At 37.6% G+C, this 109,037-nt stretch overlaps 3 protein-coding genes across 5 annotated transcripts; 2 read left to right on the top strand and 1 right to left on the bottom strand.

The window, feature by feature from the left end:
- Positions 1-49,011: 49,011 nt before the first annotated feature.
- FBXO45 (F-box protein 45) lies at positions 49,012-61,444 on the bottom strand. Its single transcript, XM_051985538.1, has 3 exons — positions 60,908-61,444; positions 53,683-54,039; positions 49,012-51,585 (listed from the first exon to the last, which is right to left on the bottom strand). Exons 1-3 carry the CDS (start codon positions 61,364-61,366, stop codon positions 51,400-51,402), a joined length of 1,002 nt encoding a protein of 333 aa, XP_051841498.1. The 5' UTR covers positions 61,367-61,444; the 3' UTR covers positions 49,012-51,399.
- A 186-nt stretch (positions 61,445-61,630) lies between these two features.
- WDR53 (WD repeat domain 53) lies at positions 61,631-72,814 on the top strand. Of its 2 annotated transcripts, none has more exons than XM_051985536.1 (3): positions 61,631-61,734; positions 65,413-65,908; positions 72,196-72,814. In XM_051985536.1, exons 2-3 carry the CDS (start codon positions 65,429-65,431, stop codon positions 72,784-72,786), a joined length of 1,071 nt encoding a protein of 356 aa, XP_051841496.1. In that variant the 5' UTR covers positions 61,631-61,734; positions 65,413-65,428; the 3' UTR covers positions 72,787-72,814. The 2 variants fall into 2 exon arrangements, with proteins under 2 accessions (XP_051841496.1, XP_051841497.1); XM_051985537.1 differs by lacking the exon at positions 61,631-61,734 and adding an exon at positions 61,762-61,976.
- A 9,870-nt stretch (positions 72,815-82,684) lies between these two features.
- On the top strand, positions 82,685-98,780 carry SMCO1 (single-pass membrane protein with coiled-coil domains 1). Of its 2 annotated transcripts, none has more exons than XM_051985534.1 (3): positions 82,685-82,799; positions 93,265-93,414; positions 93,736-98,780. In XM_051985534.1, exons 1-3 carry the CDS (start codon positions 82,744-82,746, stop codon positions 94,127-94,129), a joined length of 600 nt encoding a protein of 199 aa, XP_051841494.1. In that variant the 5' UTR covers positions 82,685-82,743; the 3' UTR covers positions 94,130-98,780. The 2 variants fall into 2 exon arrangements, with proteins under 2 accessions (XP_051841494.1, XP_051841495.1); XM_051985535.1 differs by having other exon boundaries at positions 82,685-82,819.
- Positions 98,781-109,037: the final 10,257 nt, after the last annotated feature.

Below are 109,037 nucleotides of genomic sequence, written 5' to 3'. Positions count from 1 at the left end.
TATAATTGTTAACATCTATATGGGTTAGCAAAGAACTTTATAAATATCTCATTTTATCCTTGTAACAACCCTGGAAAGTAGGTACTATTACTATCCCTGCTTTCCAGGTGAGGAAACTGAGGCAAACAAATTAACTCAGAATATCACAGCTAGCAAGTGCTTGAGGTGAAATCTGAATTCAAATCTTTCTGATTCCAGGCTCAGTACTTCATCGTCTATTCCACCATCTAGAAAAGTCACCCACTCCCTGTATTACAGATAGGTAATATGGACAGAGTTCTGTGGGGTTTCTCACATCCTCTCTGCATCTTCTTTAGAGGAAGTTGCTAATAACTGAGCTACTAGATTTATCAGGGGGAAGAAACAGGCTACCCCAATTTTGTCTAAATTCTAAGTCAGGATTTCTTGTGCAATAATTCTGCTCCAATCTGGAATTATGCCCAAAAAGTTATCAAACTGTGCATACCCTTTGATCCAGCAGTGTTTCTATTGGGCTTATATCCCAAAGAAATACTAAAGAAAGGAAAGGGACCTGTATGTGCCAAAATATTTGTGGCAGCCCTTTTTGTAGTGGCCAGAAACTGGAAAATGAATGGATGTCCATCAATTGGAGAATGGCTGGGTAAATTGTGGTATATGAATGTTATGGAATATTATTGTTCTGTAAGGAATGACCAGCAGGATGAATATAGAGAGGCTTGGAGAGACTTACATGTGATGCTGAGTGAAATGAGCAGAACCAGGAGATCATTATACACTTCGACAACGATACTGTATGAGGATGTATTCTGATGGAAGTGGGTTTCTTTGACAAAGAGACCTAACTCAGTTTCAATTGATAACTGATGGACAGAAGCAGCTACACCCAAAGAAAGAACACTGGGAAATGAATGTAAACTGCTTGCATTTTTGTTTTTCTTCCCGGGTTATTTTTACCTTCTGAATCCAATTCTTCCTGTGCAACAAGAGAACTGTTCAGTTCTGCACACATATATTGTATCTAAGATATACTGTAACCTATTCAACATGTAAAGGACTGCTTGCCATCTGGGAGAGGGGGTGGAGGGAGGGAGGGGAAAAATCAGAACAGAAGCGAGTGCAAGGGATAATGTTGTAAAAAAAAAAAAATTACCCTGGCATGGATTCTGTCAATAAAAAATTATTATAAAATAAAATAAAATAATTAAATTAAATTAAATTAAAAAAAATAAATTCTGCTCCAGTGAGTCAGTTTGGGGAAGTTTGGAATGGATTAAGTAAATCTAACTACAAACCTGCATATACTTTTCTGGTGATGCATGCTAAATGAGTTCTACCTCTGACCCAGGCCAATATATGACACACCTGCCAAAGCTCTCACTAGCCCATCCTCTGGAGCCAGTTGCATGATAAAGAGAAGCTTTGATAATGAGAAAGGTACTTTGTCTAGCCCAACCTAGAGTTCCATTGAGGCACCCAGGTTCTCTCCAGGCTGGCCACCAGAGATTAAGGGAAAAGAAAAGTCCTACTACAAACCCTCAGTCTACAAATATTTATTGGGTCAGGCATGGATGGGCTGTTTACTGCATCATAGATGAGACAATAGATCCATTGAATATTATGTTCTAGGCACTAGGGATACAACTACAGAAGCAAGACAATCAATGAATGCTATTTATGAAGCACATTTGGCTACATAGAAGAAATAGTCGGAAAGGGATCTTTCTTTTAGCCAGGGCTTCTTGACTGTTTTTGAATAACTAGAATAGTGTAGTGGTCCTGGAGTCAGGAAGATCTGTGTCCAAATCTGTGGCCCCAGTTAAATCACTTAACTTTTACCTCAATTTCCTCAATTGTAAAATGGGGATAATAATAGCACCTACCTTGAAAGATAATCATTCAAATCAAATGAGAGGACATTTATAAAGTACTCAGCATAGTGCCTGACATGGTGTCATACTCCCTTCTTCCCTGGTTAAAACAATAGGGATAATAGTAGCACATATCTCCCAACATTGCTGTGAGAATTAAATGAAGTAATATTTGTAAAAGGTCTGGCACTATGTAGGCACATAATAACTTGTTTCCTTCCTTCCTCTCATGCATTTTTCTCACCTGTAAAATGAACTGGAGAAGGAAATGGGAAACCACTGCTGTATCATCATCAAGAAAACCCTAAATGGGGTCACAAAGACTGTAGATGGGACTGAAATGACTTGAACAACAATCTTTTGGGAGATAGGAAGGTGATACAATGGATAGAGTGTCAGCCCTGGAGTCAGAAAGACCTGAATTCAAATCTGGCCTCCAATACTTATTAGTTATATGACCCAAAGCAAGTTATTTAACTCTGCCTCAGTTTCCTCATCTGTAAAATGAATCAGAGAAGGAAATAGCAAACTACTACATTATCTTTGCAAAGAAAATCCTCAAGGGAGTCATGAAGAGTTGAACATAACTAATTGACTAAACAATAACAACACAAACCTCACTATGTTTTTAAACACATAGTATCATATTGAAATATAGATATTAAAATATTTTTAAAACAATTTCATGGACTTCAAATGAAAAATCCCTGATAGGCAGTCATAGGGATTGTGGGAAAATCATTATATAGTACACCATTATGCCCATTCTAATAGCCATCTGGCAATATTGATTTGATTATTGTTCCCCGAGGGAGAAGGAGAAAGTGGAGGGAGAGAGGGACTTATTTGGGAGCAGGGAAGATGCCCAAACTGGCTAGACCATGGTGCCCTCATGGATGAAAAGGATAGGGTGAAGCACAGTCTGGTGGCTACTAGCCACAAATCACTCAATCCCAAAAGGGAAAAGTCTGCTGTAGGCCCAGGACCAGCTCTGTTCCACCCACCTCCTTCTCATTTGACCACACTAGCAAGTACCCAGGAGTATTGCAACATGGCTCCCATAGACTCAAGAATCGTTATATTCTTGAGGTTTACTAAGAGTGAGCATCCCTGGTATCTCGAATTGCTATCCTGTCAAAAAAAAAATCAACAGTGCCTCACTTGAGTTCAGATAATGACCCAGAAAAGCAAGCTTCTTGACAGAAACATTAGAATCTGCTCTCTTCCTCCTGGTAATCTTTTAAAAACAGTAGCACAATTCTGCTATTTTATAAAAGGCAAACAGCACCTTCTACTCACAATACATACATATATAGATTGCTTAGCAAAACTCCATCCACAGCCCAATTCCATAACAGAACTCCTCCCAAGTCTCAGGACCACCATTATATATTTAGCATTAACATGATTTAAAAAGATAAGTTGTCAAGTATTGTTTGGACAATTCACTTTGTTTTTGAAGCCCCAATCCCAGCTGGATGGAGCTATTTGTGAGTAGCTCAAAGAGAGTATAGACAAGTTTAAGCTCACAATAAATATTCTTATTCTGGATTGGACTGCGAGTTGGTTTTTCTTCAGTCATTTCAGTCATATCTGACTCTTTATGACTCCATTTAGGGTTTTTTTGGCAGTGATATTAGAGTGGTTTGCCATTACCTTCTCCAGCTCATTTTCCAGACAAGGAACTGAGGCAAAAAATGGTTAAGGGACTTGTCCAAGGTCACATAGTTAGGAAGTATCTGAGGCTGAATTTGAAATCAGAAAGAGTTTTCCTGATTCTAAAACTAGTGTCCTCTCCAATGTTTTATCCAGCCACCATAGGTTATGCTAGATGAATCCAAAGGAGATTAGACAACATGAAATGGTAGTGAACTCAATCAGCACAGGAATAGGAGGGACAGAACCAGATAGTCACACGAACCCCAAATGAGAATTGGCAGGGCATGAATATTGATAGGACAAGTAGGCAAAGAATTCAAAGGCAGAATACAATGTACTATTAAACCATAGAATTGAAACTGAACCAAGGAAGGTGAGGGCAAAATAGAATCAATAGACTGGAAGAATGAGGAAGGGAAGAGGGTCTAGTAGAAGTAATTACGGTTAAAAACTAGGTTTAGAAAAGGTAGATAGAACAACTTTAGATGATGAAGAGGTCAAAGTTCAATCACTCCTGTGAATAGTGAGAGAAATGATTATTTCTTTCATATTATTATTAATATTACTATCATATATTAATAACTAATTACTAAATTAGAACCTTTTTTTGTTTCCTCACTCAGAAGTCAACCAGAATGGAAAATCTTTGGCAAAGATTTAACCTGACTAAGGTTAACCAAGGCAGTGAAAGAAATTCCAAGTTTATATGGATGGATAGATTCCTGCTCATTGTATTTACTCACAGATTTAGGAAAATGTGGATTCTCCCTTTTCTTGGACAGATGATTTAGAAATGTATAACTAACTGAAGAGTTAGTTAGTTGATTGAAGAATCAAGGCTTGAGAGATTGAAGTCATATACCCCCCAAGGCCAAGAGCCCATATTTTATTATAATATCAATTATCTCATTAATTGTTAACCAATGTTGATTGCCACTCTCAGGAGCACCCATTCTTCCAAGGGCATATAAATTGAATCCAGAATGCAACTGACTTCTTTTATTAATGAAATGCTAGTATTATTAATAAAATGATTACCCAGAAACTAAGTCTGTCACAATGGTCAGATGAAATAGAGTCAAGGAGGAGGTCATAGGAATTGAGGATATGAATGATGAAAGTTCCAAAAATAAAGGCATGAAATGAGAAGGACATGAAAACCTATAAGCCAAGTGCTAAATTCTTTGAGAAAGGGGGAGTATTCTGAAAGCTCATAGATGAGTACAATAAAGATCTGGATAAATTGATACAGATGGATGAAGTGAACCTCAAAGGAGGAAAGGGATGGCAGCAGAGGAATGGTCTGGAAGGCTGTGGGGAACAAGAAATAGGATGATTTCCTTCCAATTGTGTAAGGAATAGAAAGAAGACCAGTTTAACTAGACCACAGCATGTGGAAGATAAGTAATCTATAATAAGCCAGTAGGACCTAGATATGAAGGACTTTAAAAACCAAGCAGAGGAGTTTATACCTGACCCCAGAGGTAATAAAGAGTGGTGTTTACTGGTTTACTGAGTAGAATCAAATAGACCTGTGTTTAAATAAAATCACATTGGCAACCCTGTGGAGAATTGATTAGAGAGGGGAGAGACCTGATGTAGGAAGAACAACTAGAAAGCTACTACAATAGTTCAGGCACTGGGGCTGAGGGTCTGGACTAAGGAAACAGTCATGGGACTTGAGAAAAAGGAACAGTTGTGAGAAATGTTGTGGAGGTGAAAACAACCACCTAAGTGGGAAGCTTGGGATGGTTAAAGAAAAGTCACATAAAAATGTTTTAATATTGACAAAAACATTATAAAGAATGAGTGAATAAAACAATGGGTCTAGAGTCAGGAAAAATTGTCTTCTCAAGTTCAAATCCACACTCAGACACTTCCTAGATGCATGATCCTGAGCAAATCACTTAACTCCATTTCCTCATTTGTAAAATGAGCTGAGAAGGAAATGGCAAACCATTCCAGAATCTGTGCCAAGAAAACATCACATAGTGTCACAAAGAGTCAGTTGTGATTGAAAAATAATTGAAAAACAATATATCAAAAATATTTACAGCAGAACTATTTGTGGCAGGAAAGAACTGGGAATAAAGTAGCCCAGTCCATTGACTGGGGAATGGCTAAATAAATTTGTGGTAGATGAATGTAGTGGAATGTTCCTGTGATATAAACAATGAATTACAGAGAAGCCTGGGAAGATTTACATGATCTACATTCAGGTGGAATAAGAAGAGCCAAGAAAACAATATACATTATGATTATGACAACCTCAAAACAGTCAATAATGAATGTTGTGCAATGATAAAAACCAAGGCTGGTCCTGAGTGGGACCAGGTGAAAATTTCTCCAAAAATCTGACCTAAGGCTCAGACCTTAGGTCTGATTTCAGGAACTCATGTGATCCCTCTTAAAGGGCTGTAGGGCAGGAAAGGTCAGACCCTAAGCCTAAGTTTCAGGAAGTCACATGACCCATAGGAAATAGACAGCCTTGCTGACCATTGGTCAATGGTTACTTCCTTTTCAGTCCATCCAACGAACCCAAGTCTTTTGCTATTTAACCAATTCAATATTTCCGGCTCACCACCAGACACCATGCTGGGAGATGGGAGCTGAAAGGCTATGGATCTGCTCAGGTATGCTTGGGTCTCTCCTGTCAAGGACCAAATAAATGCTTCCTGTTTGTACCTGAAGGTGCCTCTAAGTAATCAGTTTGGGTGAGTGGTCCAGCCCCAATCCCACACAGTTTGTGGGGGCTCATCTGGGATCTGTGACTTCCCAGAGAGATGGCTGGGATCCTGATGCAAGGCAGGAGCCAGATTGTGTTTTCTCTGAGCGTCCTTGAGATCAGACCCTCAGGCTCTCTCTCTGGGAAGTATGGGCCCGAAGAGAGGCATCCAGATACAAACAGAAGCATGAGTCTCCAAAGAAGCCTAAGGGCAAGTGAATAGTCTGGTAATTTATGCACATAATCCAGAGGGAAGAGCACTGCCTGTGCCCTTGGGCTGTCCTTAAGTGGAAGGGGAAGCCAGAATGAAGTTCTGATAAACATCACAGAGATAGGGGCACTCTGGATGACTGCAGGATGGAGGAGACTCCTCTGGGCTTGGGGATCTGAGCAGATCTCAAGCCATGAGATTGGAGCTCTCCCCAGAAATGGAGAAAGAGAAGTCCAAAACAAATCTATGGAGCAAAAAAAAAAAAAAATCTAAAATATCACCAGTGTGCACTTGATGATATATTGCTGTCTTGGGGGGGGGGGGGGGGGGGGGGGGGCAGAGAACAATCCTCTTCTATGTAATTTTTGTCTGTTGGATCTTTGTGCAAAATGTCTGTGTTATATCTGTTATATGAACTAGATTTTGTTTTTTGTTTTTTTAAAAAAAAGAAAGAAAGAAAGGCCTGCTGATTTTTTCCTGTAAACTTCAGCTCTGGCCAAGCTGGGGACTGCAGGAAAAGTTAGCTAATTTTTGAGAGCAATGATTGGAGATTCTGGCAATTGGTCATTTCAAGATTTCAAATGTGCTTAACATAAAACAAATGGTTTGAGTGTTAACTTCTTTTATTGGATTTAATTGTTTCATATTTGGTAACTTTATATGAGGGTTCAGATGTGACCAACATATAATACCATCATTAAAATAAATGAATTTTTTTGTGTGTAAAACAATTTGGAAGCAAATTTAACTAAATTAAGGCCTCTGAGAGGGAAAAGAGTGAATAGAATAAAGAGAGTCTCTTTCTCTTTCTTTCTCCTTCCCTCATTCCATGACAGCAGCAGGGGCATGTGGAGTGAAAGAGAGTGAAAGAAACTATGCTCAATATACCAAGATAAGATCAAAATGGGTCCATGACCTAGGCATAAAGAACGAGATTATAAATAAATTAGAGGAACATAGAATAGTTTATCTCTCAGACTTGTGGAGGAGAAATTTGTGATCAAAGATGAACTAGAGACCATTACTGATCACAAAGTAGAAAATTTTGATTACATCAAATTAAAAAGCCTTTGTACAAACAAAACTAATGCAAACAAGATTAGAAGGGAAGCAACAAACTGGGAAAACATCTTCACAGTTAAAGGTTCTGATAAAGGCCTCATTTCCAAAATATATAGAGAACTGACTCAAATTTATAAGAAATCAAGCCATTCTCCAATTGATAAATGGTCAAAGGATATGAACAGACAATTTTCAGAGGATGAAATTGAAACTATTACCACTCATATGAAAGAGTGTTCCAAATCATTATTGATCAGAGAAATGCAAATTAAGACAACTCTGAGATACCACTACACACCTGTCAGATTGGCTAAGATGACAGGAAAAAATAATGATGAATGTTGGAGGGGATGCGGGAAACCTGGGACACTGATGCATTGTTGGTGGAACTGTGAACGAATCCAACCATTCTGGAGAGCAATCTGGAATTATGCCCAAAAAATTATCAAATTGTGCATACCCTTTGATCCAGCAGTGTTTCTATTGGGCTTATATCCCAAAAAAATACTAGAGAAGGGAAAGGGACCTGTATGTGCCAAAATGTTTGTGGCAGCCCTGTTTGTAGTGGCTAGAAACTGGAAAATGAATGGATGCCCATCAATTGGAGAATGGCTGGGTAAATTGTGGTATATGAATGTTATGGAATATTATTGTTCTGTAAGAAATGACCAGCAGGATGAATACAGAGAGGACTGGCGAGACTTACATGAACTGATGCTAAGTGAAATGAGCAGAACCAGGAGATCATTATACACTTCAACAATGATAATGTATGAGGACATATTTTGATGGAAGTGGATTTCTTTGACAAAGAGACCTAACTCAGTTTCAATTGATAAATGACGGACAAAAGCAGCTACACCCAAAGAAAGAACACTGGGAAACGAATGTGAACTATCTGCATTTTTGTTTTTCTTCCCGGGTTATTTATACCTTCTGAATCCAATTCTCCCTGTGCAACAAGAGAACTGTTTGGTTCTGCAAACATATATTGTATCTAGGATATACTGCAACATACCCAACATATATAGGACTGCTTGCCATCTAGGGGAGGGGGTGGAGAAAGGGAGGGGAAAAAAATTGGAACAGAAACGAGTGCAAAGGATAATGTTGTAAAAAAAAAAAAAAAATTACCCTGGCATGGATTCTGTCAATATAAAGTAATTATTAAATAAAAATTAAAAAAAAAAAAAGAAACTATGCTCAATCAGTTTAGTGAAATTTGTTATCTAAAATATGATAGTAAAAGCAGTTTTATATAAATTGTAATCCTTTTGCACTGACTTTTGGGGGGGACGACAGAAAAGCACTTGGCTGCTTTTAAAACAAGCAGCCTAGTCCGAAAGCCTTTTCTTATTCAAAAAAGAAAAGAAAAAAAGAGTAAAATCTTATGTTTATTAGCTTTGCATTTTAAAAATCTTGAGACCTGAGACTATACAGCTCTGAATAGGGAGTATGTAAAAGATAACAAAGAAATCTGATTTCAATCAAAGAAAGTACACATGGGAAGTGAAGAGGAGTCTTCTTTTGGAATTCCTCTTAAATTGCAAATTTGTTAAGCTTCTTAAAACTATTTTGTAAAGTTATTATCCTTGAGAAATAAGTTACATAGGTCCCAATGAATGATTGAGTTTACTAATAATCTACAACTTTGTTGAGTAGAAACAACTTATAATAATTGGCTTTTATATCAGGAATGTTGAGCTTAAAGACCACCTCCTCAGATGTCAAGATGAGTTGTAAATTTTATGTGATGAATCTTTTACAATTATATGAGATGATCACTATTAAATGATATGTGCTAGAATTGTGAATTTGTTTACTTTAAGCACAAGATCTTAAAAATTTACGTGCAAATATTGAAACATTACTACTAGAAATTTAAATCTGTATTTGATTTGACTTTAAGTTAAAAAAATAGATTATTAAAACAAAGTTCTGGTACTTATCTTAGGGGGTCACATGTTTGTATCCCTTAATTAGATAAAGTATGTTGCTTTCTAAAATGTATATTGGGGAATTTGTTAAAATTATGAGCTATGTTTTAAAATTGTCAGCTCTGATAGACATATGTATTAAGTTTTATGAAATTTGGTCCAAAATTATTTAAATATTAGCTATATTGTGAATCTTAAGGTTTAAAAAAAAAAGAGGTGATTTTAAAAACAAGGGATAAGAGTGATTTGCAAAAGCAATTGATAGTTTGAATAGAATATTTAATTAGAATATTCTAAGGTAACATATTGGTTTGAAAATAACTTTAATTGATGCATACTTTAAAATGGAAACGACTGTAAATTATATGAGATTCTTATCCATTTTTGTGATAGGCTATATAATATTTATTTGGCTATCACTTATGAAAATCATGAAATTGCTAATTAAATTACTTGGGGTTATCATCATAATATTGAAAACTAAAATTGTTAAGTATTATGTGGGTTATGTAGACATCAAATGATAATAGGTACCAAAGTTAGACTTCCATCATGTGAGGAAATCACATTAGCCATTATCTTTAGTAAAATGTAGATTTATTATGGAATGGGGCAAGCTGCTAGTGGAACTTGACATTTGCCAGGGGAAAAGAGACACCCCACAGGGTTGGGGCATGTCCTTGGCCAGCAGCCTGGGTCCTGGAGGTACTTGGCACCCTAAAAGAGTTAATTATAAGAAGAAATATGGTTGGGAAGCATGGTGGAATTAGGAGAGACACCACTGTCTAGTGGGGGAAGGGGAAAGGGAAAGATCTGTTGGCTTCCAAAGGTGAAGATTTAATTCACCCTTCACCCCCACTGGGTGTGGCAACTTCTTAGTAGTGAGAGAACAAACTCCACTCACTGGAGCTCACCTCCCACCCCTTGCTGGTTAAATAAAATTACTGTAACATTAATTGCTTTTATTGTTTAAAGAAATAGCTTACATTTACACCGTGCTAATAACTGAATGTTTGTTTTTATTTTTCAAGTTTATGGTTGTTTTAAGGCAAGGTCTTTGATGCTATAACAAAGATTCCACTACTTAGCAATGCAAGAAACTTTTAAGAGGTTTGTTAGAACAGCAAGTTCTCTTTGCATTTCTGCCAAGTCTTCAGCAAATTATTTAATATTTATTTAAGTGTATAATGGTCTCCTTGATCAATGAATATGATAACAAATATGATCTATAGATTTCTTGAAGTACTTAGAGCAGAATTTTAACCTAATATCCCTGCACTAGTTTTGACTGTGTTTTGCCGATGCATTTGATAGGGTATGCACAATTGTAAGATTTCTTTTTGTTCTTATATAGCTCTGAAGCCCCTGATTAGTGAAACTTGCTATTGAGATGAAATCTCTTGGGATTGTGATATTGTTTTAAGTTTCAAATTTGGATATGATTGCCTGATGGATCATCAAACTAATGATCCACCATCTGAAAGAAATATGCCTTAAGTTAAGGGATGCCATACCAGTAACTGGTGGATGTCTTATCTGGGTGAGAGCCGGGAGGACAGTTTTAGCCTCTACTTAAGGTACTTCCCAGATCTGTTCTTTGCTTCCCATCTGATTATTCCAGAGCCTGGCAATGAGGTGGAAACTGCATGATTGTTTGTCAGAACTAAGAAAGCTTTATCCTGTCATGTATGTGCTTTCAGATTGAGGTCCTGACTCAGTTTCCTGATTGAGTTTTGACTGATTATATTATATTATAATCATGTCCCTGCTATTTTTTCTTACAGAAAATTTCTGTAATCAGAGTAAGTGGGCAGTGGAAGATACTAGACACAATACAAGTTTGCAGCCCAACCCTAGAAGCTTCTCTGGCTGCTGCTATAAAATCTTTAACTCTCTTGTTTTCTGGAGCAAGAGTTTCTTTGTCTGAAGGCCTACTTTGCCTAAATATTTGGGCCACCTCCCACCTCCCTTTTGGAGAGGAAGCAGACAATCTTAGCACACCCTGATCAGGCCTACCTTTTAGGACCCTTCCAGGGGTCCTCAAACTTTTTCAATAAGGGTCCAGTTCACTATCCCTCAGACTGCTGGAGGGCCGGGCTATAGTTAAAAACAACAACTTTGTTTTGTGGGCCTTTAAATAAAGAAATTTCATAGCTCTGGGTAAGGGGGATAAACATCCTCAGCTGCTGCATCTGGCCCTTGCTGTAGTTTGAGGAGCCCTGTCTGAGGCTAAACTAATCTCTTGCCTGGGCCTTAACCCTACCTAAAGCCTTTTACACTGTACATTGATGGAAGGCAGGGCCAGGAACTAGAGGTCTCTGGAACCCTATCCTAGACCCCTTGCTTACTTCTCAAAGAAACTTGGTGTTTTGAGGGTGCCCTTCCTGCCTTAGAACTAGCTGCCATAGCCCTTCTAATTGAGGAAGCAAGCTCCTAAGCTCATCCGAGGCCAATGGTTGGAGATTCTAGCTCCCCACTAAGTTCAGAGTATTTTTGCCTATATCAGAGCTTTAGAATTGGGGAAAGGAATGAGACTGAAAATCTATACTCTAACGTGTTTTGCATGTCTCATGGGGCTATATGGAAAGAAAGGGTTTTTTGGACAGCCAAACATTTCCCCATTAAGTATGCAGAGGAACGATTGCTGCAAGCTGTCCATGGACCTAGAGAGGTTTCTGTTGTTTCATAAAGGAAGGGGATTCATTTCAGTCCAAGGGAAACAGGCTTGCAAATTCAGCTGCCCATGCTGCTACTTGGGTGCCCCTGACCATGACACCTTTAATTCCCCAAGTCCTGACTCCTTCATTCCCTCATATAGTTTCCAGGCAAGTAAATTCTGAATGGACTGTTAAAAAGGCCTATCTGGAGGAGGGGTACATACTTAGGGGAGAATTGACAGATGGAGTCTACACATATGCCCCCTGGCAGGGGTTTGAAACTGCTTTTGGCTTTTGTTAACACTTGTACTAATTGGGTAAAAGCCTTTCCTTGTAAGACTGAAAAGGCTCTAAGGATTTTGCTAAAGGAGATCATACTCACTTAAGGCCACAGTTTCACCCACTGCCCTATCTCCTTTGAGGAAACAAAAGCAGGAATGTGGGGAATATATTCTTTGGTGTTTATCCTAGAAAAAGCTGTTGGGACGAGAGACATTCATGATAGCCTTATCTCCCCCTCCAGCCTTCCTATGGGTGGGTTTCCTGGTTACTCTCAATAACCCCCAAACTAACTCCACTTTTGTTTATTCTTTTTCTTTTTTGCCCATATTTAGTCCTTGCAGTTTTAATCTACTTGTGAGAGTTGTCTCTTCCAGATTCTAAGCCATGAAATTCCAACCACTTGGCCAACCTGAAATCACCTGTGACCAGATTCTGACACTCAGCACCGGACACTGGTGCCGCCACCTACAAGTCACTCCTCTCCCCGCTCAGTCCGGACCCCACTGGGCAGGGCCTGCTCTGTGCCCCTTGTCAGCCAGAAGCAGCTCCAGAAGATGAGACCTTCCTCCCTTTGTCCCAAATGAGTCTGGGTCCGGACTGATTGAGGTGGGAAGGATGTGATGATGGCCCTGAAGCCTCCCCAGTGCTGCAGGTCTATGGCTGCCAGATGGGAATCTGCTGGTCTGTGATGACAAATGGTGGGAGCTGGTGGAAGGGGTCTCTGATCCCTGCTCCGTTGCTTTAAGCAGCAAAATCCTGTCACCCACTTGCTTATGCAAATAATCATTAGGTAGTTCAAGATTTCTTAGCTAAAGTGGTTCCTGAAAGTTTCCACTGATGTGCAGCTGTTGGTTCTGAATGGGAAAGGGAGGGTTATGGGCAATACTGAAGAGGGACAGGCTGAAGGCCCAGGTCACAGAGATGTCCTAGTGGAAGAAATGTGCCAGGATTGTTGTGAGAAGAGGAAGGAACTGAATGGGACCAGGGGAAGGGTTCTCAAAAAGTCTATGAGATGGAGTGGGTCAACCTTAGGTCTAAGCTTCAGGAAGTCACATAATCCCTCCTAGAAGGCTGTAGGGCAGGAAATATCAGACCGTAGGCCTAAGCTTTAGGAAGTCACATGACCCACAGGAAGTAGATAGCCTTGCTGACCATTGGTCAATGGTTACTTCCTTTTCAGTCCATCCAGTGAACTCAAGTCTTTTGCTATTTAACTGATTCACTACTTCCGGCTCACCACCAGACACCATGCTGGGAGATGGGAGCTGGGAGGCTATGGGTCTGCTCAGGTGTGCTTGGGCCTCTCCTTGCAGGGGCCAAATAAATGCTTTCTGTTTGTACCTGAAGGTGCCTCTGAGTAGTCAGTTTGGGTAAGGGATCTGGCACCTGTTCCACACAGTCCCAACAAGGAAACAAGAAAAGATATTCTCTCCCTTCAAAAAGGTCAAAATCCATAAGTATGGAATATTACTTATATCAGGGTTTTTTCCTATGTATTAAGTGATTTGACAATTATTTTCTGTTCTTTTCTTCTTTCTCCTCTATTTAAAAAAAAATTATTTTTTTCAAGGGATGGCTCTATGAAGGGAAAGGGAGACTCACAGGAGAGAACGTAGGTAAGAGATAGCAAAAATTTAATTTAAAAAGGAAGGGGAAGAAAGGGAAAGAGAGGAGAAAAGAGGAGAAGTGGAAACAAGGGCAATAAGGCAGAAAAAAACTTCTGGATTTTGAGGTCCAATAAGCAAAGTAAACATTGAAAAAATTCAAGAGTAGAAAATTATTAAAATTCTTAAGTTCTGTTCAGAAAGAAAAGAGGTCAGCTTCATAGACAATGTCATTTGTGGCTGACCCCACTACAGAGTGTGGTTTGGGCTCTAAAGTTGGCTTGAGGGAATATTTTACTTCTCCTTTTACTCCCTGGGTTTTCCTTTACAAGGCCACCCACGGCTGCATCAATGCTGCCCTCTACTGACAGAAATAGGCTGGTTATCATGGGGATTTCTCTTCCAACCTCTCAGTCCTGTGATTCAGTTCCTCTTCAAAACCTACAATTCTATGAAAGAAAGTGAAAATTACCAAATTTTTTTTATTTTTTTTCCAATTTCATGTAAAGGTAGTTTTTTCAACATTCATTTTTGTAAGATTTTGAGTTCCAGATTTTTTCTCCCTCCTCTTCTCAAGACAGCAAGCAATCTGATATATTATACATGTACAATCATGTTAAACATAATTCCACATGAGTCATGTTGTAAAACAAAAAGCAGAAGAAAAGTGAAACTCCATGATAAAGAAAAAATTTAAAAAGGTGAAAATAGTATGCTTTGATCTGCATTCAGTTTCCATAGTTTTTTCTCTGGATACACATGGAATGTCCATCCCAAGTCTATTATAATTGCCTAGAAAAGGATATACTGCAACATATTTAACATATATAGGACTGCTTGTCACCTTGGGGGGGGGGGTGGAGGGAGAGAGGGGAAAAAACGAAACATAAGCGAGTGCAAGGGATAATGTTGTAAAAAATTACCCTGGCATGGATTCTGTCAATACAAGTTTTTATTAAATAAAATAAAATTAAAATTAAAAAAAATAATTGCCTAGAAAACTGTATTGTTGAGAAGAGCTGAGTCTATTATAGTTGATCATCACACAATCTTGTTGTTACTTGTACAATGTTCTTCTGATTCTACTCACATCACCCAGCATCATTTCATGTAAATAGAAAGTGACCAAGAATGAACAGAAAGACAGAATTAGACCTGACTTCAGGCAAGATGGTTCAGGAACAGTTGTAGTACTCATCTATAACATCGAAGACAAGTGGTCATCCAGCATCTACTTGCAAATCTCTTCTGGGAGAATTTGCTCCCTGCTGAAACCATCCCTTCCACTTTGGAACAGCTCTGATGGATAGGCAGGTTTTCCTTACATCCATCTAAATTAATTTGGAAAGGAGTGACCAGATGGAATAAATATCACAAAAGCAGACTTAGGAATAGACAACAAGGTCCCAGAAATTTCTTTTACAACTGATGTAATACCCTTCACTCTGAAAATTGTGGTATATGAATGTTATAGAATATTATTGCTCTATAAGAAATGACCAGCAGGATGAATACAGAGAGGACTGGCGAGACTTACATAAACTGATGCTAAGTGAAATGAGCAGAACCAGGAGATCATTATATACTTCAACAACGATACTGTTTGAGGATGTATTCTGATGGAAGTGGATCTCTTCGATAAAGAGTGATAATTCAGTTTCAATTGATCAAGGATGTACAGAAGCAGCTACATCCAAAGAAAGGACACTGGGAAATGAATGTAAACTGCTTGCATTTTTGTTTTTCTTCCCGGGTTATTTATACCTTCTGAATTCAATTCACTCTGTGCAACAAGGAAACTGTTCGATTCTGCACACATATATTGTATCTAGGATATACTGTAACCTATTTAACATGTAAAGGACTGCTTGTCATCTGGATGAGGGGGTGGAGGGAGGAAGGGGAAAAATCGGAACAGAAGTGAGTGCAAGGGATAATGTTGTAAAAAATTACCCTGGCATGGGTTCTGTCAATAAAAAGTTATTTAAAGAAAAAAAATACCTTCACTCTGCCTTCTGTTCTCTTCTGCTGGCTTTCCCAAAGAGGTGAGCAATCAAAAAGGAGGTGATGGGGGAGGAAAGGAGCAATTTTAAGGTGCTGTTCAGTGACTGTCTCATAACATGACTGTCTGCTAAGAATCCAAGTCCAGACTGCCTGTGATGATCACATTAGTACCCTGGATACCTTAGAATCAGCCAGAGTCAGGATAAGCAAAAGGTAGGTAGGATTGAATTGGATGGAAGCAGCATCTCCACAACCTTCCTTCTTCGTCTCCCACCCAGAAAGTGACTCTGGCTGGTCTCACTCCACCCCCTGGTCCCTCCTACAATCCTCTGTATACACCAATCATCAAGCCACCACAGGATAGTGGGAAGGGTCATTTTCCAAGCATATGCCCAAGAGTATTGTCCAATAGGTAGTTAGCCTTAAGTGCTCAGCTGTCCTAACCTCAGCGCATAGACTCAGTAGTTCAAGCTCATTATATCTCCCACTTTCTTTTGTTTTAGAACACAGATGATCACGCCCTCCCTGACTTCTCAGGAAAGGAGGTGAAAACACCAAGAAGGAGGTGATCACACCCCCCATCCTGACTTCTCAGGAAGGGAGATGAAAAGTACCAAAGGGAAGTGGGGATTGCTAGTAGGTTTCTGGGCTGAAGGGTCTTATTAGAAACAGGTATGCACAAACCCATTAGCATGGGAGGTATTACACAAGCACATAGCAATAACGCAGAGGCTGTTAGTGATGACTCTCTCCACAGTCAGTGCAGGCTTGATGTGGTGCAACAAACATGAATTGTACATGCAAGTAGTGATGTAACAAATGATTTGAACCAACATGGTATAAAAGATTTCCAGAAGTCCTAGAAGGATGGTATGTAAACAGCAGTCACACATACGCCTCCTTCAGTAGCCAAGAGACCATCCAAAACCAGTCTATTGTCCATTACTTCATGTGTCAGGGTATCCAATGATTCCCACAAGTTTTTGAAGTCCTGCAAAAGTCTTTTTTATGTAGTAGGGAATCCAATGATTCCTGTAGATTTTGAAGTCCTGCAACAGTCTTATCATGTCTTAGAGAATCCAATGATTCCTGAGGGCTTTCAAGTCCTACAACAATCTTATTATGTCTCAGAGAATCCAATGATTCCTGAGGGCTTTCAAGTCCTACAACAATCTTATTATGTCTCAGAGAATCCAATGATTCCTGAGGGCTTTCAAGTCCTACAACAATCTTATCATGTCTCAAGGATTCCAATGATTCCTGAGGGTTTTGAAATCCAACAATTTTTGATGTCCGTGAGTCAAACACCATAACTATCAGGCTCTTTCAGTGGTGGGCACAGTCAGCGATGGAACCACCCAATGTTTCTTGGATCTTCTTTGTTTCAAGGGTCTGCTCCGTCTCTCTGCGATGGACAAGGCAAATACGGCTCATTGGCACCCATCTGATTCTTTCTCCACCTGTAGAGATATAAGCAAACCCTCTCCTTCTATAGCAAACCTATAGAGATATAAGCTAACCCAGTTAACCTATCTGGTCCCTTCCATTCACCACTTTTTGGATCTCTCCACGTCACCTGGTGATTATCTAAAGATAGTGGAGCTGCTCGCACTGGACACTGCTCTTCTGGTGGGTTATAAAACCGTCTGCCGGAGCCAGTACATCTTTGTCAAAAATCAAGAAGTTAATAGCATAAAGAGCTAGATTTAGAGGTTCTCTAGGGTTACCTGTGGTTCCCCCTTTCTTTTGTTTTTGGAGGAGGGTCTTGATGTCTCTGTTTCTCCTCTTTACTATTGCCTGTCCTTGAGGATTAAAAGGTATGCCAGTGGTGTGTAAAATCTTATACTGTGCACAAAAGTGTGCAAAATGTTTAGAAGTATATGCAGGACCATTGTCTGTTTTTATTGCTTGTGGCACACCCATAATTGCAAATGCTTGTATAAGGAATTCAGTGACCACTCGAGCTGTCTCTTTTGCTGCTGGTATTGCAAAAGTGAATTCTGAAAAAGTGTCTACCACAACATGGATAAAAGACAGATGACCAAAAGATTTATATGGGTCACATCCATTTGCCAAATTTCATTGGGTCTCAAAACATGAGGGTTCTTCCCTGGAGGTAGTGTAGGAGCACGGAAAGGAAGGCAAGCGATACAGGTTTTTACTATGCTCCTTGCTTCCTCTCTTGTTATTCCAAATTGTAAATGTAAAGTTTGAGCAGCCTGATGATATTTATAATGAGATGCCTGGGCTTCCTGAAATAAAGGAGTATTGGCCAACATGGTTAGAAGCTATCTGCCTTTGAATTACCATCAAAAATAGGACCTGGAAGTCCACTATGAGAGTGAATATACAAGATATATTATGTTGATGCTTTCTTACTTGCTCTTGAAGTTCCTTAAAGAGCTGATATATATTAGAGGCTACAAATTTTATTTGGGCTGTGGCAATTCTTTGTATCACACCTACTGAATAGATTGAAACAGATATTATATTTTTATCTCCTGGATAATAAGAGCTAGAATGATTGCATACAATTCATTCTGCTGAGTGGACTGAAAAGGAGTTCTGACTACTCTCTTTATAGTTGTCACGAGAGTATACAGTGCAAATATTATGTTTGGATGCATCTGTAAAGATAATTGGTCCTTTAAGAGGAATTTTCTTCAAGAATCTATTGCCGATTATGTGATAGTCTGGTTATCTTTAATGGAGACCCATGTGTAAAATTTGGAGATATGGCTAATAAAATTTGCCACTCTGGGATGGTTTCACAACATACATTAATTTTTGCATTAGTATAAAAGGTATATATTTTGTCAGGTCTTATTCCAGATAATTGTACTGTTCACTTAATGGCCTTTAATAAAATTCTAGCCACAAGCACTAGGTAAGGAGTAAGGCTTTATTCTGGTTGTGCCGGGAGGTTCACCCACTCTATCATACTGTCTCTTTGATGAAGGACTGCTGTGGATGCCTCTTGTGTAGCAAAAACTGATATTTCCAAGGGTTTTGAAGTGACTCTTTCAACCACATTGGATAAAGCCAGTTCAACTTCTCTCAAAGCCTCTTGAGCTTCTTTTATAAGCTGACATGGTGAGTTTAAAGCACTGTCTCCCTTTAAAATGTTATATAATGGTTGTAACTGATAGGTAGTCAAGCCTAACACTGGACACATCCATTGGATATCTCCTATCAATTTCTGAAAGTCATTTGAGGTGTTTAGCTTCTCTGTTCTTAAAGAAAGTTTTTGTACTGTAAGCATCTGAGGATATACTTCATATCCTAAATATTGAAAAGGAGCATGTCTTTGAATTTTTTCTGGAGCTATGTGTAATTTGTAGTTCCTTAGTGTTTCCGTTGTCTTTTGTAAACATGTTTCTAACATTTGTTCCTCAGGTGCACATCCCAATATATCATCTATGTAATGTAATAACATTACTTTTGGAAATGCTTTTCTTTCTTTTTTTTTTTTTTTAAATAACTTTTTATTGATAGAACCCATGCCAGGGTAATTTTTTACAGCATTATCCCTTGCACTTGCTTCTGTTCCAATTTTTCCCCTCCCTCCCTCCACCCCCTCCCCTAGATGGCAAGCAGTCCTTTACATATTGAATAGGTTACAGTATATCCTAGATACAATATATGTGTGCAGAACCGAACAGTTTTCTTGTTGCACAGGGTGAATTGAATTCAGAAGGTATAAATAACCCGGGAAGAAAAACAAAAATGCAAGCAGTTTATATTCATTTCCCAGTGTTCTTTCTTTGGGTGTAACTGCTTCTGTCCATCTTTGATCAATGAAAGCTCTCTTTATCGAAGAGATCCACTTCCATCAGGACACATCCTCAAACAGTATCGTTGTTGAGGTATATAATGATCTCCTGGTTCTGCTTGTTTCACTTAGCATCAGTTCATGTAAGTCTCGCCAGTCCTCTCTGTATTCATCCTCCTGGTCATTCCTTACAGAACCATAATATTCCATAACATTCATATACCACAATTTACTCAACCATTCTCCAATTGATGGGCATCCTTTCATTTGGAAATGCTTTTCTTACTGGAGTAAGAGCAGCAGAAACATACATTTGACACATAATAGGGCTGTTTTTCATTCCCTGTGGCAAAACTGTCCATTCATATCTTTTATAAGGCTCAGCTAAGTTAATGCTGGGCACTGAAAAGGCTTTTCATATCCTCCTTATCTAGAGGGATAGAACAGAAACAGTCCTTAATGTCTATAACCCAAAGAGGCCATCTCTAGGCAATTGAGTAGGAGATGGAAGCCCAGGCTGAAGAGTTCCCATAGTTTCTATCTGTTCATTTACCTTTATTAAATCAGTCAACATCCTCCATTTTCCAGATTTCTTTCTTACAACAAATACTAGGGAATTCTAAGAACTTAGAGAAGGTTGTAAGTGTCCTTGGTCAAGTTGCTCCTGAACTATATCTAAAAGGCCTGAATTTTATTGCTACCTAAGGGCCACTGTTCTATCCACACTGGTATATCAGTTTTCTATTGGATAGGAACAGGTGGAAGTGTTGACAGGCCTTCAACAGCAGCCCTGACTAAAAAACCAAAGTACTCATTTTTAATCCTAATTGTTGTAAAATGTCTCTTCTCCACAGATTGATGGGGAATTTTTCAACTATAAAAAGAGTAAAAATTCCTGTTTCACCTTCAAATAGCCATTTCAAAGGGGTAGCACTAACTTCAGCTGCTATCGATCCTCCTACACCAGACATGTAGGTGTCTCTTTAATCTTTGGCCAGTGACTAGGCCAGTTGGCACCTCTAATGACTACGATCTGCACCAGTGTTTACCAATCCTTCTAATGGTATGCCATTTATATAAATAGTGAGCATAGGCCAGTCAGCTGTCACAGCTACCTGGATTTCATTGCTTGGAGTCAGAATCTGGGCAACTATCACCAGATTGCTCATTAGGAGTCTGTATCAGTAAACCTGATGCTACTACTTCTCCTGGATGATAAGTCACACATTGTCTACCTGTATTAGTGACTGGAATATTATCTACACATTCCCCACTTTCCCACATCAGTGTATGGATAGACACAGTTTTGTAAGTACTCTCAGGAGGTGAAATGGTCAAGGCTTCTGTGTCTGGAGGCAAGGGATCCATAGGCTGGAGAAGAACAGATTTCACCTCTTCAGGAGGTATCTCAGTTGTCCCAGCTGCATATAACTCTATTCTCCCCAATTGTAATCCCTTTCTCCCATCAGATGGCTTCCTGGCTGATTGGTCATGTCTGAGGACTGAACTTCTAGGCACTCTATAGGTATAGCATTGGCTGCCATCATGCCCCAAGTGTTTTTTGCCTGGAGCCTTGGGGCTGGGCCCCTCATCCCATTTCCCTGAATCAGTCTACATTCTGAGGCCCAATGGAAGCCTCTGTTGCATTTTGGACATGGGGTGTTGGGTCTTGTTCTCCCACCCTGTTTTCTCACTCTGTCTCTATGGCAACATTGAGCTTTCAGATGCCCTATTTTACCACATTGAAAGCATTGACGAGTTTCTTTGGAAGTCCTTTACCAAAAGGGACCCTGTCTTCTCATGTTGGGATTTTGGGAAGTCTGCATCATAGCCTGACTATAAAAGGCATTTGTGCCCACTGTGGCACAGCGTCTTATGATGTCCTCTAAAGGAGCATCCTTGCGTAGTCCTAGTATAATTCTTCTACAAACCTCATTAGCATTTTCTTTAGCAAGTTTCCTTATCATAATGTCTGTTACTACATTTTCACCATTAGTTCGTATGACAGCTGTCTGCAAACATCCCACAAAATCAGCAAAGGGTTTATTTGACCCTTGTGTTATTTTTGTGAAGGCTTCACCCTTGTCATTTTCACTGGGGAGAAAACCCCATGCTTTGATAGCAGAAGCAGCAATTTGCTCATATGCTACTATGGGTAATTAATCTGTACTGAAATTTCTGCATAAGAACCTACATCTGTTAGTTGGTCATAGGTGATTGGAGGATTAACTCCACTATGACTATTTTGTTGGACCTGTATCCTACAGAGCTCACTATATTCAGAAAGCCACAACAAATTTTCTCCAGGTTCTAAGCATACCTTACTGTAGATTTCCAGTCCCTAGGGGTTAAGACTTCATAAGCCAAATTCTGTAATAACATTTTAACATAAGCAGATATAGCCTCATAAAGAGTGCAAGCCTTTTTCAGGTCTTTGAGGATTTCCATATCAAAAGGAGTGTATCTTCTACTTTCTTGACGTGAAGAGTTAAACTGTTGAATCACAGGATACATTCCTATTTTCAAATCAGCTATATCCTTCCCTTCCTCTGTGGCTTTAAGTAGTGCCTTTTGCAATCTAGTCATAGGAGGGGGTGGTTGCTAGGAGGGAGGTACTGGTAGTGACACTGCCCCTCCCACTACTACGCCTCCCTCCACCCCAGAAGGTGAAGTTGATGGGGGTGTGTCAAGAACCAGTTCTGGTTTAGGAGGGGTTGAATCACCATGCCCTTCACCACTCCCTTCATCTTCATTTAACTCCCCATGCTTTCCAGTGATATTGCTTTTAATCCGTTTTTTGTCCTCCTCTTTTTCCTCACACTTCCTTATCTGGCTGTTCTTAGAATTTTTGTTTTTTCTATAACTTGCAGGATTCTTTAAGGCCAATTGTATTATGTTGTATGTATAAAATGTTTCCTTGGAAATTGAACGAGGATCTTTATCATTGTAGTATTCACATAATTGCTCTCCTACCAGCTTCCAATTATCTAGCCCTATATCTTCTTCCTTTAAGAACCAAGGAGACGTGCATTCTAATGTACCCAAGAGTCTAGTGATCTGCAACCAAGTTAAATTAAGCCTTGTCCCTTGATCAACTTAAGCATGCTTTCTATAGCACCCCCTTGAGGCGGGGGTGGGCGTGTGGCTGGGGGAGAATCTTTTTCCAATATCTGCCCCATTTCAGCTAGAAAAGGTTACTAGTTTAGCCCTTAACAAAGTAAGTTCCCTGTTTGTCTATTAAAATACTCACCCTATTTCCTGGTCACCAGACACTTCTTCAGTGAAATTAGGGTCCTTGGTCCATACATTGGGCACCAAATGTGATGACTGCGTTGGCACCCTGGATACCTTATAATCACCCAGAGTCAGGATAAACAAAAGTCCTTGGTCTTTATTCTTGGTCTTTAGAGGTAGGATTGAATTGGATGGAAGCAGAATCTCCACAACCTTCCTTTTCCCTCATCTTCCACCAAAATAACGGCTAGTCTTACTCCAATCCCTAGTCCCTCCTACAATCCTCTGTATACACCAATCATCGAGTCAGCACAGGACAGTGGGAAGCATCATTTTCCAAGCATATGCCCATAGAAGTTGGTAGTTAGCCTTAAGTGCTCGGCTATCCTGACCTCAGTGCATTGACTCAAGGTTTTCAAGCCCATTATACCTGCTCAAGATAAGGTGAGAGTGATTTAACCTGAACCATGGAGGAACAGGCAGACACCATTAGCATAATCACAATCCTGTACTGACAGGGATGCTTCAAACTGATTCATGGAGACACTGAAATCCCTGCTTTTAGCACTAGAGGTATGAAAAAAGCCAGCAATTCTTTGAGTTGAGCAAGAAGTGAACAAGCTCAAGGAACTTGACATCAATCAATGATCACAAAAACAAACTCATTTATTTTTTCTATCAGTCACATACCAAACTGAGTTGAACAGGTACTTATAAATCAGGAGTAAAACACAAAGGATATACACTCAAGTGACTATTAGATTAGACTACACAACTGCCACCAGATGAAAATGTAATTGGGAAATGTTTAACAAAATAAATATGTAATATAATATAAATTAAAATACAATATATAATTTTTATGTTTTTATTTCTTCTAATTTTGCTGTGATTTCATCTTGCTCATTTGCTATTTTATTTAATTTTTTGCTCTCTTTTAAAAAGATTTTATTAGTCCTTTCAAAGAAACAGCTTTTAATTTTATTTGTCATTTCTATGGGGAGCTTTGCTTCCAATTTATCCATTTCCCCTCTAATTCTAACATCTCTTTTGTGCTTATTTTAATTTTGTTGATTTGTTGATTCTAATATTTATGTGCATATTCAGTTCACTAATTTTCTTTTTTCTGTGTTGTTACTATATGATTGCAAGTATATGTTTCCCTCCTGAGGACTGCTTTAATTGTATCCCCAAAATTTTTGTATGTTGTTTCATCATGTTCATTTTATTTTGCACTTAGTAATTATTTCTAAGATTTGTTCTTTGACCTACTTATTTAAAATGTTAAGTCTCCATTCAAGTCTATATTTTTTATCTGTATAGTTCCTGAGCTAATCTCTATTCTTATTATTTTAAGGTTTCTTAATGATGTATTGACTATTTCTGCTCTTCCCCATTTATTTGCTATTTCTGTTCCCTAGAACATGATCAATATTGTAAAGTTCCATGTGTGAAGATACATGTATTTGGGGGGGGGGAGGGGAGTGGTTTAGTTTTTTTGGGGGGGAGAGGAAAGGTGGATGTCATCCCATTTTAAAAATGACATCTCTTTTAACTCTTTAGCTTCTCCAGAAATTTGTTCAGTTTCATAATTTTTTTTTTGTTTATTTTTCTGTTAGACTTATTCAAAACTGAGAGAGGGATATTGAAGTCTCCTGTTACTATTTTGTTTGTATCTTCTGGAACCTCAGATAATGTTTCACTTTTTTTTTTTTTTTTTTTTTTTTTTGGTGGTAAGGCAATTGGGATCAAGTGCCCAGGGTCACATAATGTTTGTTAAGTGTTTGCACCATCTAGTTGCCCTTAATGTTTCCTTTATGAATTTGCATCATAAGTTTATTACTGTTATTTGTTTATTATCTATGGTTCCTTTTCACATAATAGAGTTTTCTTGTTTGTCCTTCTTAATTTATTGAATCTTTGTTTTTGCTTTCTCTGATAGCATGATGGCAACTCTGGGTTTTGGGGATTCATTTAATGCATAACAACATTTTTCCAATCCTTCAGTTTCCTTTTTTGCATGTCTTTGTTCTAAAACGTGTTTCTCATAAACAATAGACTGTAGAATTGTTTTCTTATCAACATGTCATTTTTTTTCACTTGATAAGATTGTTTAATTCCCTTCACATTTAAAATTAAAAGACTTAGATTTCTATTCTAAAATTAGGCTTTTTCAGGTTTTTCCCTTCTTCAGCTGCAAATACAATATTATATTACTTCAATTACTTTCTTTAATGTTCTTTTAAGGTGGCCCTCACTGGCTCTGTTCTCTTCCTCCCTAAAATTTTTTTATCCCTTTGTCTTAGGATTTTATTTGTATTGTTTTTGTTTATCTAGTTCTTTCCTCTCTTTTTTTCCTCTCATTCAAGTCCCATTTCCCCTTCCTCTCTTCCCCTTCAACTAATCTTTTTCATTGGTTTTTTTATTTCATTTTTGGTGCCCCTCTCCAAAAAGGATCTCTTGTATATTCATTTTTCTCTGTTTACTCCAATCATTCTCTGATTCATGATCCCTATAATCATCTAATTGTGTCAGCTCAAAATTACAATCAAAACTTCCAAGGTACCTTTTTTCTAGGAAGGCTGACCTCTGGGTGCTTTCTGCCATTGCCTTCTAGGGCATCCCCCAAGGATTTTCCATTACTCCTTGCTCTCACAACAATGCCAGTTATTATGGATTATACTGTCCCTGATGGGGTCTTCTCCCACCCTTCTGTGATCTGTACCTTCTCTTCTTAACCTTTTTCCCTTCCTTTCCCTGGAAATCTCCTCCCTTTGTCAATGCTTTCCCACTCCTCCAGATACCCGAAGGTTACAATAACCCTCCTCCCAGGACAAGCAGACTTTTTCAGATACCAAATCCCTCAGGCTTCATTCAGTGTAAACTCCTCCTCTCCCTTCAGACACAGGAGGATTCCTTGGTGAAACCCCCTCCCACCCCTAAAATAAGATCTCCTTCCTGTTGCCTCCTTTTTTTTATTAAAGCTTTTTATTTTCAAAACATATGCATGGATAGTGAAAGGGACTGCTTGGAAAAAAGTTGAACAAAAGGTTTGGCAATTGTCAATGCTGTAAAATTACCCATGCATATAACTTGTAAATAAGAAGCTATTTAAAAAAGAAAAGAAAAGAAAAAGAAAAAAAAAGCTGCTATCCTAGGCAATCTATTTAATCTAATTCTAATTACTGTACAGCATAAAAGTAATAAAAATCTGTGTGCCTCTTGGAAACAAAAAAAGGAAAGGGGATCTTGCAGCCATCCCACACAATAGTTTTCAGCATTCACCTTGCAAAAGCTTGTGTTTCCTCCCTTCCCCCACCTCCTCCCCAAGCAGCAATTAATCTAATCTATGTTAAACACGTGCAGTTCTTCTATACATATTTCCACAATTATCATGCTGCACAAGAAAAATCAGATCATAAAGTGAAAAAAAAAAAAAAAAAAGCAAGTGAACAAAACAAAGAAAGTGAAAATACTATGTTGTGATCCACCCAGGCTCTGGCCCTCTCTCTGTTTGAAGATGGCTCTGTTTATCAAGTCCCTTGGAACTGTGTTGCCTCCTTTTTCCATCTCTCCTCCCTCCTCTCATTTGTCCTCTTTTGGAGACCACTGAGACTACGGTCCCCTCCTTGCTAGCCTTTGATTTGAGCTACCTCCCATCTTTGCCCTGGAATATGTCCTGATTCCCACACGGGCTTCTTTAATTCTTTTTTCATTTACTTGGGCACAGGTGTTACATTTATGAATATAACTTCTGATCAATTGGCTAACATCCTTTATGTTATATCTGCTCAATAACTGATGCATTTTCTTTTCACCCAAATGAGTGAAATCATGCAAGTCCTTCACCAGCATTCTGCTTAATGCTTGTGGAATAGTCCTGTGTGTACCACCAGGAACCCTCCCTCTTTCCTCTGTTCCAAGAAGTGAAGGAGGGGGGCAAATTGCCAGAAGCAGGGGAAAAGGGGGAGGGGAGGAGGTGGTAGCCCAGCAGGCCGCTGCATCCACAGCCTGATTTCCCACTGCTTCCATTGTCTCACTGGATTGATGACCTGGACAGTGAATAATAGCAACAGAGAGGGGGAATAAGGAAAGTATCTCTGCCTTATTCTTAATTTCCCTCCCAGTGGATGTCAGCAGGCCCCTTTCTTTGTAAAGAGAGGCATGGACATGAGCTGTTGCAAAAGCATAGGGGCTGTCAGTGAAAATGTTAGCCGATTTCCCTTCCGCTCTGCGCAGGGCGTGAGTCAGGGCAACAATCTCCGCTTTTTGGGCAGAACCTGTTTTTCACTAGTGGGGACTGGAATAGATAAGATAGCCTGGATACCTTTGGAAGACAGGGAGCAGTGGCCAGATTTGAGAACATAGCCCAGATAAGACACTTCAAGAAGGCAGAGCTGAGCCTTCTTAGCAGAGACCCTGTAACCTCAGGGTTGAAGGAGTTGCAAAAGGGCACGAGTTGCCCACAAGCAGAGGGACTCATTTGGGGTAGCAAGGAGAAGATCATCTACATACTGGACCAGAGAGCAATAAGGATGCTCCCTGCAGAGGGGTTGGAGGTCCAGATGGAGAGCTTCACCAAATGGGGGAGTTTTTAAAATCCTGTGGCAGCCTAGTCCAGATGAGCTGCCCTGAGATCCCTCCTTGGGGATCTATCCATTGGAAAGCAAAGAGAGGTTGACTGGCTGGCACAAGGAGTATTGAAAAAAAAGCATCTTTTAGGTCCAGAACAGTATACACAGTGAGCAGAAGGCAGCAAGCTGAGTAAAGTATATGATTTGGAGCAGTGGGATGGATAGTTTCAACCTTTTTGTTAACCTCCTTAAGATCCTGAATAGGGCAGAAGTCCACAGACCCAGGCTTCCTGACTGGAAGCAAAGGGGTGTTCCAAGGGGACTTGCAAGTCACCAAAATATCAGCATTTTTCAATCGGTTAATGTGAACAGAGAGGAAGAGAAGCTGACAAAGGGCCTGGTGCTGAAAAGCCCCTCAGGTACAATTCAAGTGGGGGTGGGGAGTGTCCAGGCAAAGGTGGATAAAAGAGAGACCTCAGGTATAGCAGGGGAGGGGGATTATCTAAGGGGGAGAGTCCTGTAGGACTTCTCCAGTTTCTCTTGAGCAATTGGCAATCTATGACCTTCCTTTTCTGTCCCCACGGACTGGATGACCAGAATGCGAATTTGTCATGATCCCAGCCCTCAGCCAGGAAGGGGGATAGGAGACAACTTGCAGCCAGAAGTCAGTACAGGGGTACTGATCTGGATGGCCAGGCTCACCAGTAACGATCTCACCGCTAGTGCTGTCTCTATCGTATGTGCCTTCCAGTGGCCATCCCACCCCAAAGGACGGCCACTCCTTTTGGCAGAACAGTTTTAGTTTATCCTTTCTCCACGATATTCCATAATCATGATGTTTAAATGTTTCTGGGGACCCAACATGCTGGCAAACAGACAGAAAAAGAATCAGTTGTGTCTTACAACACCCAGACTTACTCTCCTGGAGCCGAATGTCCATAATGAGCCTCGTTGTAGCCGAAGACTGCTGTCCTTGGTGGGAATTCTGGAACAAACCAGAGCAGCTGGCCTCTCCAACAAAGACCCCAGACTTCAGTCCCCCCAAGGCTCCAGGCGGAGACCCAAAGGTCTCAACCCCCTAATCCTGCTCTCAGTTCTGATACCTCGCTGGGGCCTCCAAAATGTAACGCCAGAGAAACTGAGGCAAGATAGAGATGAGTTTTTAATGTTTTGTTTATTGGAGAGCTTAATTGACAGGATCAGATCAAATGTGAGATTCCAGAGATTCTTTATAGAATGTTAGTCATAAGGGTAAACAAAGGCAGAGAGCACTGGACATTCTGATAAGTTGGGAAGGCCAGGAGCCAGGATGTCTGAAATAGGTCTCCCCCTTATCTGAGATTAAACATTTACAGTTTATGACCCTAGAGTAGCCGGCCCTAAGTTATATCAGTTCTAATGGTCGGGGGTGGGAAGGTTGCAAGCTAGGGGACTGAGGCAGAATAATTCAGGGAAACTGAGGTAGAACAATCAAAGGAAACTGTGGCATAACAATTTGAACCTTAAAAATCATATCCTTAAACACTATTTAAGGGAATGATGTAATACAGCTTCTAGGGGAGAGCAATAGTAATAATTTTAAGGTCCCTTGACTTTAGGGAGCTTCTGTTCTAACAATTTGTCAGTGATTCTAAAATCCTCTGGCTTTGGAATCTGTGACCCTGAGGTCCCCAACCCCCAACCTGAGAATACTGTTGTTCTAACAATCTATCGGACAACAAACTTTACTGTGTGTTGGGTTAGTGATAATCAAATTCCAGAGACCGCTTCTTGGTTCTACCTCTGGACCATAAAATGAATATATCAATAACTTGGAGAACTAGATAAATGTGTCCCCTTGCTTCTGTTTCTTTACTAAATTCTCTCTTTAATTGATGTTGCAATGACAATAAACTTTGACTTGGAAATGGGTTCAAGATGACAAAAAATTCTTTTGAGACAATTTTTTGGGGGTTCCTTCCCAACCACAACAGGAGGAGAAATCATTTTAGTCTAGTTAGCTCAGTCTCTGAGGACAACAGAGTGACCAAGCTTCTGGCCTCAATCCCCTGCTTCCCTTTCTGTAGAAACAAGTCCCCCTTGGAGAAGGGTAGGGGTAGAAGAGGCTCCAAATATTCCACGTTCCTCCTGTCCTGAGATTGTGACTTTCAGGAATGACCATCCCTATTACTAATTGGGAACTGGGGCCCCTGACAATTCATGTATTATGAATTTGTACGTGTTTTCTTCTGAGCAGAATCACATAATGAATTTTCATATACATATAAATGTGTGTATAACACATACATACCTATAACAACTACAACTTTTTAAAAAGATAGTGAGAAAACAAATGACACAATGAACTGCTGTGGGAACAAAGAAATTCCTCTATCAATCAAAGTCAGAGAGGGAAAGATGCTAAGACAATGGTAGCACTGCATCTTGAGATTGGCTATTAATTCCACCAGTAAGGAGAGAGTTCCATACCAATAGGCTTTGGAAATGGGGTTATACTTAAAATACGAAATTTTCAAAAATAAAATTACTAATTCTGTCAAATGCTGCTACCCTCACCAGGTTGCCTAGGCAGGGTCAAAAAAGACATCCTGCAGAACAGTAGGAATTCTATCACCCATCATCTCAAAGGCTCCCCAGAAGTGGTACTTTGGATTTCTATGCCTTAGGCAACAATGAAGACATAGTATTGGTTCAAGTCAGAATCACTGGACCAATCAAATGCCAAAGTGGGTTTCCTTGTCCACGCAAAGGGAAAAATATCTTAGATGGAATGGGGAGGCAGAATCGACAGAACTCAGTAACTGACTGGATATAAGAACTGAGAAACCATAGAGTTTAAGATTTATATTAACTAAAGTTTCATATAGAGGAAAGTGGGAAAAAGTGACAACCTTGGATCAGGCTGATTTTTTTCTCCTTTTTTTTCCCAGAGTTGGAAGGAATCTTAAAGATCATTGAGTCCAATTTGTATCATCTGACCTCACATAAATGACCAGAAGTAGGTAGTAGTCAAAATAGGAAGTCTAAAGAAGTTCTCTCATCATATCCCAGATATACACTATCCCAGGAAGACAGCAGACTACTTTATTATTTATGTCAGGTTAACAAACAGATGCTTCAACCCCAAAGCAGGAAACCACCAATCACCTTTATTCGTTTCTTTTTTCTGAGACAACTCTTCAACAATCTCTTCACTGGTAGCACCTGCAAATTCCTATCATGTTTCCTTTGAGTCCAAGAAGTTAGTTCCTCCTGAAATGGCTCAATTCTGACCTTTACAAAAAAAGAATTCATACTTTTTGGCTACAAATATTTAGTGTTTATTCACCACCTCTCTCTTCCTTGGGGTCACACCTTCCACCCACCTTGTAAGAATTAATCTCGCCTCTTCAAATCAGCAGTATTCAGCAGCTCTAGAACAGGGGTGAAGAAATTCAGATAATAAGGATAAAAATTAGGATACTATCAGGGCTGGAGAATTTTGGGATGGTAGGTAAATATATATATGGAGGCAAATAGAATTAAGAGATAAGGTAAGAGAATAGCAAAATGTCAAATATCTGGAGCTATACCAATAACAAAAAAATAAGTTTAAAATGTGAGTAAAAGAGTTGAGGAGAGTTTCAGAGTCAAAAAGAGAGGTTAGGATTTCAAAATTCAGAATTTTAGAGTAAATAGGGTCTGATGACTTACTATTATCTATAGTGCGACTATCAAGTATCGAGATATAAGAATGGAGGGTAAGAGATCCCCTAACAGCAATGGGATCCCCCTGGCAGACAGAAGGCTTTGCAAAAGAATTCACTAACCCCAGTGAATACCAGAGAGAGATTTGTGGCAAGAATGGGTTTATTTATACTGAGAAAACAATATGCTAAGACAACAGCTTTCTTAGCAGACAAATTCCTGATTAGGAACTAGCAGAGAAGGATTGATAGATCTTAGGTTTTATTGGGTTTGTCCTGGCCCAAGCTGGGACTAATCTTCAACTCAATAGAGATGACTATGCCCCAGGCCAAGATTTCCATTTGAATGAGATTTCACCCCTGGGAATTACCCCTGGGAGGGTTTGAGAGGCAGGACCACCCTTCCCCCAAATGTTCCTTTCTGACTCTTTCTCCCAAAAGGGGGCACAGTTTACATCAGGGCCCCCCAAAGATAAAGGGAGACACAGTTTACATCATGACCATAACTGTGTGAGGTGGAGAAGGATGTCAGGAATTGAATGGTGAGGAATTAATGTGGTCAGGAAATTAAAGCATCCAACAACAGGACTGAGATGTCTGGGAATGATGGCAAGAGATAAGACAGTCAAGTACCAAAATTACAGAGAAAGTTGAATTGCACATGAAAAAGATGCAGGACTTCCCCACATTCCCATTTGTAGGGGGCAACTTCTGGATGAAAGAATGCCCACATCTTGAAAGTAACGACAGAGATGGCTATATTCGGGGCCTCAAGAGGCGACATGCAAAGCAGGGAAGATGAAACTTCTTTTTCTGACACTGCAAATTAGGAAGATTTGTGATCTAGAGGGAAGCTTGGAGCCACTAGAGGTCAGGATTGTTTAATATTTTACAGAAAGGGTGGGAAAAACTTTCTTGATGGATTGGAGCACTGGTCTCTTTTGCATTTTTTTGGATTGTTAAATAATCTGACCTATATTTGATGGACTGTTTTATTTTGTACAGTCAAATTGTACAAATAGGGAATATTCATCTTCCTGAGTTCAAATCCAGCCTCAGACACTGTGTGATCCTGGAGAAGTCACTTTGCTCTGCCTCAGTTTTCTCATCTGTAAAATGAGATGAAGAAAATGGCAAAATGCTCCAATGTCTTTGCCAAGAAAACCCTCAAAAAGGGTAATAAAGAGTTGAATGTAACTGAACAATAACAATAACATATCTGATATCTTTGTAACCCAAGTTGCTTTCAGTGAGCAAAGGATTCTTTTAGGAGGAAGCAAAATAAACTAGATACTTATATTCCAAATCTTCCTCGGTTGGAGCATGAATCAGAGACATTTTGTTTGAGACATTTCCCCTTCTCTCTAAAGATTATGTCTGTCTTGCAGGGCTCAGAACCAAAATAACAGAGGTTTCACATAAAATTATCTTGATGTCAAAATACTAAGAAATCTTCCTTCCTGCCTTCCCTCTTCCTCTCTAGTTCCCCACTTATTGCACCATTGCTTTCTTTCTACACCATTCCTCTCAATTTCTGCTTCTAGGTTAGACTAACTCAATTTAGGATTTTGCCCTATTAACAATTCAATATTAGCTGGCCCATATGGAAAGGCTGTTGCTGTTTCTGGGGTTATCCTTAGTGTTTTGAGGAGGTGGTAAAGCTAATAGCCCGAGACTAAAGATTTATCCATCCTGAAATCTCACTGCCAAAAATAAGCATTTTAAATTCCATCTATTTCTCTCATCCTAGAAGAAATTGCACTTTCAAGTTGAACAACTAGTATTTATTATTTTTTTACTGAATCAGGATTTTCCGTCTTATCCTAGAGTCTCTAAGGTGATGTTCTGTCAACATCCACTCAACCCTTCAGGCAATGTTGCCAAATATGTCAGAATGGCACCAGAGGGGTACTCCCCAAGTAGCAGTTCAGAGCATTCCACATTCTTTAATTAAAACAAAAATATTAAAACAACAATATTGGTTCTAGCGAACAAATAATAAAATATCTCTTCTTCCTCTCAACAGAGAGATGAGGCAATGTGAGGGGAGAATGTTAAAGATGTGATTGCTGTTTTAGGTGTTTGAGCTGAACTGTCTTTTTCTTTTTTCAAAAGAAAATTCAATGCCTGGAATGGGGTATACCCAGAAATGATTGTCTTAGCTCCTTAGGCAAATTCTCTAAAACTATAAAATTATTGTTATTTAGTCATTTCAATCTTGTCCAACTCTTCATGATCATTTGGGGTTTTTTGGGGGGGCAAAAAATATTTTTTAACTGGTTTATCATTTCCTTCTCCAGCACATTGCACAGATAAGGAAACTGAGGCAAACAGGGGTGACTTACCTAATACATATCTGAGTTCAAATTTGAACTCCATGTGTTCCATGTATTTGGTCCATTGTGTGCAACTCTAGGAAATGTGATTCCATGTAGTACAGACTTACACGGGATATATAGTGTGTACCTATAGGGGATCTTATTTGGTCTCCTGGGAAAGGAATAAACAATTATCAAGCATCCACTCTGTTCTGGGCACTATGCAAAATGCTTGACAAATATCATCTCATTTGATCCTCATAAAACCTAGTGAGGTAAGTGCCATTATAATCTCCATATTATAATTGAGAAACCTGAAAGACAGAGGTTAAGTGCCCAGTCACACAGCAAGTAAAGTATCTGAGGTCAGATTTGAAGTCTTCCTGACTCCAGGCCCAGAGTTCTATCCACTATGCCCCTAGCTGCAATATCCTATATGCAGCTTTACTATGTGATAATGAAAAAATGTGTGTTTTATATATAATTATGCTCTTTGAGGTAGAGGCATTTAACAGAAGGACGCTATAAAGGAGAGGGAAATAGCTGGGAAGGAAAAAAGCATAGATCCAAGTGTGAAAAAAATAATGATGGGAAAGCAGTACCTAGCCTGCTGAGTAGGATTGGGGGGAGAGCAGGGTGAGTGGAGCAATCTGGCTGTGTGGTTTAAGTGCCTGGAGCTGATGAACAAAGAAAGGTAAAGACTTTAAGATAAAGAAGAGTTGAGAAGGCAGGGCTACAAGAGAATCTCTGATACCATCTTCACCAAAGAAATTCTATGTTGCAAGGACCAACCTAGCTATTGGTATTGGGAGTTTACTCCTTGCTGCAGGACTGGGGTTCAAATCTTAAGTCCTTATCCATTTTATAATTTTCAAATATGTTTGTGTGCATTTGGAACTCCACTAATGTCACTATTGTATAAAAATATTTGTAGAAGACCTTTTTGTGGTGGCCAAGGAACTGGAAATTAAATGGATGCCCGTCAGTTGAGGAATGGCTGAATAAATGTGATGTGTAAATGTTAGGGAATAATAATATTCTATAAGAAATGAGCAGGCTGATTTCAGAAAAGCCTGGAGAGACTTACATGAATCGAGTGAAGTGAGCAGAACCAGGAGAACAATGTATACAGTAACAAGACTATGTGATGATCAGCTATGATAGACTTAGCTCTTCTCAGCAATACAATGATCCAAGACAAATTCAATAGACTTGGAATATAAAATGCCATCCACAACAGAGAGAGAACTAGCAAGTCTCAAGGCAGATTGAAGCATTACTATTTTCACATTTCTTTATTTGCCTTTTTTTGAGTTTTCATTTCTGTTCTGTTCATTTTCTTTCACAATGTAACTAATATGGAAATATATTTAAAATGATTATACATATATAACCTATATCAGAGTGCTTGCTGTCTTAGGGAGGGAAAAGGTAAAAAGGGAGATTTAAACTCAAAAATTCTACAAAATTGTTGAAAATTATCTTTACGAGTAATTGGAAAAATATTGAAAAGTTGTTTTGTTTTGTTTTAATGTTTACATTCAAAATATCGCTTACTGTTGTTGCTAGCAGGCAAGCTCACTTGAATACACCAGAAACAAGCTAAATTCAAATATTCCCAATTCAATACAATTCAATAAGCTCTGGGAAAAGTGATGAGTCATCATGCTATTATTGATAAGTATCCAAGACTGAACCTGATTCATCTGTCCTCAGCTGACACGTGGGTTATATTTGTAATTGGTTCTTAATAGATTTTTTTCCTTCCTGTGGGAAAACAACAGTGTTCTACTTAGTAAGTATTGGGACAGTGAATGCATCCTAGCAAGAGAACTCTTTCCAAATCAATGCTAAAATTATGCCCAGCTCTTGCCTCCTTTACCATCATCAAGCCATATCTGACAACAGCAAACTGCAAAAATAGATTATTGAGACAACCTCCATAAATAAAATAGCAGAATTGGAGGGTGAAGTGCCTATTTTCTATTTTTAAGTTTCTTACCTACTGTCTCATTTATCTCTATGCCAATAACTACTTATGTGACCTTGAACAAATCACTTAAAAGTTTCTTTGCAATTTGTTTCCCCCATTGGTAAAATACGAGTGGAGGTGGATAGGAATTGGAGGAGGAAAGTGTTGGACTAAATGACTCCTAAGTTCTAACCTGCACTGATGCTATTCAATCAGTCATAACTTTAGCACATTCCACTCTGCAACTGCTGTGTTGCTGTTGCTTGTTGTCATTTTTCAGTTATGTACATCCTCTCTTTGGGCTTTTCTTGGCCAAGATACTGAAGTGGTTTGCCTTTTCCTTCTCTGGCTCATTTTACAGGTGAGGAAACTGAGGCAAAGCGGGTTAAGTGACTTGTCCAGGATCACAGCGAGGAAGTGTCTGAGGATGCTCTGCTCATCTCTTTCTAATCTCACCACCATGGTGCTGACTCAAGCTTTGATTGAAAACACATCCCTTAGTCCCCTCTCCCATTGCAGCTCAGAAGAATGGAGTATTCCTTCCAGTGTCTTCCTTTATGAGGGCAAAACCTGGACGTGATCCACTCCACTCTGCCTGTTTCAACTCCACAGAACAAAATGCACCCCCCTACCTGGGTACTCCTTTCCTTCTGCTGTCATTTTCTATCTCCTTTTGTGTATTGTCTCCCATGCCATTCCTTCTCACTACCAACACGGCAACCTCCACCTTCCAATGTAATTGTAAGCTCCTTTGGGGAAGGAACTTTTTTATTAACTGTATTCTCTGTGCTTAGCACAGTGCCTGGCACACAGTAAATGCTTAATAAATATTTGCCTGACTAATAAACTGAATAATTGTGTTCATATTTAATTTTTCATTCTGCAGAGAGGATAAAAATCATATGATTCTATAGTGTGACAACTATTTGAACCCAGAGGTCCTAAAACAAAGAGTCCAATTAATTAATATCTCAGATTTGTACTACTGATAAGAGAAATGCAAATTAAAGACAACTCTGAGGTACCACAACACACCTCTCAGATTGGCTAAGATGACAGAAAAAGATAATGCACAATGTTGGAGGGGATGTGGGAAAACTGGGACACTGATGCATTGTCAGTGGAGTTGTAAACTGATTCAACTATTCTGGAGAGCAATTTGGAACTATGCTTAAAGGGCTATACAAATGTGCATATGCTTTGATCCAGCAGTGCTACTACTGGGCTTATATCCCAGTGAGATCTTAAAGGAGGGAAAGGGACCCACATGTGCCAAAATGTTTGTGGCAGCCCTGTTTGTAATGGCTAGAAACTGGAAAATGAATGGATGCCCATCAATTGGAGAATGGTTGAGTAATGGTATGTGAATGTTATGGAATATTATTGTTCTGTAAGAAACAATCATCAGGATGATTTCAGAAAGACCTGGACAGACTTACATGAATTGATGCTGAGTGAAATGAGCAGAACCAGGAGATCATTATACACAGCAACAGCAAGATTATAGGATGATCAATTCTGATGAATGTGGCTCTCTTCAACAATGAAATGACTCATTATTGATCAGAGAAATGCAAATGAAGACAACTCTAGAGATACAACTACAACCTGTCAGATTGGCTAAGATGATAGGAAAAGATAATGCGCAATGTTGGAGGGGATGTGGGAAAACTGGGACACTGATGCATTGTTGGTGGAGTTGTGAACACATCCGGCCATTCTAGAGAGCAACTTAGAACTATGCTCAAAGTTATCAAACTGTGATCCAGCAGTGTTACTACTGTGCTTATATTCTAAAGAGATACTAAAGAAGGGAAAGGGACCTGTATGTGCAAGAATGTTTGTGGCAGCCCTGTTTGTAGTGACCAGAAACTGGAAACTGAGTGGATGCCCATCAATTGGAGAATGGCTGAATAAACTGTGGTAAATGAATGTTATGGAATATTATTATTCTGTAAGAAATGACCAGCAGGATGAATACAGAGAGGCTTACATGAACTGGTGCTGAGAGAAATGAGCAGGACCAGGAGATCATTATATACTTCAACAACAATACTGTATGATGATCAATTCCGATGGATGTGGCCCTCTTCAATAAAAAGATCCAAATCAGCTTCAATTGATTTGTAATGAACAGAACCAACTACAACTAGAGAAAGAATATTGGGAAATGAGTATGGACCACAACAGAGCATTTCCACTCTTTCCATTATTTGCTTGCATTTTTTTTTCTCCTCAGGTTATTTTTATCTTCTTTCTAAATTCGATCTTTCCTGTGCAACAAGATAACTGCATAAACATGTATACATATGTTGCATTTAGCATGTATTGGACTACCTGCCATCTAGGGGAGGGAATGGGGGGAAGAAAGGGAAAAGTTGGAACAGAAGGTTTTGCAAGAGTCAATGTTGAAAAACTACCCATGCATATGTTTTGTATATAAAAAGCTATAATAAAAAAATAAAATTTAAAAAAAAAAAACAATGAGATGATTCAGACCAGTTCCTATGATCCTATAACGAAGAGAGCCATCTATACCCAGAGAGAGAACTATGGGAACTGAATGTGGATTGCAAATAGCATTTTCACTCTTTTTGTTGTTGTTCACTTGCATTTTGTTTTCTTTCTTATTTTTTTCCTTTTTGATCTCACTTTTCTTGTGCAGCAAGATAATTGTGGAATTGCACATGTTCAATATATATTGGATTACTTGCCCTCTAGGGGAGGAGAGAGAGGGGGAAATTTTAGAACACACGATTTTGTAAAGATGAATGTTGAACATTATCCATGTATATATTTTGAAAATAAAAAGCTTTTAACTTAAAATATATATGTGTGTGTATATATATATATATATACACATACATATATGTATGTCAGATTTGGGTTTAAGCCCCAACTGTAATGAGTCACCAAAGACTAGAAATGCACAAATCAGTGGAATCATTCCAGAAAAGACAAGGATCCTTTGCATATTTCAAACAACTATTTCTGTGTAACCTTGGCCCTCTTCAGTCATAGATCTTCTGAATGCTACTCCACATTCAAGGCACACTTTAGGATAGCATTTATGCAAAAAACATGGTTCATAAGTCCTCCCTGATAGTTCTTTTATCCAGAGAACCTGCTATTTAAAAGGAAAAATAAAAAGGTATTTAAACAATATAGCAAAATAAACAAGGAAATTACCCTTTCTCTCACATAGGGGATATATTCTCCCACAGATTTCCACACCAGTACCACCATTGGAGAGGGAATCTATGCAAAGAATACATGTGTCCAGGAAGCACATGATGGGAGGACACATTGGGGAAAACCTGTATTGAGTAGACACATGCGTGGGGAACATATGTGGATAAGGCTACACTTGTGACTTTGGGGCCATGGCCAGCCAGCACACTCCCAGGATTGCATTCCCTATGGGAATCCTGCTCTGCTCCAATGATGCTGCTCACTTCCTCACAGAGCATCAATATCATTATTCTCTGGTCCTGGTCCTGCTCCCACCCATTCCCACTCCACCACTGCCATCTTGCTGGCTCTCCTACTACATTGTCATTGCAGCTATATTGCTGACTTTTCCCACATAAGAAATCTCAGCTCTACTGTTTCTGCTTCAGAACCACATCCAGAGAAGCCCTTAGGTTTAAAATCTGCCTTTTAAGTTGTTTTTCTTTAGCCTCCTCTGCCATTCCTTGAATTTAGTCTACTTTCTGAGCTAGAATACAATTTCATTTCTTTCATTTCCCATCAAGACTCTGTTCTACACAAATCACCCCACCAAAAGCTGCACCTAACTAGACAGAAAGTAACTGAAGTTGTAAACTTTCTATTCTCCTATTTTCCTGCCATCAACAAAGGTGTTGCTCTCCTTATTGGAAGAGGAGAAAAAGCAGCAGAAGCATTTATATGGCATTTACCATGAGCTCTTCCAGTATTATCTCAGCTGATCCTCACAACAATTCTGAGAGGTAGGGGCTATTATTATTCCCATTTGTAGTTAAGTGGAGAGGTTAAATGACTTGACCAAGGTCACACAGCCAGTATCTGTGACCAGATGTGAAATGAGGGCTTTCTGCCTCTGGTTTGCCACACTGACAGTTCCTTCTGGCCCTTCCACTGATTTACCATGTGGCTTTTAAGAAGTCACTATCAGGGAGGATTCTGGGAAGATAGCACAGTAGGTTGGCAAATTTCAAACTCTCCAATTCCCCCATAAATAAAAATTTGCACCTCAGGGTGAACATGGACTGATGAAAAACCAAGAAGATTTGGGGTAGAACAGAGGTCCTCCAGGTACAATCTAAGAAGATCTGAAGACCCCAGGCCAGGGATTGACCCATGTGAAGTGCAAATACCTGCAGTTGGGGGTCTCAGTCTGGGGTGATCGAGGAGGAACTCTCAGCTGATTGAGGATGCTGTAGATATACAGATATGTTGTAGAGAGGAGGCCCTGGGTGAGAAGAAACCAGCACCCGGTGAGTGCAGAAGCAATGGGTCAGGGACACTGCTGGCTACAAGTACCTGCAGGAGTAGGAAGCTTTTGGTTTGGGGTTCCAAGTCAGAGGTGGAGAGTCAAAGTGAAGCTAGAGGCACTATCCCCCCACCCCACAATTAGAGGTGCTTATTTAAAAAATGAACCAACAAAGAAGAATGAACCCCATCATATAAACTTACTATGGGAACAAGTAAGACTGGGGTTCACATCTTCAGAGGAGGACACTGAAGTAAAAAGAGATTTCTTCTACCTCAAAGAATAAAGTGAAATGGCTTCCTGCCCACAGAGAATTTATAGAACTCAAAAAATAATTTAAAAATCAAATGAGAGACATTGAGGAAAAACTAAAAAAAATAAAAATAAAAACCATCCAAGAAAACCAAGAAGATTATTTAAAAAAAAAAATTAATCAACTAGAAAAGGAGATACAGGGTCTCAGAGATGAAAATAAGTCTCTGAAAAATTAGAATTGGGCAAGGGGAAACCAGTGAAGCTATGAGAGACCAAGTAGTAAAACAAAACAGATTATAAGGAATGAAAAAAAAATAGAGTAGAATGTGAAACATAAGAAAAGCAACAGATCTGGAGATCAGATCAAGAAGAAAAAATATAAGAATTGGACTGCCTGAAAGTTGTGACAAAAAATAGTCCAAGAAAATTGTTCTAGAATGAAAGAACATTAAAGTGCAACAGAAAAAATCTACTCATCACCACTCAATGAGATAGATCCTTTGTGGAAAATACATAGGAATATCATTGCCAAATTTCAAAAAACCCAGATCAAAGAGAAAATTTTTGCAAAAAAACAAGAAAAAAGCAATTCAAATACACTGGAGCTACAATTGTACAGGACTTATTAGAAGCCACAATAAAAGATGGCAAGTCCTGGAATCATATCATAACAACAATCAAAAGAATTAGTATGTGGCCAAAAATATATCCAGCAAAATTATCTACATATAATATTGAATGAGAAAAAAAAAGAGACAATCTATGAACTTGCAGATTTTCAGGATATTCTATCAAACCTGAATTTAATAGAACATTTAACATATAAAGAGCCAATATCAAAGATCAATTTCAAGGAACTCAATATGGACAAATTTTTTTTTATATGGGAAATGTATACTTTATGTTTAAGATTGACATTAACAATGAGGAGCCCATAAGAAAGATGATAAAACAAAGACACCTATCAGATGGGAGTTCTTGCACCCAACATGCCCTTGCCTCCCCCTGCCTCCAGGTGCAGCCCCTCCTCTGTCTCGATTAAGGGTTTAAACTTGCCACTTCAAAGTGTGACACGGATGATGACGTTGCTGCTCTCCTTTATGGCTCTGGAATGTGCAAAGCTGGCTTTGCAGGAGACATGCCCCTCAGGCTGTCTTCCCTTCCATTGTTGGGCACCCCAAACATCGGGGTGTGATGGGGGTATGACACGGAGAAGATCTGGCATCATGCCCCTGGGCGGCTCACAACAGCTCCCCGGAACCCCAAAGCCAACGGAGACAAAGTAACTCGGATGATGTTTGAGGCCTTCCACCCCCAGCCACGTGCTGCCCTTCAGTGGTCATACCACTGCTATTGTGATGGACTCGGTGATGGGTGACCCACCCTGCGCTCTTCCCCGGGCCATCCTCCATCGGTCTGGCTGCCCTGATCCCACGGACTGCCTCATGAAGATCCTGAGAGGGAAGGCAGTTTCACTGCCACAGCTGAGAAGGAAATTGTGTGGGACATCAAGGGGAAGTTGTTCCCCAACTGCAGCTAGCTCTTCTCCCAGGTTATCGCCACTGGCAATGAGGGGCTCTTTTCCCACCATCTTTCTTGGGTACAGAATCCTGTGAAATCCACAAAGCGACCTTCCACTCCATCATGCAGTGTGATGCTGATCCCGGGTAGGATCTGTCCACCCATACCATCCTGTGGGGTCCCGCCACATCCCGGACATCGCTGACAGGATGCAGGCTGCTCTGGCCCCGGGCGCCTGCTCTGTCTGCAGTGGAGGCTCCATCCTGGCCAGGGTGGGTCAGCAAGCACCAGTAAGATGAGTCTGGGGCCTCCACTGTCCACCACAACCGGCCCGACTCGCTTCCTGAGAGGAACCTCGACCTTTGTAGTCTGCCCTCAGCCCATGCAGTCTAAGCTTCCTTGGGAGCTTGGCTGCAGAGGCCGAAGCCATGGTCCCACACCCTCCACTGCCCAGGGCTCTGGTCACCCACTCAGAGCTGCCAGTCTGGATGCCCAATTCTGCTGCTCCGGCCCCCACCTCTGCTCCTGCTGTGCACTCCACTCGGTGCCCCGTGCGGTGCCAGTTTGGGGAGCAAGGACACTCTATGCTGCAGCCACATCCTCCTCCTGCATTGCCCACTTTCCCACACAATCTGAGCATCCTGCCAGGCCTGATCCCCACAACCGTGGCTGGGGAGGAGCTGCCCAAGGCCAAGGGCACTAGCAGCAGCAGTCGCCTGGCCACTCTCACCTCCCTACTGCTCAATGCAGACAACCACCAAGTTCGTCCAAGCCAGCCTCAGGTGCTGAAACCTTTCCCTGTCAAAATGCGTCAACCTTGACATTTGACAAGTATCAAAGCAAAATGAAACAATCAACCTCAAACTAGTTTTTAAAAAGACAAAATTGAGGTTGGAGCAGTAGTGACAGACTGAAAGATGAGGAAAGCAGAGGGATTAGAGATCATGATGAGGATAACAACAGAAGCACATCAAGAAATGCCATAAGTTGTGATCAGATAGATTTCAAAATGCTGGACTACGATATTATCATCAGTTATGGTTAAAATGTGCACACTCAGGGAATTAGGGTTTTTTTAAGGGAACCATTTACTGACTACTCAATCATAAAGAATGTTATTTAACTAACCATTTTTAAAAGTGACTAAAATATAAACTTTTAAAATGACACAAAATATCTAAGTTTTTGAAACATTACTGCATTCCTGGAAACCCTTGGTGTGTCCCTTGTATGTCTCTGGTTATGGGAAGTAGATAAAGGGTCCAACCATCCTCTTAGGAATAAAGTGGAAAGGTGGAGGTCAAGAGTTGAAGAACTGGTAGATCTAAGTTATTAAGTACAATGGTAAATTTTGAGTTGAATAGAAATATAGATCCTTGAGAAAGGAGGGAGAATATCTTCTGAATAAAATAAGGAAGCCAGTAAAATTAGTAAAATTTAGTAAATTAGAGTAAAATTAGGATGTGGCCTAAGTGATAGTTGATGCAATGAACCTCAAAGGCCGTTATTGTGACAAAAACTTAAATTGTCAGAGGAGTAAGAACAGAAACACTATCTTTTGGAAGGGGTCAGATTCTCCTTGGTATATGAAGACATATAGCATGAAAAAATCTGTTAATCTATAGGACCTGAGAACACAATGGAATGAGATGGCAAAGCAGAATGCGGACCACGGAGCAGGCCAGGATGGGCAGGGATGAGTGGAGGGAGAAGAGAGGCCACCACTTTTACTGTGGGAGGCTCAATGACCGAGCGGGTAGGACCGGAATCTGCCTGCCACAGTTTGGGACACCCTGGCGTTCCCTGTGATGACTAAGGCCCGAGCCGGCTCAGGAAGGTTCTACCCATGTCCAGCCCTTGTCATTCTGAACCCAGGGAGGAGCTGGGGAGGAGCTAAACAGTCAGCTGCTTAGGAATCCGGGTCAGCCACAGCTGAAGACAAAGCTCGCCCATCAGACACCTCACCTTCCCCCCTGTGGGCCACTGGAAGTACAGGTACCCCACTGTTTGGGGGACCTATCGATTCCAGGATGGATGTGTTTGTTCCCTGTGGAGCAGGACCTCCATTGCTCCAAGCTTTCTACCACCATCACCTTGTGGCTCAGGTCAGGGATGTGTGGGAATCCCTTTAACTAAGGTAGTTTTTGAGAAAAATGGAGGATGTAGGAAATGGAAGGAGGCCAGGGGTTAAGAGAAGTTGATAAGCCATTTCTCTCATCAGTATGACAGCACAAGTTGGCCTATTAAGTTCCATTGATTTGGGAGACAGCAAAACTCAAAGACCTGTGCATTCATACTGATACCTTCAAAATCTGATTGTTCCAATGTGTTACAAGAGTTAGGCTGAGGAGGAAAAAAGGGAAGATGAGACTGTATAGTATATTTTTGTTTATTGAAAAAATAAAAAAATTTATTCCCAGCAATCTTTTTTTCTTAAGAATAGGTAGTGGGTTCCTAATGTCCAAGTCTGATTATCCTCTCCAGGAGTCAGAATAAGGGGTATAACGGTTGAAATTTAGATAAGGAATAGTAATAAATAGCAGACTTACACTTCCAAATCATCATGCCAATAGGGCTATTTCTTCTAAGGTGGGAAATGTGAGCATTGTCTTTAGCTCAGGGATCTGGCAGCCAACTCCTGGTTACAGCTACTCCTTTTCATAGACAAAGCCCTCTGCCAAGTCACAGAATAAATTTAAAATTCAACATCAAGTCAGAATTCCCATTGAGAGAATTGAGCGGGACTTTGATGCTGTTTCATTTTTAAAATAAAAGTTGGTTTACTTTTCTTGCAACTCAGTTCTCAGAATAAGTGGGGACCTGAAATTGCACTTATTTTTGTACCGGTCTGACCACAACTAGGATGGGGAGAGGGATTATCATTAATAGACTCTAATAGCACTGGAGTCAAAAAAAGTTGCCAGCTCCTTCAGCAGTGGACAGGAATATACCAAAGGCTCATATGTGGTTTTGTAGTTAGTTACTTGTACCTTATGTAACATCAATATAGTATTGTTCTTGAAAAAAAATCCATTTTTACCTATAGTCACTAATCATTATTTAGAGGTAAGGAACTTTTGTTGTAAACAAATCATGAATTTACAAGCTGATCCCTGAGCTTAAAATTCCTGAGAAATTTTATAGAAGTTATCTGGTCTAAACTTTTCATTTTACAGATGAAGAAATAGTAGTACCAGGTTCCCTGACTCCAAATACAGATGTATGTTGTTGGGGATTTGGGATGGGCTGCTGGGGGGTGGGGATGTTAAGGATCACACATCTAGTAAATGTTAAGGATCTGAGAATGAATTTGAACTTTGATCCTCCTGACTCCAGGGCCAGTGCTATCTAGTACTATCCACTGAGCTATCTAACTGCCCCATCCAGATGTTTGTTGTAACAATAATTCTAGATAGATCATTCTTTGCAGGAAATTAGAAAAGGAAATCCATGGTAGCAAAGCAATGGGAAGAAAATGGATATCCATTAAATAAAATAATAGTTAAACTCACTATGGCATATAAATACAGTGGAAATTATTGTATGGTAAGAAATGTGACAAATATGAGAAATACAGAGAAATATTAAATGATCATATAAAGAAATATAGAAAGAATAACACAATGATCACAATAATGTAAATTAAAATACTAAAAGGACACAAAACTAACTATAATAACCAATTTTGCAACTTGAGTACAGATTTAATGAAACATGTCTTTCTTATGAGGGGAGGGGGGGAAATGATGCAGAAAATGGGACAGGGAGGACTATAAAGGAATAATAATGTTGCATACATTTCCAGAAGCAGTCACTGTCTCTTGTTTTAGCATAACTGTTTTTCTTTTTTATAAAAGAAGGTTCAAATTGGTGGAGAGGGAGATATTCAGAAATAAGTGATGTAAAAACAAAGATATCCAACTGTACATAAGACATTTACAGTTCACATACCACCTTTTTTTTTTCTCCCCACCCTATTTTGTAAATAGAAATAATGGGGGGAGGGGGGTTCTTTAAATATTTGAAACAAAAGGCCTTCTTCCCAAAGGAAACCAAAGTACAAAAGAAGAGAAATTTCCAAACGTGTTAAGACTTTTTTAAACTTGAAAATAAGCAAATTTGGACACCATGTTAAAGGCAATCACTTTTTCTGGCTTCAGTTCTTCTCTACAAACCAAATATTAGCATATTTCACCTTTAGAGACAGTAAAAGGCTGAAGCTCTTGTGGTACATCAATTCGATTCCACAAGCATTTGTTAATAAGCATCTTCTATGAGTCAAACTATATGCCTTAGGCACAGGGGATATAGAGACACAAAGCAAAACAATCACTTCCCTCAAAAAGCCTGCACTGAAGGCAGCTCATGGGACAGTGGAAAGAGCACTGAATGCAAAGTCAGAAAGACCCGAGTTCAATTGAGGCTTCAGACACTTCCTAGCTGTGTGAACTGTGCAAGTCACTTACCTTCTGTCTGCCTCAGTTTCCTCAGCTATAAAATGGAGATCATAAGAACACCTACCTTCGAGAGTTATCATGAGGATCAAATGAGATATTTGTAAAGCACTAAGCACAGTACTTGGCACATAGATGGTGCTATGAATGCTTGTTCTTTTATTCCCCTTACTATAATCCTCAGAAGAGAGTAATGTATATCTATAGTTAAAGTTTCAGCTCAAATTACTGTACAAAAGTTAACTATATCAATAGCCAGAATGTATTAGATTTCATCCCATCATATAAATTTGACTTCTTCAAGCTTACTAATTTCATATATCATTTTAGGAAGCTGTCTTCAAAGGAAATAGTATTATTCTTATTGCAATAATACCTTAAATTCACCAGGCAGTTTTGAACTTCAACCTTTCTTATTACTACATTTTACCAATGACCTACTAATATGACTTCTCAGGTCATATAGTAATACCAAACTAGATTCAAGATTTCAGAACAATTTCTTTCCTTGTAGTATAGATCATGATCTTCTGTTTAAAAAGGAACAAAGATTAAGCTTAATTAACAAAGTCACCAATGGCCACTTCCTTATTGTTTCACCTCCTCTGGGAGTCTCATTATTAAAGCCTACACTTTAAAATCTGATTCACAGTCAAATCTTAAGTTTGGAGGAACGTGATACTTTTTTTGTAGAAAAAGTCCTGATGCCTGGAGAACACACTGCTCCCAATACTAATTTAATGAATACATTTAATTAAAAACAAACTGTTCAAGGAGGATCCAAAAGGAAATTAGGACAACATACTGGTAAAGTGATCCATGTTGCCTGCTCCTACTAAACAAGATAAATTCAGAAAATCAAAACTAAATCCAGTGAAAATTCTTTGTGACTGCTCAAATATATCAGCAGCATCAAAGTAATTCCCCACCAGATTGCTGCAGTACCAGGGGCTAATGACTAAATGATTTGGAGAAGTGTACCTCATTTTCCTCAACTCCTGGTTATAAAGTGCTGCCAAGCAGTTGTTCAGAAGGTGGTGGTGGAGGCAGGAATATGATGCTCTGGAGAATAAATGTCTTTCCCCAATCCATTTAAAAACTGAAGAAATGATCATCTGTCAACAAAAATCCATACTCTTTTTCTGCTCTCAACATCGATATCTTATCCCCCAAGACTGAAGCCCACCATTGATTTAATAATAAAATAATATAAAAATTAAAATAATAATTTAAAATTGTCCCTTTTTATACTATGTTCCTGTCCACTTCCCCTGGGTACTTGATCCTAAACCTTTCCTTATCTATCCTTATCTTCCTTCCCCTTTTCCTACAACATGCTTGGGTGTTTCCAGTCCCTAAGTTTCTTTCCCCTTAACTCCACTTATATTAAACTTTCAGTTCTTACAATTCACTGCTACATTTCTAGTGAGGGTCTTTCACTCTCATATTAATTTATTTAATTTTTTTTTTTTTGGCCTCAATTTCTACTAGCTTTAATCACTAAATGCACATAGCTTCTCAAATTGAGATCTGTTGAAGACTTTAGCTTAAAAGGCCAAGGTCTCCTACTGCATCCAGGGCCATTTTCAGCCTTCCTGATCTCTGGGCCCCTGGACCCAGATGGCGCTAGAGGGTAAAATGAGGCAAGTGACCTTGCCAACCCTCCCTCCCTCCCTCCCTTAAATCCAATTCACTTGCAGGTCATGTTATCAACTCCCTGATGTCAGGATCCTCTTTGATATCCAAGGACAAACCACCAGCAAGATTAATCTGACTTTCATTTCCCCATCATTCCCCTGTTATGTGGCTTTTGTCCTCATCAGTTTGAACTTTCTTTCTCCAGGGTTTCCAAAGCCTCTTAATTCCCAAAACTGTAACCTTTAAATACAGTATTTAATAACAGAGCCTACCTCTTTCTTAGTTTGGCCTCCATGGCATTTCCCTCTACTGATTCTTTCCTTAGCTAACAACTCTTCCCACTGATTCACCTTCTCCTCCTGCTCCTACCACACAATTGGTCCCTAAAACTTTTCTATATTGTCTCCCTTAACAATCTCATCTAAACCAACTCTGATCTCTCCCATTCGAAGCAATCAGTTGAATAGTACCTCCAACTCATTCTGTACAAAACTGAGTAAAGGGTACATCAAATAAGAAAACTTTTTTAAAAAGTAATTTTTACCCAGAAACTTTTTATTCTAACACTTAAGAACTTTTAACTACCACTGAGGACTTTATAATCTCAAATCACTTTGAATAATCCCTAACTACATCAGATAGTTGATGATATTGCTAAGGTAAGACAGAATATCAATGAATAAAAAATAGTGAAAATGTCTTGATTTTTCCATAATGAAATACAATCCTAATTTCCCACTATGTAGAAAGAATCAGACTTTTGACTTTTACAGTCTCATTTTAAATATAACTAATACCAACTTGTTTTTCAATTACCTTTCTACCAGAAAGCTCCAAATGCCCTAGATCTGGCTTTCACTGTGTGTATGTGTGGCAGTGAACACAGGGCAAAAATCTCTCCTTAATAAAACTTGAGGCAGAATAGAAACACTCAACTTTCAATATTACATTCTTCTACAGCTGTAAAACAAGCATAACACTTGCATAAGTGTGAGACTCGGATGAAGTTTTGTAAAATACTCAAACGTAGGATATTCAGTAATTCTTAAAGCCTTATATGAAGATAATCCATTATAATATGAATATTATCTTGGCAGCAATGAAAAAGAATAAGATTGCCAATTCCTTGAACATTGTAACAGTTTATTTTAATATTTTATACAGCTAGTATTGGTCTCCAATAAATTATATCAAGTTATAAGTGAAGGCTCTTTACTTTTCCTGGCTTCCCTTCCCCTATTACCCCAACTGTACTTTGTTGAAATTGCAAATGGGATACTGGGATATTTAAAACTTCTGCAAGATAGGGTCTACCATGAGATATATTGACAATAAGTGATTGTAAGTTCGCTGTGCACCAACTATGCATGTCAATTGTCCAAATAGTACCTATAAAACACAGGAGCAAACAAACATTAAAGAAATGTATCAACTTTTACAAATAAAATGCTCATGAAAAGTTCTTGGAATTGGCTGTATTCTTTAATGAAAATGTGGCAAGTAATAGGGAAACTTATATTCTTCAAACTGGAATCAATTTAAATGAGGCCAGTTCTCTCCTTTATGTAAATTATAATTTTTTTTTTATATTGCTGTAGCAGCTATTAACACACTCACACTCACAACCCCGCTATATTCAATTTTAACATGATGTTTAAAGATTTCTTCTATGGATACATATGCAACAAAAGAAGATCCTCAACAGGTATCTCCTTTCCAAGCAATATTCCAAAAGATGAAATACTTTAAAATCTTTCAAAGGGCAGTATGTAACATAGCTTTGTTCTGGGGTTGATTTCTACCACTCTTTCAAGATGATTATCTAATATTACAAACATAATTCTCCAGAAGACACCCAAGAATCCCAGCCAGCTGCCTGCTGTACCATATACCCTGATTTTATTAGATCTAAAAACAAACATACACACAGCAATAGCCTAAGAGGCACAAAGATTCCACTTCTCTCTTAAAGCAAGCTCTTAACACAAAGACAAATTTGAAATCACACAATTCATGTTTTAACACAGAAAAATGATATTTGTTTCTACTCCAATTACTCCACCCCCAACATCTCGGTCCATATGTTGAACATTAGCAATTCCAAGGACACATCATATAAGAAACTACTTCTCCATGAAGTCATATATTTAGGCAAGGGTAAACCTTGGAATCAGTTACAAAGCCTTCAGAATATTGCCAGACTGAAGCTTTCAGGGAATATTTGACAAGTCCTGGGTGACCAATTATTTTCTATTTTCTTAACCTCTATGTTGAGTTCAGAACTGGTAAAAATTCCTATCACCCAAGAGAATAAGTATTATTTTGGTAATTCATCAGTGGCTTAGCTGCTTGCATGGTACAAACATGGCAGAACTATTAAAAAGTTATCCAACAGTCTCTACAGTATTAAAAGTACAAAACAAAAGGAAAAAATAATCCAATAATCCTTTTCCTAAGGCCAATTTATTATACTAACATGGGTCTTGAATTTAATATTTTCAAGAGCAAATATACTTGTGTGTGCCTATGAGACACTTTTTTTTCTTGGAAGGTCAAGATATGGGGTCAGATATCACATGAATGTATATTGAGGATATTTTTAGATCATCCTTATTGATACTAACATGTAACCAAAAATAGACTGACCTTCCTTCACTCTTCAACAGAAAGGAAATTTTCAGCTAAAAGATCTGGGGTGTTGTCATCATCATTTTGGACTATGAAAACAATCCAATAGCTATGGAAACTATAAGTCAAATATAATACAAAACGAACCAACACAGCACCTCTCTGGAAATTCCATTTTAAAAGCTATCTAGTTGTCTCAAAAGTTGTTCTAATTTGTACCATGTAGTGGTTTTTCTTTTAAGAAATTAAACCAGAACAAAGCAACTCTTTGTTCTTTTTGTTTTTTTTTTTTACAGTTTTTTTTTACATGTACTGTATATACAATTTTTAAAATAGCTGCACAATTTTCTCTCTGTTAGAGAAGTGCAGTCCAGGCAGACCATGCTTCTCAGTATATTAAAAATATTAAATAAAATCCAACCAGCTTCATTCTAATAGCCAGGCTGGCTGAAAAGGGATAGGGGAGTTGGGAGTGTGAGGGAGAGGAGAACAGGCAGTTGTAAAATGGATCAGTCTCTCTTCACAAATATACTACTTACAAATCTCAAAGTTATCTCCTTATCTTATTTATCCCTGTCACAGTATCTCGGAAGTCTCACCTTAAACATTTGAGATCACACATTGCTAGCTTTGAGATGAAATCTATTGCAACATGCACATATTAACTGCCCACTCAACCAACTGCAACCCTGAGGATTTTTCTGGCCTGGTTGAAAGAGGAAACATAAAGACAATCCCTGCGGCAGAACTGCTTCTCCACTTTACAACTCCATGGGTTTCCCGAGACATTTCTTGGACAAGCATGCATGGCATTGTCATCTCATGATTCCACTTTCCACAAGCAGATTTCTCCTCTATTCCTGGATCCCAACAAAGCCACCGTCATCCATCCAATGGTTTCCCCAGATAAACCAAAGTCACTTCCGTGTTGCCATACACAGCAGACACTGCTGGGTACAAGCAGACCTTTGGCAGTCCTCTAAAGGCAACCCCTAGGAACTCATAGCCACGTTCAAAAGCTAAAGTCTTATCTTCCATGTCTAGGATGACTCGAATCCTTTCTCCTATCTGCAAACAAAAAGAAAAAAGGAAAAGTTAGACAAAAAGCCACAAAGGGCTAGCTAGAAGACAATGGAACAGAATCTAGAAAGTTGACAACAAAACCAAGAATATAAATATATAACTAGTCTAAGGAAATTAGAAGTTTTTTAAATAAAGCTAAGGAGCATTTTGTTCCAAATCAGTTGGTATGTATATGTATACAAGAAATTAGGAAACTATGTGTATAAAAGTAAAATATATATGTTTATGTGTGTAGTAGATACATATGTATAATAAACACACAGAGCCAATTTCTCTACTTTGATTAATAATAGTAACTGACTATTTAGACATTTTAAAATCTACAAATTACTTTACTTCCATGGAGCTCCAAATGATAAGCAGAAGTATTATATTGCCCCCATTTTACAAATAATAGGAACTGAAAAATTAAGTGACCTACCCACGGCCAGACAGCCAGAGAGGTGGGTCTGAACCCGCAATTGTTACATTAGTGTTATCTCTTTACTCAGATTACTTTGATTTTTCTTATCTCTATATGTAGTTCCCTCTCTCCTCCTACCCCCCCCCCCATTCCAAAAAAAGAATATAAGTTCTTTAAGGAAGAACATTTTCACTTTTTTTGTCTTTGTATTCCAAGTAAAATTCTCAATGTTTGCTGAAGTTAATTTAACTTTTTTATTCAAGAGGAAGAGTTTCCATATCATGTACTTTTGTTATAAATGTATATACTGACCGAGGCAGAAGCAGAATTGAAAGATGTGCCCAATTCAGCCACCACAGATCATATATTCTCTATTTAAAGGGATACTTTCCTGGGAAGCAACTACTAGAAATAGGATAATTTGGCAAAAACTGAAAACTAAAAATGTAGTTAATATTAAGGATTTTTAAAATTATCTCTACTTGAAATGCTAACGAAATTTCTAGTTTTTGTTATTATAAAAGGGTAAAGCTGGCTACAACTATAGAATGTACTTAAACATCTCTTTGGCCTAAAGTAGCAACAACACTTGTTAAGTTATTCTAGAAGTACAATATAACCAAGCATTTTCTCACTTCAAAAATTAATGGAAGAAAAAAAAAAGACAAAGAACAATCAAAGAGACACTAATGTTGGTTATCAAGGTTAACATTATCCCCTCTAGTTTTTGGATGCCATTTTTTCCAACCCATTTCCAAATTGTTCTCTTTTATTAAAAATACTGATTTCACTGCTTGATTTCCTTCTCTAGAGTTGCCTTGTATTCTGAGGATTTCAAGAATTTCTCTAAGAAAAAATCCAGATAAATTGCAGGCTTTGTGATATTTTTATTGTAGTCTTAAACTCTAAGCTGGTGATCCTCAGATTTTGAATTCACATTTGCCTTTTCTATTAATAGAAATAGGTACTTAGGGGTACAACTAGATGGTACAGTGGATAGAGCACCAGCCCTGAAGTCAGGAGAACCTGAGTTCAAATCTGGTCTCAGACACTTAACACTTCCTAGCTGTGTGACCCTGGGCAAGTCACTTAACCCCAATTGCCTCAGCCAAAAAAAAAAAAAAAAAAAAAAAAGGTACTTGACTACAATCTATATCCCTTATAAAATCTAGTATGGGTGGGAAAAGTTGGTGCAAGGTCCTTATTGGATTACTTTGATACTAAACATTAGTGTTGCTCTGAAGGAATTCAGATATTCTCTCCACTAATAGAAATCACCCCAACTTCTCTCATTATATTCTCAAAGGCAGAAAGATACTATGGAAAGAACACTGAATTTAAAAGCAGAGAATTTGGCTTAAATTTTAGTTCTTTATAGACTAATGTAATGTTAGCAAAGTTATCTCATCTCTCTGGGACTGACTCCTTATCTGTTAAACAAAAGGACTAGAACTGATGATCCCTAAAATCACTTTTAGCTGCAGATCTATAATCCTATGTGAATTAAATTGCTAAGGAACACCTGCAACAAATCCTTAGGGAATATGATAATTCAGTAATGAAGTAAAAAGGAGATATGATCACCTTAAGGATATGCTAGGCCCACAGCTTTTGTCATCCACAACTTTTCTTGTGTGATTCCAGGGTGTGCCAATAGCAGGCAAGGCCCAGTTTCTCACCTGATATTTTGGTGCATTATTGCACTGTGGAAAACTGCCATTGACTTCCCCATTATGTAGTAGATTATTGTCCACTAGGTTCCAGCCCCAGCTCTGGTCGTCACTGCCCAGCAATGCCACATAACCCTGACACTGCATTGGGGCCCGTTTTGTGGCAATTCCAATCACAGCCACAGTGCCCAGGGGGCCTTCCCACCAGACTTCCCAAGCATGGCGGCCCTCACTGAAACCAATCTTGGTCCTTGCACCATCAGTGCTCTGGGCGATGGGATTCCGATGTAAAGTAAATCCATTCTTCTTAATGTAGACATTCCTGGAACAGTCATTGGTGCTGAAGGCATGTTGGAAGGCACGTACCTAGAAATGGTGAGACAGAAGTCCAAAAAAAATACAAAATTAGCCCTCATATATTAAAAATCACCTGAATCTCAAGTTCCATATATGCCTATATATATATATCTTAAATTAAAAAACACACATTTTTTTTAAAAAGCTGAAGATTCTAGACAGGCAATAAAAAGCATTAAACTGTATTTTAAAAACTTAGCCATATTGTTTTCTGGTTAGTTAAGTGAAATTTCCAAAGAAGGAATAAGTCACGCTGTTGGCTCCTACTGAACCAACTACAAGTCCCATGAATTGTTTTTAAAGCCTCCTCAACCCACAGTTCTATGAATAACTTTCTGAATATAAATACAAGCTTTTATGCTGAATACAAATACAATCTTTTATATTATCTCTTTTAAATGTTATTAACCTCTCTCTGCCCTACTTTTAAAATTCCAATTATATGTCAATAACATGCTACCTTATGTCTTTCACTTTTATCATAGCTGCCAAATTGATAAACATCCCTTCCCCTATCATTGATAATATACTGGGGTACAGGGCAAAGGCCTACGTTATGCCAAGGAAGACCTCACTTGACATTATCAACCACACTTAAGGTATGTTGATTAATTAGTTGTCCATATAGCTATATTATTATTTTAACCTATTATTACTATTTATAACATTTCTCCATCTTTTACATAAAAAAAAGGTCAACAAGAACACTATCAAATGCCTTGCTGAAATCAAAATATCCAATGTCTACAGGACTCTCCAATGTGCTTTTGCAAAAAGAAGAAAACAGTTCAAGTTGACTTCTTTTAGTGAATCCATGCTGGTTCCTATTGATCACCATTTTCTTTTCAAAGAAAAGAAAGCTCAAAGATCACTGGACTAATAACAAATTCTATGATGTTAAATAATATGCACATCAAATTTATCAATCGCTAGTTTATCAACTTTTTTGCCTTTTAAAAAAATAGATATTTGTCCAACTTCAGCTCCTCTTCCATGATCCCATGGTTCTCAAATATTATTAACAATGGTTTTACAACTACATATTCAAGTTTTAGGTTTTTTTTTTTTTTTTTTAGCTATTTCCAGAATGTAATTTGCCTGAGCCTAAAGATAAAGTTATTTAAAGAATACAGTCATTTCTTTCACGACCTTATTTGGGGCTTTAATTGCCCTTTATTGATGCTTATTCTGTGTTTTCTAGTCAAATATCTATCTCTTTGAAGAAAATGGAAGCAAATTTAAGTTTAGTTATATATCTGTTAAAATATACTATTTACCTCCAAGTAGTGAGCTTATACCAGGTTCTTTATCATTCTTCTTGTTTCATTTTCATCATGTCACACCCTAGAGCTCAGAATTGTCTACTCAAAGCTAGAGTCTTTAAATTAACTAATATTCAACACCTTCTACAATTTCATCTCATTTTATATTACTACTGCATAAATCCTCAACTCTAACCCAGTCAACTGGCTTCTAATCCTTCATACATGATTTATTCCCATTGTCAGGTATTCTTAAAATAGCAATAGATATGTGTTATCTTCCTCTTAGCAACACTATTGCTGAAAACAGACCTTTAAGTAACTTTAAAATTTATGAAAAATTTTAATAACCACAAATTCAGCAGCACTGCCCTTGGTCCTCCACCTTCTTGACTGATATTACTCACACATGAGCCATAATCACAGATATCTTGTGAAGTAATCCATCCTCCAGATAGATAGCATCTAAATGCAATCATTAGAACTTACAAAGTAAAGCTCAAAGAGAGACTGCCAATGACATGCCAAGGTCAGGTGGACTTATCATTTTACCTCAAAACTAAAAAAAAAAAAAAAAAAAAAGTAGCCACTTTGCATAAGCTGTAACCACTTGTCTTACTTTAGTAATTACATTCTTTGGTTTCTGTGTTTTGTTTTTTGTTTTTTTTAATATGTGCAAGTCAATCTACATTTAAAACAGGATGCCAAAATTTTAAAACGAATAGGCCTGTGGGCCTATTAAACAGATATGTTTAACCATCATATTAAGCTTTAAAGAATATGCCATTTACCTACCACTATCTTACTGTTTCTGTGGTTCTATTTTATACAATATGGATCAAGTCACCGATATCTGTTTTCTCTAGGGAGTCAGTATAAGTTAAGTTTTCTTATAAAAACTCATCTGTTCCATAACACAAATTTCATAAGCATGTTTTTACCTCTCATTGACAAAAGTGTTCAAACATGAGACAGAACAGTACAGTGAAAGTTCAGTTCAGAAATACAATTCTCATGTCTGTGTAAATATGGGGAAGTCATTTATACCTATTAAACCCAAATTCTTCATCTAATAAAATGAAGAGATTAGACAAACATGACCTCTAAGATCCTTTCAAAATCTATGCTTAAGATTTCCAACTACGTGTTTCCCTGATAATAAGACCTATCCCGAAAATAAGCCCTCCCCTCACTGTGTAAGATTCCTCTAAAATAAGCCCTCCCCCGAAAATAAGCCCTATTGAGATTGCTACTGTAGTGAAGGTGATCCCCTGTGCTACACGCTACATTACGGTACCCTCTGTATGCACCATCCCCTCCCTCCCTCCTCCCGGGTGAAACGCACGCCGCACTCCGAGCTGCATCCAATCAGAGCTGCAGCAGTGAGCGCGTCATCCTGTTCTTCCCCAGTGATTTGCTTGCTGGCGCCATTGAGAGCAATGCCGCGGAGGAGAGCTGAGGCAGGATAACATAAAAACCCGGTATGTAAGCGGGAGTGAGGGGGCATGATGGAGGATAAAAAAGGCCTGATGGAGGATAAAAGGGGCCTGATGGAGGATAAAAGAAGAACTCAGGGGGCATGACGGAGAATAAAAGAAGAACTCAGCCAGCACTCACCGCGCTAAAGAAATGAAGAACTTCCTTGTAGAGAGAGGAATAGATCAAGTAATGATTCCTGCAGGAATGACTGCCTATCTCCAAACCCTTGATATTGCAATAAACAAGCCATTCAAGGACCATTTGCGCATGGAAGTCAATGACTACATTGAAAATAGAATGGAAAGAAATCAGCGTGGAAACTTTGTGAAGCCCTGTCTGCAAGAAGTCGTGACTTGGGTGAAGAAGTCATGGAATAAAATTACTGACAGCTGTGTCGCCAAGGCACTACGAGCAGGTTACCTGGACAAGATATGTTCATTTAAAGAGAGCTATATTGCTAGACATGACAGATTGGGGCCACTTCTTCCGAAGGAAATAGAGGCGCAAGACATCCAGGACGGAATTCAGAGTATGGACACTTATGATGATGTGGTTGAAGAAGATGACATGATCATTATTGAATAAAGGTACTTTTTTTGGTTCACATTTACCTGTTTATTAAAATTGCTGTCAATGTTCATTAAAATAAGCCCTCCCCTGAAAATAAGCCCTCTGGGGTTTTTCTGTCCAAAAAAATAATAAGACAGTGTCTTATTATCGGGGAAACACGGTAGCATATCAAAATAAAAAAATATTAAAGTTAGGAGAGAAAATATCTAAAATACTCTTAGTCCCTCTCTAAAGGGAAGTCAATTGAACTCAATGATCACCAATAGGAAAATAATCTTTAAATTCTCTTTCTCATTTCCAAAATGATAAATGATTTATTAAAAGCTTTCCCAAACTTCTCTCCAAAGTCATGAATAACTAACTTCTTATCAACTCTAAGGGGCTTAATTTTTCATACTAATAAATGCTTGTAGGTCTATGCTGCATTTGACCCTGCTTATCATTTGTTTTATATAATCAGTCTCCTATCTATTTCATCTGATTCCTCCTTCTCTGCTCTGAACTCCCTATTAATAAGAAATCCCCAAATCTTGTCCTTGGTTCTTTTTTTCTTTGCTCTCATTTATCTACTTCAATTTGATGTCCTGTTGCTTCAAATTCAGTACATCCCTGCCCAAACTCCTCCTCTTCCCCCCAAAACAGCTCTTCCTGCCAAATTCTATCTCAATGGCTCCATCTTCTTATACCTAATATCTAGGAACAAAATCTTGGTATCATCTTTGAACTCTTACTTCATGCTTTATATCCAAGCACCCCATTTGGGGTTTTCCTGATAAAGATAATGGAATATTTTGCCAATAACAACAACAAAGAAAAACTAAAAATGGGCTGGAGAATAGACCTTAGAGGAAAAACTAGTGTAACCCACTTGTTTAAAAAAAAAAAAAAAAAAAAAGAGTCCAAAAAATAAGATGACATGCCAAAAGGGTTACCGAATTATTATAGGTAGAGCCAAGACCAAAACTCAGGGCTCTTTCCACTACACTAAGTTATCTTCCTCTTCTATCCACACCATTCTTTCCATCTTCAAAAATGAAGATACTACCTCACCACATTATGCCAGGTCACCATAACAGACTCTTATAGATGGTTTCCCCAATTCCTGGTTCTTCTAAATCTTTGTTAAATTAAACTATTTTTGCCACTACTTCCTTCATATCACCTCCCCACTCAAAAACCCTCAAGAGCTGCCTATTCTTCCAGTTTCAGATTTTAATTTCTTTGCTTGTCAATGTCCCCTATAACCTGTGTCCATCCTACATATTCATTAATGCTCTTTGGGGGGCAATTAGATGGCACAGTGAATAGAGCTAGGCCTGGAGTTGGGAAGACCTAATTTCAAATCCAGTCTGACACTCCTAGGCAAGTCACTTAACCTGTTTGCCTCCACTTTCTCAAATGTAAAATGGTGATAGTAATAGCACCTACCTTCCAGGATTGTTGTAAGGATTGAAGGGGATAACTAAACTACTTGGCACAGTGCCTGACACACAGTAGGTGCTATATAAATATTAACTATTATTAACTCACAAACATGCCTATGCATTTTAATCACACAAAACCTCCCGCCTATTCCAACTAAATTATGTGCACAGAGATACTTGAGTGGCTTCCCTTCTATTAACATATACAAATCTTACCAATGCTTCAAAAAAGTAGCTAACATTACATCTCCACAAAGTCCAACTATTCCTGCCTCAGTTCCCTCTCTTCTCCAAATACTTTTTACATCCCTTAGACTGTAAACTTCTAGAGAAAGTACAGAACTCCTTTTCGCTTCTGTACATTGCATCATATATAAAAAACTAACAATATATTTTCCTATTCTCCTTCATTCTTATAACTCTAAAGAAAAAAAGTTTTAAGCAGAAAAAATGTAATATTACTTCCATGCCATACCATTCCAGCTCTCTGAAAATTTTCCATAGTAGTGGCTCCACTAGCTCGACATAAAGACTGATCCTAAAAACTGAACAGAATATGACAGACTAATGATTAAATATTTGTGAAATATTCAGGGATTAGTTATATTTGATAATATGCCAGATACCCTAAATATGAATTGTACATTTCCACTTTGTTTAATATTAAAAAGTGACAACAACGAAGTTAGGGTATTATAATTAGATGTTTGGTAAAAATTGATTAAGCAAAACTTGGTCAACTGTAAAAGCTGAATTAAAAATTTTTTTTTTAATTACTTTTTCCTGAGCTCAAGAATTGTGTCTGTCCAAGAAACACTTAAATTTTTTACTGTTAAAAACTCTCTAGTAGCAAAGGTACACCTCCCAAACTCAAGACATGTCACATTGAAAGTACACAGAAGCTATATCTGTTACTGGGAAAAACTGCAAATACTGATGATTTGAAATGGGAGTATCATTTAGATCGTTAGTAAAGAGACCAAAGAGTTTAACTTCACTGAATTGGTTCCAATTTTTTTTAAATCAAGTTTGAATTGAACTAAATCTTAAGAGACTAGATAGCATAGATTCAGTAAACTTTCCTAATTTATTAAAGGGTGGTTATTAAAGTAGTGATTCGGAAGATGTTTTATACCTTCCACACAAAGAAAGTCTAATTTTATATCCAGGTCCCATTGACATGACTGACATTTATGAAACAAAGTCCTAGCCCTCATCCTTTTTCATGAGTCTTGATGCAACACTGGGATGCAACAACATCTATTCTTTGCTCTAACTGAACCCATTCCTAGCTCCTCCCAATTGTTTACACTGTACTGGGAGTATTTCCTAGGTGGCCTCACCACACACAACCATCACTAGAGAATTGTTATTTCCCTCTATGACTAAGACGCATAGGCAAGATCCTTGAACAAACAGAAGATTCGGAGCAGGTATGAAGGAAAAAGACAACTGAAGAGCTACAACTATCAAAGTGGGGCTCAAAAAGAAGAGAGCGTTGGAGGGAGGAAAAAGTGCTGTCGGATGGGGCTTCAAAGTTTGGAGGACGCTTGGGCACATCTGCAATTGGGAGCCTAATATATAACAAGTTCTTAGGCCAGGACAACAAAGACCTATTTGTGGCAGGAAGACTGGGAAAGTAAGGTTTGGGGGAGTTTGCGGAGTGACTGTAAGTGCCTAGTGGGAGAATAAAACATGGAGATAAATGAGGGAACCATTCCAAGCGCCCCAGAAGGAGAAAAGGAGATGGGTGCAAGGAGAGTGGGGGTAGGGTGGGGTGACTGTTCAGTGGAAGAACAAGAGTTGAGGAAAAGAGGGCGAGTACAAATGCCCCAATGGAAGAACAAGGGATGGGGTGAGGGGGGAGCGAGTGCAACTGCCCAGTGAAAGAACAAGGGACAGAAGAAAGGGGGGAGCGAGAGCAATTGTCCATTCAGTGAAAGAACAAGGGATGGGAGTAAGGCGGGGAGTTGGGGGGGGGGGGGAGAGGTACGACCGCAACTGCCCCAGTGAGGTTACAAGAGATGGGATGAGGGGGATGCGGAGCTACAGAGAAGCCAATGCTCTGGGGGAGAAGGGAAAAAGCGACGGGGCCGGACTGGCTGGGGCTGGGGGAGCCGAGGGAGGGCCGGCGGCGCTCACCTTGGCCTTGTAGCTGGGCAGGTTGCAGAGGATGTCGGTGCGCAGCGCCTCCTCGGCCAGGCTGCGGGCGCACAGGCTCCGCCACACCTCGCTGTTCTCGTCGCCGTGCAGGCAGCGGTACCAGTGCTTGCACACGAGCGCGCAGCTCCGCAGCTCCGCCAGCTCCAAGTACGAGAACACCAGTTCCAGCACCCGGCTCGGCAGCCGACCCCCGGCCCCCGGCGACCCCGAGCCTCCGCCGCCGGCACCGCCTCCGCTAGCGCCCGGGGCCGCCGCCGCCACAGCCGCCGGGGGCGCCGCCGGAGCCGCCATCGCCGCCCCCCAAGCTGCCCGGGGACCGCCACGACCGCCTCCCGCCGTCTCTGCCCCAGAGGCCGAGTCCGGCTCAGAGGCAGGAGCGGTTCCCTCTCCGGCCCCACCGACCGCCTCGCCGAACCCCCGCCCCCGCCCCGCCCGCATTGGGGCGTCCGCCGGCCCCGCCCCACTGTGGGCAACGAATGCTGCGTCCGCGCGGTCGCTTTGGCAGTTCCGTCACTCTCCTTCCCTCCCTTCTCCCCGTGCTTTCTCTCCAGCTCTTCGCGGCTGGGCGCAAGCGCGGTAACGGTCCGAATCGCGCGGCCGCCCAGCGGCGCGCCTGCGGCTCCGCCATGCTGATTGAGGGCACAAGGCGAGGACGTCAGTCCTTGGATAGGCTCCTCTTGGACCCGGATGTGACTGTTCCGGAGACAACGGACAACTAGGAGCCCATCCCTGGTAGATCGGTTGAGGATTGGGCGCTGGGCCATGAGATCATCAGCAGGCGCCGGGAAGGCCAAGTGTTCGGACAGGTAACGACTGGGGCTGCTCGGGACTCGCTGCTTTATGGGGGCTTCTGGCCTCTCCGACCCTATGAGCTGTAACTTTCGTTGTCGGGAATTGTTTGTTCTGAGACCAGGGTTACTTGCCGTAGTCCCTGGATCCGCATGAGCCTGCACTCCGCTACCCGAGCCGGTCCCTTCTCCGCCCCTAGATGAAGGCCGGGTCTCTGCAGGGAACGCCTCGTTTGCCTAATAATTTCGTGAGATACGGTGTAAGGGCTACTTGGAGCTAGAAGGATCTTAGAAATAAGTTGGTTTCCCTGTGGGTGGGTCATTCAAGACTCATTTCGTGAGCTCTTAATGAGTTTTTAAGGGTGTTTTTGTTTGTTTTTGTTTTGTTTTGTTTTTGCAGTGTAAAGAACCATTTAGAGACCCGCTAAGAAATACAATTATATGATTTGGCTTGGGCCTCTAGGGATCTGGGGGAGAAGTCTTACTACCTTTTCTTTAGGCCACCTTATTTATTAAAGAACTTTTTCGGTTCTCAAACTTCTTTTTTAATAAGTTAGTGAAATACCTTATAACTCCTAGAAATAAAGCATTCTAGAAATCCTTTGGTGCGTATATATTGTATACATAATTGAAGCATCCTATTTAGGTTATATACTGTATTAGCATATGGTATCGATCCTAGGTAAGGGGAAACTTTGCTGAAGTAAAGTTTGATATGTAATCTTTGAATATTCTCTTTTGTTGATTTTTTCCCCCATCTCTCATTAAATAATCCTAGATCTTTTTTTTCCTTTAACTTGATGAAGTTGTGATCTGGTTCCTTTTTCACCCTTTCTGTAAAGAAGAATAAATTAAGGATCATCACTAGCAAAGAAAGAATTGGTCAATATTTCATTGCCACATGGAGAATTTCCTCCTTTTTTTCCCAAAATCTGGTACTCTAGTGATTGTGTACCCATGCTTAGGAAACTATTCTAATTCTTTTCTTTAGTAAAGAAATGCAAAATGGTGAATATTCCTCCTTAGCTTCACCTCCCTTTTTTAAAACCTGAATTCCCTTATGGCTCAAATGAACCCAGAAGCCTTTAAAGGTCCCCATTAGGGCACTTATTGAGAGATGCCCAGAATCCATAATAAAAATATTTCTTCTCCAATACGATCCAAAATCCCATTGCCTTTGTGTAATTGGTTCTCAGGTATTAGCTGTTTGAAATATTTTTAACCTTATCAGGACTTGATCTTGATCTTGATTTAGAAGGGAAGGATTGAGAGAAGTGTTTTCTCCCAAGGGATTGGTTCTAAGAAAGGGAAGTGATGCCAGAGACAACTTTTTCCCACTTTACAAAAGGATTTCATCACTGGAAGTGTGGAGAGCTGGTTGGAATATTGCTCCATTCTAAGCAATTTCTGAAATATTAAAATTTGATTTAATTCAGACAGAATAAAATTCATTAAACAAATATTTATTGAGTCCTTACCTTTTTCCTTACCATTGTTTTTTTCTCCCCTTCCCTCCCCATTCTGGTTAGTTTTATTAATACTGATGAAAATTACATTTGGGTGTTTCCGAAACACTAATGAATAATTCCCCTTGATTCTACTGGAAACAAATTTTAGGGCCATGGAGGTCAGTTATTAGTCCAGGATAATCTTCTGTCCAATAAATATTGATTGACACCCACCCGTGATGAGTGTGAAAATTCACACTTTTCTTGTCTTGGCAGTGAATTTGCTGCTAGCTTGACATACCCATTGTAGGTCCCCATTTTATTTTTTTGACTAGCTTGAGTGGGCAGTTAACCTCACCCCTATGATTCACATAATTAACTGTGAAACCTGTTTTTCTCCAGGACTGAAAGTTTAAGGAAGGCTGTCACTAAATGTTCCTAATTTAGGGTACCAGTTTATTTTTGCTTGTTCCTGTCAGGAAATATTTATAGGAAATTCACTTGACTTTGGTTAGAATATTTTGTTAAAACTAAAATGTCAACTTACTTTCTAAAATTGATCATTTAAAAACTGCAACTTTAAAGCTTAAGTTGATCCTTTTTAGAGAAATTTGATTTTAGGCAACATGTAACTTCTCAATTCTAAATAAACACACAATATAGAGCTTTTTGGTGATTCTTACAAATGTATATCTAGAAAAATTGGCAATCTTATGGATACTATAATCTATACTAGGGAAAAGACCTGAAAAATAAGAATAGCTTAACTGCTACAAGTTCTTATTTGGGTCATTTCTCAGGTTTTTGAGAGAGAATTTCTTAACTATACCTCTCTTTGAATATTTAGCACCAAAAATGTTGAATTCTTGGGGTTTTTTCTAAGTAATTTTATTTCCTGGATTCTCCTTGGTTTTATTTACTTTAATCCCTACTTGGTCAGCAACTCCTCCCAATAATAATTTGCTCTTCTGTGCTCTTATTATTTTTATTTTTACTTTGTTGTTGACTTTGTAAAAATGGTTGCATTTTATTATGAAGAAAAGCACCGGGGCTGCTATTTTAAGTTTCCTTTGATGATTTAACTTTCAACAACCTCACACATTTAATTAGTTGCTAAGTCTTATTATTTCTACCTCAATAATATATTTCATATCTGTCCTTTCAGCTTCTGTTACAACAGTTAATCAGGCTCTCATTTCTTCTCAACTAGACTTAAATTTTTCTGTTTCCAGTTTACTCTTTATCCCACCAATTAAGTAAAACTTCCTACTACATTGCTATCACTAGGGCTCTTCTAGATCTAGCACCCTATGTTTCTAAAGTTATCCTGTTCTAATTGCCTCTAAGTGCACAAATTTTGGTTCAAATTTTATTTAACTTTTCGTTATTTGTATGTGGTTAAAAAAAACCCCAAAACTTTGCTAAATTCTTTTATTAAGTTTAGAAAACAATGTTAGGGATTCATTTCTTTGTGACCTTGGATTAAATTCATATGTTATCTTAAAGCAAGAATAACTTTAACAGTGTAATATTATCATATTCCAAGCAACACTAAAGATAGGGTCACTGGGCCCTGATCCTAAATGACTTAATATTTCTAAGATTTAGGCAAACAACATACTTTGAAAAGTTACACTTTGGAGAATTGTAGATTGTGAGACCTTATCATTTAAACAAAAGTAAGATGATAAAGTAAAAAGGAGACCTATATTTTAATCCTATCTCTTTGTCATTTAATATCATTGCTTTTAGACTTGGAAGGAACCTGAAGAACCTGAGAGAGAGGCTTATGTGAGATGCCCAAAACTACATACACATAAGTGGAAGAGCAAAAATTATAACTCTTTGGCTTCCAGATCCATTGCTGTTTAGCTATGTAATCTTGAACAGGTCACTTAGCATTGCTGTAAATTTTTTCCAATTGCTTCATTTGTAAAATCAGGAAAGGAATGATATATCCACCTCACTGTTCTTTTAAAGAATAGATCTAGGCAAAAACATTCTGAAAAGCATAAAGCACAATACAATAGTAAAAAAAATGTTAGTTTTTTTTTTTTTTTTGTCCAATTTACTCAGGTATTTCTGTTTTAAATTATATTGAATTACATTTGTTGCATTTTGTTTGGTTTTTTTAAACTGTTTTTTCCCCTTTTTTACATTTGGATTAGACACTACAATGTTATATCGTGTGTGTATGAACTACAATTAAGTTCTTAAAGAAAATGTGTTTTTTTTTTTTCCTTCATAGGCAATTCTGAACTATTATGGCAGTCAAATGGACTGGTGGACATTCTTCTCCTATTCTGTGCTTGGATGCAAATAAAGAAGGGCTGGTGGCTTCAGGGGCAGAAGGCGGTGATCTCATAACTTGGAGCCAAGAAGGGATTCCATTAGGACAGACACAATTTCAAGGGACTGATGATGTTACTTGTGTCAGATTCTCCCCTACCTGTCCTAACAAACTATATGCATCTCATGGTGAAGTTATTAGCATTCTGGATGTCAGATCCTTCAAAGGTTCCATTGACAGTTTCCACGTGAATGAAGAGGAAATCAATTGTCTTTCATTGAATGAAACAGAAAGCTTCCTAGCTTCTGCAGATGACTCTGGAACAATCAAAATCTTAGAACTGGAAAACAAACGGGTTAGCCGATCCCTGAGGAAACATTCAAACATCTGTTCTTCTGTTGCTTTTCGGCCTCAAAGACCCCAGAGCCTATTGTCATGTGGACTAGACATGCAGGTGATTTTTGCAAATCAGTACTTGAGTAATTGTTAAACCAATTATTGCTTCCCATAATAGTGGTAATAGTGATTTGAGCTAAAGATCTTTGCATTCTACTCTACTTTGACTTTTCTTACCTATTGATGAATTATAAATTTTCTCTCCTTGTCATTATACTGGTAAAGAATCATCCCTCAGATGTAGGGATTTAATTATTTGGCTTTGAGTTTGTGCTAATGGAAAAAAGGTCTGAAAACAACATTATCACATGCCACTTATCATTCAAGGAACCAGGAGCTAGAAGTGGGCTGAATTACTTATGTTTTACCATAGAATTGTGAAAAGTTATAATTCCACTATTATCTTTTGGTTAGTGTACAGCTAGACTTTAAAATAATCCTATGCAAAAAGCTGGAGATGGTGAATCTAGAAAAAGATGTGACTAAGATGTGATGATTGTCTCCAAATATTTGAAGGGCTGTCACACAACAGAGAGAATGTATTTATTTCCTGATAGTCCAGAAGTAGGAACAATTGGTATAAGTCACATGAAGATAGGTTTTAATTCAGTAAAGAAAGAACCTTGACAACTCTAGCTGTGACAACATCCACCCCTGGGGACAGTTTAAAAAGACTAGATGATCAGCTTGTTTGGGATTCAGTAGAAAAGGCTTTTAGACAATGAGAGATTGGACTAGGTCAGAGTTGCAACGAAAGCCCATGGCAAACTAAGTTAAAATGTTACTGAGAAACATTTAACAACTTAAATAAAAATGCAATACAACATAGCTAATGTTAATTTGTGATCTTCTAAGTCAATATAGCCTGTAGGAATTTCTTTCTATTTGAGTTTGATACTACTGGACTAGATGACCTCAAAGTTCCTTTCAACTCTTTAATAAGTATGAATTAAGTCCCTTCAACTCTGATTCTGGTAATTTTTATATCATCTCTTATCCTGGTAATACCTTTAAACCTTTTGAGTTTTATTCAAGACATATATGAACTTCCTATGTTGTTCATCTCCAGTTTTGGAAAAAATGCCTACATGGTCATGTAAAAGGACTTCATATACCAAAGTTTAGGTATTTATGTAAGCAGCTACCACTGTGAAGCCATTCTTTTTCATTTCCTCTCTACTACTTCTCCCAGTAATTCTGGACTTTTCTTTTTCCTTTTATTCTTTCCTTCCTTTTGCCCAAAGGAATTTAAGAAATGATTTTTTGGATCACTAAAATCTCCCAAGACAGCTCAGGTTTTACCTAGAACATTTCTTTCTTAAGGACCATGACTTAAACCCAAATCACTCTGGTGACCCAAGTCAAGCCCTACTTGGTCATAATTTAGGCCCTGATAATCCAATGCAAAAAGCTGGAGATGGTGAACCTAGAAAAAGATGTGACTGATATGTGATGATTGTAAATAGCAGTTGGTTTTGTTTTGGGCTGAAACCCTGACTCTCAGACTGAGATATATTCTCTTCCCCCCTCCCCCCCTTTTTTTGATTAGGTTAAAAAGGCCATTCTTTTCTTCATTTCTTACTTAGACTTAATCACTGAATGGTTGCGCTCTCAGTCAAACTGAGACCAATTAAAAACCTTAGCTTAAAAAGGCCAAGGTCTCTCATTGCATCCAAAACTTTCTAAAGTTGTCCTGATTTATATCTTGCCACTGTACCCAAACAACTCTAGAGGAGAAAGTGAGGCTGGTGATTCTGCACATTTCTCCCTCACTTAAATCCAATTCATTTCATGTCACAACAAAGGACAAACAATAACAAGTTAGCCTAAGAATAGCAGTGATAATAGTAACACATAGCAGTCATATAATGCTTTAAAATTTGCAAAACCCCATACACAAGTTAGCATATTTGCACCATTGTAATCTTACACTCTGCCTCTGTTTTACTCACTGAGCTTTCTCTAGTTGTTCAGTTCTCTTCCACTAGACCTAGTATAAGTTCAGAGAATGGTTAGATTATAGGCCACAAATTAAACATGGGTTTAGTAACTTTCTATTTCGGGACTTAAATGGTTGCTACCCTCTTGAAGTTTTCCTTCAAGCCATGAGCTTATCCAGTATAGCTTCTGAAAAGGCAGAAAGTTGGGTACAAGTATGTTTTGTACAGTGAGATATAGAAATCACATAATTTCCAAGCAGACTAAATTACTAAAATGCCCTTTCTTCGTGAAAGATTTTTAAATGTTAGACAAAAACAATGAGTGGTAGAAGTTCTCAACAGATTTCTACATTTTTCTTTTCTGAGAAAGTCTTTAAGCAATGGCATTAACAGGATTATTACAAATTGACACATCTTTGTCTCTTACCAAAGAAATTATACTAAGGTACAACTATACATTTTACTTTGCTTTTTGATTTGCGTTGCGCAAGATTTGTCCTGAATTCACTGAAAGAGACAAGGAGATTTTTAAGACCAAAGTGGGATTAAAGTCCTTGAAAGCTTGGAAATAATCAAATATCTCTTTAACTGAAATTTCAAGTATTTTTCTTACCTCTCATTTATATAAACCTTTTATTATAAAAGTAGATATGTCTGGAGAAAGAGATAAAAATAACCTTATAGAGTACATATGGCTGAGAGAGAATTATGCCCCCAGTGGTTCTTTTGGTAAAACTAGTATCAGAAAGACTTACTCTTTGCAGAAAGTATATTTTAAGAGGGGACATTTTTAATTAAAATGAATCCCTGAATGATAGAATTTGTACGGGAAATGGATTGGTTTTGGGGGCCTGGACAGGGAGTGGCATATCTTGTATTTCTTGCCTATTCTAGGTAAACTTCATGTCAGAAGAGATATTAGCAATTTATCAACCTTCTTATGAAAGGGTTGCTAATCTGCCAAAGAAGATCTTGCCCAGCTCTTTTATCATTTCTCCTTCCTTTTTGTATGTACCTGCCCTGGACCTAAAGCTTCTAAATTGTTTTTATCTTTACCAAAGATATGCTGATATGCTGCCTTTATACTCGGTCTCCCTATTTCCACTCCCTCATTACCACCCCCAAAAAGTCCCATATCCTAATTTCACACACTAAGTGGTTTGCCCAGGAATTTGAATATGACAGGTTGCTTTCAGGTAAAACAAGAATGGTATGAGAATCTAGAATAATTGGAGTTTCAGGCCAGCCATTGTTGAAAGTATCTTAGGCACTTGAGAACACATTTGAGTGATTTGAGGGAACATTAATTTGATAAGCAGCTGAAAATGCTTTGTGAATATCTGCTAAGGGGAAAGTAGACTGGGAATTGGGGAGGTAAATATAAAAGATAATGCAGGAACCTGGATAGTGTAGAAAAGACCTAGGTTATATCCAAATTGCTTTTTAACAGTTTAGTTTTAAATTTTTTTATTTCTCAGTTCCTTTGGTCTCATTTAGTTTTGGTGTTTAATCATTTTGGATTCCTTAATATTTCCTTGATCTCAATATATTTTTGTTTCATGATTGTCTGCTATTAATAAAATCTAAGTCTGCACCTAAGTGTATTTTCAGCATAATGCCTTACAAACAGAAGCACAGGTTTAAGAGAGACATTTGGTAGATACAAGATATCACAATTCTTGAGAATGAGTTTATGAAAATGGCCTTAACACAGTAAGAGAAGACTTCATTGATGGCATCAAATCCATCTATTTAGTAGTTCACTTTTGACTTAGAAAATAAATGCATGCATGTCTAGATGTCCAATATAATTCATGGAAAATAGTATTTTAAAAATAACACTTTAACAGTACTTCTCTTAATTTAAGAAAGGAGGGAAAATCTTGATGTTTTCACTTTTGTACAGGAGAGAAAATAAATAATTCAAATGCAAAATTCTTGCCAAAAGCTTAGTAACTTTTAACTTAAATGGGTTTAAATTGGTTTTTGTAGATTTTAGTTAACACCTATAAAGTCAACTTAGAAGCAGGGAGACACAACAAGGGAAACCATCAGGAAGCCCTCAGGTACATTAGTCCTGACTGTAGCAATAGGAAGGAATTCACAGTGATCCCAGCTCCATGCTTTTGGAAATTGCTAAATTGGATTGTGAGTCATGGTTGATTGAATCAGCTCTGGATCATGGCAACTCCCAGGTAAAAGCCTCAGAAGTGTTTTTATTGGGGGGAAAAGGTCCTCCTCAGGTGTATCTAATTAGTTTTCTTCTACTGAGGTCACAAGCAACAAATTGCCAACCAGGTAGGAAACTATCTGTCCAGACTAGATTGTTCCAAGTATAGAAATTGAAGACCAGAGAAGGACAAAAGGTTAGTTAAATTATCTAAAATTATTTAAAGTTATAAAAAAATTATTTTAAAAAAAAGTTAGGTATTATAGGAAATAAACATGCTGTAAAAGACTAGCCTAGAAAAACCAAGCTATAGCAAGAATATCGAAAATCATGATTATTTGGATAATTGTCTATTCCCAACATAGCCCATTGTCTGTGTTACTAAATAACACAATTCCAGATTTTACCTAGCGATCAATCAAATCAAGTATTTATTAAATATGTATCAGGCACTGTGTTAAGTAATGAAAAGAATAAACAGTCCCTACCCCGAAGGATCTTAAATCCTAAAGGGGTTAGCAATATGTACATAAATGTACATACAAGATACATAGAGAGTAGGGCAAGAGCATCAAAATAGGATTAAAAGCCCTTTTTATGATGCCATTACAATATGGTAGAGTCATTTTCAAGAAATGCTGTCTAAAAATAATCTCTGGAAGGTTAAAATATTACTGAGATTGATAATTGGAAATCATTCAGATTCTCTTCTTAGAATATCATACATAATTTGCCATGAGAGTTTTAATTAGATCCTAATTAAGGGGAAAGTCCATATTGTGTATTGTGTAGATCTGTTGTGGAAAATTTACAAAATCATATGAACAAGATAGTCTATACTGGTGCAGGAAATTCACTGATAAATCTCATGGATCCATTATGTATCAGAGAATTATCATACTGGCTTATGTAGTAGATGGATTTGATGCCATTGAAGTGGTCTTTTACCATGTTCAGTCCATTTTCATAAACTCATTCATGAGAGTTGTGACATCTATCTATCAAATGTTCCTCCTAAACTTGTGCTTCTGTTTGTAAGACATCATGCTGAAAGAGGTAGAGATTTAGGTAGAGACTTAAATTTTATTAATAGAAGGTAATCGTGAAAGAAAAACACTGAGATCAAGGAAATATTAAGGAATCTAAAATGTAGTGATCAAGTTTTTTAATCCTTAGAGCAAATGAATGAAGTATTAAGTGCTATATGAAAAACCCTAAGAACTGGGAACACAAAAAAGAAATGTAAGACAGATTCTGTGTTCAAGGAGCTCACATTCTAATGACTAGGAGAGATAACACATGGAGAAGGTTCAGACTGTAAGTCAAATGGAAAGGCCCTATTGTCCATGGTGGGGGTGCAGCAACAAAGCAGGTGGTAATGCTTCTTCTTTAATGTTGTTTTCATTGATTAAATCATATCAGTTTCTGATGTAGATATATGTTGATAGTGCCATGGAGTTGGATGGCAAAAATTTTCTATTCTGGGTCTCCAGTAGCTAAGACACTATCAGAAGTCTTCAGTCTTCTTCTTACCAGGATGATGATGGCTGAGACGATGCCTTGATGAGCTGGGAGAATTGCTGTTCCCAAGGTTTCAGACCATGAGAGTCTGAGGGGAGATGAGATGCAATTCATGGTGGTGATGATGGTGATTTGACTTGACTTGGTACATCCTGCCTCCTGTCTCTCTCTCAGTGTGCCTTGCTGCTTCAGCTTTGACTGGCTTGCCTTCCCTGAGACTATCAGTTAATAAGTTGGTAGGAATGCCTAGCCCTTTTCCATGCAAGTTGATTTCACAACTTGTGAGTTCTGGTGGTCTGGGGATACAGCCTCTCCGTGCTTTTTTGCTGGGGTACTGCCATTTCCAGAGCTTGCTTACTTTCTCATCTCAGTGGGATCTGCTACCATTCTCAAATTCTATTCAGATATGGTTGTTGATTTAAGTAGATAAATAACTGACTAAATTTGCTTGCTGAGCAAAATGTCTAGAACTGTTGGTTGTGTGTAGAAGAATGACAAGCTGCAGTCTAACATAAGACTATCTTGAATCAGGAAGCCTTTGTTCATAGACTAGTCAGTTGAACTTTTTAGAGCTAATTCCTCACCCATAAATTTAGGATAATATTTGTTCTGCATACTTCCTAGGATTGTTGGGAGGAAGGCCCCTTGCAAACTCTAAAGGGCTATCAAAAATGTAAGTGATTATTATACATGACTTTTAACTTTTATTTGAAGGTAATGCTATGGAACCTACAGAAAGCGCGGCCACTCTGGATGGTAAACTTACAGGAGGATGAAACAGAAGAGATGGGAGAACAAGCATCCAGTCAACTTTTTAATCCTGCCTTAGTTCACTCTCTTTCCGTGGCATCTTGTGGAAATGTTTTTAGTTGTGGTGCTGAAGATGGTAAAGTCCGAATTTTTAGAGTGTTGGGGGTCAAATGTGAACAGGAACTAGCATTTAAGGGCCACACATTGGGGGTGTCACAGGTGCACTTTCTTCCAGATTCCTATTGGCTTCTCACTGGAGGGAATGATGGAAAGGTAATATTATGGGATGTGAGCAGCAAAGTTGGGAAAAAACAGAAGAGTCCTATAAAATTCACCCATAAGAAAAAAATTAAAACATCAGTCTATCCCAAACAGAAAAGAAATGATGTTTTAGGAACAGATGAAGCAATAAGTACTGAACTCTTACCAAAGCTGACTGTTGAACATGGGGAAAAAGTGAACTGGCTCTTATACACCAAGATAAAGGGGTCTGGACAGATACTTGTTGCTGATCAGAGTAGTTGTATATCTGTGTATCCCCTAAATAACTTTTAAATTCAATAAAGAAATCATTTAAAATCTATTTCTTGGGGTAGAAAAATCTGTCTTCTTTGGTTCAATATTTTAAAACTCACTCTATCCTCAGCTTCTGACCCCTACTGGTACTTAAGTTCCCCACTCTGGGACCTTGCACTCTGCATATTTAGCCCAAGCTACACCCAGGACACTCTGCTGCCATTTTTATCAGGTGACACCCCTCTCTCTACCCCTACCTTTTTGGGGGAATAATAATCAAATCAGCACTATATACTTGAAAGGATAGATCAGTGCCCCATGGATCCCCTCCTCATACCTATGTATTCCCAAACCAAAGTTACTCATCATTCTCTTTCTCTGTTATCTTCAATTAGAATGTCAGCTCCTTAAAGGCAGTCTTTTTTTTTTTAAACTAGTTTTGTTCTCAATAATTTCCACACCTGCATCTCTTAATGTTTTTTATTTATTATGAACCAAGCATAATGCTTGGGAAATAGGTATTTTAATAAACACTTTATTCACTGAAGAATGCAAAATTCCTTATTCTTCATTTAAATAATAACTGGGGACATGCAAATCTACCATCAAGACTGTAGAAAACTTAAGAAAAAGAAATGTTTGTCCAAAATGTGTTTGTGGAAGCAAATTAATGATATAACCAGGATTGGGCCTCACAGTCCTTTTGCCCATCTGAAGTTAATCACAAGGCCATGTGACTATGCACTAATGACAAAACACAAGAAAATCTTAAGAGGTCTCTATCCCAAATAAATGAAATGATTAGTCTTGTTATTGTTCAGTCATAGCCTACTCTTTGTGATCCCGTTTGGGATATTCTTGGCAGAGATATTGGAATGGTTTGCCATTTCCCTTTCCAGATCATTTAGAGATAAGGAAACTGAGGCACACTGGGTGAAGTGACTTGCTCAGAGTCATAGAGCTAGAAAGTGTCTGAGACCATATCTGAACTTGTCTTCCTGACTTCAAACCCTGTGCCACCTCACTGCTAAGATTACTTTTAAGCATCATTTTTTAGTAGTTATTATGTACTCTGGATATACAGGTGCTAAACAGCACAAAGCCATATATCCCTTTTGTGATCTACAGCTAGAAGTTTGAGAAGGCCCACTTCTAGTGTAAGTATGCAAGAAAATTGTAAACACTATTAGATAAAAAAAAAAGATCTATTGATCTAATTTCCCAATTCAAATCACACTACAGTCTAGTAAAGTACTGAAATCCTTTATTGCTATGGTTAAGTAATTTGACCACCACAGCTTCAGAATGGCTATTCAGAGAAAAGAACTGGAATCTGGCTGTAGGAAGGAGTAGAATGCAAGGATAAAAAGGTAATATTTTGAGTTTATAGGGTATGATAACTAAGGACCTTGGGTAACAGAATTTTTTGTGGACTGGTAAAATTTTATCACAATGCTATGTTATGTTGATTTAATCTCTGTCCTGACATCTTCATCTAAAATGGTCATTAGATAGTGGTTTTACTTTTTATTCCCAGAATATCAGGAATTGTTGAGCTGGGAGATGAAATTTGCCCTTGCCTGGGTTTTGTAATTTTCCAGAGGAAGAAACATGACAATTCATTAAAAAAAATCACCCTACAGAAAAACACTTGGCCTGACAGAGTCACAGCAAAATTCTTTCAAATTTTGCAGGAACAGATAACCCTAATATTATCTACATGAATAGAGAAAGAAAGAATATTATTCATGATCTTTGAATAAGCAAATAAGATGTTTTTAAACCAGTTAAAAATGATAAAAAATTAGAGAATAGGCTTCTTAATAAAGATGCAGATACTATATAAAACTATCAAAATAGAGTAATATATATATATATATATATATATATACACATTTTTTTTTTTGAGGCAATTGGGGCTAAGTGACTTGTCCAAGGTCACATAGCTAGAAAGTGTTAAATGTCTGAGATCAAATTTGAACTCAGGTCCTTCTGATGTCAGGGCTGATGCTCTACCCACTGTACACCCAGCTGCCCCCTAGAACAATATATTTTTAAAGGACAGCCAAGTGGCACAGTAGATGTGGAGTCCTGGACCTTAGTCAGGAGTCATCTTCCTGTTCAGGACCCTGTGTATCCAGGGTACTTTTATTAAAAATTATGATTAAAGCTATTCCTGGAAGTTAGATGGCATAGTGGATAAATATTGGAGTCAGAAAGACCTGAATTCAAATTTTGCCTCAGATACTTATTTGCTGTATAACCCTGAGCAAATCAAGTCACTTAACCCTGCTGCCTCAGTTTCCTTATCTGTAAAATGAGCTGGGGAATAATATAGAAAACCACCCTAGTATCTTGGCCAAGAATACTGCAAGTGGGATTACAAAGTCAGACACAACTGAACAATATTTATTCACCATGATCAAAAAAGTTTGAGGTACATGTGCAGGGCTAGGAGTTGTATGGTTGGACTTTGTAATAAAAAACACCTGACTCCCATAGGGCATGGATCAGTATCTGATCTAGGATCTTGCCCGCCTATGTCCAAAGGGAGAGAACTATTTCCACCTTTGTGAGGAGTAAAGGGAGGGCCCTGGCTGGGTAGCTGCTCCTTTGCTCTTCTGTCTTTGAGGCATTAGACTAGAAGTATGTCTTGTATTACATACAAATACTCATGTATTTGTAATCGAGGACCATAACATTTTGGGACCCTGGACAGATGTCTCTCTTAAGGGGAGAATAGTAATTAGCTTGCCATGCCTCAAATGCTGGTCACACCAGGGACTATCACAATTAGATAATAAACCACTTTGTCAAAGTAATCACTAATCAGATATTAGAGAAGTTATGGTTGCGGTAGATGAGCTTGAGAGCAAGATAAAAACATGTCAGCTCAACCAAGGAGAAATGTCAACGGGACTGGAACCAGAGTGGCCAGAGCAGAGTCGAAAAGTCAGACACAAACAGAAGCTTAATCTCAAAGTGAGAAAAATGGCATTTGCTATCAGAAGCCCCCATTTCCCACCCCCTAAGAAGGAAAGCTTAACATGCTGGACCAAAAGCAGATCGGCACAATACCACAAGTGGGCTGAATGATGACATAATCATTTTGGGGTCTTGAGTTTTGCCATAGGCCCTGTGGGAACAGTATTGTCTCAAGTCCTGGGGATTGTGCCCATTCTGCAAGGCACAGAAGCAGAGTTCTGTGATGGGAACAGGAGTGCAGTACCTGTCAGTGACATGGAACAGGGACTGGAACACCTGATGGATGGCCCTGGGAAGGGGGGGAGCTCAGTCCTTCAATGAGCACCTGATGCTGCTCCAAGCAATAGGCTGGGGTGAGGGCATCCTGAGTGCAAAGGACTACTGTTATGCCAAGCTCAGGACACAGACTGCCTGCTGAGCCTCAGCTCTGGGAAACAGGATCTCCAAAGTATTTTGAGACAATCAAAATGGTAGCTACTGGGAGAAACTCCATAGTTTCTAGGGGTTGCAAAGTACTAGAATTCAAAAGACACACTGGGGGATCAGTTTCCCACATTTCCGCATCTCCAGGGATATCCCTGTCCTTGCTTCTCCTGAGTGCCTTTCTAGAAAATTCCTCTTGCATGCCCAGTATCCTCAAAAATCTCTTAGCCAACCAGGACTCCATTCTCCATTGTAATAGAGCACACAGTGTGACTTCTCAGTAAGGGCTTATCATTCAGCAAACTATTCCATTCTCAAGCTTGGTTGGAAATGGGCTTAGACTTATCAAGATCAAAAAATACAAATCAAAAAACTCTTTTGCTGTATGTCAGTAGATGAGTCTTTAATAAATGCAAGGAGAAACTAAATTTTTTGTTCAAACAACTGTAATCAAATCAAGAATAAGATATAGTTACTCTGAGAATTTGAGCCAGTTGTTATTCTTCAATCATTTCATGTCCAACTCTGTGACTCTGTTTGGAATTTTCTTGGCAAAGATACTGGAGTGATTTGTCATTTCCTTCTCCAACTCATTTTGCAGATGAGGAAAGTGAGGCAGACAGAGTATTCCTAAATTCAGCAGCCTCCAGCCAGAGGTCTTATTCAGCATGAGCTACCCTTTTGAGCTGGAGAGCTCACCACAAGAAGCTGGTAGCAATAAATAAAGGAATCTGGAGCAAATTATACATTGTGAACATTTTGATATTTTGAAATTAACCTCAAGGATACTGAAAGGAAAGAAAAGCAGGGATGATTCCCTGAGAGGATCATGTGGGGCACTTCCCCAATAGCAGAAAGAGCACCAAATCAAAAACCAGAGATCAGAGGGTCTAAGCTGCCTTGGGTCAAGTTGCCATACCTCCCTGGGCCTCAGTTTCCTTAACTTTAAAATGAATCAGTGTAGCTTCTTTGAGGCCATCAGGTGTTATTCATTCTGTCTTTCTGGGGTGCTATGCTTCCCAAGGATGTATGAAGGAGGATAGAAAAAGGTTTGTATAAGCATCTATGATAGACCAAGCACAGTTCTAAGTGCTTACAAATATTTGGTACAGCAACAGTGGGAGGCAGGTGTGATTCAATGGGATTACCATTTTACATTTCAGGAAACTGAGGCAGAAGTTAAATGATCTACTTAGGGTCACACAGCTGGAGTCAAAACCAGAGTTAAAGTCAAGTCTTCCTGACTCCAGGCCCAATGCTCTATCTGCTGTACCACCTAACTATAATGAGTTAGGGACAAAGTGGAAGAGGGGGGAGAGGTTGCTCTATGTGTTTTGTTTCCCTGTGCCCGACTTGTAGGTCTGTGTCATGTTACCTTAGAGCAATGGATTTGTTCTATGACAATTCTGGGGACTTCAGGTTCAAGGAAAGCTCTACCTGATAGGTATCTTTAACTAGATTTCCCTTCTCCAAGATGTGGCCAGTAGAGTCTAGGAATCTAACACCAACACAAGTATTTGTGAATTAGATTAGTAGAATATCATTATTAGCATACTTCTCCATTTCTCATCCAAAAACAACAACAAAAAATCCCACACCATATCAGCAGCTCAAGTTATAGCCACCCTTTGCTCAATTAAATCTTTGTTGCTTCTCCGCTCCCTGCTAGCTTGCACAAACTGATACTAGCCAGATCATCACTCCATCCTACCCCTATCACCATGTGCCTTGGCACAGCTACTTGGGGACAAGGCAAACACAAAAGTGGCCTAAAGAATCTGTGTCTAAACATTTACTCTCCCACATCAGTATACTGAATTTTTAGTAAACACTTCTCCCAGAGCTAGCTTGCACTTTTTGATTAGGAAGTTGGTCTCCAGCAAGATGATTACAACTGATCAGTTATTTAAGACTGACACAGTTAATTCTTTTTTTTTTTAATATCTTTTTATTGATAGAACGCATGCCAGGGTAATTTTTTACAGCATTATCCCTTGCATTCATTTCTGTTCCGATTTTTCCCCTCCCTCCCTCCACCCCTTCCCCCAGATGGCAAGCAGTCTTTTACATGTTGAATAGGTTACAGTATATCCTGGATACAATATATGTGTGCAGAACCAAACAGTTTTCTTGTTGCACAGGGAGAATTGAATTCAGAAGATATAAATAACCCGGGAAGAAAAACAAAAATGCAAGCAGTTTATATTCATTTCCCAGTGTTCTTTCTCTGGGTGTAGCTGCTTCTGTCCATCTTTGATCAATTAAGGCTCTCTTTATCGAAGAGATCCACTTCCATCAGAATACATCCTCAAACAGTATCGTTATTGAGGTATATAATGATCTCCTGGTCCACAGTTAATTCTAACACCAACAACTGCTAGTTCATTTGCTCTGTTACAGTTTTCAATGAACAAAGTGTGTGGGAGGGAATTAATCTATTTTTAACAATCATTTTTAATTTTGAGTTTCAAATTTTCTCTTTCCCTTCTCCTCTTTTCCCACTTAAGAATTAAGAATTATAGATATGAAGTCATGCAAAACATTTCCTTATTAGCCATGTTGCACATACAAACAAACAAAAAAACCAAGGAACACAAGTTAAAAAGTATGCTTCACTTTGCATTCAGAATTCATTAGTTCTCTCTCTCTGGAAATGAATAGCATTTTTCAACATGGACCCTGTGGAACTGTCTTGGATTACTGTATTGATTAGACACATGAGTCACATTTGATCATTATTATAATTTTGTTATTACTCTATACAGTGTTGAATAAACTATGTTGAGAAGGAGGGCATTCCTGAAATTGAACTTCTGCCCACTCTGTTAGTAGTCTCTCCTTGGTGAGTTTAAGGATCTCTCTTCTGTCTCAGCCAGACCACATCGTTAGCTTTATAGAAAATGTAGAAGATTCTTGGAGACATTTTTTCTATAAGTTCTTCAACCTGCTGAAATTGGGCAAAGCCTGAGTATCCTTTGAAATTTTCTTTTTTTTTTCTCTCAGAGAAGACTGTATCTGGCTCATATCTTTCTCTTTTTTTCCCTCTTGAAAATCCATTTCTCATGTTTCTATCTTCTAATTATGTTTTGGATGACTGAAAAACAAAAGCAGTTACATCCAACATCCAGGATGTAATCAGATAATGAAAGAAGTCAGCTACCTTACATAGTTGTAGATTAGTATATTAAGGAACTGCAGCCATTCTATTAATAAGCATCTTCTTTTAAATTAAATACTAATCAATTTTTGTATAGCAAAAAAAGGAAACAAAGTAAATGCTCATCAACTGAAGACTGGCTAAACAAATTCAATGAAATACATGAATGCGATAAAATATTACTGTGTAAGAAAAACTGAAGCAGTTCAAATGTCTTAATCTAGGATTTTACATTCCAAAATATCTGATCTCCACTTATTCAAACAAATTTTCTTCTATTGTCTTCCATGGTTTCTTAATCATAGGAAATGTCTGCTTATTTCTCTCTGTATAATGCCCACTTTATTCCCTCAGTTTAGAACATCATCTCCATTCTCTCTGTAAGTCTTCTGTTAAGTCCACATGTGTCCTTGGACAAACTGTTCCACTCTCTGATTAATGTTAGAATGAGAAAATTAGAAAAGATGGTATTGATGAGCTCCTTTTCTTTTCTCAATCATGTTCCTATTATCCTACTCTTCCTACAAGGCCTAATTCAAGTAGACATGAGTTGCCCCAGCCGTTGGTAATGCATTCTCCTTTGTACTCCCAAAATACTTACTGTAAGGGTTCATGGACCTGTATACAGGGACAGGAATCCAAATCAGAGGATGTTGGGATGAGAGCCTCTTTGAAGCTTATTAAAAGTCATTTGCATGGAACTAGCTCTAGCTACTTGGATAAGGAAGTAAAATGAATGTATATACCCCAGCCTCAATATCAAAATAATAGGCAGATGCAAGTACTGTTAGAAAAAAAATTTTTTTTGACCTGAGAGATCTTTTTGTATGTTGGCTAGATGACTATAAACCTGAATAAGAAAAGAGCTAAAACTATATTGATTAGTCCTAATATATGTATGAAGGAAATACACAGCCGCAAAAGATGTTTTCTAGTGTGGAAGATCTCCTGTGTTGAAGTCTAGGCAAAAGAAAGATTTCCTACTGATGGTGGGGAGCATACCTACAGGAAAATGACTGTTCTAGTTATCATTAGATTATATTAATGACTACTTTTTGTACTGTTTTAAAATTTACATAGCATTTTCCTGAGAATCTTTCACTTGTGAAAATTGTGGGACTTGAGTGAACCACACTGCATGTACTGACATATAAATTAATATCACATTTATTAAACACCTACTACATGAATACAAATATTTTAGGAGAATGGGACACCTCTTTTTCTGCTTTCAGGGAATTGCACCTGTTTGTTCTTCCCCTTCCAACCTGGAAAATCCCTTTCTTCTAATAAGAAATCAGAAGGCCTAATGTTGTATTCTGGCTTATATCCTGTTAACTATTTTCATTTAAAACATAAATCTGGATCTCCTTGTGTTTGGGGTCCAGTGCCAAGTCAAGGAGTCCTGGTATAATTTATTATACTATGTACTAAAATTTAGGGTCTTAGGTATCTACTCTGTGCCAGATGTTATTTAGTTGCAAAGATAGAAAACAATACATTCTCTGCTCTCAGGAAGCTAACAATCTACTATAAGGAACATGACACATACAAAAATAAATGGAATATAAGAATATGATAGAAACAGAAGAGAAATACAGAGTTGCTATGGAAGATTCAGAGAAAGCTTCATGCAGAAGCTAGCCTCTGAATTTGTACTTGAAGGAAAGGAATAAAAATAGTCTTTTATTTAATAAAGGGTTTTCAAAGCACTTTACATATATTAGTTTTATAGTAAGCATTTCAGTGGGCAGGGATGTGGATAGAATATGTTCTGACCATGTAGGATGGTCTATACAAATGATAGAGACAGAGTGGTACAAGATGAGATCAGGGAAAGGTCAGAAGTCTAGTCTGGTTAGAACACAAAGTACATTTAAAAAAAAAAAAAAAGAGGAATATAAGAAAAGAGCTACAGATGGAGAATGAGCTGTACTCAGAATTGAGTAGGAGGAGAAAATCAGGCTGAATTATGTTTGAGAAATTTTCTACTGTTTCCAATGATCTCCAAATGCTTTCTGTGACAAAAGTCCATTTCTTCAACAACCAATTGTCTTCCAATAATATTACATGACTGAGAATTAGAATATGTTACAGTCTTATAAGAATTAAAATTATAAATACCTCAAAGAACAATGGCAAGGCTAATGCATATATAACCAAGCTGCAGTATGTTAACTAACAATAGTGACTTACTTACTACAATTGGTGTAAAAAGACATCAAGGGACAGCAGGAGATAACATTTAAATAAAACTTAAGGGTTGAAAAACCCTTAGTATATATTATCTCATTTTGTCGTCACAATAATTCTGGGAGATAGGTACTATTCAAATCCCCATTTTATAGATGAGAGAACAAGGCAGAAAGCAGTTAACTGGCTTGCCCTAAGCCACACAGCTATTATATGACATTTTAAGCAGGCTTGGAATCAAGATCTAAATTCGAATCCTGCCTTTGATACCTACTAACTGGGGAAGTTACTTAATCTCTCCATGCCTCAGCTTCTATGTCTATAAAGTAGGGATGATATTACTTCCTATCTCACATTATTGTTTCGAGAATCAAATGAGTGAATGTGTTTGCAAATCTTAAAATGTTATATAAATGCTAGCAATCATGATGATGATGATAACTTTTAAAAAATTGGGCTGGTAATATAAGTAAGCATTACATAATTAATAACCTAAAAGAGCAAAAGGAAAACCTTTACTGTTTAGGGTTGATCCTTTAAGAAGGCTTTTCCTTTTATGAGGAAACATGATGAAGAATTGCAAAGACCAAAACTCTTGGAAGGAGTATCCAAACTGATGAAATCAAGCATCCATCAGTCTATGTGAATCCTATGTTTTCAACTATATTGTGAGCCTCATGAGGATCAGCACCAACTCACATTTCTTTTTTTTTTATCTACATGCAGTCGACTGCCCAGAACATGATAGGTACAAATAAATTTTTGTGGAAGATGATAGCTATACCTTTATGCACATCATATACCTTAAAAAGGGCCTGGGATTACTCTTACAAACTAATGCTTTGTAATACACAATTGTGAAAGTGTTAAAAGTGCAGAGTAATTCACATTTGTCCCAGATTCACCTCTCCTTTTTATGTGGGGCACTACATAATTTTGTGTGTGTGTATGTATAAACAGATACACACACTGTCACAACTAAACCCAACTATAAATAATATATTAGTGTATTAAGGCTGATTATACTAATCAAGGCAAATATTGTGTTGTTCCTAGGCATCTGTGTTTGCATATGCTGTTTTTTTGAAACTATATTTAGGTGTCCTGGCTATTAAAAGCTTTCCATGCTGAGTGACCTCAGGGTGAATTTATATCCCTATTCATGCTGTTGCTCACTTTTCTGGACAGGAAGACTGGACTCAAATCGTGTCTTAATATTTGCAGTCTTTTTTGTTTCCATGAAGATGAGCAGTGAGGGAACATCCTTGCATCCCCTGAAAGAAGCAATGAAAAGGTCACTAAGAAGTAGTGGGGGTAGGTTTGGTGTGGGGATGAGGTGGGGAGGAAGAAACCTGGCTCAGCTCTCTGGGAAGGTAGATAGTGAGGAGAGAAAAACAGTTAGTGAAAAATTGCACAGGGAGCTGGGGGTCTGCTAGTGAGCCTCTTGCTCCTGTCAATGTGGTGTGCAGACCAGAAGGGCTAAGTCTTCTAGGATCGTAAAGGAAAAAATTCTACTTACTCTATCGTCAAAAAAATTGTGTGTTTGTGTGTGTGTGTGTGTGTGTGTGTGTGTGTGTGTGTGTGCGCCAATTCCTTTATGAAGGGTAAGACATAGGGCTTCAGGCATATAATTATGAATAAGTCATTTTGTGTTTCACTTGTTTCTTTTTTCTCCTCTTTTTTTAATTGTTATACTCTTGTCAAATTTAATGCACACCATTTTTTACATACCTTTTTCTATTTCAATTTATTCTAATCAATTAATTTGTTTTTCTTGATGATTGTTATAATTTTAAAAATTCATTCCTATTATCTCATTAACTTTTCCAAGAAGTTGTAGTTTAGAAAAGGTATTTCCAACCCTTTGGAAATTCTTTCAAACCTGATTCCTCTGGCCTTTTCTTTCGTATTTCCTGAGAGACTTTTCTCAACTCATTCCATTGGCTTGAGGGGAGTAGATTCATATAAGCAGCCATCTACCAAGGACTCTTTATCCTGACTCCATGGCTTTCAAACTGACTAAAGTCTACAGAGTTCATCCCAATTTCTTCATCTTTAGCTTTTTCAAAAGTCATTTTTACTTATTTCATTAATTTCCCAATTACACGTGAAGAAAAATTAACTTTTTTTTAATTCCAAGTTTTAAATTCTCTCCTCCTCCATCTCATCCCCATCTAGAAAAGGCAAATAATTTGACACTGGTTATACATATGAAATCATGCAAAAAATATTTCCAAGTTGTGAAGGAAAATACAAATAAAATAATAAAAATAAAGAGATTTTTATTTATTTATTTGCTGAGGCAATTGGGGTTAAGCAACTTGCCCAGGATCACACAGCCATGAAGTATTAAGTGTCTGAGGTCAAATTTGAACTCAGAATCTCCTGATTTCAAAGCTGATGCTCTATTCATTGAGCCACCTAGTTGCCCCTAAAGAGATTTTTTTTTAAAGTAGACTTCAATCTGCACTCAGAGTTCATCAGTTCTTGTTCTAGAAAGTGGATAGTATATTTCATCATAGGTCCTTTGGAATTGTCTTTGTTCATCTTTTTCTTTCACAGTTGATCATCATACAATATTGTTGTTACTATATATAATATTTTCCTGGATCTGCTCACTTCACTTAATGCAAATATTTCTTAAGATATAATGAGAGCTGTAATTGGTACAGTTAGGTGGTACAATGGATAGGGTGCTGGGCACTCATCTTCCTGAGTTCAAATCCGACCTAGCTATTAGCTATGTGATTCTGTGCAAGTCACCTAACTCTGTTTACTTCAGTTTCCTGATCTATATAATTAGCTGGAGAAAGAAATGGCAAACCATTCCAATATCTTTGCCAAAAAAAACCCCAAACGGGTTCATAAAGAGTCAGAAACTTCTGAAAAACAACTGAACAACAAGATTGAAACTCCAGTACAACTGATCTCTCTGCTGATGAAAAACGATGAATATGACAGAAATCCATATTATTTCAAATAATAATAAGAACACCACAGTTTACAACTTTAAGGCAGAGACAGTTAGGAAGCACAGTAGATAGAGTCCTAGATTTGTAATCAGGAAGATGAGTTCAAATTCAGCCTCAGCCATTAACTTGCAACCCTGGGCAAGTCACTTAGACTATGTCTGCCTCAATTTCCTCATCTGTAAAATGGGGATAATAATAGCCCTCCCAAGGTTATTGTGAGAATAAAATGAGTTAATGTTTATAAAGTTCTTTGTAAATTGTAAAGTCCTATACAAATGTTAGCTAGTTTTCCTTTAATTTTAGCAGCTTTTTGTTTATCCTTAATAATGTTTTGACTACAATATTATTGAGTTTTAAGTTTATGTTAGAGAAGTGTATGGTATATTCAGAAGAGTGTTATATTTGGAGTTAGAGAATCTGGCTGGAATTTTGGTTCTGCCACATATCTGTGTGGTCCTGGGAAATTCATTTTGCTTCTTTAGGCGTCAGTTTTCTCCTGTGTAAAAGAAGTGGGCGGGACTATACAAGTTCTAAAATACCAACCATGTCTAAACCTATGATAACAACCATGTCTGTCATGCATTAATTAATGAGCAGTTGTTATTTGCTTATCCTCCCCAAAGCAGGAAACAGTTAGGAAAAGATGAGATATAAATATAAATAAAATATAGTCAATATCTTGAACAAACCTAAAATTTATTAGAGATGACTGGAAATAACACTGATAAATGTTATAAAAATTAGAATTTCATAGAGATGAAGAATTCAGATGAAGGAAGGATCACTTCTAACTGGAAAACTCAGGAAGGATTTTAGAGAGGAAATTATACATTGCAGGGTAATAAAAGGGATTTATGACCTCAATGTGGAGTCCCCTCAATGTGGAAGGAAAAATGACTAATATACAAATTGGCAAAAGAAAACTACTAATGATATAGACAATACCTAATCCAAGCAATTTAGAGGAGAAGAGACTACTTCCAAATGAAGTGTTCAGGGAAGAGTCAATAGGAAAGGAGTATTTGGTTTGGAATTTTGACAAAAAATAAGATTTTTTTTCCTCTGAATTTAGAGAAAGGGAAAAGAGTTGAACAGGGAAAGTTTAGCTGAGGGAATAACAGGAACCATGAAGAAATACAAAAACAGCCAGTGAGTGAGTGAAGAGGAGAGAAATTCAGTCAGTAAATAAACATTTATTAAGTACCTCCTTTGTTCCAGGAACTGTGTTAAGAACTGAGGCTACAAAGGCAGGCAAGAAACATTCCTTTCCTTGAAGTCTAATTAATGGAACTTTATATTCATTTGCACAAGGAACTCACCAACCAACTTGGATTTTAGAAAGATATATATAAGATGGAAACTGGGAGCAGGTAACAAAACAACAAAGCATGATGCTATTGTATCAATAACATGGGCCTGTCTAGCTTAGAGTAAGGCAGGCAAGAATGGGTAATTTTAAGCAATATGAAGGGAAAGAGGAGACCCAATAAAAGGTCTCCCCATTGCTTGGAAAGAGAAGGACAGTGAGAATTGAAAATAGAAGGTTTCAATTCCTGGGGAAATTCCTGGAAAAATCATTAAAGCAATAGCAGGAAAATACTTAGAAAAGGAAGCATTGAATATGAAGTACCAGGTATGGCTTTATCAGAAACAGTTAAGAGAGGCTAATATCAATTCATTTTGGAGTTGTTGGAGGTTTTTTAGGCACTGTATTTTGCCCTTGTTAGACCTTACCTGGAGGTTTAATTCTAAGCTTCACAAAATTATTAAATTAGTAGTTAAGGGGAATGCTGTAAATACGGTATACTTAAAATCTTAGCAGAACTTTCCATAAAGTTTTTGATAACATTCTGGTAGAACAAGTAATAATAAATGGATTAGGTAAAAATACAATAAAATGAATTCAGAACTGGTTGTGTGGCCAGACTCAAAAATAGTTATTAAGGGTTCAAAGTAAATGTGATGGGAGATGTAGGGAGTATCCCAGAAAGCTGCACATTAAGTCATAGCTAGCATGCTTATTAAATTTGCAGATGACACAAAACTGGGAAGGATAACTGATGTACTGCATGACAGGATCCAAAAGAATAATTTTGATGATCTAGATGCCAGGATTTCTTAAACTTTTTCTACATGTAATGCCTTTTCATTCAAGAAATTTTTATAAGACCCCAAGTAGATAGGCATATAAAATAGGTATACAAATAAAATGCTTGCTGATAATAAATCATAATTTCATGACCCTCACATTCAATTATAATCTCATATGAGGTCAAGAATAACAGTTTAAGAAGCTGGGGATTTAATATGTAATGGGGATAAACTGGAACCATTCCCAATAAAATCAGGAGTAAAACAAAGTTACCCACTATCACCAGTACTGTTTATATTAGAAATGCTAGCTTCAGCCATAAAACTTGAGTAAGAGATTAAAGGAATTAGAGTAGGTAATGAGGAAACCAAATTATCACTCTTTGCTGATGATATGATGGTATACTTAGAGAACCCCAGAGATTCTACTAAGAAGCTATTAGAAATAATCCACACCTTTAGCAAAGTTGCAGGATACAAAATAACCCACATAAGTCATCAACATTCTTGCATATCACTAGTAAAATCCAAAAGTTAGAGTTGCAAAGAGAAATTCCATTTAAAGTAACTACCTATAGTATAAAATATTTGGGAATCTATCTGCCAAGGGAAAATCAGGAACTATCTGAGCAAAACCACAAAACACTTTCACACAAATAAAGTCAGATCTAACTAATTGGAAAAATATCAAATGCTCTTGGATAGGGCAAGCAAATATAATAAAGATGACAATATTACCTAAACTAATCTATTTATTTAGCGCTATACCAATCAGACTCCCAAAAAACTGTTTTAATGACCTAGAAAAAATAACAACAAAGTTCATATGGAAAAACAAAAGGTCAAGAATTTCAAGGGAATTAATAAAAAAAAAAAATCAAATGAAGGTAGCCTAGCTGCACCAGATCTAAAATTATATTATAAAGCAGCAGTTACTAAAACCATCTGGTATTAGCTAAGAAATAGACTAGTTGATCAATGGAATAGATTAGGTTCAAAGGACAAAACACCCAATAACTTTAATAATCTAGTGTTTGACAAACCCAAAGACCCCAGCTTTTGGGATAAGAATTCACTGTTTGACAAAACCTTCTGGGAAAATTGGAAATTAGTATGGCAGAAACTAGGTATTGAGCCACACTTAACACCATACACAAGGTCAAAATGGGTTCATGACCTAGGCATAAAGAATGAGATTATAAATAAATTAGAAGAACATAGCATAGTTTACCTCTCAGACCTGTGGAAGAGGAAGGAATTTATGAACAAAGAAGAACTAGAGATCATTATTGATCACAAAATAGAAAATTTTGATTATATCAAATTGAAAAGTTTTTGTACAAACAAAACCAATGCAGACAATATAGAAGGGAAGCAATAAACTGGGAAAACATTTTTACAATCAAAGGTTCTGATAAAGGCCTCATTTCCAAAATGTATAGAGAATTGACTCATAAGAAATCAAGCCACTCTCCAATTGATAAATGATCAAAGGATATGAATAGACAATTCTCAGAAGTAGAATTGAAACTATTTCTAGCCATATGAAAAGATGCTCCAAGTCATTATAATCAGAGAAATGCAAATTAAGACAACTCTGAGATACTACTACACACCTGTCAGACTGGCTAGAATGACAGGGAAAGATAATGCGGAATGTTGGAGGGGATGTGGGAAAATAAGGACACTAATACATTGTTGGTGGAATTGTGAATACATCCAGCCATTCTGGAGAGCAATTTAAAACTATGCTCAAAAAGTTATCAAACTATGCATACCCTTTGATCCAGCAGTGTTTCTACTGGGCTTATATCCCAAAGAAATCTTAAATAAGGGAAAGGGACCTGTATGTGCAAGAATGTTTGTGGTAGATCTCTTTGTAGTGGCCAGAAACTGGAAACTGAGTGGGTGCCCCTCAATTGGAGAATGGCTTAATAAATTGTGGTATATGAATGTTATGGAATATTATTGTTCTGTAAGAAATGACCAGCAGGATGATTTCAGAAATGCCTGGAGAGGAGAGATTTACATGAACTGATGCTGAGTGAAATGAGTAGGATGAAGAGATCATTATATACTTTAACAACAACATTGTTATGATGTTCAGTATACTGATCAGTTCTGATGTACATGACCCTCTTCAACAATGAGATGAACCAAATCAGTTCCAATAGAGTAGTAATGAGTTAAACCAGCTATACCCAGCGAAAGAACTCTGAGAAATGAGTATGAACCACTACATAGAAGTCCCAATCCCTCTATTTTTGTCTGCCTGCATATTTGATTTCCTTCACAGGTTAATTGTACACTATTTCAAAGTCCGATTCTTTTTGTACAGTAAAATAACTGTATGGATATGTATACATATATTGTATTTAACATAACTTTAACATATTTAACATGTATTGATCAACCTGCCATCTGGGGAAGCAGGTGGAGGGAAGAAAAGGAAAAGTTGGAACAGAATGTTTTGCAAGGGTCAATGCTGAAAAATTACCCATGCATATATCTTGTATAAATTAAAAAGTTATAATAAAAAAGAAGCTGGGCATCTAAACCAATGACTTGCATCTAGTAATGCAAATTCAATAGCAGTAAGTGTAAAGTTTTACATTTGGGTATAAAAAAATGTACTCCATAACTATAAGACAGGGGAAATATGGATGGATAACTGCAAGCTAAATGAGCAGTCAGTCAGCAGTGTGATATAGCTGTCAAAAAAATTAATGTAATGTTGGTCTGCATTAGGAGAGGTAAAGCTTCAGTAATAGGAAGGGGATAATCCCACTATATTGGGCCCTTATCAGACTTTGTGGGGAGTCTTGTTTTAGTTCTGGACATCACAAATTAAGAACAACTTCAACACATTGGACAATAAATAGAAGAAGGCAAATTGGATAGTAAAGGACTTTGAATTCATGACTTTGAAAAGACTGAGCATGTTTAATTAGGAGAAAAAAAAATATTCAGAAGAAACATCTTAGCTGTCTTCAGATAGATGAAAGTCTGTCATGTGACAAAGAAATTGGTCTTGTTCTGTAGTAGCCCCAAAGGACAGAACCAAGAACAGTGAATGGAAGTTGTAAAGATACAAATTTAGGCTAAACATAAAGAAAACATTCCTAATAATTAGAACTGTCCAAAAGTAGGATGATTTGTGCTAAAAGCTTTTGGATCTCTCCTCCTCTCAGATCATCAAGCAGAGGATGGACCACCACTCATAGGGTATGTTATACTGAGAATCCCTTTTGTGTAGGTATTAAACTAAATTGCCAATGTGATTCCATCCAAATCTCTAATGTTTTCAAATTCAACAAACTGCAACTTTCAGAAATTATGAAGTGACTACCATAGAGGAACTATTTGATGTCATGGAATGCAATTTCAGAGAAAATCGTAGTATAAAGAAAAAAGAATAAGGAACTGAACACTAATTTAGAAGTACATGCACATGAAGAAGAAGATTCAATAAAGGAAATGGGGAAGGGGAGAACAAAAAGATAAAAAAAATTAAGAGGGCTTAGCTCTCATGTATATGTGTGTATATATATATACATATACATATACATATGAGATATACTTTGTGTCATGGAAGTTAATATGAAAGAAATTTTCATATGCAGAAAATTAAGAATAAATCAATAATTCGTAAAAATATGAAAAAGAGAAGTGGAATTCTTATTGGGAAGAGATTAAAAGGAATTAGAATTAGAGAACTAGAGATAGAACCAGATGAACCACCAGAATTAAGTGAAAATTTTTTCAAAGGGAAAGAGAATTGTTTGTATGTATTCTTGTATGACTCTTATCAGTGGATCTTTGGTATTGAATTCTTTCATGATGTTTGCATTATTTTTTTCTTTGACCTGGAAGTTCTGAATTTGAGCCATGATATTCCTTGACATTTTCATTTTGGGGTTCCTTTCGCAAGCTGTCCAATGGTTTCTTTTTATTTTCATTTTATCCTTTAGTTAAAACCAACAAGTCTTAACATTTTCATTTATGATTTTTTAAAAATATATTATTTATGCTTTTTATAGTCATGGCATTCAGGGAATCTGATGATTTTTAAATTATCTTTCTTTGACTCATTCTACAAGTCATTTTTTTAAAATAAAAGGTACTTTATATTTTCTTTTGTTTTTATTTTGTCTTTCAGTTTTATTGTAATATTTATTGTTGTCTCATGGTATCACTGATCTGTTTAAACTACATAAATTTTCTTTTTTTTTTTATTTTTATTTTCCATATATCAGGTAACTTAGAAACAGATTTTGATTTTTTTCTATTAATAGAGTCTAATGAAAAAATAAAATAGAACATTTAAAAATGTTATTAAATGAGATATATTTGAAGTGCATAAGGTTTTTTCTTTTTACAAAATATACAGACAAATACATATTATATAATCATAAATATAAGATAGAAACATGTAGTTATTTAGATGCATTTTTAGTGAGGACCTAAAATTCATTGAGAAATCTAGAATTTTTACTTTGATAGCCTAATTTTTAAAGGAAAATTATTTCTTAAAATCTTTTGGCGTATGTTTTTTGTTTTACTCTGCCTTATTTAAAATCGTTGTACCTAATAAGACAATTTGAACAGTATTCCAAAATGGGTCCATAAAGTTTCCAATGTAAAATCCCCCTATATCTGAGTCTTAAATATTTTTCTTTTTTTTATTAAAAACATTTGGAGATTCCTAGTGTCTTCCTTATTCTACCAAGGATTACATAAACTACATAAATTTTCAAGGAGTCCACTTATTTCAGCAAAGTTTTTCACCTTAATAAAAATAATATATTTATTAATTTACTTATTCATTTCATTTATATGATTTTTTTAAACTTTCGCTTCATTTCTTCAAGGAATTTCAGTAGAACTTATGACAAATCTGCGGTTTTTTTTGAGGCTTTGCTTATCAATGACATGGAATTATTGTTTTCTTCTGGATTTGTGCTTTGGACATACCTGGCTTCTGCTTAAAAGATAATCTTTATCATCATTGTTTTCTTCTCTTGATTCATTTTCTAGTCTTTTCCCCTGAATTCTGTGGGAGAATATTTAACTGCAAACTCTATTTAACATATTTTAACTTTTTCCTTGTTCAAGAGTTATAATTATTACTTCAAATTATCTTAAGAAAAGAGAAATGTCTATTCTAATAGACCTAAGATTGAAAAATACCTCTTCATCCAGAGAGAACAATGGAAACTGAATGTGGATCGAAACATTATTTTCACCTTTTTTTTGTTTGCTTTTTTGTAATTATGGTTTTTCCCTTTTGTTTTGATTTTTCTTTTACAATATGACTAATATGAAATATGTTTAAATTTATTGTAGATGTATAACATAGATTGCTTGCTATCTTGGGGAGGGAGAAAGTAAGGCAGGAGAGAAAAAAAATTTTGGAACTCAAAATTTTACAAAAATGAATGTTGAAAACAATCTTTACATGTAACTGGAAAAATAAAATACTATTTAAATTTTAAAAATTAAAAAAAAATTTTTAAAGGAGACAAATGTTTGAATATGGGAAAACTATGGCAGGTTAGGCATTTCTTTCTCTAAGCTAAAAATACTACAGATTGAGAAAAAAACAAAATTAGTAAAAATTGTGTCTGGCAGACTTCTGCCTAAAATGCATACTATTAGCATTTTTTCTTTGACAATTGGGTCTGTGTGTCAGAGTTAGGCTCTGTGCATTCCTAGGGGGAATAATGGGCTCCTGATCTGTTTGGACTCTGGGTTATGGGCAATATGTTCTTTAAGGACAGCAGGAGCAGATCAAGCCAGCATACTATACCAAAGTGGTCTTTGTAGTGCAGTCTGTGCCAGAATATTTTAATCTAAGGCACATCCCAATAATGAGGCATGCCCTGCAAGATCCTGGGCCTTACACAGGTGACACAGGTAAGTCCTTGGCTAGATCTGCATTCTTGTCTCTTTGTCCCTGTAGAAAGCTGCAGGATGCAGGCTCTTCTATTTTATCCCTAAGTTCCAAGTTGGAGTTTCTGTGAACTAAACTCTTAGGCTAAGTTTTTTCTGGGTAGGCCCTTTTGCCAATATCAAAAATCTTCCCATTATCTTCTTGGGCAAAGACGGGCTGGCAAAAATGCACTTACTATAGTTTCTCTTTGGATTCCGTGATCATTACTCTCATCTGGTATTCTTTTTTCATTTTTTTACTGGATTAATTGTGAAAGTACTGTGATGTCCTGTTTCTGTTATTTCACTACCTGGAAGGCCAATAATTACTGATGAAATTTCAAATTAGTCACTGTCAAAGCAGCCAGGCTCTATTTCAGTGTAGAAGTTTAAGAAACTTTGCCCACTGATCTAAAGTAAAGTTTAATTGTCTTCTTCCTCATTTTCTTTCCTAATATTAGGTTTCCCCACCTAAACCAGGCTGGAAGTACAGAACTATTCATGGCCTGATTCCACTACTGATAATCAACTGGGCCTTTTTAAGACAAAGAACAACAATCCCTTCTTACTTGGGCTGGTTCCCTTCTCAGGCAATCTGAATTGCTTCCCTCACTCCTTACCATATTTACCTCTAACCAGATAGATATAATCCACTGATTGGAATTTAAGAGCTAAAGAAATCACTCAGCTTCAGCCTCCCTAGTAGTTGGAAAGATAGCAGTGTGCGACCACACTTGACTAAAGCTTGCTTTTCTCATCCTTTAGGGTAGGAAAAAAACTTCAGACCTTGGAGACACAGTTTGAAAAACTAGACTCTGCCATGGAAAATCTGACTCAAAAGTTTGAATTTCATAGAAAGACTCTGGAAAGCCAAGCAGTCCAAGATGAAATGTGGACAGCAGTTCTGGAGATCAAGTAAGAGCAAGCAAAAAAAGTGACTTAGGAGGTAGTTTGTTTTTCTTTCTTATTTGAATAGCCATCCAGCTGAATTTCCCAATGCTATTACAATGATGAACCATGAAAAAATAATATTTTCCTAATTGTTATGAAAGCTAAGTAATAACTCATTATAATATAGGTTTTTCTTACGTACTTTTTTTTTTTTGAAAAAATAAGTGATTCACTTGTCAATGTCAAGTTTGTTGTTTTAAACTGGCCTGTTTTAATGGAAATTCATTTCATATATCTGCAGAAAATAATTCTGTTTCTCAAGGACTTTTTCCAACTTTTTTATAGGTTCACTTCTTTGGAATTAAATGTATTCTACAGCTACATCACTGAAACACTTCACTACCTACACTCTCAGGTGCTTGAGAAGCTTCCAGATCTGAAGAGAGGACTTCCCACTCTGGCCACTGTTCTTAAGAGAAAAAACAATAACAAGCATATTAAAATTGCATGGGAGACAGTTTTAGAGGCATTAGGACTTCAGGAAGAAGATGTCAAAGCCTTCTGTACTTTCTTTATCGCACATAGCAGCAAAGCAGAATACTATTCAGCTAATCTGAGGAAGACATACATTCCTGACACCACTCTCATAATAACCAACATAGTGAAAAACCAGGTTTTGCAGACAAGTTTGCTACATGCAGTTCAGGTGATAGAGAAGAAGAAAACTGAAAAATCTTAAAAAAGAACAAAGGGAAATCTTCAAAATGGTGACATTCTCTATCCAAAGCTAATTCACGTTTGTGGTGAGAAATTGTAAATATTTATGTTCATATATGCAATTCTCTGAATATCCTGATTTGTTCCCATTGCAAAAAGGGACTCTTCATTCAGTCATCATAGAATTTCAATAGCATCATAGTAAGTGATGTGGGAGATATAAAGAAGTATATAGAACACATAGTCTTGTCCTTCAAAGCTTACAGTACAGTTGGGGATACATATGTAAATACATAAAGAGTTAAATTATCAAGTTAAGTTGCTGTTGGCTCTTGAATCTTATTTCAGTTATAACCTATTTCTCACACAGAATAACATAAAAATTAAGACTTCCAAAAATGTAGCTAAGAAATTTCATTATCCTATATGACTTAGCTTAATCATAGTTGTAGTAGAGAATACTATAGATTTACAATATAACTGAACCTTCCACAGTCCACAGTCCTCTTAAGTTCTAATTTCCTGTGAGACACACCAACACCATCCCAGACAGTCCTTCTGTCTCTTTCCCAAAGATCCTTGCCCATAGACTCTTTGATAATAATAATACTTTTCATAGTCCCTGCTCCTTTCATTCCAACTTTCCTTTATCTCTTACTAGTAACTATAATTCTTTATCATCTTTTCCTCCTTCCTCTTTCTCATTCTACCCTAGTTCTCAAATAACCAGTTTACAATGCTAATAACTATTACTAAGCAAGGTTTAGAGAGGGAGTAAGAGAACAGCCATCTCAGAGTCCATTAAACTACCAAATATGTATCCCTGGGTTTCAGCTATTTCTTGTCCAGTCCTACCTTGCTCTCCAGTTTAATCTTTTGACTATAATAATATTGTATCAAACAAATGCCACAGGTAGCAAATGCCAAATGTAGTAGATGCTCATCAGTTGGGGAATGGCTGGATAGTATGGTATATGAATGTAATAGAATATGATGGGTAGAATGATTTCAGAAAAACCTGGAAATACTTACGTGAACTGATGCTAAGTGAAGTGAGCAGACCCAAGAGAACATTGTACACAGCAATAAGATCATGTGATGATCAACAGGGATGGACTTGGCTCTTTTCAACAATGAGGTGACTCAAAACAGTTCCAACAGACTTGTAATGGAAAGTGCCCTCCCAAATGCCAAATGACATGACACAGGATTAGAGGAATTTGAAGGAGGAAAGACAATAGCTCACCACAAGTCAAAGTAGTCAGGAAAGGTTTCAATAGAAAAAGGATGAATGGAATGGAAGGTGTCAAGGCAAAGGAGTTTGGACATCTTCTATAGGTAATAAGACTCCCTGAAAGTTTTTAAATATAGGTAGGTAGTATGCTCATTCCCAAATTGAAAGATAAAACAAGAGAATTTTCCATAGCAATACTGTGATTGTCATTTCTAAATCTATATCTAGTCTTACAGTATCATGAAAATATACTAAGCCCTTCTCCTTCCCTCTTTTAGAAATATTAGAAATAATATGTCAGTTTCAAATCCTTTTGGAGTCATTAAAATGAAATGTCTTACTTGTACTTGATCAAAGAGAAACTGATGGAATACTCTGGAACCCTTAATTTTTTTATGCTTATTGGAAAATGGGCTAATTATCCTGCCCAATTTTTTTAAAATATTATTTTATTTTTCTAAATACATGCAAAGAGTTTTCAATATTCACCCTTGCAAAACCTAGAGTTCCAAATTTTTCTCCTCTCTTTTCCACTCCCTCCCCTCCTCGAGATAGCAAGCAATCTGATATAGGTTAATTATGAGCAATTCTTCTAAACATATTTCCACATTCATCATGCTGCACAAGAAAAATCATATCAAAAAGGGAAAAAACAGGAAAAAAGAAAAAAAAACAAGCAAACAATAACAAAAAAGGTGAAAATACTACACTTTGGTCCACATTCAGTATCCATAGTTCTCTCTCTGGATGTGGATGGCATTTTCCATTACAAGTCTGTCAGAACTGCCTTGAATCACCTCATTGTTGAAAAGAGTCAAGTCCATCCCTGTTGATTATCACATAATCTTGTTGCTGTATATAATGTTTTCTTGGTTCTGCTCACTTTACTTAGCATCAGTTCATGTAAGTATTTCCAGGCTTTTCTGAAATCAGTTTGCTCATCATTTCTTATAGAACATAATATTCCATTACATTCATATACCATAATATTTATCCATCCCCCTACTGATGAGCATCCATTTCCAATTCCTTGACACTACAAAAAGAGTGAAGCTCTTAATTTCTATCTTACTAAAGACATAATAGTGTCTTATAATAGAAGACAATTAAGTTCAGGTAATAATCCATCTAAAACTAAAGAAATTTTTGACTTGAATATGGTGACCAAAGTGACCAAGTACACCTTTATTTAAAAGGTAAAATCAAGATGGTAGAATGAGAAGAAACATTTTTTACTAGCTTACCTAATATACCTCATCTATAACAACTTAGAGAATTAGACTAAATTCTAATCAGAAAATCAAGAAAAAGTCACAATGAATCACTTTTCCAACCGAGGTCAGCTCAGGGAGACAAGCAGAGAAGTCTGACAACATTGGGGTAGGGCTGGCCAGGAGTATATGCTGCAAGAGGGAGCATTTCAGCACTCAAAGATGGAAAAAGGGCTAAGACAGAGGACCAGGACAGGAAGCACTGGAATAGAAAAAGATCCTAGGAGATCTTGAATTAGTACTTGATGCAAGAATGGAGGCCTCTGGCAACTTTGTTGACCATTATTCAGATGCAGATCATAGATCCAGAGCAGGGGAGTGTCTAGATAAAAATAGAAGCCTTTTCACCTGAAATGGAAGTTGGGTGAGACGTTAACACAGATATTCTCCCCACTACCTTTAGAGATAGAGACCAAAGAAAGAATTCAGATTCTTCCTGGAAGAACACTGCCTGAACAGCTCAAAACCCAGATTGGTTCTTAATGCCCCGAAAAGGTTGGGGTCCAGTTTGATCGCCAAATTATCTAGCTTCCGGTGTTTGTTTCATCAGGGAACCAAATGTTGAGGTCTAGCTTTGGGGTACCTAAATGAAATTAGGATTAAGGTCTAGTGGCAGGTTTGGGGTACAGATTCCGCGCAAGGGGGTCTAGTAGCGGTGCGAGTTCCCAATAAAAGCATTTATTGGCCCAGAGAGCTAGATTGATAAAAGAGGTTTATTAGTAGATAAGCAAAGTTAAAGTATAGGCGAAGGTAGAGATAAGGAGGGCACTGGACAGGGGGTCCAGTGGACAGAGGGTCCTCACATGGTAGCCATGTTTGGAATCTCTGCAAAGAGGGGTTCCCAGCGTGGCCTTTTTATAATAGGAGACTTAGCTCGAGGGGCTTTTAGGTGTAGCCCCAAAGTTGATTCAGATCCTGGTGGGGCTGGGACAGGTCCGGATCTTCTATTGGAATTCAAAGGGACCAGGATTTGTGAGTTAAAGGGCAATTTACATTATTAACTAGGAGAGAGTGGGAATCTAGAAAGGAATCTTTCCCGCATCAGAACAACTTCAGGAAATGCAGCTGTGTAGCTTTGAGCCAAGAAACTGAGCAACAACTCAGTTCCAGCATTAGTCAAACACATAAGCCTTCAGTGAGATAATGAGGACTAGAGATCTAAACCAAAGGGAAGTCAGCAGTTTAGTTGCTTTGAAGCTGTAAAAGTTCTTGGTAGACAAATAGTGACTGAGTCCAGTGGTAATCTACAGAAACTCAGTCACACACAAGCCAACAGACCCAACCCAATCAGAAGCTAATAGAGCTAAGATTAGGAAGCAATGAACAGACTTTAACTCAGATCATACCACTTTGGGAGCATTAAAAACTTGCAGGCCCTCATCCTGAATTGTGAAAATAGGAGAACATAAAAAGGCAGAAGCTTAGGCCAGACATGCTCTCACACCCAGAATTACCTAGAGCTCAGCATTAACATAAAATCCAAAATCAAGAAGTAAACTGGAAAAATGAACAAATGAAAAAAGAATTGGAGATTCTATGAGGCTATGAGAGTGATAGGGAAGCTCAAGACACAAACACAAAAGCAGACAATGACTTGAAAGCACCTGTAAGCAAAACCCCGCCAAAGAAAAATGCTGATTTGAACATAAGCCAACAAGAATTCCTAGAAAAGTTAGAGTATTGTGGGGTTTTTTTTAAAGATCAAAAAAAAGATGTTTTTTTTTTAAACCCTAACTATTAAAAAAAAAAAAAAAAAACAATGAGAATAGTAGAGGAAAAAAATGAGAAAAGATAGCTTGGTAAAAGATATAGAAAACCTTGCTGAAAGAAGATAACTATTTGAAAATTGGTATTGGCCAAACAGAAGCTAATGTGTCCATGAGGCATTAAGAAACAATAAAACAAAGTCAAGGAAGTTATAAAAAGAGAATTAGCAGCTTGGTAAGACAGAAAACCTTGCTGAAAGAAAATGACTTCATATGAGACATCAGGAAAAATAAAACAAAATCAAATAAATGAAAAAATAGAAGATCTAGGATTATAATTAAGAAAAACCTACCCAATAACACTGAATATTATATTAGAAAGGAGAAATGGATTTCTAATGAAATAGAGGACTTTTAAGAGTTCCTGATACTGTCAATAAAAAGTTATTAAAAAAAAAAAAAGAGTTCCTGATAAAAAGATTAGAACTAAGCAGAAAAGCTAACATTCAAACACAGGAATTGAGAAACATAAAATGCGAAACATGAGTGAGAAATCATAAGGGATTAAATTGTTAGGATTCTTTTATAGGAAGATGATATGTATAATTCCTCAGAAATTTATAATCACTAGGATTCTTAAAGGGGATCTACTTAAATGAAAAGCCTGAGTATAATTCTATTGCAAGTGGATGACTTAAAAAGGATAGGTAGGATAGTAAAATCTCTGGGAGAAGGAAAGGAAAATTATGGGGAAAATTATCTCATATAAATGGGGAGAACAAGCAAGAGTTTATATAACAGAAGGGACAGTAAGGGAAGAACAGGGGACACTTGAACCATAATCATCTGAATTAGCTAAAAAAAATAAGAATATACATATACACAAAGTTGAATGCAAAAATTCATCCTACCCAACAGGAAAGTAGAAGGAAAAATAATTAAATAAAAAGGAAAGGGCATAATAGAGAGGTGAGCCTATGGCAGACGATTGTCAGAAATAAAACAGACTTTTGTAGGATGGAGGAAAATATACAGCTTAGTGATCATAACTCAATGTGAATGTGAACTCACCCATAAAACAGAAGGATAGAAGAACTGATTTAAAACCAGAATCCAATAATATGTTATTTACACTTCAACTGAAAGATAAAGTCAAAATAAGAGACTGAAATACCCAAGTAGGCTTCAGCTGAAGGTAAAAGGGCAGAAATAGCAAACATGATCTAGGCAAAACAAAAGCAAAAATAGATATAATGAAAAGGGATGAACAGAGAAACTAATTTTGCTAAAAAGTACCATAGATGATGAATATCAATACTGAATATGTATGTACCAAATGGCATAGCATCTAAAATTTTAAAAGAAAAGCAAATGAGTTACAGGAGGAAATAGAGAGTATAGTGGAGGATCTCAATTTACCCAAATAAATATAACTACAAGGTAAGCAAAAAGGAAGTTAAAGAGAGAATAGAATTTTTCAAAAGTTAGATATAGCAAACCTTTGAAGAATATTGAATGGAAAAAGAAAGGTGTATAGCTATGTCTCAGCTCTAGAGGGTACCTTTACAAAAAGTGATCATGTATTAAGGAATAAAAATAAGCAGAAATATTAAGTGCATCCTTTTCTGAATATAATTCAATTAACATTTTATTCCATAAAGATTTTTTGAGGCATAGATTAAAAATTAAGTAGAAACTAAATAACTAACTCTTAAAGAAAGGGTAAGTGAAAGAATACATTGAGTCAATCAATAATTACATAAAAGGTAATGACAATAATGAGACAAAGTACCAAAATTTGTGGGATGTAGCCAAAGTAGTACTTAGTGGAAAATGCATATCTTCAAGCATTTCCCCAATTGATACATCAGTGAACTGGATAGGCAACTTAAAAGACTAGAAAGACTAGAAAACCAACAAATTAAAAAACTCAAAACGAATCAAAATAGAAATCTTGAAAATTAAAGTTTAGCTTAACAAAACTGGAAATCAAAACAACATAAAACAACCATTGAACTAATAAAATTAGAAGCTGGCTTACTGGAAAGTAATATAAAATAGATAAGCCATTTTCTAATTTGATTTTTAAAAAAGAAAAAATATATCATTAACAAAGGTGTAAAAATTCACATAAAGAAGAAATAAAAACAACTATCAGAAGCTACTTTGCCCAATTATATAGTAATACATTAATTTTTACAAATATAAATTGCCAGATTAATAGAACCAGAAATAGAATGATGTAACAAGCCAATTTTAGAGAAAGAAATTGAACAAACCGTAAGCAAACTCATACAGAGAAAAAAGGACAAGATGGAATTACAGGATAATTTTTTCAAACTTTTAGAGAAAAATCAATTCTTTGTTCTATAAGAAATGATAAGCAGGCTGATTTCAGAAAAGCCCAAAAGAGATTTACATGAATTGATATTGATGAATTGAGCAGAACACTGTATACAGTAATAACAAGATTATGTAATGATCAAATTGTAAGGGACTTGGCTCTTCTCAACAAAGAGATGATTCAAGGCAATTCTAATAGACTTGTGATGGAACATGCTATTAACAACCAGAGAGAGAGAATTATGGAGGCTGAATATGGATCAAAGCATAGTATTTTCACCTTGTTGTTGTTGATTGTTTTTTCTCATGTTTTTCCTCCCCTTTTGATCTGATTTCTCTTGTGCAGCATGACAAATATGTTAATATGTTTAAAAGAATTGAACATACTTACAAAAGCTGCTGGGAAACAGAAAAGTAATCTGACAGAACTGAGACACAGAACAATATCTCATACTATATGCCAAGACAAACTCAAAATGCATTCATAATTCAGATATAATGGGTGCTATCATAGGCATGGAGCAAGGAAGAAATTACTTGTCAGATCTATAGAGAGGGGAAGAGTTCATGACTAATGGAGAGATGGATTCACAGTAGGTAAAAAAGACAATTTTGATTACCTAAAATTAAAGCATTTTTGCACGAAAAAAATGGAAAATTGCAACAAATTAAAGTAAAAATTACAAGAGAAGCAAGAAACTGATTAAAAAAAAAAAAAAAAAAACCTTTGCAGCAAGTTCTGTTTTGTTTTTTCCTGATAACGGCCTCATTTCTAGACTACAAAGAGAACCTGTAATGCCGGAGAAACTGAGGCAGGAGAGAGATTAGAGAGTTTTAATATTTTATTAATGGGAGAGTAAGATTGACTGGACAGGACTTTCGTCTCAGATTATCCAGTCAGACAGAGATAAATATACTGGGACCAAGGAATCCATATTGGTCCCAGGGCTGGAGGACCCAAAGAATCCAGCGTCCAACATACAGCTGCCAGACGCCATTCTCCAGCAATGAATGGAAGAACCCCAACTTCTTAAATACCTTTTTGGAGACAAAGAAGAGAAAGGGAGGGAAAGTTTTTTTATCAGGGAGGGGAAGCCATAAAACCTAAAAATTCCAGAGACAAAGAAGTAAAGATATCATGGGTTGATCTTGGAATATTCTAAAGGAATATTGTAAATCCCTAAAAGAGTCAGGAGATCTACTCTTTTATCTTGCTAATTCCTTGCAGAGTGGGTGTGTGCCGTGGTGACAATCAAAGCTGATCAAACTGATCCAGGTTCCAGAAGCAAGCCAATATCTGTAATTTGACCAAAATCTAAAACAAAAAAACAAATCTAACAAATAAAGATTGGATCAGTCTCAGATAGAAAGACTCAGTTCACCAGACTGTTGCAAAACATGAGGAGGCCAAAATGGATTGGCCAGCAGTTTCCATGTGAAGAGACGAGTTTGCTTTACAGGCCAAGCAAACGGCTGCAGTCTTACAGACCCCTGTTAATTGTCCACTTATCATGTAGAAACCTTAAAGAAACAAAACACAAATATCCAGTAACAGACAGATGACCAGGTGAAATACTTAGTTGCCCAAGCATTTAGGATACAATGACTACATATGGCCAGACTGAAAATAGCAAGGCATGACATAACTGAATTGCATTTAACAGTTCTATTGACCATTGCTCTGATCAGAGAGAGATCAGTTATAGAAGGAAAAATTCAAGAACATAACTATAATATAACATAAGCAGTTGATTTTAACTCACAGGGTGGAGCTTTAAAACTCCCAAATAGCATTAGCTAATTAACTCTAAGCCCAAAAACTTTTACCTCCAATAACAAATGTCATTAATCAAATTTCTGATAAATCTTAAAGAGTTACCATAACCTTACAGTAATAACAGAAAGAAATTTCGCCTCAGTAAGTTCACAACTTAGAACAATTATCATATCTAGGTAGATGTTACACGAGTGAACATTATACATACAAATCATTTTGCTTTTAAAATACCCAATACATAGAAAAATATCCCAAATTGCATATTGTCCATAACAAACATTTTCAAAAGGACAAAGAAAAAAAAAACTATTATGTTCAGAGGCCCTTTAAATAACCTCAGGATGACCCAATACAATCAATTTAAACTTATACAAAACACCCAATTCCACATAAAAAAATTCAAGAAGGTTTTTTTAACATAGCAATTAAACTCTTAGAAATATTCGTACCAAAGTATGGATCACATTTACAACCATTTTCTTTTAACCAAAAAAACATTTATGTACCAAGAAACAAATATTCAATCAATTAACCTAAAAATAAGCATGTCCTTAAAAATCACACTTTGCTGCACTGCCGCAATCAGATAAGAAAAAAACGGCAGGAACACACTTTAGAGGGGTGAGGGGAGGAGAGGATTCCACGTGGCCACCCTTCCTCCAATCCTGACCCCCTAGAAAAAAAATTTCCCTCAGCTTCCCCACTCAATTTCCTACATGGGGATCCTTTTCAAGATTTAACCCATCAGTTTCCCAATATCAGGTTTCTTCCCAAATCCACCCATTTCCAACTTTCTCTTTCCCCCTGACTACATACTTAAACAATCTCCTTAAAGAACTTTCCTTCCCAGATGCTCCTTTGGTAAAGTAGCAGAAGGCAGTGGGGGTGGGTGACTCCTTACCCCACCTCTTCACCTACTCCCAAAAGTCTTTCTTTCACCTTCCTAACACCATGCGAACCTTTAATTTCCCTTACAAATCAGTCCTTCCTAAATCACCTGCATTCCTCTTTCCTTTTCCCATCAAAAACCTGTAAGATTCACCCTATAGTGAATAACCCAAACCTCCACAAAACCCACACATGTCCAGCAGAGCTGGATTTAAAGTATAACTTATGTTAACAAATAACTCAATATATTTCAAAAGGTAACAAACTGAATCAAACTAATACAGCTGTTTTTAAAAGTTTTTTCTTCTACCACATTTCTTCTAAAAGCTATTAGCATCTTATCTCCAGAGCTTTTTATTGCCCAGGCCAGGCTAAACTTGAATTTTATTGCTCTTTACTCTAGTAGGCTTTTCCTAAAAAAATTTTAAATCACAAGCAAATTTTCCTTAATCATTGTTCTTAAAACTTAACAAAGCTCTTAAATCAGCAAACAGACTAGGGGCTGTTTCCAAGACCTCCACTCCCAGAGAGAAGTTAGTTTCACCTTGAATTCCCTTTTCCCATTTCAGAATCCAAAGGGGCTTCTGTGAACTTCCAAGGAAGCCCATTTAGTGCTTTACTCTGCCTTAACAGAGAATGCCTAGATGTTCCATTCAAACGTCTTTCCTTTAAATGTTAGCACCTGCTGTATATTAACTTTCCAAACTTTCAAATCCCTTTCAATCTATTTTTTTTCTTTTTTTCTTCCTTTCCCTTTTCTCCCTTTTTCTCACAGGCTGCTGCAGTCAGCCAAAGACAGAGAGAAAGATTTTTCAAACTTCTTGATATTTTCTAAGCCTGCAACACAGAGGCTGAATCCTTATCTCTTACAAGCTTCCTAAATTTTAACACAGACACACACAGACAAACATGGAGCTCCAATTTACTATGCACAGTTGCAACGTTGTTTTCCAACCAACAACATAACAAACCACACAGAACATAGAACATATATCACACAGACTACACAGTTACAACATTAAGCAAACATACCCAGAGGATATTTTCCAGCATCCCAGAAAATACCCGTCTCAGAATTTTTAAACCCGTCGGTATTTATTCTGAGACCACAGGTTGCTAGCAACAGAACAGACCAGAACCAGAACTAAAACCAGACAGACTTACTCTCCCGAATGGCAAATCAAATGCCAAATCGATTTCGTTGTCCACTGTAGCCGGACTGAGGCTGAAGAACCACTTCCTTTTCCTAGGAGGCTCTGGGGTAGCCAGAGTGCTGGTCTTTTCTCAAGGAACAGGCCCAGGTCCTGAGCCCCCCTCAGGCCTAGGTGGAGACCGAGAGGTCTCTAATCTCTAATCCAGTTCTCAGTTTCTATTATCTCGCTGGGGCCTCCAAATTGTAATGCTGGAGAAACTGAGGCAGGAGAGAGATTAGAGAGTTTTAATATTTTATTAATGGGAGAGTAAGATTGACTGGACAGGACTCTTGTCTCAGATTATCCAGTCAGACAGAGATAAGTATACTGGGACCAAGGAATCCATATTGGTCCCAGGGCTGGAGGACCCAAAGAATCCAGCGTCCAACATACAGCTGCCAGACGCCATTCTCCAGCAATGAATGGAAGAACCCCAACTTCTTAAATACCTTTTTTGGAGACAAAGAAGAGAAAGGGAGGGAAAGTTTTTTTATCAGGGAGGGGAAGCCATAAAACCTAAAAATTCCAGAGACAAAGAAGTAAAGATATCATGGGTTGATCTTGGAATATTCTAAAGGAATATTGTAAATCCCTAAAAGAGTCAGGAGATCTACTCTTTTATCTTGCTAATTTATAACCTGAGAGCGATAATCCTTAGTTTTACTGGGTCAGAGACAGAACAGTTAAGGAAACCGAGACAATGAAACTGAGTCAGGACAGTTAAAGAAAACTGTGGCATAACAAACCAAGACAAATTTACAAGAATAAGTCATTCCCCAATTGACAAAGGGTCAAAAGATATGAATAGGCTATTATCAGAGAAAGAAATCCAAGCTATCAATGGCCTTGGGGGGAAAATGCTCTAAATCACAAATTAGAAGAACTGTCAGTTACCATCTCACACCCATTTTATTAGGTAAGATGACAATATAGGAAAATGACATATTCTAGAGAGGCTGTGGGAAAATATGTACATTAACATTGCTGGTGGAACTGTGAACTGGAAGACAATTTGAAACTATACCCAAAAAGCAACTCTCCCAGGAACACTATTTCCAAGACTATACTCCAAAGATATCAAAGAAAGAAGAAAAGGCTGCAAGGGTATAAAAATATTTATAGCAACTTTTTGTAGGGCCAAAGAATTGGAATTGGGGAACATCTGAATAAATTATGGTACATGAATGTGATGGAATATTATTGTGCTATAAGAAATAGTGAACAGGGACGATTCTGGGAAGATAGCAGAGTAGTCAGAAAATTCCAAACTCTCCAGATTTCCTCCACAAACCAAACCAAATTGGACCTCAGAGTGAACATAGACCAGTGTAAAACAAATTAGACTTCGGGTAGAACTGTTGAGATCTAGCTTTGGGATACCTAAACGAAATTAGGGTTAAGGTCTAGTGGCAGGTTTGGGGTACAGATTCGGCGCAAGGGAGTCTAGTAGCGGGGTGAGTTCCCAATAAAAGCATTTATTGGCCCGGAGAGCTAGATTGATAAAAGAGGTTTATTATTGGATAAGCAAAGTTAAAGTATAGGCAAAGGTAGAGATAAGGAGGGCACTGGAAAGAGGGTCCAGTGGACAGAGGGTCCTCACATGGCAGCCATGTTTGGAATCTCTGCCAAGAGAGGTTCCCAGCATGGCCTTTTTATAATAGGAGACTTAGCTCGAGGGGCTTTTGGGTGTAGCCCCAAAGTTGGCTGAGATCCGGGTGGGGCTGGGAACAGGTCCCGATCTTCTATTGGAATTCAAAGGGACCGGGATTTGTGAGTTAAAGGGCAATTTACATTATTAACTAGGAGAGGACGGGAATCTAGAAAGCAAGCTTTCCCACATCAGAACTGGGGTCTTTCAGGGACAAAGTGAGAAAACTGAGGTTTAAACAGTGTGAACCAGAAACAGCAAGCAAAGAAGAAAGAACCTAATCACAGAAACTTAATACGGGAATAGGGTGAACAGGTTTCATCTTCAGAGGAGAATGGAGTAAAAAAGGTCTTACCCCAAAAAGTAATTAATGTTAAATGGCTACCTGTCCAGAAAAACTTTTTAGAAAAACTCAAAAGACTTCAAATAAATCAAATAAAAAAGAATGAAGAAAAACCAAAAATAAAAAAATAAATAACCATCCAGGAAGATTATGATAAAAAGTCAACCAATTAAGAAGAGTTCTTTGAAAATTAAAATTGGACAAGGCCAGTGAAGCTACATAAGATCAAGAAATCATGAAATCAAATATGAAGAATGAAAAAATAGAACAGAATGTGAAACATTTTATAAGAAAAACAACAGATCTAGAGAACAGATAAAGAAAAAAATATAAGAATAATTGGACTACCTGAAAGTTGTGACCAAAAAAAAGAACCTTGACACAATAATGCAAGAAATAATCAAAGAAAATTGTGGAGGCAGCTAGATGGCCCAATGGATAGAGCACTAGTCCTGAAGTTAGGAGGACCTGAGTTCAAATATGACTTCAGACATTTAATACTTCTTGTGTAACCCTGGGTGTAATCACCTCAGCAAAAATAATAATAATAATAATTAAAATTAAAAATTTAAAAATTTAAAAAATATTGTTGAAGTCTAGATTTGGGGTACCTAAATGAAATTAGGGTTAAGGTCTAGTGGCAGGTTTGGGGTACAGATTCCGCGCAAGGGGGTCTAGTAGCGGCGCAAGTTCCCAATAAAAGCATTTTTTGGCCCGGAGAGCTAGATTGATAAAAGAGGTTTATTATTGGATAAGCAAAGTTAAAGTGTAGGCGAAGGTAGAGATAAGGAGGGCACTGGACAGAGGATCCAGTAGACAGAGGGTCCTCACATGGTAGCCATGTTTGGAATCTCTGCAAAGAGGGGTTCCCAGCGTGGCCTTTTTATAATAAGAGACTTAGCTCGAGGGGCTTTCGGGTATAGCCCCAAAGTTGGCTGAGATCCGGGTGGGGCTGGGAACAGGTCAGATCTTCTATTGGAATTCAAAGGGACCAGGATTTGTGAGTTAAAGGGCAATTTACATTATTAACTAGGAGAGGGTGGGACTCTAGAAAGGAATCTTTCCCGCATCAATATTGTGATGGAACATGAAAGGAAAGTATAAATAGAAATAGAAAAAATCCACAAATCTCCACCTCAAAGAGATCCTGCATGAAAGAAAACCCACAGGAATATTATTAATATTATTGTTGAATTTTGAAACCCCCAGATCAAGGAGAAAATTCTACAAGACACAAGCAAACAAACAAAATTCAAATGTGCTGGAGTTATAATTATAATTATACAGGATTTAATGGCAGCCACAATAAAAGATTGCAGGTTCTGGAATTTTATATATGTGTTTGTGTCTGTGTGTGTGTGTGTGTGTGTGTGTGACCAATCAAAAGACCTAGCCAAAAGTATCAAATCCGGCAAAACTAATTATAATATTAAATGAAAAATAAATAAATAAATAAATGACCATTCAATAAACTTTAAGGTTTTCAGAACTTTGTCTCAAACTGAACTTAATTCAATGATTATGGCTAGGTAGTACTGGGACAAAGAAACTTCTCTTTTACCTAGTCAAAAAAATCATACATCATATACATGATTTTTTTGACTAGACTCAGATAGAAGCAGGTAACACTCTCCCAGAACGATCTATCTGTCTGTCTGTCTATCTATCTATCTATCTAAAAATATACCTGTGCGGGGCAGCTAGGTGGCACAGTGGATAGAGCACTAGCCCTGAAGTCAGGAGGAACTGAGTTCAAATCTGATCTCAGACACTTAACACATCCTAGTGACCCTGGGAAAGTCACTTAACCCCAATTGCCTCAGCCAAAAAAAAAAAAAAAAAAACCTATGCTTAATAGTAGCTTATTTGGGGAAGATGAGAGGCAAAAGGAGGGAAATGAAAGAGGAATAAAAGAAACAGTAAATTGAATAGTTTCAGAAAAACCTGCGAATTCTTTGCTGAAGGTTTTTTTTTTATTTGATATTTTTCTCTCAATTACATGTAAAGACATTTTTTTAATTGTAAGTTCCAAATATTCTACTTTTCTTCCCTCCCCTCCCCCCATCACTTGAGAAGACAAGTAATTTTATATAGGTTATAATATGTAATCATATAAAACATATTTCCATATTACTCATGTTATGAAAGAAAACACAGACAAAAAACAAGTTTAAAAGTGTGCTTCAATATGTGTTTAGACTCCATTAATTATTTCTTTGGAGATGAACAGCATTTTTTAATCATAAATCCCTCAGAACTGTCTTGGGTCATTGTTTTGCTGAGAATAACTAACTCATCTGCAAATGATCATTATACAAGATTGCTGTTACTCACCAGTACTATTCAATATAGTGCTAGAAATGTAAGTTGTAGCAATAAGAAAAAGAAATCACAGGAATTAGAATAGGTCATATGAAAACATAGTTAGCCTTCTTTGCAGATAGATGATAGTATACTCAGATAACCCTAGAGAATCAACTAAAAAGCTACATGAAATAATTAACAACTTTAGCAAAGTTGTAAGATG

The sequence above is a fragment of the Antechinus flavipes genome, chromosome 3, assembly GCF_016432865.1.
Source record: "Antechinus flavipes isolate AdamAnt ecotype Samford, QLD, Australia chromosome 3, AdamAnt_v2, whole genome shotgun sequence".
Classification (NCBI taxonomy): domain Eukaryota; kingdom Metazoa; phylum Chordata; class Mammalia; order Dasyuromorphia; family Dasyuridae; genus Antechinus; species Antechinus flavipes.
The sequence above is the reverse complement of the archived record's forward strand: the minus strand, read 5'-3'. Positions and strand labels throughout refer to the sequence as shown.

Coding starts and splice junctions, on each gene's coding strand:
- FBXO45 (XM_051985538.1), bottom strand. CDS start 61,366: ATGCGGGCGGGGCGGGGGCGGGGGTTCGGCGAGGCGGTCGGTGGGGCC. Junction 54,040..60,907: donor TGCCCAGCTACAAGGCCAAG/GTGAGCGCCGCC, acceptor CACCATTTCTAG/GTACGTGCCTTCCAACATGC. Junction 51,586..53,682: donor ATAATGCACCAAAATATCAG/GTGAGAAACTGG, acceptor TTTTGTTTGCAG/ATAGGAGAAAGGATTCGAGT.
- WDR53 (XM_051985536.1), top strand. CDS start 65,429: ATGGCAGTCAAATGGACTGGTGGACATTCTTCTCCTATTCTGTGCTTG. Junction 65,909..72,195: donor CATGTGGACTAGACATGCAG/GTGATTTTTGCA, acceptor TTTTATTTGAAG/GTAATGCTATGGAACCTACA.
- SMCO1 (XM_051985534.1), top strand. CDS start 82,744: ATGAAGATGAGCAGTGAGGGAACATCCTTGCATCCCCTGAAAGAAGCA. Junction 82,800..93,264: donor CTGAAAGAAGCAATGAAAAG/GTCACTAAGAAG, acceptor CTCATCCTTTAG/GGTAGGAAAAAAACTTCAGA. Junction 93,415..93,735: donor ACAGCAGTTCTGGAGATCAA/GTAAGAGCAAGC, acceptor ACTTTTTTATAG/GTTCACTTCTTTGGAATTAA.